General features: G+C 38.4%; 6 protein-coding genes across 7 annotated transcripts; 5 read left to right on the forward strand and 1 right to left on the reverse strand.

Annotated features, from left to right (window-relative positions):
• The first annotated feature begins 8,446 nt into the window (after positions 1–8,446).
• Positions 8,447–46,973, forward strand: mast1a (microtubule associated serine/threonine kinase 1a). The gene is made up of 27 exons (XM_079462153.1): positions 8,447–8,574; positions 17,130–17,161; positions 28,305–28,393; positions 28,491–28,566; positions 30,497–30,569; positions 32,287–32,444; positions 32,549–32,624; positions 32,869–33,078; positions 33,159–33,260; positions 33,618–33,750; positions 35,722–35,789; positions 36,089–36,165; positions 36,373–36,581; positions 37,016–37,154; positions 37,730–37,862; positions 38,075–38,240; positions 38,542–38,643; positions 38,953–39,075; positions 39,159–39,268; positions 39,765–39,925; positions 40,066–40,310; positions 40,403–40,651; positions 40,771–41,003; positions 41,139–41,261; positions 41,427–41,560; positions 41,637–41,824; positions 41,941–46,973. Exons 1-27 carry the CDS (start codon positions 8,524–8,526, stop codon positions 43,650–43,652), a joined length of 5,172 nt encoding a protein of 1,723 aa, XP_079318279.1. The 5' UTR covers positions 8,447–8,523; the 3' UTR covers positions 43,653–46,973.
• Positions 46,974–47,688: 715 nt separating this feature from the next.
• Positions 47,689–54,445, forward strand: atg4da (autophagy related 4D, cysteine peptidase a). The gene is made up of 11 exons (XM_079462403.1): positions 47,689–48,063; positions 49,727–49,963; positions 50,122–50,205; positions 50,609–50,782; positions 51,040–51,397; positions 51,477–51,541; positions 51,638–51,771; positions 52,239–52,317; positions 52,400–52,476; positions 52,941–53,060; positions 53,275–54,445. The coding sequence occupies exons 2-11, from the start codon at positions 49,768–49,770 to the stop codon at positions 53,452–53,454; spliced, it is 1,467 nt and encodes a 488-aa protein (XP_079318529.1). The 5' UTR covers positions 47,689–48,063; positions 49,727–49,767; the 3' UTR covers positions 53,455–54,445.
• Positions 53,789–62,017, forward strand: actr2a (actin related protein 2a). The gene is made up of 10 exons (XM_079462404.1): positions 53,789–54,049; positions 54,764–54,895; positions 56,024–56,134; positions 56,295–56,510; positions 56,604–56,676; positions 57,515–57,651; positions 58,568–58,717; positions 58,849–58,994; positions 59,759–59,891; positions 60,228–62,017. Exons 2-10 carry the CDS (start codon positions 54,848–54,850, stop codon positions 60,396–60,398), a joined length of 1,185 nt encoding a protein of 394 aa, XP_079318530.1. The 5' UTR covers positions 53,789–54,049; positions 54,764–54,847; the 3' UTR covers positions 60,399–62,017.
• A 5,734-nt stretch (positions 62,018–67,751) lies between these two features.
• Positions 67,752–79,203, reverse strand: spred2a (sprouty related EVH1 domain containing 2a). Its single transcript, XM_079462155.1, has 6 exons — positions 78,835–79,203; positions 72,968–73,151; positions 72,635–72,803; positions 72,344–72,408; positions 70,214–70,363; positions 67,752–70,131 (listed from the first exon to the last, which is right to left on the reverse strand). Exons 1-6 carry the CDS (start codon positions 78,858–78,860, stop codon positions 69,442–69,444), a joined length of 1,284 nt encoding a protein of 427 aa, XP_079318281.1. The 5' UTR covers positions 78,861–79,203; the 3' UTR covers positions 67,752–69,441.
• A 1,958-nt stretch (positions 79,204–81,161) lies between these two features.
• Positions 81,162–101,077, forward strand: meis1a (Meis homeobox 1 a). Of its 2 annotated transcripts, none has more exons than XM_079462354.1 (13): positions 81,162–81,538; positions 82,484–82,689; positions 83,227–83,365; positions 83,510–83,560; positions 83,718–83,768; positions 83,897–84,043; positions 86,549–86,654; positions 87,679–87,824; positions 92,236–92,312; positions 96,787–96,845; positions 98,199–98,288; positions 98,803–98,897; positions 100,000–101,077. In XM_079462354.1, the coding sequence occupies exons 1-12, from the start codon at positions 81,527–81,529 to the stop codon at positions 98,862–98,864; spliced, it is 1,146 nt and encodes a 381-aa protein (XP_079318480.1). In that variant the 5' UTR covers positions 81,162–81,526; the 3' UTR covers positions 98,865–98,897; positions 100,000–101,077. The 2 variants fall into 2 exon arrangements, with proteins under 2 accessions (XP_079318480.1, XP_079318481.1); XM_079462355.1 differs by having other exon boundaries at positions 81,385–81,538; positions 98,806–98,897; positions 100,000–100,139.
• Positions 101,078–106,703: 5,626 nt separating this feature from the next.
• Positions 106,704–110,321, forward strand: etaa1a (ETAA1 activator of ATR kinase a). Its single transcript, XM_079463485.1, has 6 exons — positions 106,704–107,026; positions 107,107–107,241; positions 107,312–107,385; positions 107,490–107,599; positions 107,850–109,456; positions 109,563–110,321. Exons 1-6 carry the CDS (start codon positions 106,900–106,902, stop codon positions 109,682–109,684), a joined length of 2,175 nt encoding a protein of 724 aa, XP_079319611.1. The 5' UTR covers positions 106,704–106,899; the 3' UTR covers positions 109,685–110,321.
• Positions 110,322–112,411: the final 2,090 nt, after the last annotated feature.

Raw genomic sequence — 112,411 nt, forward strand, 5'->3', positions numbered from 1 at the left:
AGCCGTTTTCAGAGGGAGAATTCATCAAGAATCGGTAATGAACATTAACAAGTCCAACTGGGCTCTCGACTCACAAACAGACAGCTAAATGACATCATGAGATTGATGTGGTTGAAGAAAAGAGATGTCAGGAATTAAAATCATAATGCAGATGCGATCTAGATCTTTTGTTGTTAAAGGAAATTTCTATATATTTAATGTTCATATCCAAAGTGAAGTTGTACTACTTTACTAATTGTTAAATATGTTAAGGCAGTTTTTCCTATTAGTGAATTATATTGTATAGCTTGTATGGTTCATATTTAATGTGACCGTCTGTACACAAATAGAGTCTGTTGCATTTTTGTCATTACTAGTTTAAAAAGTATCTGACAAAAAATATCCATATTCAAAGGAAAGGGTTTTGATTGCCTTTACCTAAACAAAATAGTTTTTTCAAAGAGGAATAAGAGTGTTATTGAACCGTTCTGAGGATTTATTAAATGCACCTTTTACAGAACAGTATGTCTTTCTAGTTTTTTTGCTAATTCATTTGTAATTTGGTGCAATATGGTTTAAAAAAGGTGATTTGGCCCGCACATTGTCACTTTTCTCTCCATCCGGCCCTTACCCTAAAATGAGTTTGACACCCCTGGTTTAAGGGTTAGCTGGCTGATAACCTCAATTTTGGGTTCCAAAATGGAGATAACTTTCAGGGTAGGGAAATTACCATAGCAACTCACTCGCTGAAGATAACCTGCTCCGGATTAGAAAGATAAAGTATAATATTAGAATGTTAAGGCAATATTACTATTAGCTACAGTTCCAGTTTCGCCCATCGCAATTGGGCATTTTATTATTAACTTGATTATTTCACATTTTAAAACGAAATCATATTTCAATAAAATAATGAAAGCTGTTATTATTAAACTAATTTAATGCTTTGTGTATTCATTTTGAATACTGTATGTATACTTTCAATTAGGTTTATTAAAACATCTCCAAATGGCTTGACAATTTCCATCAGTTACAGGATGTTAATAGTCGCGTATTTTAACTGCAGAACAATTTATTGAGCAATTGCACATCATTACTCTTGTCCACTTATTAGGCAATATTTTATACATTGGGTCAAGTTGTGGCCTAATGGTTAGAAAGCTCAAAGGTTGCAAGTTTGATTCCCAGGCTGGCAGGTTTCCAAGGCTTTATTAGGTGACGCTCAATGGCATCACCTATGGCATACTGTTCACAATCTCGTATTTAAATTCTTATTATAAATTAAAGGACATTTACATAATAAAATACATCAAAAGACATAGACTTTTCATATATTTGATATATTTGAAATACATTCATTTAAATGGGATATATTACATGACATATTGAACATGTAACGGTGAACCTAACGTTTCATTCTCTGCCCCTGTCAATGCAAATGAATGTATATAGTATATAAATCTAAACTATCTTTATATTTAATATCATACATAGTTTAATAAACGTATACATTTAGATTTTAAATTTAAATTTAGACTTTAGATTTGTCACATATTAAGACTACCGATTAAATGAACTAGCTTTAATAAACGTGAACTGTCATGATCCATTTATACTAACCTGTTCTGTTCTGTCAGTCAAACAATTAATCGTGAGTACATATAACAAAGTATTATAATGAAATTAAGAATATACAATTACAATGTAAATGTATCATTCAGAATAAAGAAACAACATTGTGCTGTTATTTAGTAACACATGATGTTGGTGAGACCGTTCCCAGACGACTGCACACAGAAATAAAAGGCTTTCTGATGCCGTCCTGATTCCATTTACGTTATCCTCTTTCTTTAACAAGCCATTTTGCACAAAGCACACCAGTCCACAAATATCACACCCATAGCTTGATTCTGCCAGCAGACTCTGTTAACATCACATCATGCGTATAATTTGAGATGACTGCGTTATAAGATGTTTTCACATAATATATAATTCCATTACGAGCCATTAGCACTAAAGTGCTCTGTGAAAGTGAGCGCGGATCACACAGTCCTAATAATGTGTTCAGTGTGTAAGAATTTCTCCCATCAGTTTTTTAAAGAGTCAGTGCCCATCCGCTGTTCTTGGATTTTTTTCCCACAGTTCATGGCTAGCGTCGCCACTGTGTAAGAAGAGAGGATGACGATGGTGGAACCCACAAACTGTGAGGAGGCTCCACGAGCAGGGACCTTCAGAGTTCTTCGAGGCATCAAACCTTCTGCCCGAGGTAACGTATGCGACAACAATTCCATGATTCCTGCATGCGTAAATGAGCGACAGACACAAATTCCAGTTCACAATCATTTCTTATAATAGGATTTTCTTTTCAAGGGTTCTTACCAGGTTTGGTGGTCAAGAAAAGTACGATTTCTTCAAAAGATCTTGAAACTTGATGAAGCGTATTATAGTGTCTCAGTCAAGCTTCAGTCTGATCACACACACACATCCATTCATGAGAGGATGTGAAGTTTCATCCTTTATAATCCTCCCTCATGACACCTTTGAAATCCGCAAATTTCCCCAGTGTCTGTCTGCGTCAATAGGATATTGACATAGACAGTCCAAAAGAGAATCAGCTAAACCTGGATGGTACAGTCAGACAGGTGAACTTTAATTCTGTTGTTGAAGTCCTAGGCTCAGTAATGAAGAGAAGGGATTAGACCAGCAGCAAGTCTTACATTAACATTTACAAAAGTGACACGTTCCAAAACATATTAAACTTATTAAATGTTTTTGTTTCTTGTGTCCCTTGTTGAGTTAAAGGAACAGTTCACCCAATGATGAAAATTCTGTCATCATTTACTCACCCTCGAGTTGCTCCAAATCTGTATAAACTCTTTGACTGTCCCTTTAAATAAAATGTAAAGCTGTTTAAAAGGGTTGCCATAAAGGTTTCCCAAGAAAGAATGACAAACTTGAGATGGATAAAAAATGGTACAAGTTTGTTTTAAACAAGACACAGTGTCATCATACTAAATATGCGTCTATAAAGGACATGCCAGGAGTTGTTCTGTACAACTAATGTTGACGTAATAGAATTTCCTCCATATATCTTTAATTTGTTTGGAAAAATAACAATTGTGTCATAAGTATTATGAACTTTGTTAAACCGATAGTCAATTTAGTAACGAAATTCATTTGAGTAGTTTATGTTCGTATTTGACTATTTATAGACCTATTTATAGTTTCTGGTTGATCTCATTGAGAACATTATGATGTCAGTCAAGGCCACGTTGCCGTGAATAATCAGGTTACCCAGGGAACACTATCTCATTAGATCTGTAATCCAATTTTACCTGTATAGGTGAATGTGTTCTAGCTCTGAGACCCACTTCCCACAATTCATTGTGCTAATTGGTTAACTGTTTTTTCCATTCCTCCTTTAAAGTAAAGTATGTCTGGGTAAAAATACAATGCACCTTTTTGTCTTGCATTCCAGTACAAATGACAAATATTCTTAAAGCAAGATATGTTTACTTGCCAACATAGTTCCCTATACACTCCATGTTTTCAGTGTCATGTGACCTGGATGTTCTGTATATGTATATGACATAAAAACAACAGCCGTGAAAACTATTTACTCACATGTTGTTACAAAAGTACAATATAACAACAAGGAATATATTTTTACACACTATTTCATAAATTAATATACCGTTAAACAACATAACCCATAAATCTAAAGAAAACCCACCAATTGAAAACCTGACCATCGTTCAGCTTCATGCTCAGCTTACATCATTGAAATGTTTTATTTTTATGATAATGTATTGACTGTACATCAGAACATTTAGAATTTATATGTAAAGAATACAAATTTAAGAGAATAAGCAGTGCATGTTTCTGAACGATTTAAGGAGCCCTTTAACTGCTTACACTGCTGTGCAGAACAGCACAATGCATAATTGTATCCTAGTATTGTCACACCCGGGATATGAACCCAGAGTGTGTTGCTGGAAAACCCAAGGATATAACCACTGTTCTATGGTGCTGTGTGAAACCAACAGGCAGATAACCACAGGAAGCAGGTTAAAAGAAAAACAGATGATCTTTACTAAATGTAACCAGAAGTTGACCAAAAGCTCTAAACAAAGATTTTTCCAGTTAGCTCAAAAACAGGACAACCCAAACCAATAGGCTAGGCCAGATAACTTCAAGACCGAGCAAAGATACAAGCAATTGGATGTCTTTAAATATACATTAATTAACTATGCACAGGTGATCAACTTAACAAGCAGTTAATTAAGCAGAAGCTGTGGAAGGTCTTGTGCTCTCAGTCTCCCTCTGCTGGGCAAACTGTGGTGTGACAAGTATATCTGCAGAATGGATGGAAAGTATGGAAAAAGTCTTTATGCCTGTAAAACCTGGTTGCTCAAATAAAAATTGCCAAAATGTGTTGTGTACAAAATATCACACTGCAGAGAGTGCTTGATCTCAATACAACAGACTCGAATTGACTTTACGTTGCACTTAAGAAACGTGGACATTGTTTATTCCGCTTTCCACCACCAGGCGTCACTGCTAACATTTTCACCGGAATGTAAGCCAGCTTTCTGTGTATTTGTATTGAGCGATTTTAGTCTCATTAATTATTCATGCGTAAAACAAGATACACACATGCTTAAACAGTTTCACATGCATAAAACCTAATTTACGTGCACATAGTATATATTTACATTTACAAAAAGCAATTCACGTGCGTAAAACAAAACTATTTTCTCACAAATTACGTTTCGCAAACATACAACTGCGCACATAACTTTCGAAAAGTTAAAATGTACGCGTTTGTCTTGTTTTACGAATGTGCAAATCGTCACACACGTGTGAATCGCCTTGGACGTGTGTGTGTGTGTTTTTTGAGACACTCCTGGTGACGCAACCCCTTCCGCGAGGGTTGTCGTACTCTTTAGCCAATCAGATTCAAGCTTACCATTCAACCAATTACAGGACTCAAGGAAAACGGCTCTGCGCAGCTTTGGTGCAGGCGGCACATATTTTGTTTTGTAGGCTTGTCTGTTTTTAAGTTTTTAAATGTTGCTTACGTTACCATTACGATGTGTTTATGTGGTTGCCAATTCAAAATAATAGAGTTGTTACATGAACATAGATGATTTTGGTTACATGTGGAATAAAGTTTTTTAATCCACTGCAAATCTTCAGTTTCCTCCCATTTTGCGATTCATTGCTGTATGGCATGTCTATTTACCTTACCGTGTTTCTATCTGCGGTCAGTAGTATTGTCAAAGACGGTTTGTGTCGTTTTTTAAAATTAAAATCTGATAATACTAGTTAACTTTACAACATATCATTGTATTGTCCGTTTCCCATATTGATTTATTCGTTGTGGCCATCCACACTATCATCGCTGGCCGCCATACGATTGTTCATGATATACATTTACATAATTCATTGTCGATTTGTGAGCGCTCAGCTCTACCATGTTCGGTGCAGCGAATCGACAGCACCTTTCTCCAACATGAAAGTCAACCAATTAAAATCTGGCGACTGTTTACAATATGCATTCCTCCCTGTACTTGCCCTCTCCCCGTAAACGTCAACAGTCACAGATGTTATTGCCAGAGAAGACGGCTGATCGAATTTTTGGTACCCTTACAGCTCATTGAAATAAAGCTTCATTCCTCCTGAAGAGTGATGAAAATAAAAGCTATTGGATCATGTATACTTGCATGCCTTTAGTATGTCAAAGAATAAAGCAAAGGACCTGTGGAAAGAGATGAATTATTTCTTATTCTACAATGGCATGGAAACATTTGTTGGTACCCCTTAAAAAAGATAATACATCATTGGATTATAGTGATATTTCAAACTAATTAGTTTGATACAGCTGGTTCAAAATGTAGCAGAACGCCTCGTCTTCCAAAAGCCCAAAAGGGCTCATGTGACACCCCTTTTCATCTCTCTCCACTTTCTTCCGGTTGAAGCATGATCAGATTCAAGTCACTGATGTTTGCATACAGGACTATCACTGGATCTGCGCCGGAATACCCTGAGCATTCCCCCCCTAATCCCCCACTGAGCTCGGAACCGCCCCGGAGATAGTGGCTTCTTGGAGGAGTGATGTTTGCTACGGCGGAGAATGAGGTGGAAGATCAGGCCCCAGCAAGGGCAATCACTGCGGTAATACTGGTTTCTCGAGGAGTGGCTGCTGCTGTGGTAGAGAGGAGATGGAAGTGCTGCCCCCTGCGAGGGCCGTCACTGCAGATGAGGCCTTATTTCGGTGGGTGTTGTTGCCACGCCAATGCAGAAAGAGTGGAAAAATGGTTGGCAGGGATGGAAAATTGGACAAAACTGACTGTTTTTTGGAACCGGAAATGGATCACCGATGTTTTGATAATAGCAATGATCACGACAGAAAGACAGAACTCTACTGTATTTTAACAGTGAGCAGCTTGCACCTGAAATGGTTCAAGCTGATGAAATTTCATAATTTAGCGGCTAAAATTTAGCGGCCTAATTTTTATTATCAGTCGATAACATTAAAGTGGTGATTCACCAGAAATGAAGTTTTTCTTTGTCTTTGGTGTGTAATAAGTTGCCCATGCATGCATAAGACACATTAAATTGCAAAAATGTAAGTGTGGGAATAAAAGATTTTATCTAGAAGCGTATGCTCACCCAGACCTGCCTGAAACGCCTCGTGCAACCACACCCCGGCGACTCTACGTCAGTTCGTAACACAATTTGACTAAGACCTCCCAAATCTAAATGCAAGTAAGGTGGGTGGTCTTGTAAATCTCATTGTACCGGTCCGTCGCCGGTGCAGCCATGTCGCGGAGACAGCAAATGTCGCATTTATGATGAGGTTTATTGTCTTTGTTGAGTTGCGACAAGACATGGCGTAACACTGGTTGATCAAGAAGGGTCGAAGCACTCGCAGGCAGTATTTATTATGTTACCATTCCCTGCTGTAATGCGAGCTTGTTTCTATATCACACAAACTCATGATGTTTGTTTAAAGTCAATCACTCTTAACTAATCCTTTACATCCTGCTCGAGTCGCGCTGGCAAAGTTGTATCGGATTGATCTTCATCTATCACCTGTCAGTAGTTTTGGAACCTGATGTTCTGATTATTGTAAGAGGTGTTACATTTCCGTGCAATATTCGACCAATCACTACGCACTAGTGAACTGGCCAATCATAGCACACCTCGCTTTTCAGAGCGATGAGCTTTGTAAAATATGAGCGCGTTTCAGGAAGGCGGAGCAAAGAGGAGATACAAACACGCACGGTATATGTGGAAAATACAGTGTTTTAAACCTTAAATCGTGTATACATGCTGTATTACATCTAAAGCAAACATTAATATTCGTTTTAGCCGTGTCTAATGACCCCTTTAAAAAATCACCATGGCCGATAATTTATCGAGCATCCCTAATTAGAAGTATTGTGATCGTGAACAATTTCATCACTTTCATTAAGTCCCTTTAAATTTTGACATTTTATTACACACCAAAGTAAAAATGGCGGGTGCGATCCTGCGTGAGAAAATATATGTGTGGCGTGAGAAAACAGTACTTTGCGAATTCGTGAGGGTTGACAGCCCTGCATTTCGGATGCAGTCACGGTGTTAGAGAGAGAAAGAGATAACTTTCATTTTGGAGTGAAAGCTATTTCTTTAAATGTGCACCATAGTCCGTTTTATGTGCACCATTCTGTTTACTCCAGTCCAGGCGTCAACGGGTTAACGCGTGAGAAGACATTACACGCGCATTACAGGGTAGTGCACTATGTGTTGTGAACCAGAAATGGGAGGCAGTAGTTTATGGGGCAAAATTCAGATTCAATCAGTACATCACAGGAATAAATGATTACTGTATTTCGTTAAAAAATCGACAGAAGACAAACGGCACCAATCAAAGCTGGATGCATTTCACACCGACGATGCCATTACATATCCAGCTGGCAGCGAGCGAATATGATATGATTGCGAGGTCCTCTGGGGGACAGAGACCGGTCCATTAGTGCGGCTGGATGTCTCGTCGGCGCTCCAGATGTCCAGAAGGACCTTTCTCCGATCGCACGCGTCTTTGTCGCGCCCGCGCGTACCGAGAAAGTGAAGCAGGAGATGAATCGTTTTCTTATTTTTTACCGCGAAATTCACGCGCGTGGACCCTGCTCGTTGAGATTAGATTTTACGTCATTATCAAACAATATCCTTGTGACTGAACCTTCATCTAGTGCACTTTTCGTCAGCTGGGTGTTGAGATGTCTCGCGCATCAACGCCCATGAGATGTTGATTCACATCTGTGCCGCGCGTTATTTTCTCTTGTCGAGGAGAGAAATGCAAACAGACTGCAACTTTTAACATCTGCTGTATATATGACACGAAAAACAATAACGGTACACGGGTTTGAAACCGAAAGCTAGATTTGTGTCCATATTAACGGCGCACGGAACAGCTGAGGGACTCTTTCCAGAAGACTCTTGAGTTGCCTACACGTGAAAGAACGCAGATGTGACCGCGGTTTTTCACAGACGTACAAGATGAGCGATGCTATGGATGACTCCGGTATTATCCGCCGAAGGAGGATGCAGGTGAGATAACGTTGTCTGTACTTTATATTTAATTCAATTTTATTTTATTACTGTAATGGATTCAGGCGCCGCATGACCCTAGTTCTCGACAGGAAACTTGTGAACTTGTCTTATCCAATCAGAATCATCATCTGTCTGCATCATGTAAGTAAGCTGCTTATTAGTGTACATGTATTTGTAGGCCTGGGGAAGGGGTGTGTCATGCTTGAACAAGTGCACAGTTTAGAATTTTGATGGTCCTTTACTACTTTATTGGGGAGACTTATTTATCTTGATAGATTTTATGTCTGGTTTTTATTTTTAAAACGTCTTTGAATTACAGCTGTGCAAATTCATTTCTTTGTAGGTTTGTATAATAACATAGATCAGTGGTTCTCAAATTGGGGATTGTAGCCCCCTGGGAGGCCCCAAGGTGGATCCAGGGCGACCACAGATTTTGTGGCATTTCATGAAATATAGAAACGTATCATATGTTTAGTAAAATAAGAGCACCAACTAAAAGAATAGATGTTCCTGCATTATAAAACTGAATATGTTTTTAGTGTAATTAAAAAGCTTAAGAATAAATGTCTTTATTTGGGGCATAGATAGTATGTTTATTTATTCAGTTGATATAAAATAGAATAGTCAGAACGCCGTTGTGCTCCTGCTCCACCCCAGAGAGCGAGATATTTCGGTCAACAACTTTTCAGTTCCCTTATTGGAAACTGAGAGAATGTGTTAGAGTGTTTATACTCCAGCTTGTTCATATTTTAGTCACCCACGGGTCTATATATAACAAAATGTTTTTTTATTTTGTATATTGAAAAAAAACTTTAATGCTGAAAATATAGATAATATATCCCCCTACTTAGAAATACCTTACCTTCAGCATAAGAGATGTCATCACAGAAGTCAAGTACTGCAATTACATAGAAAATAGATCTACACTTGCAAAGAGTTTAGTCATGTGAAAGTTCACCCAAAAATATTCCACAGAGTGCAAAAGAAGATATGTAGAAGAAAGTTGGTAACCGAACAACACTGGCCCCCATCACTTCTATTGTATGGACACAAAACCAATGCAAGTGAATAAGGACCAGTTAACAACATTCTTCAAAATATATTCTTTTGTGTTCGGTGGAAGAAAAAAGATCATACAGGTTTGTAATTACAAGAAGGTAAATTATAACAGATTTTTTTATTTAAGGCACAACTACTTCTTCTAAAGGTCCAAAAAAAGTTATGGAAGACAATGCTGTTTTGTAAATATCAGGTACAAATATTAAAGCCTAATGAAAGAATTCTCACAATTTGCCTGTCACATTCAGCTGCCTGCTCTGATCACCGCCAAAAAGCCATCTGGATCTGAGCGATGCAAAGTTGCAATGGCTTTCCGCCTGCAAAGCATTGTGTTTTATTAGATGGAGGCCACACATTTGCTTTCAGGGATGTCTGGGAATTGTGAGCAACCCAGGGCAGCCAGACGTTTGTGAGCATTTCTGAGAAAGTCATCCACTTGGGATTCGACCCGTCAGGAGTCTGGGATTGCATACAGCTTTATTGTGTAAAGGTGCTTCAGAGTGGTGCAGAGCTTATAGTGATTGTGGTTACTGGACAGATGAGTGTGTGTGTGTGTGTGTGTGTGTGTGTGTGTGTGTACATACAGTGTGCAAAGATTTCACTAGCAACCACTTAGGATTCTTATAAATGCTTTGCTTATCGGGGTGTAGGCTTACAGGAAATGCTTTGACACAAATGTGTAGACGCACACACAAGATAAGATCTTTCCATCAGAGCACCATGTGCTGGATATTGAGATGGACTTTAGGGAGAGTCTGATGTTCCTGGGACAGGACTCTGCTCCATTATGATGGGCAGGAATCTGCCCATTAGGATGAGGATGTAAAAGGCAACCTGACAGCTCAAAGCCTTTGGGAAAGAAATTGTGAAAGATTAAATGTATATTATCTAGAGTAGGACTTGGGTACCTAAATCACGTGTTGTTTGGTGTAGTAAATTTACTCCAGTATTTACAAGGTTGTTTTAATGAGCATGTTACCTGGATGTCCGAAAATTGACTGTCTTTCAGTGTGTAACGTAGCTTCCCTTCAATGTTAAAGATCTGCAAAGTTGGTAATCAAAAAAGTCCATGTTAAATTAAGATATTGTCTCCAAAAAGTGTGGGATTTGCTAAATACTTCTCCATGAAAGATGGGTAAGTGTCAGGGACATCAAGGAAGGGGAACCCAAGTGAGGTCAGGTCAGCATGACTTTATTTGCACCAATAAACATCTCTTAATCTCTTATCTTCTGTGGGCAGTCGTGCCTAATGGTTAGAGATTTTGACTTGTGATCAAAAGGTTGCCGGTCGATTGCTAGGGCCGGCGGGAACCGACTGAGGGGCCCTTGAGCAAGGCACCTAACCCCTACTTGCTCCCCGGGTGCTGCAGTGATAGCTGCCCACTGCTTCGGGTGTGTTCAACACTTGTTGTGTGTTCACAACTCTTAGGATGGATTAAATGCAGAGGTCACATTATGGGTATGGGTCAAATAGGTAAATTTCACAAATTTTACTTCACTATTGATTGTTGAAAATGTATAATTTTGTGTGTTATGTGGTGTAACGTTACACTTACAGCAGCTATTACTGTCCTTCTGTCCTTCTATTGTCTAAAAATGTGTCGTGTAATGTAGAGTGTCTGTCTGTCTTTTTTATTACTTGTATTCATGATAAAGGAAGTGGATAGATTTCGTTGATATGCTGTAATGTTTCATAAGTTATGGTAGCATTGTGGCTAGATCATTAACATGGCTTTACTGTACTGTGTTTACTGTTTAGCTGTGCATCCTTTCGCTTACATAAGTGTCATTATCTTTCTAACACAAATCGATGCCATTTTTGTAACCTTAGTATCTCTGTGTACTAATAATCTTTGTGTAAGTTACTAATAAAGGGTATGGACTTGTCATCACTTTACCACGTGAGCACACCAGAGCGTGCCCCCGTGAGGGGTAAAACGTTCAGCAAAATGATTGCTTACAATATCAGGAAACTCAATTCCGTGCAAAATTTCAGTGTCCAGGAACACCTGCTTCTTTGTAGGTCATAGGGAAGTCGTAAGGATCACCGTGGAGTCCAGCTGCTTGTAATTTCAGCAAATAATTGCGTGTTTTAGTCCTGGTTTCTTTGTTTCTCTTATTTTCCTCAGCCATTTTGCTGTTTGTTTTATCACTCAGGGGAACGTGTCTTGGTGTCAATGCATACCCTCTATAGACCTATTTCACAGTGTGACGTGTATAAACTAGAAGTAGGGTAAACGCTTGTCCGATCAATGCTCTTGCTCTGTTCACTACACAGAACAGTTGCGGCGACTAGAAGTAAGGCCCTTTTGGACTTCCATACACTCTCCGGTCTCGTCTCTGTTCCCATCCTCTCGTTACCCTCGTTATTGATTAATACCCTTCACCTGTTCCCCTCTTGATTTGCTCCCTTATTTAATGCCCATGTGTCTTCTGTCTTGTGCTGGTTCGTTGTGGTTTGTGTGGTGAGGTCCTGTCCTGTCCTGTCCTGTCCTGTCCCGTCCCGTCCCGTCCCTGGTCCTGTCCCTGGTCCTGGTCCTGTCGTGTTATTTGTAGTTTATGTCAAGAGTTTATTCAAGTCTTGTTTATGTTTAGTTAGTTTTAGTCCTGTTCTGTCTTGTCATTATATTCCCATGTTTTGTTATGTTACCCCCACGTGGGTCTTTGTTTTATTATTTATTAAATATATGTTAACCCCTTACCGCTGTCTGCACCTGGGTCCTCTGTCCGTGTCTCACCACCCGAGAATCATGACAGATATATACTGTATAACCAGGAAAATTATAAAAATACATGATTACTATTTAAAGTTAACTGATCAGCAAGATTATATAGCAAGCAGTGCAGCCAAGAAGTCAGACAGGCAATAAAATGATTTCATCTGATATTGTTTGCAGATGACTACATCCAATATTGTTATGTGTGTTAACGATTTTGAGTTTCTGGCAAAACAAAACTAGGGTCTGGCATGGGGGTCAAATGTGCAGGCCATGATCATCGCAGATTTCCATCTATGGCTGTGGTCATCAACCTTGAGCATAAGGACGAACCAGAGCTGTGTCTGTCAGTCTCAGGTGTTTTCAGGAGCCTGAAGAAGTTTGGTTGAACTCGCATCTTAAGTTTAAAAATATTTTTGGTAATGAAGTTTAATGTTTGGCTAGAGATTTAATCTGTTATTTTGATTACTTTCCTTTGAATGTGTCTGAGTTTTTCCTCAACCATCAAAGTCAGACCTGCAGTGGTTTAGAGCTTGGAGATATGTACATATAAGAATACAAGAATACACAAAAAACTATTTCCCAAAGTATTTTAAATGTAAATTTCTATCAATTTAATTTGGAGAGGATATCAACTTTAAAAGAAACATGAATAAATCACCTTTAAAACAATAAGTATGACACAGTAGACTTCTGAGCTTAACTCAGATAAATTCTTGTCTCTTCCAGGTTCACTCTCAGCACAAGGTCACATACGAAATTCATTAAATCATTAAATAAACCTAAATACAGGTGTACAACATACTGTTGAAGAAACATCAAGATAATGTGCATGAAAATATTTTCTAGGAAAATGTTTTTTGGAAGTTCAACCAGTAGAAGAAAATAATGATTGATGCTAGGATAATATTGTTAATATAGTACATATTTTAAATATTAAGTGGATTATATAAATTTTAGCTATCCTAGAAATTTGGTAAAGCAAATTTCCATAAATGATATAACCATAGAACGTCTTAAACTATAAAAGAAACATAAAATATATGATTAAAAACAGCCTGAAGCTTTCTTGGACTGTTAAACCAGGATTTTGATTCGGGACAAATGACAAACTGATTTACTTGAAACCAAAAAAGACGGGAATAAAGAACGCTTTCCCAATACAAAGAACCATTTCAGCAGAAAAACCTTTTAAGAACCATATTTTTTTAAAGTGTACTTCCGGTCTCTGATGCCATTTTGTGAAATAGGCGAATAAGCCTCCAAGAGCTGAAATGTAGTTGTGCATCAATGCAAAAAGACAAATTACAACAGACTCGGTTAGCCGACCAATTGGAGCACAGTGGGCTTGTGGAAGGGAGGGGCTGAGATAAACTGAATCTTCAAACTCCTTGGAGGGAACAATTAAGAGATCTTTGAGAAATTGATATTAAATGCATATTTTGAGAAAATTACAGCGTTATTTGACCTTGGATGCATTAAACCTGTTGTTGGGGACTCAAATACAATATAAGGACACATAAAAATAAAACATAATGGGCTCCTTAATATTATATCTAAAACAAAATCATAGATTTTGAATCCAATGCAAATGTTTACGTCTACTGACATTTTTCTAACTAAAACCAAAAAGTGTTAGCCTGTTTTTCAAAAATAAAATAATGCTATCGTATTAGTATTGTTTTATAAGGCATTGGTCCATCTCCAATTTGTAGTGTGTGTTCTTTTAAAAAAAAAGTTCTGTGCATGTTGCATGGTAATGCTTGGAGTGTGAAGATCAGCTTTGAGAAAAAGATTGAGGCGTAGCAAAACACATGCAAAGCTTATTGAGTTGGGGCCCAAGAGAGTGGGTACAAAATATTACTACAAGAGAGGATCAACAAAATTTCAACAAGTAAAGTTGGAGACAATTGTAGCCCCTGCGAGTTTATTGTTTTCTATACTGTTCTGTATAATCCATGATTCTTCATAATTATTTTTGCCAAATCATTTTGTCTGATAATTATCTAAAGGGGTCATAATTTGCAAATAGGTGTTTTTCTGTGTCTTTGTTGTGTAATAAGTTGCCCATGCATGCATTTGACAAGTGTCGGAACAAAAGATGCATTCTATCTAAAAGGGAATGCTCACCCAGAAGCGCCTTGTGTAACCAAACCCCCACAAGTCAGTTTGTGGTATGATTTGACCGCCCAAATGTATATCTAATTAAGGTGGGCGTACCTGTCAGTACAATTGCTTTGGAACCTGATGTTCCCAATATGGTAAGAGGCGTTAGATTTCCGAAACACGCTTGCAGTATTCGACCAATCACTATGCACTGGTAAACTGGCCAATCATAGCACACCTTGCTTTTCAGAGCGATAATGAGCTTTATAAAAAATCTGCACGTTTTAGAGAATCAGGGTGTTTTTTTACTTAAATAGTGTATACACATTGCATTACATATTAATATTATTACATATGGCAAATTCCATGCAAGGGGAGCCGTGTATGTAGATAAAAATAGCCTATTCTAAGGTAATCAAAACATAATGCTTCATTATGTAAGATGCTTATACACCTCTGAAGACAGTTATGTATTATATATTGCATTTCTGTCAATAGATCCTCCAAAAAGAACACACTGGACCTTTAAAAGTTTTGCGTTTTCTCCATTTTGTTTAATGTACACTTTATATTTGATTGTTTAATCTAACCTAAAGAGACTTCAAAAGCAAATGTTTTCCAAATATACACCCAGGATCTTATTTTTGGTCACTATGTACATGTATTGTGTAATTATTAATATTTGTAAATAAAATTTGATTATAATTATGTTTTAAATGATATACAGTATATCTTTCAAACTCTTCATTTGTGGAGTCTGATTGTTAAATCTCTCTGTTTGCCTTCAGATTAACAGTACTGTTCTGTTCTGGCAGTCTGGCACCTCTTAACACCCTCATATCTCCTTTCATCCCTCGTTTTATCTTCTGCTCAAATGAGAGGCTTTCTCTTCTCTGGGCGTCGAGCCCAATCTGTGTCATTAGTCTTAGCTGCAGGCATCCAGTTTTATTCATCCCTGATCTGGAAGTTTAAAGATGTAATGAGCCCAGTGTTTGTCAATATTGTCTTGTGTCTTTATGTCGAGTCAGTGTTGGATGGATAGGTAACTTTATGTGTCCTGTATTGATTACATTTCTGGCCACTCCATCAGACAGACTTCACATGCCTCTATTGACTTTGCCACGTCCTGTAAATGTTTGCATGTGAGCATTAAGATGTAGATAAATTGATTATGTAACGAAACAATTCACTGTTCATTTTGATTTGATAGACTGGTGTACTTCCGATATCCAGTGGGAAAATGTAGGCCAGGATGAGCTTTGAGGCCTTGAGTTGGTGATCAGTCAATAAGGATGGGTTTTAAGAGACTGAGCAAGTCTGAGATATTTAAGAGAAAATCTGTGATTTTTCTTGTCATAATGGGACACTCAAATAACAACCATAGTTCTGTTTAGTAGTAGCATTGTTATCGGATTATTGTCTGTGGTCATTCATGATTCGTGCAGTGATGGCTAATAACTGGAACATTGCTGGTTGAATGGCTCTGGGGATTTGGCTTAGCATCAATACAGTAACAGAGATCAAATTTGGATCGAGATCAAATATTCCCCCATCCTTCCTCCAGACCTCATGGCATTTAGTACAGATCCTCTTTCAGCCCTGGCCTTTGACCTAAAGATGCAAACAAAGTGTAAAAAACATTTCTAATGAATAAATAACAGACAAACATTTTATTTACTGGAGTTATTGACATGAAAATGCAAATTAAGCACTGTTGTGGCTTTTCCCCTGCTGTCTCACTCCCTGCAGACTGGCGATACGTACGTAGTATGACACTGTGTTTTTCTTCTAACAGAAATAAAGCCTCTCATGAGAGTTTTTGATGTTTTTTGTGTTTGCTATTGCTCATACATAGGGTTAGGAATGAAGGTGAATAATCTCAAATTACATTGTTTGGTGAATAGAGGTGTGCTATTACACAGCCAAAGCTCTCAAACCTTTTTAATTTGTGGATGATGAAAAAGTGAAAATATTCCGTAGACTTGCATTAAAGAAGGCTCCGGCAAAATATCTAAGGATCTGAATAGCATAGAGACTTATGAGTAGGATTGAAGAACCTGGGTAGCAACACCTAGCAATGCTATGAAACCATCCAACAGTCCGTTATGTTGGTGAGTTTCATGAAAAAAATATTATTTCCACAAAATGTGAAATTTGGAATGACACACGAATAAATATATAATGTCAAAAGTTTCATTTTTAAGTGAGCTGTCCCCTTAAGAAATGTGATGTCAGCACACACACAGATACAGCAGACAACCACGGAGTGTGTTTGTCCACTTAATGCTCCATTAGTTGCTCAGTGGCGCCGGTCCTGCTGGCAGGGAGCCCTTGTCGCACACGATGTCATCAAAGCGAGTCATAGCGGGTGATGTCATTTCCCCCCGACAGGAGCCATCATCCCGGTCTCTTTCCTGCTACCCTGCACTCTTTGATAATTGCCCGGTTTAATGTTTTGGGTATTCTCCCCTAAGTGCTGTCCTCCCTCTCGGAGACCGAAGGGCATTGTAGGTCATAATGAATGCCAGCTGTTATCAAATTATTCCTGTTTAGAATCATCAAGATATTTGTGTCCTGAAGCAAACTGGTATTGATCAGTTATTGATAGTGTTCCTTAACACGGGGTACTGTAATCGCTCAGTCTAACTTTTATATCTCTCTGTTTTCCAGAAGGATCTTCCTCTGCCCAGGAAGAACAGTAGGTGAGTGTGTCCACATTTGAAATAAAACACATCTTTTTCATATTGCCTGTATTTGATAAATGTGACGTAATGCAGATGATGGCATTGGTTTATTAAACACAATCCTATGACAAACCAAAATTCCGGGCCATGTTTTAATAAACCTGCCATGTTTGTTGGTACTATAAAATTACCCTTTGTGCTGAAAGAGAATACGAGATGAATAGAAATGTCTATTCATACATCTTCCTTAATAACACACCGAGCAATCGTTCTAGCTGAACCAAGTGCAGTGCCAGTATGCTTCTGTCGATCAGTGGATAAATGCATTAAACTTGACTCTTCTGTTGCTGTCAGGTTTCAACTTTATTTTGAGTTAAAAGTATATTTTTGTAGCTATGAAAATGCATCTAGTAGAATAAACAGGCAATTTTCCACATTCTGAATGCATCACTGCACGCACTGAGGTCTTGAAAAAAATCTGACGTCCTTGATAATCCTCTTAACCCTTTTCACTGATGTCAAAGCTGTTTAAAGAGAACTCGCGGCAGATGTTTTCTATGGACGAATTGATCTGAATCACACCATCTTTCTTTCAATATCACAATTTGACATGAATCACATAATACTCAATATCCTAATAAAATCACCAGCTTCTGTCAGTTTGGCAGACCTGAAAGCTGCTCATTGTTTGACCGCAAGTGCAGTAATGTGGCATGATAGTAATAAATAGCATATCGCAGGCATGTGTGTTAATGTTAATGCAAGGCTTTAATGCAGGGGGACTGTAGAATGTCAGTGAAGCGCTGGCCTTGGTGCTGAATATCTGCTCCCTGCTGATATAAAAACGTCTGATTCTGCCAGTCTACACTGAATGTTCGGTTGTGTGATGCACAGCCTGCCTATAGATAGCACAAAAACACTGTTGTTTTACACTCCAAAGCATGTGTCAACGTGTGTGCTTAACTAGCACTTATGTGAGTTTGGGCTTTTGTTTGCAGATCACATCTGAAAGCTTTTTATTTCGGATGGCCTCAGAGCAGGTGTGCCAGTATTAGCGCGCTCTGTTACCTGCTAATTGGCACTCACAAACATAATACAGAGGTTACAAACGTTTGCACACACACACACACACACACACACACGCACCGGTGTGTTCTCTTTCGGGAGGGGCTTGAAAAGACAAGGAAATGCTTTCAGGTCCAAAAATATAAAGGGGTTTAATGAGTCTGATGAATGCTTTGTGTTTATTGTGATTTAGATAATAAGATGCTGTTGTGAAAATATTAAGATATAATATTTTACCTATTACACCCAGCCATTCTAGTGTTATTTTGTTATAGATTGGGCCAGGACAAACACACACATCCTCCAGCTATTATCACCGGTCATATTTTCCCTGATGAATTTGACCCAATAATTCCCAAAAGCTCATCTGTGTCTCTCTCTCTGTCTCATCTATATTTCATTTCGCCTGCCACCACCTCAATCATTTATTATTGAAATGAACAGCTTTTAATGGCTGTCTGGTCCTGTTTGCAGTGTGTGTCTGTCTGCGATCCCTGCAGACCCTCAAAACAATGACATGACGTGTTTTGAATGTTCGGGCGAGGTTTACTGTGGTGAGCTATCTAGGGCACAGAGATGATGTCACTTCTTATATACCCTGGCACACAGAGATGGGTGGGGCTGTGCCCTCACGTCAAAATGACATGGACCAGTCAGATTGGAGCATCATGTAAGAACCAAAGAATGGTTTATTTAAGCTCAACCTTTTCATTTCTCTCTCGCTCATGGGCCCACAAATTACATTATATATATTATGTTATGTTGTATCATAATATAATTGACCAATAAGATGCCTGAAAACCTGTAGTACGTAAATACGCCTCATGAATAAATAAATACCGTTTTTACCCCTCCCATGTGTCATTCCGATTCTCATTACCACTGCCATAGTTTTGTTCTTGAGGCTCTGATAGGCTTTTAATGGCCACACACACACACACACACACATGCTGACAGTCCTCCTTTGATTTTTCCTCTGTTCATCTGAACCCCCACTCTCTCTTTTTCTGTATCTACCTCTCTCTGTTCTCTCTCGCTGTCTTCACTTCCTGGCTTGGCATATTACCCTTGAGAGCTACCTTCTCTCTCTCTCTCTCTCTCTCTCTCTCTCTCTCTCTCTCTCTCTCTCTCTCTCTCTCTCTCTCTCTCTCTCTCTCTCTCTCTCTCTCTCTCTCTCTCTCTCTCTCTCTCTCTCTCTCTCTCTCTCACTCTCACTCTCTCCTTCTTCTCATTCTCATTCTCCATCACACAGCCGCACACACTCAGACAAACAGGGGAGCATGTGTGAAGGAGGATGAGACATGTCATGGCGTAGTTGGCTGTTTTCCGTGACTGTGTGTTAAAGTGTGTGTTGACATACCCGGCTACCGCTGTTGCTTTCGTCGCTGCTGTGTGTGTACGTCTGCACCCAACCGGGCATTCAGGCTAGCAACATGTTCCGCCGCACGAAAAGGTAAATGAAAAATAGATTTATTAATTTATTAATTCAATGTTTGCTCATTCGATAATGACAGTAGTGGAGATTAATATGATGATGTTGATGAAGATTAGTTGTTGTTTATCCTGATGTCATAATATCCTCTCCCGCTGTTTCATGGAGGGTGGACAGTGTTTTGCACGTGTAAGCTCATAAAATCTGTTTTAAGAACCAATATTGGAAGATATATCGGCTGTAGATTAACCAAAGTTTTGACACACCAGTCAATTGCAGATAATTTTAAGTTAATGTATATGCTTTAATTATATTTCACTCATTAATTTTACTTTGCCTCATTTTCTTACAATTTATTGCAAGACAGGAATTTTATGAATGTTTTCCCATGCATACATCTTTATTTTTAATCATTATTAAAATTATAATAAAATACATATGTGTTACATATACAGTACATATTGTAGTGTGTGAATTATATTAAAATATTGGGATTTTCTTTCTCAGATTTAAGTTTTAGTGGTATTATGTATTATAAAACAACGCAATTTTTTTTATTTTGTCAAATTTTCTGCTGAAGTAATGCAAATGGTGCATCTTTGCAATAGTTTTTTCAGTTTTTTTAGATATTATGGATTTGTCGCACCTTGGAAAGATAGTAAGTTATTTGTGTTTAACACACTTAAGCCATTAAAATTTCATAACATAGTATAATGTTATGGGTTGTTAAAAAGACCCAACACAAAGCATGTGTTTACTGTTGCCAAGCATTGTTGCAACTCTTCTCATTTGCTCTCATTAAATTGTATTTATATATGAGTTATCAACCGATATTGAGCAAAATAAATATCTAGAACTAATATAATGCCAATTTAATAACAATATACAAGAAGGCATTCATGGCTTCCAGTTAAATGCACACAATACATGGTTGGCTTGGCACAAACCCATAAAACAGCTTCTATTTGTGTGTTTATGCTTTGCACATATGCTTTGGTGGATGTTGTGTGTCCCTTTATGGTTGTGCAATAATGTGTCTGATGTGTGTTACAGGAGAGATTAAAGTGGCTTTGAACACATGTGAGTGCTGGTCTGTAAGCAATGTGCTTAAATCTCCCTCTCTCTCTTTTACTTTATCTTTGGCTGTCTCCCATGGTGCTCCATTCTGTCCACGCAGATTCTGCTTAGCTTAGATTAGTGACATTCTGCCAGAAAATGTGTCTGCGTGTGTATGGCAGAGTGGTTATGGCTTGGATATTTTATATAGTTCCACTAGCAATTTTTCCACTTGTTTTAAAAGGGCCATATGAAATATATTTTCTAGAGAAAATAGCTTGATCCTCTTCAAATACATATGGGAACAATCAGAACTCCAATAATAATACAGAACAAATGAACTGTCTCCTTATAAAGCATGGCCAGCATAAAACTAAGTCAATTTAGCTTAAAACAAATGAAAGTTTCTTCAATGTACGTTTATATTATCTCTGTATGGTTAAGTACACCAAAACAAGAGAATTATTGAGAATAGACTATTTTGTGCTGGGTTGATGATTTTCAAAAACAATTTGTCCTTTGTAATATGAGCTGCTTTGAATCTCAAATTCTATTATGGAAAAAAAGAAAAGCAGACGGAGAGAAATATGGCGAGGGAATATGAATGAGCAGAGCCCGAGGAGACATCTTGGCCTAATTTGAGAAGAGCAGAGTGGTTTATTGCTCTCTTCTACACCTGCTTCTCACTTCCACTTTCTCTTTATTCTGAACTTCTCTTGCCAAGTGCGGGTTTTAACTTGATGTCTACAGCTTGTTTCTTCTATCTCTGCTAAGTGACAGAAAGAGAACACGAGAGACAGAAAGGATATTGTAGGGACTGAGGTGTGAAAGATGTATTCTGAAACACTTTGGGTGACATGTGGAATAGTCATAATATTTTCTTGGCAGCCGCAGTCATGGTTGTTTGCTTGACTCAATGGTTTCTGTGACAAAACAAAACTGAAAAAAGCTAATATATAAATAAATTTGTGTAATATCGAGCACTTTTTGGAAATATAGTTTACATTTAAGCTCTAAGCTCTTTCTTTTATCTTTTGTAACGTTATAGAGAAAGGATTACAAAAGTCTCATTGGTGCAATCAGATATACTGTATAAGATGATTTCAGATATCTCTTCAGATCACATAACTTTAATATATCCTTCCAGCATGTCTTGTACCTTACACTTAAATGACTTCACAACATAACAGCAATCATCTCCAAATCTCAGCTCAGGAATGAAAGCACTGCCAAAATAACTGAAAAGCATAAAAGGCTTCCTATGCCACCATCTCGTTTTAGTTTTTAAGCCTGTTGATCTGCAGCAATAATCTGCCATGTTTTTGTTTGAGTGGACGTTGATCCTGTGATGACGAGTGCAAAACAGTTCATGTCACTGACCCTAAATCAGTTCATGGCACTGTCGACTTCATTCAAGGCTGATTCATTCATAAACAGTCTCATACAGCAGCAGATTTGTCCAGTTCATTCGATTCTCACTCACAAACAAGACTGCGGATTAACATAGTTGTTGTAAAACATTAAGAACGATTTGACACAAACAAACAGATTGATGAACAATTTTATGTCACATGTGGTGAGAATCTAGTTTGTATTGTTGTTTATATGTCTGGTGTTTTTAATATGCTTGAAGACCAAGCTTGTGCAAATTCATTAGTCGACAACATGCTGAGTTTTTCTTCATAAAACTGATGTTCGGTAAAGAGAACGTGGTCTCAAAAAACAACCAAGTTTTCTAGGTAGGGATGTTACGATTCACTCAGAGCGGGTTGAAAATCAATCATAATATGTGACGATTCAAATCGGTTGAGTCTGTCTTCACATGTTTTTTTAATTGAAAAAGGAATTTTCATTTTCAAAACACTCTTCATCCACACCAGCGTTTTCAAGCATTTCCCAAACGCTGCCCATCTACACTGAAACATCCATGTACTGCGCACGATGAGGAAAACCTCAGCATGTGTCACGTTTATTTACTTTCTGCATTATTATGTCTCGCAATGTGGAGCAAAGACAAAGTTTTTGAATAGACGGACCATGAGGTAACTTAGAGATGTTGCTGTGGGTAACACAAGCAATAAGCAAAAGTTAATCTTAACTCGACCTCCGCGTTCAAACCAATGCAATCTAAAGTATGCATGTACTGACGTTAATGCTATCAAATAGGAGAGAAGCCGAAACAACTGCGTCACATGATGAAAAACGTGTCCTTGTTTTTAAACCCCTCCGTTTTCCTCATCCACACCACAACACGAAAATTTCCGCAGTGTGGACGAATGGCCAAAACAGAGAGAGAAAGATGCGTTTTCAAACTAAAACGTACGGTATTAGTGTGGATAGGGTCTTAATGAATCGCATTACATGTGTTGAACAGCAGGGGGCGCTGTACTTACTGTAAACTTAGAAAACGTCTTTATTTTCAGTTATTTCGTCATAAAAATATTTTTTTCTCCAGCAAAATCTGCAATTTCCATTAGGTTCTATAGCAGTGTTTACGTTCAATGCTTCCAACATGGCCGATTTCCGGAAAATCCTCAATTGAGAGAGAACATCTCATTCCCTTTATTTTAAGTATGTGTGGTGGTGTACTATTGTGCATTTTCATGAATCCACATATACTAAATAAAGCAAGCATTGAAATTGTTTTCACAAGAAAATATTTTGATGATCGAAGATTACTTTTAAAGGGTTACATTATTCCCTACAGGGGGACTTTGAAATAAAGAAAGTTAAAAGTTTAGCACTGTTTGCAAATATACAGTACGGTAAATTCGATTTTCGAGTAGGATTTATCGCAGATTTTATTATCTTTATTATTAGTATTGCTCACCGTAGGCTAAGACATCACTGAAATAATGTCTGCACTGTCCACAGTCCCTGTTAACACAAACAATTATGGTTGTTAATGGTGGAAATTGCTAAATGAATGCTAAATCAATTGAATCCAATCAGGATCAGGTTTATCGGGATTAGGTTTTCACAGAGCAATTGTTATGTGGTAGATATGCACTAACAGCTTGAAAACAAGATTAAACGGCATCCCTTTAGTCTGACATGATGTATTTTGTGTCTGACAGCGTTGGGAGAGAACTGAATTGAAACAGTGCAGGGAGAAAGAATGCTCTGAAAAACAGCTGATTAAAGTTCTCCCATAAACCTTGTGAAGCTTATAGATGTCAGAAAATAAAGACGTTTCACATGCTGAATTCAATTTCTCTTTTACACTAGCTGAATCCAGATGAAATGGACCACAGTACTGATCAGTTTGCCAATGCTGTTTTGCTACAGTATAAGGATTTCCTGCTTTGATCCTTACAAAATTTCGGAAGATTATATCAAAGCAGATTCACTCTTGGAGAATTTAGATCTCTGATTGATTTTCATCACGTTTGCTGCATAGCAAAAAGGTCAAGTCAGACAAGTCACAGAATGTCGAAATTATGTTTTGTTGCAAACTTTGGTTTCATGGCATATTTAAGTTCGGTTTGTGACCTTTGTGGAATATTAAAAACTTGTTTTCTCATCTGTGATGCAGGAGACCCAAGACATTGTATTCATATGATCTCTTTTTTCAAAACTGTCTTAGAGAAAATGACGTTTTTAACAGAGGAAACTTGGTAATGCGTACAGTTTTTGGTGAATTGAGGAAGCACCTCAAAGACTGATAAGTAAACCAGGACATCTAGTCACCTTATATAAAAACTATTTTGATCCTAAATTTTTTTCTGTCACCCCACATGAGGAGAAAATGAAAGATGCACCTTGTAAGCTGTGCCCCTGGAGTCTATATTTATCCCTTTTTCCTATATTTATCTCTTTTCCTGTGAGCCATTCATCTTCACACATTCATCTGTCGTCATAACGTTTTACCTTTTTCTTCTCTTTCTTCAATTTGTGTCAATCAGCTGTAGAACTGACATCAAATTGCCTATAGACTGTTTCATCGGACGTGCGTTTAATGAATAAATGATGACAGATTCTTTATTTTTGGAAGAACTACCCCATTAACCCTGCTGTATTTGTGTTTATTAATTCACTCTGTCTGACCTTGTTTCCTTGTGTCCTTTGAGAGTCTAAGCAGGTGATAATTGTGATTGGTTTAGTCATCATGGTAACCTCTGGCCCTGCGATGACCTTCACATTTTTAATGTTGCAGGAAGATAAGCTCAGTTTGATTTGTGTGTGTGTGAGAATTCAACTGACTAGAAAAAGCTATTTAAAGCTATTACTCTGTTCTCTCGAACCTTTTATTGATTCATTCATTTTTCACTTTCTTTTGTCTGTTTTTTTTCCTATTCTTAATCTCTGAATATATACATTTCAAAATTTCACTGAGCCTCAGTCTGCTCAATGCTTCACTGAACACACACAGACAGTCCTGTGAAACTCTCACATTTCCATTTATTGTATGTGTCCTTGTCACGTCACCCCAAATCTAAATGAAAACAAAAACCCAGAATTCTTTTTTGTTAGATTCAAAAACACATTTAAATACGCAATTGTATTTTAAGTTAAAGTGAATGAAATGTAATGTTCTTCTCCTACTGGGTATGATTTGCACTGACTTCCATGATACATTTTCACGTTATTTTTAATAGATATAATGTTGTAAGTTGTTTATATTACAGACAGTAATTCTTTCTTCAATGACTTAGACTCGTAAGTTAAGCCTCCGCTCTTATTTCTAAAGTGTGCCGTTCAGAGTTATCAGCCATATGGGATGCAAAATGTTTAGTTGGCAAATGGCGCAATGCTTTACATTTATACTCAAACGGTTTCTATAGTATTAGTGGCATGAGTTTCACGACTGAGGGCCGTTCTGAATCCTAAATCTTGTCATGTTATTGCTTAAAGGAACAGTTCACTCCAAAAATGTAAATGAACACTTTCGCTCTTTGAATGTGAATTTTGAAAGAATATCATAACTGCTCTTTTCCATAATAATAGAATAGAGACAGCTGTCCATATTGTATTATCAACAATAATTCCTCCCTTTGGCTTCTGTCATTAAAAAAATATGAACCGGACGTGGCTTTTAAGCCTTTTCTATAAACCAATACTAAATTAGTTGAATGTTGATGTTAGTATCAGTTCTGCGTGTGTAGTCTTGTTTTTGGTTGTCGGTCTGTGATTGCCAGCCTTTGAGGAACCGGAGCATCAGTGGGTTTTGTTTTTCTCGACGGGTGTCTCATGTGCGTGTATGTGCAGCATGGTTGTCCGTGATTTATGGCACTCTTAGGATAGAGCCAAGAGCCAGCAGGGATCAAGCATATGCACAGCGACAGACACACACACACACGTTTCTTCTCTTGACTAACACCAGACATCAGACACAGTCGAAATGAGATCTGAGATCAGATTTTGATTCAGAGTGTGACAGGACCCTAGACTGCGACCTAAAGGCTCGCAAATGCGATTGTTTTTTAGGTCAAATTTAACAGGGTCGCATTGTTGCGAGTGCGTAAAACAAATGTTTGCCCCGCCAAATTTATTTAACATTTAATGTGACCTCTAGGCAGAGGGCTTATTAAAATAGCAATTTGTTGTAGAGGAATGGAGAGACGCAGAGAACAAGAGGCTTCAGGACAATTAGACGCCCTTTCTCAGCTTGTCTCACTCTCTCTCTCTCATAAGAGGTTTGAAGGAGAACATTACTTCCTACTTCCTGGAGGCCGATACTAATGCACTTCTGCTAATATATTTCACTGCTCTCTCTCGCTCTGTTCTGATAATATGATGTAATATCTTTGGTGAGATATAAAGGTTTTGTGGAAGCCTATATTGTGCAAATTAGCATATTTTTATATATTTTAATTCTAAAAATATGAAATCGTTTAATATATGTCTTAAAATATATAGAACAAAACATTGTCATATGGTAACACTTTAGTATAGAGACCAATTCTCACTATTAACAAGTTGCTTATTAGCATGCATATTATTAAAATATTAGAATACTGTTTATTAGCACTTATGAAGCACATTTCTGCATGACCATATTCTACATCCCTAATCCTACCCAATACCTAAACCTAACAACTATCATACTTACTATTAATAAGCACCGTATTATAAGTTGATTGAGGCAAAATTCGTAGTTAATGGTTTGTTAATAGCGAGAATCGGACCTTAAAATAAAGTATACAAAATATTAAACAATACAGGAATTGCTTTTATTTATACAGTATATTGAAAATATAAGCACTTGGTTCCAATGTAGGAAATTTTTGTATTTTATATATATATATATATTTCATGAGGGGCAAGTCATTTATAGGATGATGGAGGATTCTAATAAGTAAGTATTAAAGTATTACATCAACATGAAATGCTGTGAACTGTTTACATGTTGTATAGAAATTGAGTAATAATTGTGGTAATATGAATATCTTTGTGTGTGTGTGTGTGGATTAAATGTTATTTACAGTCAGAGTCATTGAAACATAACACATGTGCATAAATGAACAGTTCCAGTCAGGAACATATCCAGGTCATATTCAAACTATTTAGTAACTATTTTTATGTGGTTGTTCTCATTCTCAATGAGTGTCATTTTATAAATCAGCGCACATTAAATGCAGGTCAAAAGAATACTTTTTTGTCAAGTTCTATTTTTGTTGCATTATTTAATCACCTTTCGGATTTGTACTATTTTTTTATAATATTTATATTTTTTAATCCCTTTTCCTAATAACCAGTCTGATTTCCTGTTTTTTGTTTGTTTTATATGCTATGTACAGCAGAAATGTTGATTTATTTTGAATACTTTCATCAATACAGAATCCTTAGTGGTCTGTAAACAGGCCTGATTTTGTTTATGAAAACTGTTTTTTGTGCCCCAGATATGTTATTGACAGGTCTCACGTGATTTGAGCTTCTGTTTTCTCTGCCGTGCACACATACTTGAAAGCAGGAGTTTATAAGTCATATGTTGCCTCAGGTACTACAAGAATCAGATAAAAGCAAAGCTAGTGGGGGGTCACACTACAGACAAATTATGATATGTGAATCCCTCAGGATTTCATCAATACTCACACAGGAAAGAATACACACACACACACACCCACACACAAATGTGTGATCAGGTGTGATGAACAAACCCTATAAATAGTACTCAATTTATTCTTCACATTATATGGAAATTAACTTTCAGTTTATTGCATCATGTCAGGAAATGAGGTTATTGGACATCTCAGGGAGTTTGTGTTTCATTGGATGTGATGAAGGCTTGAATGGCCAATGACAGGGCTGATTTTTCTTTCGGAGGCTGTCGGCGTTGTTGCCGTGACAGCATCTCGTTTTACATCCTCGGGTCCGGCTTCACTTGCTGTAACATTATTTCCCATGCGACTCAGCAGTTTTCAGAGGTCAGAAGGAATTCATGGAATTTGGGGTTTAAGATCGATCAGGATACTGGTGACTTGTTAAGTCACGTTAAATTTGTGATTTTATGACATAATTCTGCATATCTGATTTGATCTTTTAGGATTGATTTATTTACAGATTTTAGATTCCTATTCAAAAACGTAAATCATTTTCCTTGACCACACACACTCATCCTTATTACCCCAGGCGTGTATCATAGTTGTGTGTTTGTTTGTTTTTCAGTTGTCGCACCAGTAATAGGAAGAGTCTGATCCTAACCAGCACATCTCCCACCCTGCCACGCCCACATTCTCCTCTACCAGGACACATAGGTGAGTCTTCTTCCATAATCACATGATCTGCACCCATGAGAAATATTTCACATGAGCTACTAACTCCATGTGTGTCTGTCATTCACAATGCTAACAGGAAGCAGTCCGTTGGACAGTCCCAGGACGTTTTCACCCAGCACTCCGGCCCATTTTTCCTTTGCATCTTCCAGAAGGTAAGCAAATAACCAGTCAGTTTGCTGTTCAACACATTTCTATGGATACAGTATCTTGAGACTGCAATTTTTTTTGTCATATCTGACTTAAATACATTGTATAGAGCAGTGGTCCTCAACATGGGAGCCGTGACCCACAAGGGGGTCTCAGCTTACTTCCAAGGGGGCCTCACGATGACTAATATTTTTAAATGAAACAAATATTAAAAACATTAATATTTCCTATTATTTGGCAATTTTTATTATTAATAAAAGTTTTTTTTGCAAAGTGTGAGGGGGGCCTATGAATATTTTACAGTACAGTGGGGGAGTCAAAAAGGTTGAGAACCCCTGGTTTAGCGTACCGTATATATTAATACATTTATTCAAATTATAGCTTTGAAATCCCAAAATAATCGTTATCTTGGACGTTGATTTGAACATTCCAAATGCATTTCAAGCGGTTTATTTAGTAATCTTGACAAACAGATCAGATTCCAAAACTTGCTAAAAAAAAGCACAGACAGTCATTGCCAAAAATCAGAAACAAAAAATGAATTAGGTTTGCGTACAATGGGAACAAAATGTTTGTCTCTGTTAAAAGATGTATCTTCACAGATATTTAGTTAGGCAGGATTAATGGATGTTAAACAGATTAAGGTGAGGGTTTGAGGTTTGGTGATGCTAAATCTAGCTGTTTATGAGACAGAAGAATTAGATTCTCCAGACGGCTAACTCGCACATCTCCCTATATTTCCTCCGAGATCGACAGGCCGTCACCTGGCCATTTGTCTAAAAGACGAGTGCAAAGGAGAGATACTGGATCGATCAATGCGTTCTTTCCTGTCTGATGCACCCGTGCCCTGTGAGGGCTAATATCGGATTTAGCTAATATAAATCTTGAGCTTGAGATGGTTGTACAACATGTATCATCAATTTTATCAAAAGCATAGTGCTCTGCCACACGGAAAACATGAGAAATAAAATATGGCGCTTTACAGAGAACATACAGTTGATTTCATTGCGGCAGTATGTCTCAGAATACAGATAGATGGATGGATCAGATTGACAAGTTTAGAGTTAATTTATTTTAGTGCTTCACCCCTTATTGTCCCTTACAAATGCTAGAAGTTATTTATATACCGTAAATGTTATATTTATTTAAATACATATATTTTCACACAAAATATTTATATATTATTTTTATTGAAATAATATCTTCATATTTATGTCATTTAAATATATGATATTTATATATTTTTATGAATAGTGTCATTATTATTATTTATCTGCATGTGCCTCTTTAGATAAAGAGATATCAATAAAGTTGAGTGTTATTTAAGTGCTCTGAATCTTAATGTCCTTCTCTTACTAACGCTAAGAAGTTATTTGTATACTTTATATCTTTTTATATTTTATGTACTGTATATCTTTTATAAATGATTTACATAAAAAACATAATTGTATTCATATTGTTATTATAGTCACCATTTTGCATCTTTGCTGTGGAAATTTACATAGGTATGGTAAAATAAATGTTTTTTTCCTAGAGTTTTTCTAGAGTTAAATGGGATGAGAATGAAACACTTTAACAATAAGTGTGTCCAAAATATTATTTGTCTTATAAGTAGATCTTTGGTTTTTAGCATACTGGTACTCTTTTGAACGTGGTCCCTTTAATTGTATTGGATGACCTTTTCCAAAACCCTACTGGGAATGTAGCCTTCACTGAAATCAACACTAAACAGTGCAGAAATGTGCGAGTTTCATTAAACAATGGTACCTCCCCGCAAAACACTGTCATTGCTAGTACACACAATCCCATAGTGTTTGTCACCGGGTTGTGTTTTGGCTGGTCAGCATGGTCCCATTAGCCCCCTGCTGGTGGATGCCACTGCAATATGCTGATATTCACTTTTGCTCATGTATGATCATCTTTCTCTCACTATAGGGCTGATGGCAGGCGCTGGTCTCTGGCCTCTCTTCCTTCTTCTGGCTATGGAACCAACACACCAAGCTCAACGGTACAGAAGAAGTGGGCTAATCTATAGATTATCTCACCATCTTCAACACTGACATGGGTTGTAATTGTTCGGTTGAAACAAACTAGACCACCACCGTTTCTTAAAATTCACACTCTGTTTCTCAGAAGCTCCAGAGATATCCATAAAATATGTGCAGGATGAGATGTTAGCTGCTTTTGAATATAAATGGGTTGAGTCCAAATGAAAGACAAGCTGAATTGAGTTAAAATAGAATGAATCATAATAAAGCACAATTGGAGTCATCACAAAGGTTAAAGCCTGTTTTGGCACTATTATACAAGAACCTTTTGCGACTTGAAATCCTTTCGATTTACTGTAACTCAGAATTAAAAATTGGTTATTTAGTATGTATGTTTCATTTTCTGAATGTATTTCAGTTTCTGAAGCAGTTTTCATTGTAAATCTTGAAGTTTTAGATCACACAAAAACAAACAACTTCTGAAGCTTCTAAAATGTTTATTTATGCAGTTAATGTTAATGAGCTCGAATTCACATTCTCATGAATATAGATATCTCAGCGGAGTTACATTACTATGTTTATAAATATTTCAGTTTTTGCATTTAATGGAAAAGATCCTTTATTTTCAGAAGACGCACACTCTCTCAGGCTCTTGCATTGTCTGCTAACTGGCTACGGATCTATGGCAGCAGCTGCTCAATAAACAGAACAAAAAGTCATACCGGATGTGTAAAACCCACAAAAAATAATGACATCATTTTGATAACCTACTGCCGAATGCATAAAAGTGTAACGATTTAAATTTTATATCATGAGGTCTTTAGGCTTAAAGCAACATAAAAAACAAGGCCTTTTGGTATGCCCCTGTCTAAACGTCAACATATTTTAGAAAATAATGTTTGTCGCACCCTTTCATTCATGTGACAGTAGTCATTCTCCAACCTAATACATAGATTTGATAGCCTAATAATAGACATGTATACGCCTAAAATTTTGAACCATTGGTTTGTTTGCAGAGGTTCTAGTTTGTATGCTTTGCTCGGTGATGGTGAGAGAGACATTTAGTTGCCCTCAGCATCTTATTGACTTTTCGGTTTGATTTTTCTAATGAAAGCCAAAAGCATTCACTCTCAAATACAAGGGTTTCCTAAATGGCGGCCAGAATCATTACCACAAGACTGTTTTACACAACGCAATTACACAGTTCACTCAAGTTATTTGGCTTATTTAGGTTAGTAATCTTTATTACCTATTGCTTCCATTAGTGTTCCTATTATTATTCTGCTTCTTCTTTTGCCATGGAAGTCTATGGCGGCCCATAGAAATGTATACGGGAAAGTTTTGAAATTTGTGGACATACTGAACTGTTAGCATGGCAAATGTGGAGTCTCTTAGTCAAACTCCATAGCGCCACCAACAGTCCAAACTCTCACATACACTTTTGGCCATTACTTTTGAACCGTACACCCTAGAATTTTTTTTCCATATGAACCATTGGCTTAGGCCGGTCCGAATGCACTATTTTATTTTTGGATGAACTGTTCCTTTAAAGCCACGTCTTAGATAAATCTTAAAGCAATAGTTCACACAAAAGAGTTTTGGTGCAACTTTAAATGAGTTACTTTAAATCACCATGAATACAAAATAGATCTTTTAGACGAACATAGATAACTCTAGACTAGACTAAATATCTAGTCATCACTGAAAAAAATATGAATTGAATGTTTTGTTCATCAGTCTTCCAGCTCGTCTCAGGAACGGCTGCATCAGTTGCCCTTTCAGCCCACACTGGACGAGTTGCACTTTCTGTCCAAACACTTCGGCAGCACAGAGAGCATCACCGATGATGATGGACGGAGGTCACCGCATGTTCGACCGCGCTCTCGCAGTCTCAGGTACTGTACGCACGCTGACTGTCTTCTGCTGTTATGCTTACCTGAGCTACGTACATACATCTTCACTTCCTCTTCTTTTGACTTTCTTCTCTGTCTCTTTATAGCCCCGGTCGCTCGCCTTCCTGCTATGACAATGAGATTGTTATGATGAACCATGTTTATAAGGAGCGGTTCCCTAAGGTTGGAGACACACGCTTTTAACTTCAGTATAGATGTCTGCTGTTTTTGTAAACAGCCAGTTATAAAAACCCCAACCTTACCCACAACCTAACAGAAACTTCCTGCATGCTGACAAATATATTTTGTCTGAATTTATTTGTTTCCACTGTCCTAAATGACTTGTGCACCTGTCAAGAATTTACAATTTTGTGACCACGAAACCCCATTCGATGGCATGTAAACTCTTTTTTTGTGTTGTTTCCAGGCCACGGCTCAGATGGAGGAGCGCTTGGCTGATTTCATCGAGACGTACTCACCCGAGAACGTGCTGCCGCTGGCCGACGGGGTCCTCAGTTTCATTCACCACCAGATCGCCGAGCTGTCCCGAAACTGCCTGACCAAATCGCGCGAAGGCCTCATCACCACCGTCTACTTCTATGAGCTGCAGGAGAACCTGGAGAGACTTCTGGATGATGTGAGCACGTGTGAAAAGGAAACATAGTTTTAGAAACTTGCAAGCAGTGAAAGTGTCTCATCGCTTTCTTTACCCATCAGGCGTATGAGCGATCAGAGAGTACAGAGCTGACCTTCATCACAGAGCTGGTGAAAAAACTCTTCATCATCATCTCTCGTCCAGCCCGGCTGCTTGAATGCCTGGTGAGTGTCCATAAACACACACGACTTGTAGCACCTGCCACTGGGCTTGGTCGCTTCTTCAGCCTACGTTTATGGTCACCATGGCAACTGGCTGATGGGGCCACCACGGTTCAGAAGTAGAAAGTGCAATGTGCTGAAAGGCTTCAATGTAACAAAACCTGGGCTGGTATTATCAAAAAGATCAACGGTGCGAACATTCTTGGACACTTCTGTTCCTCCTGTCTGGAGACCTTTAAAGGTGGAAAGCATTTTAAGGTGGCAGCTATTAAAAAATCATTGCAGAATACCACGGTTGACCAATCAGAATCACACTTTCCACCGAACTTTGTAATAATATACCTCAATCTCTGTGTTCAGGAGTTCAACCCCGAGGAATTCTACCATCTTCTGGAGGCTGCTGAAGACCATGCTAAAGCAGGACAGTTAATGAAAGCGGACATCCCACGATACATCATCAGTCAGCTTGGATTGACCAGAGATCCCCTTGAAGGTGCGAGAAACGCATTAAACACCTACACGTGTTTGTTTCCGTAGGGAACGAGAGTAGCACGATCCAGAGAGCAAGGTAGGGAAATGTAGGTCACACTGTGAGACTTGTGTTGGAATTATGAAATAGGTTAAGAGGGTACACGTGCGGTGGGGAGTATTGTATTCCTGCCAGGAATGCAGGGAAAGGTGTTAGCGGTGCTGTGAACCTGGCAAACAGCAGTCGGCTCAGAGTAATGAGGCTTTTTATAAAGACATACTTTTACAAACCACTTGTCCATTCTCTATCCTCACTGCACAGCTACGGGCAACAAAACACAGACTAATTTTCTAGAAAAAGGCTCTGATTTGTGCTGCCTGGACAGAATGAGCTGAATTCTTGAGCATTTTTATTTTACATCAATATACAGTTGTAACATGGAAGTTATACATACATTATAGCATTAACGATAAGACTACATACATTTTTGCATTGGCCATTACGTGGGTCTTGTTCGCTCAGCACCATTTACCTTATTGTACCATGTTTAAATCTAAATGCCGAGTTATACTGCAGAATATATAATGTAAATGATATGCGATTGACTTCTTTTGATACATTATGCGTGGCCCCGAGTTCAAACACATTTTTTTGTTTGTTTAACAAACTAAATTACATTGTGAGGAAACGTTTTTCAGAATTCAGTTAAATTCATTGAACATTTTTTTGCACAGAATTCCACTGACAATAACTCTGGGTTAAGGAATGCTAAGAGTAATGTTGTTTTATTTGAAATCCAGTACATCATTTATCAGTTCGCAGATTTGAGAAGGAAATTATTTATCATGCGAGTAGTTCTGCTTGAGCAGGACTCTGGAGCGTCACTTGGGAAACCCATTAGCTCGGGTCCGTCAAATCCGGTGTGAAATTGCTTTGACACGTTTGAGTCACTTCACTTTATTTGTTCTATTTCTGCACAGGATGCCCAACGCGTTAGTTTATAATCCCAAATGTCATTACTCTGAATTCAGCGAGTAAAGATAAAGCTGACGCTTCATTCTGTTTCTGCTGTCTTTATTTTAATGTTTTTCCTCAAGAGCTGTTGTTTTATTTATATTTAGACCGGCAATGCTTCAGTTTTTTCTCTTTAGACTACGCGGTTGCCTTGGTGACTAAAGGTGTTGTTTTAAGACTTGACTGTGCTAAAATGCAGCTACATTTCGCAATAAATTATAACAAAGACAGACAGAAGACCAATAGGTAGGCTCAGAGATGATTTATTTTTGCAAAACCCGGAAGTGAGTTAGCATTTTAGGACTTCCGGTTCTATTGCTCCAAAGTCTTAGGGTTTTTTTAATGGGTTTTTGGTAAATAGCCCGAAATAAGGTCTGTGTTAAACAAAACCTCGAAATATGTTCACGTTTTATTACATAAGACACACCAATTATAACTTATTATGTTTTAAAAAATTGCGGTTGCTAACAAGTTGTTAAAAGTGACTACTTCTTGTGGCAAGGACATTAGATGTCATATATATATACTCACTATCGGTGCCGACACTTATTTTGTTATTTATTTAGTGTACAATTCAAAACTACATTTTTTTAAATAAAACTAAACAAGCAATGATATATAAATTACAACAACTATAACCATAATAATAACAAAAATATTTTTACAGATTTAGGTGTGTATTTTGTGCGTTTGTAATGTTTTTCTTATGTTTTGTTGAAATAGGTATTTTATGTACATTCGGAGACATAAATGCAAACATATAAATAGGGTTGTCATTGGTACCGTGGATCAAACTGTGAAATCTTATTTGCACATTTACTATAAAATACTATATAAACAACATCACTCATACAGTAGAAAAAAAACACAAATACTTTTTACTCTTCATAGTAAAAGTCCCTCTCTATGGTTATACAATTTCTGTTAATTGTATATTATAAATATCATATTTTTTATACCAATTGTAATCTTTTCATATAGAAATGGTGAATTTGGAGAGTTATGACAGCGAGGGACCTCACACTCCTGAAACCGATGACTCCGCAGAAGTGAGTGTGTGTGGAATAGTGATATGTATGCTGTTGTTTTGCCGAAACTTAAAAGACTTTTTAAGGAATTCATGTGATTATAACAAACAAATGAATATTTTAGATGTTATGTAAGCGTGCAGTTTTCTAAACCCTTTAACACAGACGTATATTCTTAATAAAGGACTCACATCTCAGCTGGAGAAATGATTCCAGCAGGAGTGATTCAGGATGAAAGTGTTTGATGTAACCAAGCGAAATTATGCTTCGGTCAACTTCTCCTCTATATTAAAACCCGCTTTTCTCTGGTTTCATCTCAGGGGAAGCTCAAGGCCATGAAACCTCCATGTGAATCAGACTTCCAAACTATCAAACTCATCAGCAATGGAGCGTATGGGTGAGAACACACGCTTATAGTAAAACATTCTATCCAAAACTTATACTATTCAACCAAGTTTTTAGATTAGTAATATGTAATATTTCTATAAATACCCCAATTTATTTGTTTTGTGCAGAGAGTTGTCTGCACGGAAACATAGTAGGTAATGACATGCATTATCAGAAACGCATATAATTCCGTTATAATTCTACTTCCTCATTGCAGAGCGGTATATCTGGTCAGACACAGAGAGACACGGCAGCGCTTCGCCATGAAGAAGATCAACAAGCAAAACCTGATCCTGCGGAACCAGATCCAGCAGGCGTTTGTGGAGCGGGACATCCTGACCTTCGCAGAGAATCCCTTCGTGGTCAGCATGTTCTGCTCTTTCGAGACGCGCCGGCACCTGTGCATGGTTATGGAGTACGTGGAGGGTAAGATGTCGTGTGCACACTTTCTCTGCAGTCAGCCGTTGTTCAGAATGTTTGATTTAGGAGTGTGTGAATATAAACATAACATATATCGCTGTAAATTATTTCATATTATAATGAATCACATTTACCTTAAATTCATGATGTACTTTCCAGCACATCCCCAGTCCTTAAAGTTTATTTATTGAAGCTAAGTATTGAAAATAAAATTGGCCAACATGAATAACGTCTTTATTCATTTGTCTTTGGACAAATATCGCCTGGTGCGAATAGGCTTGCTCACAAATGTTCCTGTTCAGTTCTTGGTTAGAATAAGCTACACTTATGCAAAGAGAATAATGTACAGGGAACTAGAGCTTTACAAAACTCAAGGAAGGTGATGCTTCAGATTTTGGTGATGAATGCATTGAGCCAAAACTTTCCATTCTCTCTTTTAGGAGGCGACTGTGCAACCCTTCTGAAGAACATTGGAGCTCTGCCTGTGGAAATGGCCCGAATGTATTTTGCCGAGACGGTTTTGGCACTTGAATACATTCATAATTATGGCATCGTACATCGGGATCTCAAACCAGACAAGTGAGTTAGAGATAAGGCCTACAATTTACCTACCGGTTGTTTTAACCTGTATGGCTTTAAATTCACCAATAATTTTTTTTGCTTCTCACAGTGAAAAAATCCGAAAGATGACTATAACTATAAAATGTATTCTACATTAAGAATATAGCATAGTCCATACCAACTAACAACAGGGATACAGATGAACAATATTGTTGGGATTATTTTCGCAGCAACTTTTTCCCGAGGTTGATCGATGACAATGACAGCCAATCAAAATGAATTTAAATTGAAGGGGCTCATAAATGTCAAACTGCAGCATGTGATGTTAGAATAAGCATAACGTTGGTTTGGATTCAAATTTTTAGTTTTCTTTATTGTAATTGTCCTTGTTGAAAACGGGTCTTAAAGATTTTTCAAAGTTATTTTAATAGAATGATTTGTAGGCCTGGATGAGGCATTTGATAAAATCAGTTAGGCTCCTCTGTCATGTATAAATCATGTCTAAATCTGCGAAGTCAATCTCTATGCAAATCATCTCCAGTAATGGAAAATGAGGAATGTGTCATCACACAATTTACGGTTCTTCTCCACAGTTTGTTGATCACGTCGATGGGTCACATTAAGCTGACGGATTTTGGCCTGTCAAAGATGGGGCTTATGAGTCTGACCACTAACCTGTATGAGGGACACATTGAGAAGGATGCCAGAGAGTTCTTGGACAAACAGGTAAATGACACCATGTGACACTACCAACTTTCATCTTTTTTGAGGAGGCATTTTCTGTTTTTGTTCTCATTTTCTATAACACGAATGTGCATCTGTTCCAGTGTGATTTAAGCTACATAGACACTAAATGTATGATGAAGTGAAATCACTTGCCTTTGGTGTAATTCATAGACCGCTTTGATGTGACCTGCAACATCAGTCTCTCTCTTTAGGTGTGTGGTACACCTGAGTATATCGCCCCTGAGGTCATTCTCAGGCAAGGCTATGGGAAACCTGTGGACTGGTGGGCTATGGGTATCATCCTCTACGAGTTCCTGGTGGGCTGTGTGCCGTTTTTCGGCGATACACCTGAAGAGCTTTTTGGCCAGGTGATCACAGGTGAGGAGATGAGCAGGTGAATGACAGTGAAATCCCGACATGTGGTGGTCTCACATTGAGGTGAATCCTGATGTGTTAAATCACACCTCACTCTTGATAAGTCTCACTCACAGAGATCTGCTTCTAAAATGGTTCGGCATTGCACAAATATCGGAGGCTTCCAAGCATCACCTGGGCTAACTTTAGTAACAGCAGTGTTGATTAGTGCGAAAAACACTGATTTAATTTTCTTGCAAAAGTCTTCCATGAAATGAAATGTATTAAAGATCTTTAGGTGATTTCTTTGTGTTTGTGTATGTAGATGATATTGAATGGCCAGATGGAGATGAGGCGTTGCCTGGTGATGCTCAGAGCCTGATTTCTGCCCTGCTCCAGACCAACCCACTTGTGCGACTGGGCACAGGTACAGGTAGCAAACCTACCTCATTTTTACCAAACATAATAATTTTTTTATGATATCACAAATCATTTTTATGTTTCAATTTTCTTTATTCTTGTAACCTCCACACAAAAGAAAACATTTTTATTAACAGTCAGAGGTTATGTCTAACCAATTTGGAATAACAAAACAGCAAACGATATTAAACAAATATTTATCCTCTTGTTTTCCATAGATAAATCCATAAAAAATAACAGCACCTGTATCCAATAAGGATAAACTGTTTGTTTTATTTACAATGTCTATTTGTTTACATTTGTTTACTAATAACAGGTGGAGCTTTCGAAGTAAAGCAGCACTCGTTTTTCTCCGGATTGGATTGGAACGGGTTACTCAGACAAAAAGCCGAGTTCATCCCTCACCTAGAGTCCGAGGAGGACACCAGCTACTTTGATTGTGAGGAGTTGCTCACATTTACTTTCAACTGTGCCCTTGATCGGCATCACTATATCTCACACCGTCATCTTCCTCTGTCACAGCACGATCCGAGCGTTATCGGCACATCAGCTCGTACGATGAGGACGACACCAATGACGATGAGCCAGTGGAGATACGACAGTTCTCCTCTTGCTCGCCGCGATTCAGCAAGGTCAGTCTGACACGTTCTCAAAAGCACTTACTCATGCACACACACTAATTCACTGTACTACTGAATTATCTTTTTATCTTTTCTATCTGTCTGCCTTTGACAGGTTTTTCTGTCAAGGTCAGAAGCACAATCACTACTGAAGCTACTGTTAGTTTATGATCCCGTTTCACAGACACAGCTTAGTTAAAGCCAGGACTATGCCTTAGTTAAACTAAGATATTTATGTTGCTTTTATAAAAATGCCTTAGAAGAACACATTACTGGTGTGCATCTCAAGACAAAACAATGTCACTGAGATATTTCTGGGCAAGTTATATTCAGTTAAGACAGGTCACACATTCAACTTAGTCTGGGACTCGCTTTAAGCCTTGTTTGTGAAGCCAGGCCTAAAAGATTTTACTGTTCTTTATCAGATTTCTCTTTGCCCACATGAAGAGAAATGGAACATGTATATGTTGAAATCCGCATCATCATTTGCCTCTTTTCTCTGTTTCAGGTGTATAGTAGTATGGAGCATCTGGCCCAGCTGGAGCAGAAGACCCCTGTAGTCACCCGCAGAGAGCACAAAGGTCGTCGTGACGACAAAATGGCCAAGAGAGAGAGTCTGGGCAGCTTTAGCATGAGAGACAAGAGCTGGAGGACAGGCTCGCCTGAGATGTACGTGTGCATAGTTTGTGAAGGGCAAAATTACAATAAGAGCATGTAATGTAATGCATGAAAATAAAATAAGACACAATTTCAATAGATAAAGTCAAACAGCCTTGAGCATTCTCTCGCTTTTTATTTTATTTCTACAGGAAACGTCTGTCATGCTCCGAGTCTCTGTACATGGAGGGCGACTCCAGTCCTCCAATGGGCGCCCGGCGGCGTTTTTCAGCCCTGATGGACACGCACAGGTTTGCGGCACCTCAAGAGGGCGACGGAGAGCTTGCGGCACGACAGGTTGACACTAAAACCCCTGGATCATCAGTAGATGAGGTTACTGCTCCATCATCGTCGCCAAATGGTAATGAACAGAGGAATGCTGCCGGTAAGGCATCAGGTGAGCAAAGAAGGAAAGCTGAATAGAAGTTATATAAATTATTATGATTGCAGCTAAGAACTGCCCATTTAGACTGGATTTTACATTTGCAGATAAGCCATCAAGACCAGGTGAGGTATCAGCTCCACAGGCCATACCTACTTCAGGGTCCACATCACTACTCTCTAGGGATATGATCATCACGAGTGACCCAATCGGTCAGCGAGCGACCAAGGATCTGGTGCTTCGGCGAGCGCGTCATCAGCAGCTGTCCTGTGATGGGGAGAAACACCCCTCACGTCCTGGCAACAAGGTCATCAAATCTGCATCCGCTACAGCACTGTCTGTCATGATTCCAGGAGGTACAGTTCAGCCTCCCACCACTGAAGGGAACATGGTTATTACATCTTGTGGTGTAAATTGACTTGGATGTGTTTTCTGAGATTCTGCTAATTATTAATAATTAATGTACCAATTTTAGTTGAGCAGCAGTTGGGTAGCTCTCCGCTGGCCAGTCCTATGTCCCCACGCTCTCTCTCCTCCAACCCCTCTTCACGGGACTCCTCCCCCAGCCGTGACTACTGCCCCACGGTCACGGTTCTTCGTTCACCAATCACCATTCACCGGTCTGGCAAGAAGTACGGCTTCACCCTCCGTGCCATACGGGTCTACATGGGAGACACTGACATTTATAGTGTGCACCACATAGTCTGGGTGAGATGGAAAAACATATCATGACAGAATCGTGATGAACAGGAAATGTTACTATTAAGAAATAATACTTTTTTGTTCAAAGCAGCTTGGTGTAGGACTTGTTAATTTTTAATACCCCTCTCATCCAATTTACAGCATGTTGAGGATGGAGGCCCTGCCCAGGAGGCGGGGCTATGTGCTGGTGACCTTATTACTCATGTCAATGGAGAATCTGTGCATGGATTGGTCCATACTGAGGTGGTAGAGCTAATTCTTAAGGTGAGACATCAAATATGATATGGTTAGCCTGAATTACTTTTAGCTAATTCAAATATGAAACTATTGGAAGATTAAAAGTGTTCTACGAGCCAGACATTTAAATTTCATAGCACGTCAGTGACAATGTCTAAAAAATCTAATTGTCTTTGCTATTTCTCTGCTCAGAGTGGAAACAAGGTGACAGTGACCACCACACCCTTTGAAAACACTTCCATTAAAGTAGGACCAGCTCGCAAATCTAGCTACAAGTCCAAGATGGCTAGACGCAGTAAAAGGCCAGTCAAAGAGGGACAAGAAAGGTACAATCTGTCTGCTGTCCTAAACTTAAAGAAAATAGTGTGTCTTGTCCATTTATATTTCCCTTGTCATTTACAGCAAGAGACGTGGATCTTTGTTCCGCAAAATTACTAAGCAGTCCAACCTGCTGCATACGAGCCATAGTCTATCGTCTTTGAACAGATCCTTGTCATCCAGTGAAAGTCTTCCTGGCTCACCTACACACAGTCTGTCAACTCATTCTCCCACCCAGAGTTATCGCTCCACTTCTGACTCATCCCACCTTGGTAAGTTTTTTTGAAACAGAAAGGTAGAGATTAATCAAACTTCCCAACTTCATTAAAATGTATTCAAAATTTCATTGGAAAACTAATATGATTGGCTTTTGGCGTGTTTCACCCAGGTGCCTCCTCTCAGAGCAGCTCTCCTGCCTCCAGTACCCCAAATTCCCCTGCGACAACCCAACACATGCGACCCAGCTCCCTGCATGGACTTTCCCCTAAACTACACCGGCAATATCGTTCAGCCCGTTGCAAGTCTGCCGGAAACATTCCTTTGTCTCCGTTGGCTCACACGCCATCCCCCACTCAATCTTCACCTCCTCCTTTACCTGGGCACACGGTGGGAAGTTCCAACACAACCCAGACGTTTCCTGCCAAGCTACACTCGTCCCCGCCTATAATAAGACCCCGACCCAAGAGTGCCGAGCCGCCCCGGTCCCCGCTACTCAAAAGGGTGCAGTCAGCAGAAAAGCTTGGATCTCCTCTTTCATCCTCTTCATCAGAGAAGAAAGTAGGACTCGGGGTGATGAGGAAGCACAGTTTAGAAGTCGTACATTCCGATTATCGCAAGGATGGCTTCCATTGTGAGCTGGGACTGCAGAGTCTAATGGAAATTGAGGGTGAAAACCTGGCATCCGCCCCCGCAAATTCTCCTTCACCCACCCAGCCAACCCCCTCACCCCCAGAAACGGGCATTTTTAAGCCGGTTAGGAAGCTGGGCAGGCAGGAGTCGCCTTTGAGCAGAGATGCTTTGCTTGCTGGGCGAGAAAAAGAAAGAGACAAGGAGAGGACTGGCGAACTGAGCCAAATTGGGGATGCTAAAACAGGGTCGGTCAAAGACACGTTCCTTCCAGGTAGCTTTACTCCACCTGGTGTAAGTTTAACTTCACAAGAAAGTTTCCTAAGTAAACCCCAAACTGGGCAGCCTCCGTTTACCAGATCTTCTCCATCCGAGTCCAAGCCTAGTGTGGTTTCCTCCATTCCATCACCCCTGACTACAGTGTCTTCCCTGTCTGCCAAAACTACAGGTCTAAGTAGGAAGGAAGAAGGAAACAATGCAGGTAAGACTAGGCATAACCAGAATGTGGGAACCACTAAGCCTTTATGCTTCCTAAGCACATCAGATGTTATCAGCAAAGACTCTTTAGGGATACAAGGAGAAAATGGATGCTGGAGAAGAGAAGTGAAGCAGGACGTTGAGAAGCCTTTAACGTCAATCAAGCAAGGCCCATCATGTTCCGCTCCTGTGAAGACAACAAGCACAGAGACAACCAAAGCAAGTAAGGGACCTTGTGATGTTGAGAGTCTAAAAAAGGGTGCTTTGGATACCCATACCAGAACTTCAGATGTACGGTTGAGAACTGCTTCTAAAGGGGTTATTCCATCACATCCACCCCAGGCACAATGCTCTGCTTTGGGCAAACTTAGGCAAGAAAAGGGCCTGACTCCGGTCAGCTGCTACCGCGCAACGTTCGATTGGGAGGACAAATGTCTCTTGGAGGTTGTCGAGGAACACTCACCTTCTCCCACTCCTTCTCCAACTGGACTGACCCCAGATCTTCTCAAATCCCAACCTCAGTCCCCTGGTGGAAAATCTGGTTTGGCCATTCCGTTGACCTCCACAGGGAAGTCTATAGGGCCTGTCAAATGTGAAACTCAGGAGGGGTCCAAGGCCAAAGACACGGTCAAATCATTAGAGGTGAACCAGACTTGTTCACTAGGAAAGACTGAGGCTGCTTCTGGGAGTATGGAGAGCTCCAAAGGGGGTGATCAGAACTCTTCTAGCAGCCCTCTGTATTTGGAGACTGCCAGTAGTACAAAGAATGGATCTTGATTCAGCTGTAGTTGAAGATATAAATGCCTTTATTGGAGGGTTTAGGAGTGCTTCAAAGCACTTAAACATTCAAGGAAATTGTTGCCAGTGAATACTATAACCATATTGCGAACAAGGGAAGAATTCCTCCAAGGTTCTGTTGTTTATTGTACATTCAGAGCTTCTGATAGGTGTAATATTAAACATGTGTTGGGTGTGTGAGAAAGTGAATGCATGTTCTGTGGTGCTTGTGCAACAAGATGAAAAAAGGCAAGTGCTTTAACAGATCAAACAATGCAGAATACTGTGAACACCAAAACAATATTCCTCCATTTTCCAATGTGACCAACTATGATTTCTTAAAAAACTGAGAGGTGGGTCTCAAAAAGGTCACTAAATAGACCTATCAAGTTTTTGGCCAAGACAGAACAATATCAAAGCGTATGTGGCTGATTCAGTTTTTCAAACCAGATTAGCACAAGGTCTATCATTGACTGTGTGGGATGCTTTCTAAAAACTTGATGTCTGACTCACTCTCATACAGTTCACGCTTAGGCAATTCTTTTATCACACTAAAATATTGAATGCTGAAGTTTTGTTTTGCTACATAAAAAAATCAGAGTACTCAAATTTATTGATGTCGGTTTTAACTTCAGAAAAACAAAAAGCTCTCTTTGCATACACATTCAGTGTAATATTTTGTAGAGCCTTGTTTTTCTGTGATGACATTCGAGCATTGAGAAGAAGGGGAATGCTAAAAGCTTTTCTCTAGGTATAGACCTCCATGATTGAGCGAGCATGGATATTTCTCGCATTCATTCTTCTTTAAACTGTGTGTGAAATGAAGCATCTTAGTGCAGATTTGATCTAATCTTCTATAGGCCACTGTTTTGAAGCTTCTTGACATGACGTAGTTGACCTTTCCTTTATATTCCGTTGGACAGTCTCTTCGAAATTGATCGTTGACCTCACCATGACATCACTTTGTAGTCTCACATTCACAACCTGAATGATGATTCCTCTGCTGTAAGCTTTGTAATTCAATAACATGAGGGAATTTGGTTAAGGGTCCAGACACATTTGTAAGGCGCGTATGTCTATGGAACAGTGACTATAGGCTAAATACTATTACGAAAGAACTAAGAGATAAATACATGACACGAAAGTTATCAAATTATGGCATTCATGGGCCCACTTCATTTCAATCAGTATTGTTAGATCGTTTTTTGTATTATTTCATCACAAAATTTGTTAACAAAATGTCCATAATTGAAAGTGTTAACACGTGATAGTTTTATGCAACACACAGACAGAAAGTTAAGAATTATTTTACATTTGTCTGAAATACCACGAGGTCGCGTTCACATTCTACCGATGGACGCGCCGGTTTAGATTTGACGTCATACGCTATTAGTTTTCCTGAATGATCAGCGTGAGAGAAAATAATGATTTATTCATAACGACTCCAGTTTCAATTTCCTCTTTATCCAAAGCTGGCGTTTGACTTCTTTCATATACTTAATGTGGTTTAAATGTTGCTCTTTATATTTACCGACAAAAATATATCGCTGTGTTTCATGGAAGAAACAAAATAGTAGGCCTACTTAAAAACGGCATAGGTGATGCGTGTTGGGTATACTTTATCACGTGTCCCAGATTGAAGAATATCCTTGAATCAGCACATTGGTATCAGCAAACTCGAAAAGGGAGAAATGTGTCCGTATGATAAATACTCTATAGTTAGTAAGTCACGGTTGTCATGGCAACTTGGAGCCTACACAGCCTACGATCTGTTAGCGATTGTTCACACACACATGCAAAGAAAATATGAGTAAACGTTTGCCTAAATGTCTGTTTTATAACACTTGGGCGTATGCAACCTTTATGCAAAACATTATATTTGTAAGGGATCCAACTGATATTTTTGCGCTTGATTCCAATATCACTAAAACTTTATGGTTCTTGGTCTTCAGAAAAGGCCATATGAGTTGATTGTATGTGGAGATTCAGTATTATCAAGTTGATTAAAAATAAAAAACAAAAAAGACCAAAAACAAAGACAAGATTGTCCAAATAAAGAATCACCTGCTGACAAAAGATTTAACAAAGACTTCTCAGTTATCAAATTCCAACTCATCTATCCAAAATTTCATTAACATACCACAACATTATTATTATTATTATTATTATTGTTGGACTATCAATTTAATTTATTACTGCTGTGTGTAATCGAAACCTATTACTCAAACTTACATTTATATCTGAGGTGTGGCAGGTATAGATTGGGTGATACCGCCATCTAATGGCTAACATGTGCACCTTCACTATTTGTTTTAATTCACTACACCTTGTTTTAATGTAGTATAAGCAGGATGTGAATAGACCATGAGTGCTTTATTTGTTTCCATAATACCATGGTATTGATTTACTGTAGCATGGTAATGCCTTTGGATAGACAGGTACGGATATCTATTAGTCCTTCCGCATAATATATTCTCACACACTGTACACTCTTTCCAACATTTCTCTCATAGCAGATATTATTTGCAGTTTCATATCTCGTTTCAGTGTTTGTGAAGATTTCTATATATCTATTTAAGGCATAATATGTTTATTTATTCTATTATATAGAAACTCAACACAAAAGTATATCAGAAAGTTGTTGGGATGTATCATTAAAGTGGATACAGGAAGTAGCATATGCACAAAAGAAATGTTTGGGTGAATGTGTTAATATACCAAGAACTTCAAAACTTGTTTTGATACCCATGGATTCTAACATGACACAAAAGTTAAAGTCTCTGTTTTTATGCTGTTGTCGTTTTTTGGCCCTTTTCTAGCATGAATTACAGTTCTGTTTACAGACAACACTTCACAGCCCAGAATGTTTATAGTATGTGACTGTTAAAGTTTATTGAAAGGTGAGAAATTATGATTAATGCATTTAATGATGTTTAATTATGCTATACTGTAATACTATGTCTTCTGAATAATTTTGAGAATAGATTGCAGAATAGATTGAACTGTGTTCTATAGAAAACGAGACAAGACGTATATTGTCCACTTGTACATGTTGAAGTATGTGTTTGTGTTACAATTGAATCAGTTTTGTGGTTAAATATGCTTTTCTTATTTCCATCAAAATGTGTTTTTTTCACAAAGCACTTTATTTCAGATGCGTTTTAATATGTTCAATGTTAATTTGCCCAAAGTTCTAATATGATTAATTAATTTAATGAATTAGATTTATTGTGTTCTGTTTACCATGTTTAAAGTTTACAGCAAATGTCAGTTGACCCATTACCCTAAGGTGCAGTGAATCAATTGAATAATAAAAATATATTGTTTAAAAACATGCCTTCTTTCTTGCATCTTTAAAACACTTTGAAAGTCGGATTGAATTTATATAACTGAAATGTATTAAATATATTCAATTACACTATGCTTTGCCAAGTAATAGACCTTTGACCATAAACCCATTGGTGTCCTTTATCACACTACAAGTTATGGATTAGTTAACAGCATTGGATTGACCTTTTGCGAATACACAAGTAGGGTACTATTGTTATCATACTATGAACAGAACAGGCCCTATCTATCAAATTGATTATATTATTTGTGGTCTGCAAGCAGAATTATTCAACCATAAGCAAAGATTAAAACTTGCATGGCCTTTTCACTCACTATTGATTCATATTGACACCCTTTATTTATTTAGGTGAGGCTATGTTACATTTGACTTTAAAACTAACTTTTTTACAAGACTCTTTTAAGGACATTGTGAATAAATAGCTAAAATGACAAAAAAAGAACTTACGTTAATACAAACAATGCCTGACACATAACCCCTTCATTGCCTTTAAGCATGCAAATAAAATGCAAATAATATTACACAATTGTGTAAAAACAGGAATGAAGCCTAAATTATATTAATTTAAACACATTATTTAAGAACGTCGTTTTTGTTAATTTAATTGTGTTCAATAAGCAGTAAACAGCCAATCGTAGACTTCAGTTTCCCGTGCGTCTTGATAGATGGAAAACGCGTCCAATCATCACACAACTGTCTCACCTCACGAATTGCGTCGCTCAGTGGGCGGGCCGAAGGTGTGTATCCGCAATGACAACAGGAAGTGGCTGCATAGGGGTTTAATCTCTCGCCGATTTACGCACTCTTTATTTCACTTGACAGTCCGACATGTACGCAAAATTATAAACAAGTAGAAACTCCTGACTTCGGCCGATATCGATACTCGCCGAGATGACGTCGTCTGAAGAGGCCTGAGATCGGCCCGCGCATAGAGAGCGCATACTGTCCTTGCCAGACATCAACAGTCTATTGGGCAGCTCGACCCTGGATAAAGCTGGTCAATTCACAGGAAAAGTGACAATATACCGGGGGGTTCTTTGAGATGGAGGTTTCAACGTGAAGGTAGTCTTTAAAATATTGAATATAGCTTGTTGTTACCCAAATGTGTAAGCGGCTTTAGGTGCACTAGTGCATTCAGATATACGTTCACGTCAAAATCAGGGCAGTAGATGTAGATGTCAGTAGATGCGATCTCCATAGGAATTAAACAGTACGTGCCTATTTAAATATGAATGCATTCATTTTTGGTAAGATATTGCAATTGGATTTGCCTGCATTAGTGTACTGCTTCCTGCATACTATACAATAATGTGCATGCACTGAATGCTATTTTAAGTAGTATGCGGAATAGCAGTACATCTTGTGGTTTATATATGTGCTGTAGTCATCGATTTTAATGCACAAAACCTAATAATTTATAATGATGGTAATGATGATCTCCATTAAATCAATTAGAAGAATTGCATGCATCACCCAATCATATTTAGTTCACGTGTTTGTTTTCAAGTAGTGAATTTAATTTCATGTACATTTCTAATTTATTTTTTATCCTATTTGTTACACTGTGTGATACAGTATATATATATATATATATATATATATATATATATATATTTACAGTAGGTCATCCAGGTATACTTTATAGCTGTACTCGAATACGTAGTACGGGTAGTAGCATTATAGTTTGCTGTTATGAACGCAGCCACTATGATGACCTGGGGTCATTCACGTACTTTTTTGTAAGGAGTACTTGATAGTCACATGGTGTAAAGTACTGCATGCGCCGCCACTTTCCCCCACCAGTCATGTGCACAAGGATTGAATGACCATTCTTGTGCAATTCCGTTCTCTCTCTCATTCTTTACTGCTCTCATTTGCGTCCATTTTTACTGTAATCTCAAACTTCCTGCTGACAAACAGGGGAAGAAGATACTTACCAGTATAGTATGTGCTTGAAATCTTGTGACGTTCACCACACCTGTCTCATGTGACCGTCTCATTTCCAGTAGACAGGTGATTGTTTATGCAACACCCAGGTGGAATGTTTTTTTCGGTTTCAATAGTGTTTATTGTGAGGTGGATGCAGGGAGCAGTTAATATGGCGTGACTGATTCATGGCCTTAAAAAATGTACAGTGGCTACGACATGATCAGGTGACTGGGTCAGTTTTTCTATTAACATTCAGTGTTCCCACACATATGAAAATATTAAATACTGTGGTTGTACATGTTTAACCATTTAGAAAGATCAGAGATCTGTTTAATGTGTATTGAGATGGGGAGCCAATTAAAATTCAGTCTCAGATATTGCTCCTGAGAATAACACCCTAGTCACCCTTGGTAACTATCATTAAGGCTGTAATATGAACTTAAACATTTCTTATAAATTTACCCCGAACCTGATTATCTCAATTTAATTACTAGTAAATGAAAATTCTGTCCTCGTTTGCTCAACCTCTTGTCATTTCCAACCTGTATGAATTTCTTTCTTCCACAGAACACAAAAGAAGATATTTTGAAGAATGTTGTTAACCAGCACCCATTCACTTTCATTGGTGTCCATACAGTAGAAGTGAATGGGTGCCAGACATTTTACAAGTTTGGTTTCCCACAATATGATCCGATTAAAAGAAATGTCACGAGAAATTAAGGAACCTATTCTAATTCTCAGTTTCATTATTTCCCCTAATGTCCCCGTATGTTCTTCTTCCACGTTTCTCCCTCAGGCTGAAGTTTTTCTGCGATGCTGTTGCCTCCAGCCTAAACCATGAACTCCGTATCCCCCAGTGCGGTTCAGTACCAAGTGAGTGGTGGTGTTCATGAGGACAAGCCCCCACCGCATTCCAAACGCCTCGTCGGCCACGAGTCTGTGACCGATGGCATCAAAGAAAGTTCTGAAGAGCTCGATGAAGTGGTTCGTCTCAAGGCAAAGTTCATGTCAGCTTGGAACAACGTGAAATACGGTTGGTTTTCTTGCACGTTATTCAGTTATAAAGAATATTCAAACTCAACTGTAAATAGCAACGTGATTCTTGGTTCCTTTTTTATGGTGATTTTTAAAGTGCGTGTTCAGATCCAGCTGCATCAAGTGTAAATGTTTGTATCTTCATGTGTTTCCCAGGCTGGTCTGTCAAATCTAAAACGCCTTTTAATACAACATCTCCCCTGATCCTTATGGGCCAGTCGTATGTGTTCAATACAGAAGGTGAGACATGCAACCTGTGTCACAGGCCCATCTGAATGCTCAATGAACTGCTTAAAGTGATAGTTCACCCAAAAATGAAAGTTCTGCCATCAGTTACTCTCCCTCTTCTCATCCTCCACAAAACACAAAAGAAGATATTTTGAAGAACTTTGTTAACTGGCACCCATTCACTTGTGACATTCTTCAAATATCTTCTTTTGTGTTCTGTGAAAGAGAGAAAGTCAAACAAGTTTAGAATGACATGAGGAGGAGTAACTTATGACAGAATTTTAATTTCGGGATGAACTGTCACATTAACTGGTTCCAAACTCTTTGCTCGTCTTCCATTGGTCGGACAAACACATAGTTCTGCCTCAAACTCACACCATTGGTTGAATCGAGGTTGCAATGTCTCCTAAACCAGATGAGGTGGAACGTTTCCGGCAGATGTTTGTGTCCTGCGTCTGGCTCACCTACAGAAGAGAGTTTCCTCAACTGGAGGGTTCTGGCCTGACCACGGACTGCGGCTGGGGCTGTATGCTGCGCAGCGGACAAATGCTGCTGGCGCAGGGATTAATGCGACACTTCATGCCTCCAGGTCTGTTCGACTCACTTTCCTTTTGTTTGTAAATTAAATAAATACAAAATCTTTCGATAGCTTCGAATTTGACTGCTATGATATTTTCCAATATTTCAGCTCAGCCCTATAAATGATTATTATGACAATAAATACAGTTTCAATCTGCGTAAAACTAGTACTCTGCTATCAATACTGACATCCTTTTAAAGAAGAAATCTCTAAGCAGTATAACTGTCAAATGTTCATATCTCATTCAAACGTTCTGTGTAACCTAGACTGGAGATGGGCAGATTGTCACCCATTGTCAGATGTTGATTTTGAGATGCTGGGTCCCCGTTCCCCCTCCCGCCCGGCTGGCATGTCCCTGCCTTCCTTCACATCCTCGTGGTCCAGCCCTGTTGCTCAGAGAAACCCATTCTCTAGCAGTAATGAGGGTCAGAGACCGGTCCACAGACAACAGCCTTCAGTCAGCCGCGACCCTCAAGTGGAGGCCGTTCACAGGAAGGTGGTGTCATGGTTTGGAGACCAGCCCTCAGCTCCGTTTGGCGTACACCAGCTGGTGGAGCTAGGAAAGGGGTCCGGGAAGAAGGCTGGGGACTGGTACGGCCCGTCTGTAGTGGCACATATGCTGAGGTGAGAGAGGAGGCTGGTTCAGTTGAGTTTCTGACATGACCCCATGTATTTTCTAATGTTGGTCTGTTTTGTTTTTCAGAAAAGCAGTGGCGAAAACGAAAGAGTTGCAGAACGTTGCTGTATACGTGGCCCAGGACTGCACGAGTGAGTCTTCACTTCCATCATGTGTGATTTAAACTGGTGTCTCGTGTGTTTGTAGGTAACGGTTGTGTTATGCTTGTGTCTATGTGTGGTGTGCAGTATATAAAGAAGATGTAATGCAGTTGTGTGAATCGCTGGAGTCCAGTGGCCCGGGATGGAAATCAGTCCTCATTTTAGTGCCAGTACGACTGGGAGGAGATTCATTAAACCCCTCCTACATTGAGTGTGTTAAGGTTTGTCTAGTATACGCACATTCATTAACATTTGTGCCATTAAGTTGTTCCAAATTTGTATACATTTCTTTGATCTGATGAACACAGAGAAAGATGCTTGTAACCAAACAGTTATTTGCCACCATTGACTACCATATTAGAAAACATTGCTTTATACATTTATTTTTTCTGTTAAACACGAAAGAAAATATTTTGAAGAATGTAGGAAAGCAAACTGTTCACTTTTGACTACCATTGTCATTTTTCCTCTATGGTAGTCAATGGTGGCCAAAAACTGTTTGGTTACAAACATTCTTCCAAACATCTTTCTCTGTGTTCATCAGAACAAAGAAATGTATACAGATTTGGAACAACTTAGGTGAGTAAATAATAACCAAAGAAATTTGGGGCGTGAACTGTCCCTTTAATTCTACCGTAATATGCGTCATGCTGAGATTTGTCAATAATAAACAATCTTTCCTTTTTAGAGCATACTGAGGTTACAAAGCTGTATAGGAATTATTGGAGGAAAACCCAAGCATTCCCTGTTTTTTATTGGCTTTCAAGGTACGTTAAAGGCCTGGTAAGGATTATTTGCTGATTGGATAATGTATTTTTGTCTGCTATCTGATTGGCTCTTTATTTTTAGATGAGCAGCTGGTATATCTAGACCCACACTACTGTCAGCCGGTAGTTGACGTCACCCAGGGCAACTTCTCTCTGGAGGTGAGACAGAAGCCAAACTGATGCATTTATACAGACAATATAGACATACAGAGTAAAAGGGCAAATGCGTTTAAATACGTTAAAAGATTGGAATTATTCAATTTGCTGAATCATCAGGTTGCAGAAACGCAAGAGGTTGCCTTCTTAATTCTCATTTCCATAATGCGTTTTTATTACTGAAGTAATTTAACCTAGTTTACTTATTTATTTATTATTGTAATTTATATTATTCTCAATTGTGATTGTCTTGAGGTCATTATTGTTGCATTATGATAATGAAAATTAGGGGAGATTATGCCATGATATTGGAATTGTTAAAAATAAATGTTTTTTTTCTTCTTTTTGTGGTTTGAGATCAAATATGTTCAAATTCTAAATTCAAACATTTTCTAGAGTCAAATAAAAATCTGTAAATTTGATTTATATTTGTTGTTAAATATGTTGAATTTTCTCGTCTCGTTTAGTCATTTCACTGCAACTCACCTAGGAAGATGAACTTCAATCGCATGGATCCCAGCTGCACTATTGGCTTCTATGCACGTACAAAGAACGATTTTGAGTGTTTGTGCTCGGTGGTCAGTGAAGTATGTAATTCAGTTTCATCCAATAAAAAATAAGCTTCATGAAATTTCATAGTTCATAATGATATCAAAACATTTTTATCAGACAGTATTTGTTTACTTGTATTTTGTTTTTCTTGTGTTCTTAACTTACAGGTGCACTATTATAGGTTTTCTAAATGGGACAATTCCCATATTTCCTTACTCTACTAATCTGTTTCTTGTTCTGTTCTTTCAGGCCTTGTCGTCATCTAAAGAGAAGTATCCCATCTTTACATTTGTAGAGGGCAGGGGGCAGAATTATGGACTGGAGGGGCACAGCGGGGGGCCTGTGGACTCTACTTCACACATGTTGCCGTTCAACAGACTGAGCAGGAGCAAAAAGAGAGGAAGCACGGATGAGTTTGTGCTCCTGTGAGGAGTGTAAAGGTTGCATGAAACCTCCTTGTAAATGCTGCACTGAAATTAATGAAACTGCTGTTTGTGTGTCATTCACAATATGATGACTGCTTACAGTGGAACCTTCAGACAAAACATGTGTTAACAATATGTTCCGGTCATATTTCATCAAAAGAGACCAATTTTATTTTGCGTAAGGCAACTTATTTTAGGACCATTAAGATTGAATTGTTACATTACATTCATTTATCTATATTCACATTTCCATAATCCAAAACGTTATTAAATGCAACGAAAACTTCATAAGTATATATGTTGGTAGTATTTATTTTGCTACGTTTAAATAATATTGGCATTATGGAAATAAAAATGAACCTAATATTCATAAAAATAATGTCACAATGCTGAAAAAACTTAGTTGTCCTGAAAAGTGGCTTAATTGTGTTCATGCGAAATGTGATTTATTATTTTTTGAAAATGGTTTGTTACATAATTGGGACATTTTTGTGAGATTCACCTGTAAATGTGGCTTAGGTCTACGCTCTGAATCATCTCGGCTTCTCTGTAACATATGAAACACAAGATCCTGCTGTTGCGTTGCTGTGTCTCTGAAGGTAAACGGGTCTTTTGAGTATTTTGCTCTGAGACTGTGCTCTAACTAGATAAAATGTGAGCGATTGTAGGTAATATTGACATGAATTATGAGTACCAGTCTGTTCCTGTATAATGTACTTCATTTTCTACATTTAAAGAGCACTGCAGCTAGTGTGTGTTTTTTGTTTTAAATCATTGTGATACTTTTGAATGTGTTCTCTTATATAATTGTACATTTTAACGGGTATCACAGCCTTACCTCCTCAAGCTCTCATAGACTGTGTGTCGTTGAATCTGATGCTGTCTAGATGTGTGATGTCAGATGTAGCTGTTACCGTTGTGTTTTTACAATTGTAGTTTTTGTTCACTGTTTCGAAGATGCTTCGGATAAAGTTTAACTGCTGTCACTATCTGAACCTAAAGTTTTTGAACTGAGATTTTTGTGATTACTGTGGGACCACTGGACAGGAGGACTATGCACCTGTTTGTAGCCTATTTTGCTTTTGTGTAGTCATTATTTTGCAAGTAACTACATTGATGAAATGGCTAAAAAATTAAAACAAATGACAATTCAATTGTTTTTACTTTCTTAATAACTAACATTTTGCATCAATATATTATTCTAATTTATTAAATGTCATCTGACTACCCCCTCATATGAAAAGCGGCAGATTAATTTCTGGTATATATGCGACTTTTATTTTAAAGGACTTTTATTTTGATGTCGTTTGAAGGGCTGGGCGCTGACTTCCGCCTCGCTGAGATCAGCAGCAGCTTCAGTGCCGAAATCAGGGCGGATTCACGGTGTCTGGTGAAAGATGGACAGTCAAGGCAGGAAAGTGGTGGTCTGTGACAACGGGACCGGGGTGAGTATGACCCTGAGCTTCACACGGGTCGGTTCGGCCTGGATGACGATTTATTCGGCGTCTGTGTGCGGTTTTATGAAGGGCTGTAGAAGAGAGATGCGGCGGAACAGGAAGTGTGTAGATTGCACGTTATTTTACACGGTTATACGTGTTTAACACACGACCTGTATGGTGCAAAACATGCAATGAAATGATTAAAGTATGCAGAAATTATAAACAAGCGTTGATTATAAACGTTTCGGCATGTGAATGTTTTGCGGGGTTGTGTGTTTGTCTGTCCGTCCGTCGTAATGTGATTAACATTTATTATATTGTTTTAATGAGATCAGTTTATGAATATGTTTTGTTTGGGATGTTGCGTGCACAAGCACATTTCAATACATGAAGCTCGTCTATTTGTGTCTATGAAAGGGAAGATAAAGACGATCTCAGACTCACTTCCGAGTTTGTAATCTCACATCTGGCCAAGAAAGGAAGTGACATGTGAGCAAAAGCAGAGGAACACATTTTGCTTCATTCTTTCTACATGTCTGCTTTTAGTTGGTAATAACATGATGCTTTAGTTTATGCTACGGTAGTGAAACATTATATTTTTCCGACGTGTCATATAGAAACAAAGTAATAAATAAATAGTAATTTAGGAAAATCACACCAGTTGTATTAAATTCAACAGGTCTAATGGGTTTTGTTTTTGCTGAATTTCTAGAGTGCAGACTACTATTGTAACTTTTTTCATTTTATTTTTATTACACACATCACCTAAAGGAAATAAAGACCAGTGAGTGAGTGGTCATGGGTTTTAGTGGGTGCACCAATGTATTGGAACACAATTTTATCCATATTAAACCATCGGCATGATAAAGTTTGATATAACAAACTGATGGTTCAGTAGTGTTTGAGAATACCGGTTTCCAATATTTTTTATTGCAACATACAATTGCACTACTCTGCAGAAATATCAAGACGAGGGAAGCACAACTAAAACATCTAACATATCAGATATAAGCCGGTAGTTGAATCAGTATCGGTAAAAAAAGCTATTGTGTATCCCTAGTTTATAGCCAGCTAACTTGCCTGCTGTGAAATTAGTAAAGTCAGCTCATGCTTTCTCTGTCTTCCTCTCCTCAGTTTGTCAAATGCGGATATGCCGGCTCTAATTTCCCCGAGCACATTTTTCCAGCTCTGGTCGGGAGACCCATCATCCGTTCCACTGCCAAAGTGGGAAACATTGAGATTAAGGTAAAGTACTGTACTCACTCAACCAGTGATCTCTGGTTTGTACAAGACTTTGTAAACTTATTTTTGACAAATCCATCAGAATAATCTAAATGATCTGATTCATCAGAAAAATATAGCAGTTGACATTGAAACTTGGATCTTATCTCCGTGTGACTTGTAGGACCTGATGGTGGGTGATGAGGCCAGCGAGCTCCGCTCCATGCTTGAGGTGAACTACCCGATGGAGAACGGCATTGTTAGAAACTGGGATGATATGAAGCACCTCTGGGATTACACCTTCGGGCCTGAGAAACTCAACATCGACTCAAGAAACTGCAAGATCCTTCTCACGGAGCCACCTATGAACCCTACCAAGAATAGAGAGAAAATCATTGAGGTTTGTGTTTTATGTGTCTGGTCGTATTTCTTTCATTTAGCTCTTAGTAAGGTTTGTGTTCATATGAGTTTTAACATTCTTCTCTCCCTGCAGGTGATGTTTGAGACCTATCAGTTTTCCGGGGTTTATATTGCCATCCAGGCTGTACTTACACTTTACGCTCAAGGTATGTAAATTGGGTCTAAAAAAATCATAGCACTCAAAGTGTTTTTTTATTACAAAATACAATAATTGGCGAATAAGAATCTGTTAAACTATTCTAGAGAACTGTGAAATACTCTTGAGGCCTTTTCACACTTGAAATTGTTAACCCCCGGTTATTTTAAACCCCAGGTTTAAACCCAGAGTCCTGGGTTATCTGTTTCACACTGCTTATAATTTACCAGGGGTTTAGAGATAACCCTGGGTATTGATAACCTGACATCACTAAACCCTGGGTTTAACATTCTTATGTGCATATTTGAGGTGTCAACATTCATGATTGGATAAATACTGCAGCGTCAAACTGACTGAATAAAAATAGTGCGTTGTCACTTAAAATAACCGAAAAGCTTGTTTTTCTGCATCCGGCCAAAAATGATTGCAAATCTTTTTTAGCTGTTTTAAATCTCCTAAAACATTACTTACTCAAATGAAAAAACTCAAAGGATTGTTTACATAGCGCACAGAATGTCTGCGACTGTGCACAGCTTGTGAAATGAGGTTTTTGATTGGCTGTCTGTTGCAAAGCGTCTGGTCGTATCATTCTACCCCCACTTTGTTTCGTACTGCACACGTTTGCCATAACCCCTGGTAAAAAACCCCAGGGATAACCCCGCTTCAAAATTACAAGTGTGGAACGTTCGTTTACCCAGGGTTAAAAGCGGGCTTTAGAATGAAGCGCAGTGTGACAAAACAAACTATACAAAGAAAGACAGTTAAGGAAATAAATATCAAAATCCCAATATTGAATTTATGAAAAATTATTCTCACATTTTAAAGACTAAGTTTGTATGTGCTCGCAGGTTTGCTGACGGGGGTTGTGGTGGACTCCGGTGACGGTGTCACTCATATTTGTCCAGTGTATGAAGGGTTCTCCCTCCCTCATCTCACACGCCGTCTGGACATCGCCGGGAGGGACATCACACGCTACCTCATCAAGGTACAAATGTATATACTGTATGCAGAGCTGGGTAGTAACGGATTACATGTAAACTTTTTTAAATACTCGTGATCAGACTACAGTTACTTTTTTAATGGATTACATATTATTCACAGAATGGCAGCTGTATTTCACAGTGTTCCCTAAAAATTGTAATTATTTTTTTTAAGAAATCTTTTTAATCTTGCTAGATCTTTTGGCACGAGATCTTGTCACAACCCTAATAGACACCCTATGGAAACACATTTGATGGAAACACATGGGGAAACTATTCAGTGTTACTATCAGAAAAGACTAACAACAAGTTATATGAGTGTTCGTATTTTGTCCGTACCGTGCTTGAAAAAGATCGTATTAATCGTAATCGTCAATTTTTGCCTTCATCAATTACAAAAGCAAATAATCGAGGTAAGCGATTATTGTGCCGCATTCCATTTTGCAAAGATTCTCTCACTTTTTGTAGTATAAATCCACAGCCAGCGCACCCTTTTCTTTACAGTGCTTCACTATTTTTCAGTTAAATTCAGAGTTTAAAAGCCAAGTTTTTTTATTTTCTAGGTTGTTTTAAACGTTAATGAGTAATCGTGTTAAATATTCGGGATTAGGATTTTTGTCGCAATCGAGCAGCGCTAAAAAGAGGTTGAGGCTCTTGTTGGTGATAAAGAATGGAATACTTTTCCTTGTATCTGTCAAAATAGTACAAAATTATCCTTCTTCAATATATGTAACATCAAGTAAGATTGAAGTCAAAAGTAATCCAAGAATTACCAAAAATTTCTAATCGAAGAGATTACGTTACTGACTACTGACAATTCATAAGTAATGTACCCCTGCTCTGTATGTATGTATTCATACATTTTGCATGCATTAAGAGAAAAACCCCTTAACTCTCACTCCGTGTCTGTCTATATCACAGCTGTTGTTGTTGAGGGGTTACGCCTTCAATCACTCAGCCGACTTTGAGACCGTGAGAATGATGAAGGAGAATTTGTGTTATGTGGGCTATAACATCGAGCAGGAGCAGAAGCTCGCTTTGGAGACCACTGTGCTGGTGGAGTCGTACACGGTGAGCAGAATTGTGGTTGATGATGTGTATTCACATAGATGTGGAACTTGTTGGTGGTTTTACACCCTAAAACAGATTTAGATCTAACAGAGGATGTTAAGAGAGTTTTTTTTTACTGTATGTGTGTGTAGCTGCCGGACGGCAGGGTGATTAAAGTGGGCGGAGAGCGTTTTGAGGCTCCTGAAGCGTTGTTCCAGCCTCACCTCATCAATGTTGAGGGAGTGGGTGTGGCCGAACTGCTTTTTAACACCATCCATGCCGCCGACATCGATACCAGGTCAGTTTCTATTACTTTAGTATAATAATCCTGAAGTAGTGATATAATAATCTTAAAATAGCGATTTGTAAATCTTCGAGCAACTTCTATCTATGAAAAAAACTTTTATTTAGCTCAGATGAAGATTTGAAACGATACACAAAAATAGGTTATATAATGGTATTTTAAACAAAATGGAATTGAAATTTAAAACCGATTTGTTTCCAAAATGTCAATGTTCTTTTGTTGAACAATTGACAACATTCATGGTTTCAATTGAACTTTCTGTATCTAAATGATTACAAATATTGTATTATTTTTATTTAAAAAATTAAATGTATTTCAAATGTATAGGTAACTGAAAAATACATTTTATCATAAAATTTAGAAAGGAATTAAAAAAGGTAAAGCTTAAGAGAGACCTTCTTAAAGCATTTAATTAAACAAGTAATATGTTAAAACATGTTGACAACTCATCTTAGAGGAAAAAGCAGATGACATATTGTAAAACAAGATGCATGTAGGATACATGCGAGGTAAATGTTAAGTATAACAATGCATCCATAAATGGTTTAATGTAGTTTTGTAGTAAAAGCATATTAACCACAGATTAGAGATTACTCTCACCACAGTAAATAGACTTAAGGCACAATATCTGTTGTAAATCTGTAGTAAAACAACGTAAATGTCTGCGGACAATACTGCTAATTACGATAGTTTATTTAGTATAGTATATTTTAGCATAAACTCTGATGGGAGTTAAACTGTATCAATCTTCTCACCAGGGCTGAGTTCTACAAACACATTGTTTTATCGGGCGGTTCTACGATGTATCCCGGCCTGCCGTCCCGTCTGGAGCGTGAACTCAAGCAACTGTACCTGGAGCGAGTGTTGAAGGGAGATGTGGACAAACTCTCGGTAAAAATTGCACAACACAAATAGTCTGTAAATTTCCACTTTCAGTGTTTTCAGTCTGCTAGAGACTGACCACTAGGTGGCAGTATTTACATTAAGATCTATTATACAATTTCTCACTCCAGTAGGAAATCATTTAGCAGTTTAATAGTTTTGTGTTAATAATACCACTGTATCACTGTTTTTTTAATCAGTTTTTCTGTTAACAATACCAGTGTTAGTGAATAAACACATTTTTTCAACTTCTGAATGGAAGAATAAACCATTCCAATTTGTATGTGGGTTTTATTTGGTCTCATTGCTCTTTCACTAAATCTGTGTTCATTCCTCTTTTTATAGAAATTCAAGATCCGCATTGAAGATCCTCCACGCCGTAAGCACATGGTGTTTTTGGGAGGAGCTGTCTTAGCAGACATCATGAAAGACAAAGACAACTTCTGGATGACCCGAGAGGAGTACCAAGAGAAAGGCACACGCGTTCTGGAGAAGCTAGGGGTTACTGTTAGATAAATCACACACCTGTATTCTCACACTCACACACACACACACACGCCACCACACCAAACATTCATATACTTGCACCCACGTTATCCGTCACGCTGGGTGACATATTGGCAGCGTAAACAAACTTTTTTTTGGCAGACTGTGAGTGTCTATAAGAAAATATACTTGAGGATATCAATCAAATACTTGAACGACCTTTGCAATCCAAAAAACTCGATGTTTGTAAGACATTCCAAATGTAAAGGTTCGTAGCTGAAGATTAAATAAAAAATCAAACATGTTTACGCTGGCAAAATGTATCGTAAATAATCGCTATTTTTCACCATATCATGGTTATTTTGGTTGCTGTCGCAGTCTTCATTGACCCTAATGAAAAGAAATATCGCTCAAAAGACGGATGGATGGAGGTGGTATGAAAGTAGAGAGACTAAACGATGAAAAATATGTATTTTTAAGACGACTTTAAGTAGGTAAAACATCATTTTTTGTATTATGAATAAAAATCACAGCAGCCAGTTTGCTATTAAAACTAAATAAAGATAGTACAGATTTGTGGCCGAAGGTATCAAATAATAGACATTTCTCTGAAGGCAGAGCGCTTTTGCTGAATTGTCTACTTTCTTTAAGTTGCTGTCTTAGTGTCTTTCTGTGTTTTTAATCGCAGCGTTTGGGCACTTCACTTAAAGTGAAATAGCAGTAGGGAGCAATACTCCCTATGAGGAATTCACGTGGAACAGTATGAATCCATTTCATTTTGGTACAGAAAATCTCTTTGCTGCATCAGCTCGTTTAGTTTAACAAGTTTAAGACCTTCATAAAAATATGTTTAAAAGGAAAACCATTGAACTGCATTCTGGTGGAATCTCATGAAACAAATTGGGAATGTGAAACATTTCATTTTGCTTATTAGAAAATCAGCCTTCATTAAAGGACCATTAAGTGTTTTGGATCACATCCCCGCTCACATTTCTCCTCAGTTTTAAGCTCTGGTGTGTGTGACCTGTACATGAGATTCATGCGGAACTAAACACGCTCAGTTGTAGTTTGCGCAGGTATCCGGGCTGCTGGTCTCAATTGTGGATCATGTCTGTCATTCCATCGCAGTAACCCTGTGTCCTTCTCCCCGCTCAAACCAACTCATTTGTTTAGTCTCCAAACAAATACCAGTCTGCTCTGTTCCGCTGAGGAACATCACCATTGTTCACTGTCTCCCATTTTTCCTTTACGTTCTTGCGTCATGTCTTTGCTTTTTTAATGTGGGTTGTTGAGTCAGGATGCAGTCTGGCAATGGAGGGCCAGACGCTTCACTCCCAGACCAGCGGCTGCTTGAGATGTACTGATTTCTTTGCTCATTTGTAATATGAATGATATAATAATGATGGTATTGATGATGATGAGAATTTGAGTGTCTGTAAGCTGGATTTGCAATGTTTCTGTGTTTGGTCTTGGGTTTGCACACGATCTTCACACGTTGAAACAAATCTCACATGCATTCATCATTCCTGTGCCAAGTTTGGGTATTGTAGTTGGATCAAGACGTTTGGGTTGTTTGTTTTTCTGCTTTTTGTTTGTTTGTAGCGTACTGTCAGGCTTGATTTAAATAAAGCAAACTGATTTATAACTTTACGCTTAAAGTGAGTCTTTTCAAACAACTGAGATTATTATGGTTAAACTATGGTTATATAAGATTGGTTAAAAATAAAACCAAAAGCGATGGTTACTATAGTAAAACCGTGGTTAATTTTATGTAAAGCTGCAGGAGGTGTGTGTGTGAGACTGAGATGGTCGTTTTTCTTAATATGTGGCATGTAACTATGGAAGCACTCAAGGAATGACCGCCCATCTCTGTTACCATGGAGACGTCCTGTACACAATGTATTTTCACTCTGTTCTCTTGGAGCTGTGATGTATATATATCACATATGGTCACTCGCTGGTAGATTTTTCCCTCCACTGTCTGGTCCAGCTTTAACTTTTATAAACCGAAATAATTTTAATATGAGAATCTAATTGAACCACTTGTGTCCATAATGTCGTTTGGTTGTGTATGCTTATAAAATTCACAACAGTATTTCTATATTCTCCCAAATTTCAAGTAAAAATATTGTTTATATTTTCTTTTCTTTGCAACAAATGAACACTAGGGAAACGGGTCAAAATAACAGAAAAGTTACTCTGTATTTTTTCAGACCTCAAATACTACAAAGGAAACAAGTTTATATTCACTTTTAAGCAATACAACAGTAATATTTTTATCACAGTTTTTATGTGTTTTGTGATGCTGTCGGCTGTTGAATGACTTTGTCACTCCCGAGGTTTGATTTTGTTGAAATTCAGCAGACACTGGACTGGAATGGCCACAATACATCTAGAACTTGGAATCGTCTCTCAGTGTTTTCTGTGGCTGTATAATAGTTTCATGTGTGCGTGTATGTATGTATCTTTAAAGGAAATGTGTATCATTGTACACCAAGGAGGTATATCTTTTCCCTGTCCCTCTTCTCTTAAGATGTGTTAACTTCATGTAGGTCTTTGTAATATAGCAGTCATGTATAGTGAAACAGTTCTGTGGCTGTGTGTGTGTGTGTGTGTGTGTGTGTGTATAGGGAGGGGTGATTGTTCACATTTGTTTCCGATTTTTTTCATGTAAACAGGGGGGCTGTCAGACTCGGTGGGGCCTGTTTAAATTAAGTCCAGGCTGCTTTGCACGCGCGATTTGCTAGCTGCATTTTACACGCCGCTTTGCACTGCTGAGACTGGTGATGTGTTTGCATAAATGCTTAAAATGTGCGGAATTCACTCACATTTTGACCCAAGAAATGGAAGTTATAACCTTGTGTCACTATGGTGTTTTTGATTATTTAGAGCGATAGTTCACCCAAAAGTATGTGAAGAATGAATTTGCAAAAAAGATAACTCGATTTTTTTGTGCATTACAATTAACATCAATCAAACTGCAGTTTGGTTGTTTTGATTAAGTAACAATAACTTAATAAAAATACTTAAAAGAATGATAAAAGACTTTAACTATACAAAACGGAGTTCTGTTTTTGCAAATAAACTTTCTTACAATGAAAGGGAATGGGGACTGGGGCTGTCCATAAGAAGTACTTCATACATCACACTACAGACGTGCAATATATTACAAATGTTCATTGTCCATTAAAGTCATGATTCCCTGGATACCTTACTCTCAAATATTTATTGCATTAAAGTAAAATAATATTTTCTTGCTACTGTACCTTTAAGATGCATCTTTAAAGTGGTTTTTGTGTCCCTTTTAATAAATCTATGTAATAATAAGTAACAAGGTATTTCATTTAAGCAACAGGCTACAGAAAACAGTGTTGTCCACATGTTATGTATTCCACAGATCCATTCTGCACTTCACATGACTGAAGTGCCCTCTGGGGGGAAAGAATCGTTTTTCTGTTCAGTTGAACCCATCCAGAGCACAACAAGCCAATTCATTCAGTGTATGAAATGAACCGTAGACATGTTTACTATAAATATCATTATGCAACCGGGTTGTGAGAGCACAAAATCGGGTGTCAATGCCTCTGTCTAGTTGAGTTTGGCATGATTATTTGTTGGGGCGTACAGAATGTCATTTCAAACCTGTATGAGTTTCTTTCATCTGCAGAACACTAAAGACTGTTGGTAACCAAACAACACTGGCCCCCATTGACTTGCATGGAATGGACACAAAATCACAGGGTTTGAACATTATGAAAGTAAGTTAAAGAATTTCTTATTCCTCAACACTTCACTGAAAAATGCACAGGAATTAGAAATGCAAATGTGTATCTGACCCCAGACCAGTGAAGTAAATTAATTACGGTGAACTCCTGTGCTCTGCGACAGGTTACCCGATAACTTGCAGAAAGTAAACAAAACAGGGTGTACACGGGGAAAGAGACAATGCTGGCCCGGCCCTCTCTTTCCTGTGAGCGCACATGCATGCACGGCACCTACCGAGGTCCCTGCTCGGTTTGGAAAGACTTCTCAGGACTTTCTCTGAACATCTTGACTTCCTCCCTTTTCCTTGTTCTTTTGTGTGAAGGGGCACATTTATATCGATGTCCATTTAATCATTATTGACCTTGATCTTTCCTATTCCATTTATTTATATATCGCTTTTCACAATGTGCATTGTTCCAAAGCGGCTTTACAGGAGAAAAAAACAAAAACAAAAGAACACAGAAAAGGTCAGACACATCACAGTGCATGCTGTTTATAGATCAAGCAAGATAATTCTAGCAAAAGATATCTAATAAATGCAGTCTCCCGGTGAGCAAGCCAACAATGCCCTGTGGCCAGGATCCCAAACTCCAATGATAATTAAATGGAGAAAAAAACATTGGGAGAAACCACTCAGCCGGGAGGGCCAGGTCCCCTCCAACGTGTCACAGCTGCACTCGGTGAGTTTGATTGTTTATGAAAAATAAGGAGAGCTTATTAGTTGTGATTTAGGAAACTGTTAAGGGCTGATTTAGTCTTATTTCTTGATCGATACCAGACAGAGGAATGTTATAAACGGGGAAAATTGTAATTGTATAATGTCACTGAGTGCTACTATAACTTCAAACTGCTGTCATGTGATGAAATCAGCACTAATGTGACAAGTTGTTCGTCTTTGCTCTTGGTTGATGATGGAATTGCCTGAGCTTCAGCTAGGATGGTCACTTTACTCTTGTGTGGTGATGGAATCGCTGAGCTGGGATGGTCAGATAGCTGGAATGGCTATACTACCCCCCACCCCACACACACATATAGGTACTTTAAAACCCTGGTTTGTTTTACGCACAATCCCTTACTGCTGTGTGTATCTGCGTGTTGGGAGAAACCCGTGTTTCACAAACACTCATTCTCAAATCTACGGAGCCCTTTTAGGGACATGGTGGTGGAAAAAATGTTTCCACCACCATGTCACCACCAAAAGCTTTCATAATCATATTCTTCCACCAACAAGTCCCCGAAAGGGCTCCGTACAAATCCTTATGATAGCACGAGAGGATACTGAATGAGTTAAAGGAAGGGTCAGCACGGCGCCTTCTGAAACCTGGAAGAAGGGTTGAGGTGGTGTCTCGATTCAGATGAACGCTATCAGGTTCCTAAACGCTACCATGGTTAGGTTCTGACAGTCATGTACTATATCTCTTCTTTTGTGTTCTGCAGAAGAAAGTCATGCAGGCTTGGAATGACGTGGGGGTTAAATTAACTGATAATAAGAACTTACATTTTGAGGTGGACTATCCCTTTAAGACAGAAGAAGCACATTCCCTTTCTAATGAATTAACTAACAAAAAAGCGAAGCTGACAGAAAAAATTAAATGACGTCATCAATGGATAAAATTACTAAACTAGACAAAAGTATTTCTACAAAATTAGCACATTCCCATACTAACATACGAAGCTGGGATACAAAAAAATTACTAAATCTAGAACTTGTATTACAATGAATGAAGTTTCAGGCAAACAAAATGACAAAACTAGTAAAAAGTTGTTTGACGGATACAATTTTTGGAAGCCAATTTTGTAAATATTAGAACATTTTAGTTTTGTCAATCGCTCACTTACATTGGGTTGCATGATTTGGTCGTTCCTATATGGTAAATTATTATATTGTTACCTTAATAGTGGGACAAAGAAAGCCTCTCGTTGAGTTTAGTTTGAGTCTAAATGTCTGCACATGTTGGAATTTGATGCTATTTGTAGTTACAGTTCCAAAGCTGGATGAGACCTTTGGGACTGTTTCTCTCTCTCTCTCTCTCTCTCTCTCTCTCTCTCTCTCTCTCTCACACACACACACACACACACAACAGCTTTCACTTATTCTGGAACTCACAATAAATAATTCATAAAATCGTTTTTTGTCGATTGTTGCTGTGAGATTGTCTGTGTACTAAATGTTGACAAAATTTTTATTTATGATGCACCTTAAGTTTACTGGCTAGGAAATTTGAGACATTTCTTCCATCCTCACAGATCTGTTGTTTTATATCGGGCTTTGATACTTTCTGTCCCCTAATTCTAATCCCGACATAAAGCTTTGTGCACCAAGTAAAACATTTTTGGGACATTTTAAGAGCCTATTTAACTGGTAAGGAACACTAAAAATTTCCTCACAAGTCTAACTATATTTATTTTAGTATATTTGTGTGGACATTTTTAGACACGTGGTGCTCACAAGATTAGCTAAACCTGTCCACACTAACCTTTATCAATAATTTGTATGTACTGGTGGGTAATAGATGTTATTAAGTGATAGTTCACCCAAAAATTAAAATTCAGTCATCATTTACTCACACTCTTGACATATCAAACCTGTATGACTTTCTTTCTTCCACAGAACACAAAAGAAGATATTTTGAAGAAAGTTGGTAGCCAAACAGCACTAGCTCCTATTCACTTCTATTGTATGGACTCAAAACCAATGCAAGTGCATGGTGGCCAGTTAACAACATCCTTCAAAATATCTTCTTTTGTGTTTTGCGGAAGACACACGGGTTTGAAATGATGAGGGTGAGGAAATGACAGAATACATTTTTTGGGTGAACGATCCTTTTAATATTGTGCACAACATTTACCACAAGTGTCTTTCGCATTCATTTTCTCTATAGAGATTTCCAATCCATGAATCAAATCAACTTGCTTTGAAAGGATTTATTACACACTTTGATTCAAAGCAAAAAAGTATTTGAAAATTAAATATAAGGTCTTTTATGAATGAATAAACTTCTCATCTCAAGAATTATTACAAGTCATGTAATTGAAAATATAACACTAGAATACAAAAGATGTTATAGATAAAATATACATTTTGAATTTAAAGTAATTTATGACAAGTATAAAAATGACATTTAGAAATTTGAATACAATGTATTCCAATATATACAAATATTATACATAATATATAAAGTTTGAGATTGTTACCCATTTCAGTTTGTCTGTAACAGTGATATTTCTGGTTGGCTGTTAAACAACAAGTGTTAAAATTACACAAATCTGTCGATTTACAAAAGCAAATACATTTAAGAGCCTCAAAGCTCGTGGTAGCCTTAATGTGTATATATTTGAATTGTCTATAGAGAAAGTGAATGAGATTTTTACATTCAGAGCCCATACTCTACGTTCTACAGAATCCAAACGACTGTCAAATTTTCTGGACATCCAGTCTATCCATCCAACTGGCCGATTCAAAAACAATTTTAACATCTGGGAAAGAAAAAAATGTCCTCTGTAAATAAACACCCACACCCCAGATGCCAACTTAACAATGTCAAAATAAAAGCGTGTAGAGCCAGAAATGGCAGCATCCGAGATGGACAGAAGAGGTAAGAACACATTATCGGATTCAGGCACTTTCCTTTAATCTCAGAATGTGTTGAGGAGCACCGTACACACAGATAACTCATTCTCCTGCTCCTCTTTTCTCACACTTTGGATAGTACTACTGCAGAAGCTGAGAGAAAGAATAGAGACGAGAAATAGAGAGAGAAACCGAACATAAAACATCAGATGACAAACAGGATTACAGTCGGCATGACAACGCTGTCACAGTCCACTGACTGGCTGGATGATCTTTGAAGGATGAAACGTTTTGAGAACTTCACAACAACTTGCACAGTGTTCAGATGTTTTTTTTCGTTTGTTAGTTTTACTAGTTTGTGTTGTGCTTAAGACAAAGGCAAAGAAAAGACATCTGGTTTTCGTCCTGTAGGGTACATCAATTTTGAGGCTGGTTTTCATTTTTAAACATTGATAACGGACACATGCATTCTGAATAACACATCCAGGTGAATCTCAGACCATGTCACATTTCACTCCAAAATTGAAAAGCAAATATATATTTTCTTTAAAAATGTAGCCTTTTAGGAGCGTTAACATTTTTTGACATTGAAGCACACTCACCCCAATTCTTTGCAAAATCTCGCAATGTGAAAAACATTACATATCATGGTTGCATCTTTATGTTAAACTGATTATAGACACAAAATACTGTTTTACAGTAAAGAGAATTTCCACTGAGGGAAACTGCGTTATTGTAATAATTTGAAAGTTTTGATAAAATTATTCCATAAAAATTAGGGCTGTCAAACAATTGATCGCGATTAATCGCATCCAGAATGATTTTTTTTGTTGACATAATATATGTCTGTGTACTGTACATATTGATTTGTATTTATAAACAAACTATACATTTAAAAATGAATGATGTTTATATTTAATGTCAATTGGTAAATATAAATAAACGCATCTAAATATTTTCTAAACATGTGTGTGTGTGTTTTTATGTTTATAAAATACAATATTAATATGCACAGTACACAGACACAAACGTTTATTCTGGATGCGATTCATCATTTGACAGCCCTTATAAATACTTAATACTAAATACTGTTGATTGCTGGGGTGAAATGTAACTTGTTCCTCTGAGACACACACACACACTTGTGCAGCAACGTGTTTACCATCTTTCATTCAGCAAATAAAAATTTGCAAATTGACAAAAAGATCACATCACACCTCTCACAAACATCACGCACGTGATCTACCATCCTACAGGTCAGCTATTTTGGACTCCTCTGGTTTTGTCTAGTCTAGTGGACGTATATCACAGTTAGAACAGATGCCTCTGACTGAAGAGACACAGCGACGAACAGTGACGAACAAATTTGAAACCATACATACAGACGTGGGGAACACAACTCAAACCTTCAAAGCAGAGCATAAAAAATATAAAGTACCTGGATTTATATATTTATATCTACATATATTTATATATTCTTTTCATATATAAACGAATATTTATCGTGTAGTCTTTTAAATGGAAGCTGAGGGTTACTCAAATAAAAATAAACAACACAGAAACAATCGGGCACCGCACTGCGGTGCAAGCCGTCGGCTTGCTCCTTCGTGCTCGGGCCCTAATGAAAACCTGGACCTCTGTCCGGTTCAATTAACATGAGACAAAAAACGTAAATGGACCGACCCTCTGAAACACAGCGGGAAGGAAAAACAACAAATGCAGGAGTTTATTCGCCGCTTACCCAGCAGCCTTGTGCTTCCCGCCGCAACAGTGGCATGCGACGCCACAGCGGTAGCACGCTTGAAGCGGCACATAGCAGCACATGCAGGGCACTAGGAGCGACAGTCCCAGAAGCGCAAGCCAGCGCAGACAGAAGCGCTCTTCGCTGGCATCGCACGAGCACGGGTCCGAAAAGTCGCCCTCAGGGTCCGACATGCAGTGGTAGAGGAGGCTGTCTGCGCACCACATGAAGCTCACCCGCCGAATGCATGTCTGCACGGGGTCCGGAGCTTCTTGGCAGCGTCCTCGTCCGTTTTCCGCCGGGCTGAACATGTTTTGGCAGTAGACACACCGCAAGCGCTCTCTTCCGTCGTCCACGCGTCGTGGCAACCATTTCGCCGTCAACGCCCGCGGCTGCCCAGTGACCACGCCCCCGCCGATGCCCGTTTTGCTCCCACGGGTCACGTGTCCGTCCCCACTGAGTGGATAAGAGTAAGTGTAGTCGTGTTTGGGTGGTTCGCTCTTAGTAAGAAGTACGTAAGCGTCCGTGCCGTCCGGTCGCAGAGGTTTGTCACGTGTCGCGGTGGTGGCGTGGCGGTAGTCCTCGTAGCCTGTTAGCCAAGAGCGTTCGCGGGGGTTGATCCGAACGATCTCTTCCTCCTCCTCGTGAAACCTGACGTGACGTGAACAGGGGAATATGGGCACCGGCTGTACGGAATAAAGAAAATGAAGTTAAACACAATTACGTTATAAACACATATTAATTTTAACAATATTTGCACAAGCTGACCTGGTCCATGTAGTAACGGTCAGAGTGCCTGTGCTGGTCGTAGAGATGTCCAAGGATGCAATGGTGCGGTTCAGAGAAGCTGATTGGTGCGAGCATCTGCATGGATGTCTCTTTCTTCTGAGAAGAGTTGGATGAGCTATCTGTGGCGTTCTGCAGACAGACGGACAGACAGACAGAGCAAGATTAGAAATAGTTCTCAATTTGAACATGTGTCTCGGGACGAACAGATAACATCACAGAGTTGAACTCAAAGTCAGACTGAAACACACTGTACATAAATGCATTGAAAAATGTCTAGATATGCTAGCTCATCGTTGCATTGTGTTTTATAACAGACATTAGCTTAAATGACAGTTCTTCTATAAGTTTGATTCTTGGAATAGAATGTCATTGCACAGGTTTGTTCAAGTTGACAAGTTCATATGCTTGAACGGCTATTGATATTAAACTGTGGCCATACTACCCATACAATTGTAAGTGAAACAGAGACAAACTTAAATCCCATCCCGTTTAAACATCAAAACATTGTCAGAAAATACAGCAATCATCTCTGATCTGTGTTTAAACCCTTCCACAACAATGCACGATTGTTCTGCTTGACCATTGACCCTCGTGTGAGGTTTGTCCAAGTGCGCAAATGAAGCGCTTGAACGCTATTATCTGTGACCTTCAACCCTTGAAATCTACACTGTCTCCTTCCTGTGGCTCTTCCTGAAGCCTGGAGCCAGACTATACAGCCGTGTGTGTGTAGGCTTTAAGCGTTGACACAGAGCCACACGGCCATCAATAACTCAAGTGTGTTTGTGTGTGTGTGTTTTGCCTCCCCCACTCATCTGGCTCCTTTCTCCTGTTAAAACTGAAATCTACACTATACTGTCCATTTCTTTTGTCAAATTTACTGATGAAAACAGGACGAAACAATAGAAAAAAACATAGATAGATAGCTTCGGATAAAAGCGTCTAAATGAATAAATGTAGATAGATCGTTTCAGCATTTCCCCAAAATTAACTCACGGTAGACAAATCAATAACTCTTGAGTCGTTTTAATTTAATTTAACACAATTTATAAAAAATTAAATATTTATATAAATTATATATATATATAAATTAAATGTAAAAAAACTTTATATTATAACCAAACACTTTGGGCAACGCATCCGAGGACACAAAAGAACATGGATATTCTTATAGGTCGGATTGTTTAAAAAAAACGTTTGTGCATCAATAGACTTCGGAAAACATAAACAACGCTGGTTCAGAAGAAGTTTCAGTTTTTGAACACTACACAACAAACATTTGAACAGACTACAACCAACAGAAAATGTAGAACCAAATCAAAATGTTAGACAAATATGTTTAAGATTTAATTATATTAGTAAAATAAATTCAAAAAAATAAAAATGAAAGCGGTGCTGCTGGACCAGTGGTTACATCTTGCAAAGGGGTCTATAGACATTTCTGAAAGTGTAATTTTTCTACTCTCTGCTGATGTTGTATCTGTGTAACTAAGAAAGTGTCTTGGTGACAAATGTGAGTGTAAGTTTACACACATGTACATACACAGTGTGTTTGTGTAAATGAGTTTGTGAGATGCCTGGCTGAAAATATATTTGGGGCGGTGCTCATTATCACTTTAGACCTCACCTCAGAGCGATTTAGACAACCAGCAGCTGCTGCTCTTTCTAAAGTTAGGAGCGACTGACTACTCTTATTAGTAATAATAAGTGTCTGGCCAGGCTTTTATGAATAGCTATGAGTCATAAAGCCCAAAGTTAGCGATTAGAGGAAGCCATTCTAAGACAAAGTCTTAGTCACTGTCTAAAGAAACACATTCAGTGTTCATGTGTATGTGTGTTCACCCCTGACTTACCTAATGTGTGTGTGCGTCCGTGTGACTCTTCTATCTGAGTACTTTGGTGTGGTATTGTTCTGTTGAATTAAGAGCAATGTGAGGATAGAGAGGACCATAGGTCACTTCCTGTGTGCACGATATATGTCGTGTATTAGTTTTGATAGTAACGGATGGTCATTAACACTCAACCCATCACCTACTGTCAGCTGTTTTATGGGTATATCTTTATGTTTGGACTGTATCCCTCAGCTAACAGTGAGACTGCAGACAAACTCACCGTGAACACATCATCATCACCCAGTTCAGCCTCATTCTGCAGTGTGGAGGAGGATGTAGTAGATCCTGCAAAAACATCAGTTACATAACATGTTAGAAACGCAGGAGTCACGTTACTCAACATGTAAAACACAGGATCTGTGTTGTCATCTCACTAAATGTGTTCGAATAATATGTACGAATAATAAAGAATGGAAAGGAAAAAAGGCATTTATATGTCTAAAAATACTTTCCACATTAAATACACAGTCTCTGCCTTACTCATCTTCCTCTTCCTCACGGATCCACTCACCCTCCGTGAGGTCCTCGATGGCCTTCCTCACACCACGGTCGAACGCCCGGGCATCAGCCGGGCTCTGGAACGACAGCCCGCACTTCCTGTTGTCCACCCTCCAATGGTGGAAGGTGGGCGTGGCTTTAGTGTAGACCAGGTCCTTCTTCAGAGAGCACTGCAGGATTGCCTGCACAGCAAACACACACATATTACTGAAACAGATATTATTATTGTAAATACAACCAACAAACTGAAGGATTTGAGTTTATAATGATGGAAACAAGAGACACACAAAACCCACATACACACATTTACGCACGTATAAAAAACAAATATACACAGTTCTCTAACCTGCTTGTCTTTGAGTCTCTCGCCATAGATGAGAAAGCCGTTCCGTCCCAAGAGCTCCAGGTCAGCCGGGACCACCTTACAAACGCCCACGCGACTGAGACATCCACCCTCCTGAGCCAGCCAACCTCCACTAGATTCATCTCTCGTCATCACCACCGCTTTCACTCGCACTATATAACTGTCACTTCAGAGAGAGAGAGAGGGAGGATGGGGTTCTGGTCAGTGACAAACAATGACAATGGAATGTATGTATATGAAATGTACACAAATTATATTAAAAAGATTTATTAAAACCCTTATATAAATATTAATAGTCGATTTTTCTTGTTTTTGAAAATAATAATTTTTCGAGAACTTCAGGAAACTTCTTTTCTGTCCCTACATTCTCACATACACTTCATACACTTTCACTAACTAGCACCACACATTTTCTTTTTATTAATTATATTTTTTTGGAAAAACACATTTTCATCATGCTATTTTAGACATTTTAATAGTTCAGTCCAAATGACATCATTCACTTGTTTTAACTGTATGACAGGTTGCTTTAAATCCATTTCAACCCCAATTATACAGTTAATACACAAGCTGTAGTGCTGTAATACTGGATTATACAAACTACATAATTGCTACTTAACAAAGTGAAACAGAGTTCCCTTAAGGTGTCTGTGCCCCGGGGTTTTGCATGTAAATGAAATAGAACAGATCTCCTGAGAATTATGCCTGGACGTGTTCACACTGTACCCCATTCCAGTTTGTATTTTAAATCCAGTTTTCAGGACTGCTTGCGCAGTCAATTTGATAGAGATTCATTTTTGAAACGGTGTAAAAAATATCTATTATTCAGTAGACCTTAAACTAATCTAATACTAAAGAGATTTTAGCTTATTCAGTTCTATATACCACATTGCAAGCTTAGAACACTGGTCCAGAAGCACGTCTGGTTTCAGTTCTTATTTATTAGTAGTATTTTTTTAATAATGAAATCTTACCTATATTTAACATTTTCAATCGGTTATAAATATTCTGCTGGTTGTATTTTGTATACACGTTTGTGTAATTGTACCAGGAAGTTCTTACGATCTGCTTTTCGTCATCTGAAGAGGTCTATATCTGTATTGCAAATTATATTTGACCATTTTCAGATGCCAAAAATATATATGGGGATTTCCAGCATCTATGGTTTATTATTTGTTTTTTAAATGTCCACAGCTAAGGTCCCATCAGCCATTTCCATCAATGCTTACAAACATGGCATCAACTGAGTTTACAATTCACAGGCCTGCTTTGCAAACCAGGTTGCTTGTACATTTTTAAAGCCGTTGATGTTCGTACATATGCTAATATCATCCAAAATACTAAACCTCTTTTTATGTACAACCATGTAGAAAATATGCCAGACGGTTTAACAAATGCAAAATTTAAGATCAGGATTTCTCATAGTTTAATTTACATAGCAAGCACAGAAGTTCATGGGAACTTCACATACACATCTGTTAGTTTCTATTAGACTGTTGTCTTTCTGTTTCTGAAAGTCACTGCGGATCACCTTCGTTCCACTGACCTGACTGTCGCAATAGCAAATTTTTGTTGGCGATAAATTGGGATAGTCGATATTTTAAGTAATGATACTAATGCAAGCGCACCCTTTTAAAGAACAAAGGCCTTTTAATAGAATATTTGGACATTGAAATAGGAATGTAAATAATAACTGGAGTGTAAATATTTCAATATAATATAATAACTAAAACAGACACTTCCGGTCATTAATTATGATTGGTCGATTTACATTTCAAGCCGTTATGATGAAGTTTAGGGTAAGCAGAGCCCTTGATATATGAACTCTGCAGAGGGCAGCACGGTTGTATGTTATAATGTGGCCGTTTAAAATAGCTACACTTGCCCAATGGAGCAACGAAAAACAATGTTTCTTTATCTGGAAGGACTTTTTGAGTCGTGTCTCATTCGTGAAGTGCCTTTCAATGGAACAAAAACGCTGCTTGGAATTCGTCTAAGGTGTATTCACACATGTGACATGTCATCCTGAAATTTAAGTGAATTCAAAAACGTCTCCGAAAAGTAAAGTTATTTTATAACGCTTAGAACTCTGCACAGCCAATCAAAATCAAGGACCAGAACTGAGCGTTTTATAATGTTTGCTAAATATTAATATCTAAAACATCACGTTCATAATTGTGAAGCATATATCAATACCATCTGAGGACTCTCCATCTTCAAAAGTTAGCAATTTCGCTTCTGGGGACCCAAGCGCTTAATGTTTTGGATGTCTCCCTTATTTAGCCTGATTCACATAAGCTTGTTACCAGAGAGATCCACAAACTGCATCAAAAAGAGCAGCACTTGGGGTCGCCAGGACCAAAACTAAAAACCACAAGCATCCGTGCTGTTCAGGTCAACAATACTACAGTCATGTTTCTTATCGGTCAATACACTATCTGTGTGTGAAGGTTCGATGTGAATATCACGTGTGCTCTACTCTGAAGTTAGGACGAGTCGACTTAATCAGACATCATGCATCTGTCCGAATGAACCTCTGCTTCCTTTTCTTACTGAATAATAAAGCAATAACGCCCTTAGCTGTTATAAACTGCGCTGTAACCCACTGCTTCACTGGGCTTATTGCTTTTATAAAATGGTTATTCCACATGTATAGCAAGGTTTCATAAAATAAATACAATTATATTTTAGGCTATGTAATGCGGTCAGCCGTTATAAATCGGGGTATTTAATAGTGGCTTAGAGAACTCGGTTCATCCAATCAGAATCAAAGAACCAGAACTGACCGTTTTATAATAGTACCACGTTAACCTACAAAACTTTACAATACTTACAGCAAAAATAACTGTATTTGAAATATATATTGCAATACAAATTATATATAACATTTCAATGATGGTTTGGCCTCAGTACCCAACCAGCTCGCAACTGCTTATGCACTAGAGATCTCCCCAAACTCTTGTTGGTATTCAAGTCACTTTGTATAAAAGCATCGGCTCAAACATTAAATGTAAATGCAAAAGTGAAAGTTGCTAATTCACTGTGTACACACAATGCGATGACATATGCAGCTCCCATAGCAACCATTTTCGCCCACACACTGAACAACACACAAAGAAATAATATCCATGCCTTTCCTGCAAATCTGTCGGAATGCAGAAACCAGTTTTAAGTTTTTCTGGATTGCCCTTAACTCAATGTCACTCTCTTACCCTCGTGTGCACATTATTGACCTGTAATGGTACTGTATGTAGGTCATGCCGGTTTGATCGATATAGATCGCGTTCTCCCCTCCCCGATAGCTCTTCCCATGTTCTCGGAGGCTGAACAGGGCAACTGGGCCTGAGGACTGGTTCACGTGAGCATGTACAAACACTTCCAGGCTACAGTTCTTGCAGACAGGGAGCCACTGGTTTGCTCAGCACGTTTCTTTTAACAAATTCCCTTTTCAATCCAAAAGAATCTAACCAACACATGCATTCTGAAACATTGTAACATATTTAACCTCTTAAAGGAACTGTTCACTCACAAATTAAAATTTTAGGTTTTTTTCTTAACCATATGTATACTGCTCAAAAAAGATCATAAAATAAGTCCATATGACGAACTTTGAACTTTCTAGGGTGTTGTATTCCTTTAAAGAACAAGCTCTTTCTCTTGATATACACAAACCGTGTGACATTACTTATATAAGTAAAGCCACTCAAAATAGAGTTGAATGATCCAGTTAACTTTGTTTAGTGCAAGTGGTGTGTGACAGTGAGGGATTGTGTGACCTGCTCTGTCATGACACAAGTCCCAATGGCCCAGAGGTCAAAACACACAGGAAGTAGCCGGAGCAAAGCTACATGCACACTGACCTAATTGAGAATTACTGGATAAACAAACTAATATCCAGCAATGTTTTTAAATAAGAGTGTTGCAAACACCATATCATGAGTCTGCAACTCCGTTACAAAGATCCAATGCCAAAACAACACTACCAGATTTTTTCTCGAAGCAAGAAGCCAAAGTCCTAAGAGCGTATGCAGCTGAGTTACTAACAAAATTTCAACCAATTGTTTTCCACCAAAGTTTTCTATTTGCACTTAAGTTGAGCCGCATTAAAAGAAAAGCATGAGGTAAAAGCGAAAGCTTTTCTTGTTATGAAATGCATTTCATTAATCATTATTGGCACGTCTCAGGAAATCAAACAATCGAGGGGCGTGGCCGCGAAGTTACGCTTCACCTCTTCAGCGACCTCTCTCACTTCCGCCGGATCTTTCCTTAATCCCCTCTCACCATTGTTTTCATTCACAACACTTGCTTTCCACTTCACGCTGCGCATACTGATCGGCGTTTGAAATCAAAGTACCGCGAGAGCGATTTGTAAGCACCGCTTCCCTAACCTTCTCGCGGTACTTTGATGTCAACCCGTAACGATCTGCGTAACGAACCGTGAAGTCGGACTCACCCCAAGTGATCACTTCGAGAGCTCCTTCTCCGAAACCTCCTCCGTTGCCCTCCCCTCCATCGATAAAAGTCAACATTTCACAACCTCGAGCTATTATATGGGCCTTTACATCCACCGTGACACATGTATTTACTCAACAGGGTGTGAGGGTGTTATAAATTAAAACAATCCCATCGACTTTACGCTCTTGCGACACGTCTCGAGGAGAAGAAATTAAAGTCGAACGAAGGAATTCGCAACGAAGTTTGGAGTTATGTGCTTATATAACAAACGTCTAAAAGTACGCTACGCGTATAAAGCATCAACACTATTTATTAAGTTAGAGCAACGTGTTTATTCCAATTAAATTCTTGATGAAACGTTCATTTAAAAATGTAACCCGCGCACAAGCATAAACGACGGAAAATTAACAAATATAAATGACGCAAAACGGCCTTTTAATTCTGGTGTGTGTTACAGAAGTTATTTTTAAGCCCATAAAGAGCTCACTAAGTTAACAAACAGTTTAACTCGCACGAGACTTTGATCGGCTCGTCAAACTACCCCGAGCAAACATATTAGTGCTATAAAACACACGTGCAAAAATATAAATTACACCAAACTACACAGTGACTTACTAAACGCAGACTAAAGAGAACGCTACAGTATAAACATTGAAACGCAAGGCTATGCAAACAACTGGCGCACAAGATGGTGCGAGCTACTGTACAAGTTACGCGCTTGTTCCTTCGAAACTAAACGTTTGATCAAATCCACCAGTTAAAAGCATACATTGGCATATACGGGGCTTGTATATGTTATATAGGTCCCCGTTTAACATCACAGAGCAGCAAGGCGCTCTCTCCGCTGTGCGCGCCCCCGTCTGTATTTTTATGAATGAAGGACAGTATGCAAATGAGAGCGATTCAAGAAAAGAAATGGCGGATATGGCATGTCAGACCACCACAAAGACAGACACCGAGAACGGCCAAACAACCGCAAATGGGCCCGATATGAGAGCGATAATGAGCTCGATATTGTTGATCGGGATGCTTGTGAACTTTGGCATCGTCTGTTTGATCCTGTGAGAGGTAATTCCTCTTCAGGGTCGTCTTGTTCCAAAGTATTCAAGCGAAGGATCCCTCCACAAAATGTTTCCGCTCCAGCCCCTCCTCCCCTCCCCTCTCGGTCTGAGACCAGAGCCCTGCAGCAGGGGCCCAGCACTCAAATATCTTTGACACTGCATTGTTTCATACTATTAACGTCTCCACCGTCTCTCCCACAACAACATGCACGAATTCCCTGCATTTCTCCGACGCTTGGCGCACATCGGCAACGCGTTCGTGGACACCGTATGCGATTTACCCTCGCGTCCACATGCGACGTTTTCACAAAAAGTGAAGGGGTTTATACTTACTCGTCTGGTTGCGATTCCTCAGTCATTTTTCACCTCGTTTCACCTACAATAGTAATAATATCCCTCCACGGGTACGCATCGTTCGGGCTTCATGTCGTCTTAGTTCTCCACCTAGCCTCTTTTTTTTAAAGTCCAGCGCAACGAGTTTTCCCCCAAATCCGTTTCGGCGTTGCTTATTTTCGTCCCTTCTCGGCGCACCGCACTTTATCCTTTAACGGGTGCATTGCATCTGGTCAAAAAGCCTGTCATTCTGCCTCCATGCATCATCCCGATGGCTGTATCGATGGTTTTTCGCCTCGCCGTGGCTGAAGTCTGCGCGCTGGTCTCGGTGAGGAGCCCCATCTCTCATTACTCCATGTTGGATTGTGTAGTCAGCAGCAGGCGAGCACCGCCGACACTGGATGTGGGGGGGGGGGATCTGGAGGGGGAGGGGGTTGCGGAAGCAATGACGTCACATTGGAACGACTGTAGCCCGTTTTGGACGGAGGGATCTCCGGTGTCGGGCTCTGCCAAAGGCCTGCCACCTAGTGCTTCTATTCCTAACCTTTAGTCAGAGTTACTTTACAGTATCACAGATTTGATAGGGAGTTTAATCAGTTACTGTATTGGAAATGCGCTATAACGCATGTATGTGTCGTCCGGACGTTTCATATATTCTTGGGTAAAGAAACTTTTTACTGAATGCAAAAACATGTTGAGTACTTGCCAAGTGAAAGCTCCAAATGGACGCACATAATGAATCAAAAGATACACTAGACTGTTTCTCATCACTTTAATTTTTATTCAAATACACATTGCAGACAAAATTAAATAATACTATTGATAAGACAATTATTAAAATAGTTTATTTGGACAGTGTATTAAAAGAAAAACAGGCAACAATATGGCCCCATCGTGCATAAGACCTCTCCATCCTCATCATATTGTTTAAAATCGTCCCATGAATGTGCAGGGATGCAATTTAGTTGAATAAAATAAAATTAATAATTCATAAAATATAAAATTCAAACGAATAAAGATAAGAAAAACACAAGAGTAGAGGTGTGTTTTTTATTTAGTGTGTTTTTATACTAAATAATAAAGTATTTAGTCTCTCTTTAGACAATTGAATCGGAACAAAGCAGCTTTAAAGCGAGTTACATTCTAATTCCAAATGTAATCGTATAATACTTTCATTTACCGCCACCTTGTGGTGAGAATAGGCTGTTGAAGTAACCTTTTGTTTGAATTTGTGGCCAATGGGAAATCGAACAGTAGGCCTACTAGTTTACATGTAATTTTACATAATTGGAAAAAAATATCTTTAACAAAAAGTCAAACAATCATCAATATTTATACAAACGGAAAAAATCATATATATGTATATATACATATACAAATATACAAATTGAAATATATAAATATACACATAGAAAATTACTTTGTCAGATTCATCTAATCTGCATCTGTCCTCGTTACAGTTATTACAATGTCTGTAGTTTATTATATCAAAACGTTTTTTATTCAAAACTATTAAACGTAAGGAAGGAAAACTAACAGTAAGTAATCGAAAGGAAATTAGTCATACCAACGTAGCAGGACACTTGGGAGAATTTAGGAAAATAAACGTGTTAATGCCAGAAGAGGGCGCCAAGTGGATGGATAAATAAGGGCGTCAGTCATGTAAGACCACTTTCCTCCTGTTTCCTTTATATATTTTTTAGAGACTGTTTCAGTAAATACATTCATGATAACTTTATCCGTTTAGTGCAGTCGTATTTTGGTTTTATTTTGACATTAAGAACAATCAAGACAATGAATAGCCAAATAGCCTTTGACAAAATACATGTTAACACATAAAACATTTATAAAGTAAAGCAAATAAAAATGTAGTTCTTGATAACTTCAGGTTTCATATCAAAGAAAGCCAATCATTTAAATGAAGAAAGAAATACCTTTGCCAAATGTAAAACACAAGAATTGCTTTAAAACGTTTATGGTATTTTGATGTTACAGAGTACAGTGGGAAAATCTCGCGTGAAATTTATGAGGGATTTCACACTGGTATCAGTTGCTATTCCCAAACAAACTGCAAAAGGACAGCACTGGATGAGAGCGCACTCTTCGTTATTAATCATTAATAACCTGTGGACATGCCATCTAATCTATTATGGTAACTAACCAGCATCGACTAAGTCGGTTTCAAAAACCTTTATTGCCTCCTAATGGTCTGACTAATTTAGGACTACAGTTTTGTCCTTTACGCACGGGTTGGGTTTGGACTATACGTCTCCTTTAAGAAGTCCAAATGCCCCCTCTCCTCCTCCGCCTCCCTTTCCGCGCTCTTCACATCTCATAGAGGTGTTATTGCATTAAGAATAAACCAGGCGAGCGATCAAAGACCCGAATGGAGTTTGCTTTTCACCTTTTGGCGACGGGATCGTTGACGAGGATATAGAAAAATAAAGCAAGCTAAAATACAACGGTTTGGTTATTGATTTAAACCTCGGACAGCGTCGTGAACTGGATTTCTAACTGATATCCAGTCTTGCGTTTGGTAAACAGGGTGGATTACAATGTTATTGTTCATCACGGGCACTTGAGTTGGCTTTTCTGCAGTTTTTGAATGCGGTGTTTGGCGTCCTGCTCCCCGGGCTCGTAGCACTGAGGTCTGGAAGTGTTGAGAACAGGGAGTCGTTGAAACGGAGTCCTCATGGCGCAACGGGTGCGTAAAAACCTCAACAACAAAAATCCTCAAACGTGGCCGCACAGGATAATTCTGACACTGATAATATATAAAGCAAGTACAGTCAGACGTGTTTTAATTCATTAATTGAAATCTATCGGAACATACACGCGTTACATGTGTGAGGGCTTGAATTTATTGTATTTATTTTTAACATAAGGCGTTTGTTATACTTCTAAATCACTTGGGATTTTATTCCCAATTACGTTATAACCTTAGATATTTCATTTGCTGTTTTTCGTTATTATAATTTCATTTAATTCCATATTTAGATGCAGCCAAAAGAGTAACTTGATGCTTACAGTCAGTTCCTAACACATTTCTGTCGTTGTGTGAGAGCGATTTAAGGCACCGACATTAGGCCCTATAAATACAAAACTTCATTTAAATCAAACTTTATTTAACGTCATGTATACTTTATTAATTATCTTTGTACCTTACGGTTTAATACTGCTTTATATTTTGATTTGGTAATTTAGCCACCGTCAACAATAAAACGTCATGGGTGGGAAATGTTGGGACAGTAAACTCTTCTATTTTTAGCCAAATGTTGGTTTGTGAAAAATAAAGTAGCCAAGATTTATTATAATGTCAGATATCATTTCTTTCGTGTGTTAGAAACAGTGTGTCCAAAATGTTTTCTAAGAAAAAAATAGAAGAGAGAACAGACATTGCAGGAATATTTCCCAGCTTGTTTTTGAAAGTTAAAGGCCTCAAAGTAAAACTGGTTTGCGGTTATTTAATTTGTTTACGTGTAAAACTACTTACATGTAATCAGTTAAGTTGGTTTTGATGGGCAGTTTATTAGGCTTAACTATATATAGTTTACGCATTTCCCTTGCAGCGACAGCTCGTGTGATTAATGTGTGTGTGCGAAGAAAGTGCAAACACAACTTTTACATTTCACATTTCCATTGCTTTTAGTACGAAGATATGGTACATTACGGCATGGATGCGGTCGGGATGCCGTCCCCGATGTACGGCGATCCTCACGCCGCCAGAGCGATGCAGGCGGTTCACTCGAGTCACGGCCCGGTGCTACACGCGCACCCGTACTCGCACCCCACAGCTCCCGGTATTCCGCCGCCCATGAACGACGCACTGAAACGGGACAAAGACGCCATTTACGGGTATGTGTGCTTAAGGGTTTATCTATGATGAAGAGGAGATGATAGTGAAGCCTACAGGGCAGGGTTTTTACAAAGGGAAAAATGTTATTATGTTCTCGCTTTTTGAACTAAAATACGTGTCAGACGTGTTATGTGTCATACAGCAATGTTTTATTAAACATACAAAAGCAGTTTTATCTCAGTCCTTTAAATTAATATTGGCTATTCACATGTTACTATGCCTTCAACAACAACCAAAAACCTGCATAATATTTGAAAACATTAAATGTTGAATATTCATTTAATTTAATTTGTTGAAAAATAGGCCCTTTAAATCTGGTCAACTGTAAAACTATGCATGTAAAACTATATTACATGCATCATTTATACAAAATATTTACCCGATCGATTTATTAATCAACGATTAATTATTGTTACTTTTAAATCCCCATTTGTTTTCGCATCCTTTGAGAATTTAACCGAAAGGCATTGTTATTGAGTCAGATAAAACTTTCTCCACAGATATATAAACACCAGCATGCGTGTTTTGTTTTTCAGACACCCCCTCTTCCCTCTGCTTGCACTAGTTTTCGAAAAATGTGAATTGGCGACTTGTACGCCGAGAGAAAGCGGCGTTACCGGAGATGTGTGCTCATCTGAATCATTTGACGAAGACATTACGATATTCTCAAAACAGGTCAGACATGAATTTGTATTTAATGTACCAGCTCTTGCATGGGCTATGGATAAGTTGTAGCATCCAGCAAGACAAACTCATTTATTAAGCACCTGTGTGAACGTTTTAGAGTCCCGATATAATTGTGCCTTTTTTCAATTTCAGATAAGGGCGGAAAACCCTTTTTTCTCTTCTAATCCAGACTTGGATAATTTGGTAGGTGGCCGTTTAGTTTGAAATATAATTAAATCTATTATTTATATATATATGTTGAAATATAACATACCATCGCGTATTTTATTCCACCCAGTTTTTTATTGGTGAATAAAATAAAATGTAGTTTTTGTCAATGCGTCCGGTCGCTTTGTTTCAGATGATTCAAGCCATACAGGTGTTACGATTTCATCTCCTCGAATTAGAGAAGGTAGGTTTACCTAGGTTATTTATTTATGCTCATTTATTGATACTATTAATATTGTTGTGATGCTAATATTATTGTAACATTTAATGCTTTTATGTCAATTACATAAATCGATGTTGTATTTTCTGTAGGTGCACGAGCTATGCGATAATTTCTGTCACCGCTACATTAGCTGTCTGAAGGGAAAGATGCCCATAGATCTGGTGGTCGATGATAAAGAGGGGGGATCCAGATCTGACGGCGAAGAATTTACACGCACCCCAGGGGGGGCAGAGCGGGCAAGTCTTCATTCGTATATTTCTATTTTTATTTATTTACTTGTATGTTTTTATCGGTCCTCTGTAATATTCTTATTGTGAGCCAGAGAACATATTTTATTGAGACCAGGCTAGAAAATAAATGTCACTTTAAATATGATTATTATATTAAATAGCCTATTAATGTTCTGAAAGCTAAAACCTTGACTGCAACATTGGCGGTTGAGAGAAAGCGAGAAAACGCGTAAAATAAATGTAAGAAAAAAGCTAATGTATTTCTCCAAATTGTGAAAAGTGAATTTATTAGTTAGATTTTTTTTTTTGTTTAAAAATATTGTAAACAGTTTTATGCAATGTCCTTTTTAAAAATACAAATGTGTCATAGAGCTGTACTATTTAGGTGATAATGTAAAAAAGACAAAACATTTGAGATCAGTTACAGCAGCTAAAATAACATTATACGCTTAAATGAATGTGAACAAAAAGTCCATATAAAAATAACCGCATAAAATGTACTTTTCCACAGTAAAATGACACTTTGTAACATACGTTCAAGTTACACACGCGTTGGTAATTTTAATTATTCAGTATGATAGTATTAAACCAACACATGTGAAGTTTGTCATTTAAACATAATTGACCTTAAATATCTTGATATTGAATCACTCCCATTTTCTTAAAGTATACGAGTTTGAGATAACTATCTGTCCGCTGTGCGTTCTCTTCGTCATATCAGTTTATACCAGAAACCCCCACCAGTCCTAATTTCTGAATATATATATATATATATATTGTGAATGAATCATGCGCAATGCCACCTCATTGTTAAGAATTTTGCTGTTTATTGTATCATTTGCATTGTTGTTGTTGCGCTGGAGTTAAGTGTCATGTGAAGAAAACGCCTCATCGATGATGTGGTTTTGTGTGTCACTGTCATTATATTTTGTACGCGGAATGTAAAGGATCTTGATTTATTGTCTGTGTGTCATTGCTTGCGGTAACATTTCTTTATTGCAAAGTATAATGTTAAGAGCAAATAACGTTGTGGTTAGTGTGTGTGTAAAAGAGAAGGGTGTCCCTGACTGTTTACTTGTACGACAATAAAACTATTTTTCCGCTGTTTAGTTTCCTTAATATTTTAGAATTAAAATGCAGAAAAGATAACTGAGAGATAATCTGGCATGCAGAGAGGGATTTTTGTTTTTCTAAAACAAACATGAAATCAAATAATGCGTAAATGCCAGATTGGGGCTCGTTCTCACAACAACTCGGTGCGTCGCAAATACTATTCGCTTGTTTTTCTCTAATATTTATTTTTAAACCACACATTTACTTTTATCCTAGGTGAATGTAAGCCTTTTGAATAATTTTTTTGAGTTTGTGATATGTTTTGTTTAATATGTAATACGTTAGTTTTATTATTTTCCTGAGCAGTATGATCAAAATGTTCAATACACAAGAACATTTTATTCACAACAATGTCTTACAAAACCTGTATATTACTTTTTTCTGTGAAACACAAAATAATATATTTTGAGAAATTGCTCAGTTTTGTCCATACAATAAAGCTAAAGTTCATTACAGTCAATATTGTCTAGTTACCGACATTCTTCGAAACATCTTATTTTGTATTCTACAGAAAAAGGAAAGTCATACAGGTTTGAAATGACATAAGGCTGAGTAAATGAAGAAATAACTTACATTTTTGCCAATGTGTCTATATATATTTACCTGAGTAAAAAGTGTAACAACTAGCCCCAGTCCTTCTAATAACACAATCTGTCAAGAATGCCTCGGTTCAGTAGTAATGTCCAAGCTGTCATACTTTAGGCCTATCTGAATAAAAACCTTCCGCTAAAAATGTAGTCTCTAGCATGTAAATAATGGGGACCCATAGGTTCCCTATAGGTGTCCTGCATTTATATACACACTTGCGTGATTTACAGGTGTTATTATTCTCGGTTGTTTCTTTGCTGTATTGTCCAACCATAATCCAGAACCGGAACAATCCTTCGAATAAGGAGGAACAGTCTATTGGCATTTTCGTTTCAGTTTTCAGTCCGTTAAAACTAACAATATGGTTTTCTAAATATCCTGTGCGTGTGTGTGTGTGTTTGTTTGTCTTTTGAGTTATGTACAGATGTTTGTGCATGCATGCGTGTGTGTGTGTATATATACAGATGTGTGTTTGTGTTAAAGCAGTCTCTAGTCTTATTGAACTGTTTGCTCTTGGAACATGTGTTCCGTATTACTCCTTACAGCACTGCTCTGGTATGCAGCTCTATACTGTATTTAACCAATAATATATTACACTGAACACAACTTATAACTCTTTCTGTACAACCCACCTCCTCCCCTCACTCTTTCTGTCTGGCATTCAGACTTGATCTATTTTGTGTGTCTGTATTGGTCTATTTTTGTGTTCATCTTTCTGCCTGCCTGTCGATTGCTGTGTTTTTCTCATTGTCATGTCTGTCTGTCTGTCTCTCGCTGTCTGTCTAATTCCTGGTCTCTCTCTCTATCTAGGTGTGCTGGAGGGAAGATGATGCTGCATCTATTCATTCTGCTGATGCGCCCGGTGCCTGCGGTAGACACCCCAGCTCACACAATGGAGACAACAGCAGCGAGCACGGTAACAAACACTCCAGCAGACACACACACACACAAGCATGCAAGTGTTTGTAAAAAGCTTTCTGTCTGCCAAGTGAAACAGAGCTTCAGCAGGTTTGTCATCTCTAGCATACATTTGCACTTTAGCACCACCACGGGGGTGTCCTACCGCACACACACACACCCACACAAACGCGCACGCACAAACCTACACACTCACACATCGGCCAAAAGACTCCTAAATAACTGCAGCCGCTCTGTGCACGTACGTGTGTGCGGTTGTGTGTTGGACAGGACATTTTGCATGGTGGTTATAAAGACTCTTCTCTGTGCTCTTCAGCTTTGAGCACCAACCATGGCCAATAAAAACCCGAGTCCATACTTCCCCGAGCGGTGCGCGCACGTGTGTGTCTTGGTGCGTTCTGTCTCAGCTCAACAGCTGTGAGGCTGGCTCTGACAGAATATTTCACTACCTGTAAGAAACAACGGACAGACAAACACACAGTTAACCCTCGGAGACCCAGCGTAGGAAAATCACGACAGCCGTTTAAAGCGATAATTTAATACGCTAAATATGGGTTAAGACAACATACTGTATAATACAACAGGAGTCCACAGCTCCACACTAAGGATAGGATGGAAAGTATTTACAATTTGAAATTTCCAGTTCGCAGTCATGATCACGGCCTACTGACACCTTTTTTATTTTCCAACATTCAATCTGGTAGTATTTCAAAAACATGTCAACTTGAGTAAACATGAGACACATTTTTTATAAATGTTGCACAGATGCAATGGACTGAGAACAATGCTCAAAGAGATCCCATTTAGTGAATCATAGATTTTTTGATTTTCATTGTAAACCAATGTCATTTTGGAGAGTGTCAGAGGACTGCTTTGAGCTGACCACATCTAAATCACAACATCCCACCCTGCCGGGAAACCTTCCAAGACTGTCCAGTCCAAGAAAGTCAAAAAGTGTACCTACGTGGTGCAACCTCAAGTCTATTAGTGTCAAAGCTTGACTATTTATTTGTTGTTCTTAGATGACTTTTTGGATCAGGGTGTTGCCTCCCCGAGCACTGGCGAGGAAGAAGACCCTGATAAAGACAGGAAGAACAACAAGAAAAGAGGGATTTTTCCCAAGGTGGCAACCAACATAATGAGGGCATGGCTGTTTCAGCACCTCACGGTAAAGGAAATTTATCTCTTTGTTCCAAATAGTGTTGCAAATGTACTTTTACCATTTTTAAAGACTTTTTACATGCCCGCTTCTCAAACCCACACGTAGACAGCTTGTTATTAAATAGCACCACACCTTATTATATTGCGTCAGTATCATATGCTTTCCTGTAGCTCAGTGGTTAGAGCATGGCTCTAGCAACGCCAAGGTCACTTGTTCAATCCCAGGGATTGCACATACTCAGATGGAAATGTATAGTATAATGTAATGTAAGTCTCTTGGGATAAAAGCATTTGCCAAATGTAAATATGTAGGAGCTTTCTAGTCCAACAATGCTGAACTAAAAAACCTTCAATTGCTAAATGGTCCCCAAAATGAATTTTGTCAAATACAGTAAAATAGCTTTATATAAACAATAAGCGACTTGTGTGATAGATTGATTTTACTGCAATTCTTCACAATTAATGTGTTATTTTACGCATGTGAATCATCCTGCTGTTTGTTGTTGTTAATGATATATATGTGGTTTTATCTCCAGCCGCATCTTAGGTATTACATATCCAACTAAAATATCTATTTAGATCTATTCATCATCTGTGAGTAACCGCTAAAGAAGCTTGCGGCGGCGTGTCTAAACCTGCCCACCCATGTTATTTCAAGCTCACTGACGCCCCTACATTATCTAGAGGCTAGTTAGTGAAAACACATGCACTAATGACCATTGTAACAATATATTAGGGGTAAAGCACAAACAGGGTTCTTTTTCTGTTGTCATGTGTACGGTGAAACAATTGTTTTCATGGAGAGGTGGCGAGGCATGACTTAGAGCCCTCCCTCTCTAGAGCCTCAAATTTATGATCAATGTTTCTGTTTTTGCTTTCGGATAACTTAAGACATAAATTCCTTTTAATTCAAACTCTAATTACTTGCAGCTTTTCCCTCGTCTCTCACCAGGAAACGTGTTGAAAGTTTGTAACAAACACACACCACCTCATAAACACGTGTTTATATGCATTCAGTATAAAGGCTGTGATCTGGATGGGGTTATTAGCAGGTCATTTGTTGCAGATGTGAACCAGCAGAGCTTCAAAACTGTCTCGCTATTCAACATTATAGAATAACAGGAGGATATTAGTAGGATTTAGTATTAAACAGTTTTAAGGTTTTATTTGTGTTCATAAAGTAAAGCCGGTAAAGAAATTGCTTGACAGAGGACCTTAAAAGCACTTAAAGGGACAGTTTACCCCCATTTCTTTGTTCTGATACACACAGAGGATATTTGAAAGCATACTTGTAACCAAATGTTCTTGGCCACCATCGACTACCATACTAGGAAAAACTACAACGGTAGTCAAAAGTGCCCAGCAATTTCTCCTACTGTGATTGTTGACGGTGCCCAAGAACTGTTTGGTAACAAGCATTCTTCCAAAAATACTCTGTGTTCATCCGAACAAAGAAATGTGTACAGATTTGGAACAACTTGAGGGTGAGTAAAAAGACAGTAAGTCCATTTTTAGGTGAACTGTCCCTTTAAGGTTTAAAAGTACGAAATAGTAAAAAGTAAAGAAAACAGGCTACAAGTAAACCTTATGCTGTTGCAATTTTGTACGGACACAAGCAATTTGCAGTGACCCCATTGTGTGCACCCAAGCACAAATGACCAAACGAGTAAGAAGTAAACATATAAGACAAATTGTGGACCCTGATATTGATGGTGAGTAGCAGATAGATGACATACAACGTTCCCTAAGCTCAATAGGGGGTCAAAGGTCACGGGTGTAAAAGAACGCCACCACCCCGCGGGTGTTTTTATACCAGTACAGTCGCCTCTGTTCCATTCAGCAACCAGACAAACACAATAAACACACACGCACACACAAGCCTGTCTGTTTGATGTCTAAAGTTTAGAAATACGAGAAGCACCTAAAAATGCAATTCGTGTTTTCCAGCCACCCACCCTCACTTTTGCGGGCTCTGATTATTTATAATCTGCATATTCATGTTTGTCAGCTGTTCATTTGGTTTCGCATAGCTCTGTGGTACAGCAGACAACAATCAAATTAAATAAATATTTCTCTGTCATTTACAAAAACATTGATTCTGTCAGAAAACTATGGAAGTCAATGGTGCCCAGGAACTGCGTGAGATTCCACATTCTTCAAAATATCCTCTTTTATGTTGAACAGAACAAAGACATTTTTACAGTTTTGGAACAACTTGAGGGTGATTAAATAGTGAAAGAGTTTTTAGGTGGACTATCTTTCACTGGAACTTTTTTTGATGTCAACCTTACTTAACACACCAACAAGCATTGTATTTGAAACTGGCAAGTTTTCATGAAAGGCGAGCTTATTGAAAAACGACTTGCATTTTGGTATTATGCTCTCAAAATGCTATCTCACATCCTTATAGGACTTTAGAAACATGACCATCTGCCTGGGTTTGGAATAAAGTGGGCACATAAAGAACTGTTTGTAAACTATCCCTCAATTACATTCACCAATTCTCAAGCTTCAAGGCAACTCTTATTTAAACTCTTGTCTAAACCCAACAGTCTTATTCCTTTATTTATACTCTAGACATGTTATGCTACTGTTTTCAGCATGTTTCTCTCCAGGCTAAATTTTCCTTTGAAGTGACGGAGCATTTGGTTGTAATGAGGGAGGGGCAATTAGCGTCAGTCTCAAAAAATGAGGAGCCAAGGGCTTTGGTGGGGGTTGACGGTGGAGTTCATTTATCCAAACTGCACGGGCATGTTATGCGAGGATGGATCTACTGGGGGTTCCACCCCCCTCCAGGGTCTCTCCAGGGTCGAACTTGCTGTTATCAAAACACCATCCATTACCGCTCTGACAGCTTCTCCTGGGGACCCGGGTTCTGCTAGACCTACAGGGAATTTCCGTCCCTGCCCGTGAAAGAAAGGGATGGAGAAAGAGAATGAAAGAGGGGAGAGGTGATTCATCACGGCCAGACCTTTCTTTCTTCGTAAACGGAGAAGGTGGTGGTCGGGGAGGGGGGGTTAAACGGAGATGAAACAGAGAAGCGTCAAGCAGGAAAGTAAGAAATATACGGAGGATTGTATCTGCAAAGTTAATGAAAATCACAGTTGGCCTGCTGGGTTTTAGAGGGAACGCAAATATGTTTATGCAGTGTGGGGAGGCTATATTAAAATGGTTGCTTGCCAAGATACTCATAATTTAAGATACTTTAAAAAAAGTTAAAGTTAATCAACCATTATCAATCATAAAGCAATTTAATTTGATTACCATATATCACTTAAGCTCAACTTTAAGCTATTACTAGGTTGATTTCTCAGAAAAAAACGCTTGTGTTATCAATTGCTCGAGTTTGGAGTTGATCTTGCTCTTTGTCTGACATCGGCGAATGGTTTAGCTTGGAAACCGTCACAGTTTTTGCAATTCCGTTTGGTTTTGGTAAAATTATTTACGTCACTTTTGGACACGCACATATCTTCTTATTAAAACGCAACATGTGGATAATACACGTAAATTTTGCATATTTTTTTTCCTGTTCAGCTTAAATGAGCTTCAGTTTTGAATACAATACATGGGTCATCACACACAAAAAAACGCACGCATACATGCAAACACACAGCTGCGGTGGTGGGTGAGGCAGGGCGTGTTTTAGACTCGGTTTAAGTGCCGTTCACTGTGAATTACTGATCATTAGAGCCTTAACAGCTTTACTGCCTCTGTAAACAGGATAATGACCCCACACACACCTTTCGCCTCTTCATTGAGTTTCACAGAACACACACACATTCATCGGCGGCCTGCACACACCTCCAGCCAGCACGGCTCGCCCGGTCGTAAAGTTACACACCATTTGCTACCAGAGCTCTTGCCCCGCAACAGGTGTTAAGAGAGAGTAATTCATGGGTGAGGTGTTTATAGTCCCTGCTGTAAAACCGCTGCTCCACAATCAGTTTTTAATACACGTCCCACTTTATTTCAACATCTAGGTGAGGTTTCCAGGGCCGACCTAGGATCAGTTGGCTAATTGGAGGTTGAGACCTATTTTGTCAACGTGCGCATATCCTTTGGGATTAGCAAAGGTTCTTTTGGCTGTTAGGGCCGTCACCGTTGGTTACAGGATAGCAATTTGTAATGACTTTGTGGTTTGGAGGCTAAATACCAAGCGGATACATGAGGAATCGGCTTTGGTCCAACACAATACAAATGGAGAACAGAACAGAGCACACAACGAAAATGAACAGCGAGAAACTAAAGCTTGATTGTAAATTAAGATGCTATTTATATGTATATCCTGATTCATAGATTGGACCTTTATTATATATTTTCAAACATAAATCATAAACAGAAAATACATAATCTTCAAATTTGCCGTATACATTAAGTTTGCAACGTAAATATTCAGGTATGTTTGATGTATTTCGTAGCACCCGTACCCCTCTGAGGAACAGAAGAGGCAGCTGTCCCAAGACACAGGGCTGACCATTCTGCAGGTCAACAACTGGTAAGCATTGATACAAATGTGCAAAACTCAAAGCTCAACGCTTGAGCCATCCAGATGTGATCGATCTGAAATGTGAAGCATGTTTTGCTCTAAACTCTTAAAACACAAATCCAGATAAAAGGAAAATGCGGTTTACGTTTTCTTTTTAAAGCTCCGCGAAGGCCTTTTTATCCCATCGTTCTTTAGAAGATCATCCAGGTCTGGTGTTTTAAAGCCAGAAGCAAATGCATTGATCTGAATAATTTACAACGTATCATCAAGACATTTTTAAATCTCCAAAAAACCATAAAAACTCATCTTTTTTTGCTGTGCAAAACCTTCAAATAGCTTTATATTTTAAATGCATTTTCTGAACTGAATGAATGTGAAAGGAAATGACCTGCGGTGACACCAGTTATGATTCCAGTCATAACATTTCTGGGACCATCTCTGTGTGGACATAACGTCACAGACAAGCTAATCGATGAGTACAGTTACATACTAACCAGTTTAATCTCATTAATGTCACTGTGTGGTGTAGTAGTTAAAATTCTGACCTTGTATCCCGAATGTTGTTGGATCAAAACTTGCAACTGGAATTAAGCTGCCTGTGTCAAGTATGCCTTTAAATATCGGCTATAAATGGCTTTGGATAACAAAGTGCCGCTAAATGAAATAAATCACCTGGCTTTTGTCCTCTATAGAGCACATTTGTTTTTAATGAGTCCATACAAGTTCTGGTATCTTCAGAAACACATCTCAAGCTTTTCAGAAATACCAGATGTTTGGGGGTTTAGCCCATGAAGACTTCCGTTTAACATTTTTAAGCCAAAATTCACAGGATTAAAAAACTCAACAATAGATTTTTTTAGTAGTTATCATTTGTCACTGTTTATCACATAAATCTTACTTTTATTTAGTTTTTAGATTTTCTTTCACAATTGGCTTGGAATTCGTGTTTTCTTCTGTATGGGACTTATTCTAAGTTGGGGAAACAGGAATAAAATTATATTAAGAAATAAAACATATGCTTTATTTCTGTATTTCCCATGTTGCCCCAAAATGAGTCGTTATATTTTTATACCGAAGACATAGTTTCGTGTGACACAAACACTTGGCTTGAAGTTAACTTCTGTATTTGGTGATAACATAACAATTTATTGAAGATTTAATTTATATTCATATTCATTTGTATTAAAATGTTATCGTATATTGATTGTATGAAATTGAATTAAAACTATGCAAGAGTTTTTGGTTCTTTGCGGAGGTCTACCAGAAGTTTGGGCCACATAACTTGAATGTTGTTGCCGCTGAAACGTCTATAGACCACTTTGAATAAACACGAATAATGCTGGTCCAGAAGCGTTTGATTAGAATACAACCAACATAACTTGTATAGCAGAATCAAAAAGGTAAATGAATATATTTAGGATTTCATTATGTGAAATAAGAAAATAGTAAACGGGGTTGCTTCTGGAGCAGTGTTTACATCTTGCAAAGGGGTCTCATTCTTCAGATTATAAAAAAAGCAAGAAAGAGATGGTTCTTTACCAAACCTCTGAATGGCATCGCTGTGAAGAACCTTTTAAGAACCTTTATTTTTAACACTGTATATATACAGTATATATATTTTTTATACTTTATAGGTGGTGGATAAACAACAGCCCTTACTATCATAGTAAAGAAAAAGTTTAGTTGATACTCTCAAAGGGAGTTTTCTGAAAGTAATTTTTTAGTAACATCAGTTCATTCAGATTATAATTCAGATAATACTTATATCGTAAAAGTACATCTTAATGAACAAAAAATTCTAGTCTTGGACTTCTGCCCATCACTGTAAACAATATCTAGAGAGACTAATCAGCAGTTTAATTACCAGAGTGAAAATACATTAGGTGCTTCTCAAAGCCCAACACAAACAGAGCGCAGAATGTGTGTGTGTGTGTGTGTGTGTTTCAGGGAGGAAACAGGTGAGGGGAGGCAAGGAGTGAAAACGAGCTGCTGTCAAATTAAACAGAAATTATCACAAGCAACAGCTGGACTGGTTTATTTAAACGCGGACACGCACTCACACACACTCATAAAGAGCAACACTGTCCTCTGAATGACCTCACAATACAGTGGGCTAAAAGAACATTTTATGTCTATAGTTTCCAGACCGGAACACTCTTGTGTGAGTGTTTAAGGTTCGATATATTACAGTAAGATTTATATATTATTACAAGACACAGGCGTGTAGTACAGTGGGGTCGAAAAGTCTGAAGCATCACTTAAAATATTACATTTTTAAGTTCAGAATAATGTTTCATTTTGACATATTAATTATGTTTAAAGAAAACGCTTCTAGGTTCAATAAACAAATCATTTACAATACAGACCATATTCATTTCTTCTTAATTTTTTTTTTAAAGCATTCAAGATGCAATGTATGAAAGTATTTTTATTAGTGGTCTCAGACCTTTGGACCTGTATACGGTTGAATGCACGATGCATTTCTTTGGTCCCTAGTGCATGAGAAAGGGCCCCAAAATATTTCACTGGCTGCGTACTTTTGTTATGAGTGTGCCGTGCATGTTGGGCTGTGCTGAAGTGTGTGTTTGTAGAGTACAGCAAAAGCACTAAGCTCGTAAACTTGGTCTCGTGGTGAGAAGGGGGGTTCAGTGAGGGGTCAGCTTTTAACCCCCTTAAGAGTGGGACGGGCTCTTCCCTACCAGGGATAGTGCTCTTATCTCTGATTGGCCACCTGACGGGCGGAGCTATAGGGGGGATGCTGACCCCCAACAACCTCAGTAAAGTGTTTACAATTATACCTGTTAGACCTTTTGTTCTTCTTTTCCTGTTAGCTATGGTTTTCAAGCCATTAATCTCAACTGGCTTTGATTCAACCTTTAGAGTCAACACAATATCAAAATGGTTTTGCATAAAAGGTTGATACGCAAATTCATTTTTTTATAAATAGGTTAATTACATTATATGAATAGCATTTAGTGTTGCATTTTTTCTGTTGTCTGTGACCCGCTAACAGAGCAGACCTGTGACCCGTCGCAGGGTCGTGACCCCACCAGCTGACAACTGCTGACCTAGAGCAGTGATTACTGTATCTAACTGTGGTATGCAAAGTATCTCTGGTGGTACAAAACACAACTTTACATAACACGACAATACTCTTCACTCATTTCTGATCTTTATAACTATACATTTGATGTAGTTGTCATCATATCAGTCATCGTTCTATGTTTAAACCAATTATAGTCTTACAGACAATTATTTTCTTACAGTAAGTTAAGCTATTTATAAAAAAATGTAATACTCATGCTGGTTTAATGACACTATTAGTATAATGATTTGATTATACACCTAAAGATTTTCAGCTAGTTAAGTTAGAGTACATCTTATTATAAAAAACACATGACATTAAAGAATACAATACATTTATGTGAATTAATACATTAATATGTTTTATCATTTCTTTTTTTTTTTTTTTTTTCACTACTATCTGTATAAATATGAAATATTTTAAGTTAAATTAAATAACTTTTTAAAACGTAAAGCATTGTCGATATGATTTTTTACGTAATTTTGTGTAGTGATATAATTTTTCTATGTAATTGTGATACTGTAACAATTTTAACAGTAGACTTCCATTTGCTTAAAGGGAGATTTAGAGATGTTTTAAGATTAAATCCCAAAATATTTTTAGTATTTATGTGTTTAGATTAAACTGCAAAAACTACTGTAAGAACCCTTCCACTGCACCATTTATCTTATTAACAGCAGGAAAACTGCACCCAAAAGTTTCATTCACTCAATACCCAGCGAACGTTCTTGCGATTAGGTGTTTCTCGGATGTTCTAATCTCTGCTCTAATGTAAAGAAGGGTCATGCGGCCGTCAACGTTTCAGACCTCGAAGCCTCTCACTGTGTGTGTAATTCACTTCCTGCGACTGAAAAGCAGAACATCCCCTGCTTTGTGAAGGTTAAAATGGAAGCAAACCACCTGGGGTGACGTGGAGCAGTCATTAATCATGTGTGGACTTGTGCCCTGGCACCCGGAGGTCAGAGGTCACAGGAATTTTTTGGGGCTGAGAAAGAGCAGAGCTGCGCCGCTGCCCAGGGTGTGAGGTCACTGAGTCAGGGGGTGAAAGGTCAAGCATAGCATGGGAATATATGTAGAAAGCATTGAAGATCTAAAGAGCTGCGAAAAGTCTTCAAGTTCTTTGTTAAAATTATCTTGATTTTTTATATGCAAGTGATCATTTACCACTTTGTCAATGAAGATATGGTTTGAGTCTTTTAATGTAAGGCTATATGGGATTGTTTTTATTGTCCGACAGTACAGTCAAGCCGATCACTTATTTTAAAAGCAAACGTAACAAGTCACATGATTTGAGGTCTCATTCATGCATTTGGCACAAAAGCAAACATCGGCAATAAAAATATGGTTGTCTTCTTCCTATTAAAAAACTATTTTTCTTGTGTTCTTCTGTTCCTTTAGGTTTATTAATGCCAGGAGGAGGATCGTCCAGCCGATGATTGACCAGTCCAACCGTGCTGGCAAGTGAAGCTTTGTGAATCTTAAAAATCTTGTTTTTGTGCCGGCAAAAGGAATTTATGTTTTGATTTAAAGCTCAGAACCTCCTTAATAGTTTTAGACAGGTTTATTCAAGTGGTATTTTTGTTTAAGAGGAATTCTATTGGCTGTCTGTGTGATGGATGTGTCTGTTGTTTTAGGATGTTGTATGAAGGATGCATTGTTGATAAAAAAAATGTAATAACGTTATATTTGCAGATTAATTTAAGTCAGATGAATCATGGGCGGAGATCAACATCTTGATCGTACAGAATGTATTAATAACTTGTTAATGAGCCTTTAGTATTGTTAAGTGTATTGTTTAATTCCTTCAATTCTGTCACGCTCTGTCTTGCTGTTTCAAGTGCAGGAATGCACGTTGACTGGCCCTAAAACAGATTTCGGGATGAATAATTAGAACTCAAGCTTATCCATCACACACACCCTTCCGAGCTCAGAATGAAGTGTAAGGCGTGCAGGTTTGGGGAGGTTAAGGGTTGACGTCTACAATGGGACTCAAAGACGAACATAAAAAAAGGTTTGCTTGCAAACCAGAGCACAGGAGTTTGATATTTTTTTACTGATGAGTCTACTTACAATGTTAGGCAGGGTTACTTGCACCAGAAATTGTAGTTTACTCTGACTTTTTTAATAGAATCAAACAGGCTGTTTTTGCTACTGTCCCTTTAAGACTGGCTCGGCTCCAAAACCATCAAAATTTATCCAGCAAGGTAAAGGATATGTACCAGAAAAAAATCTAAGAGAGCGTACAAAAAGAAATATTTATTAGACTTATAAATATAATTCATTAAATACTCAAAATTATAAATAATAAGTTATATTTCAGTTACTATTTAGCTGTGCATTTATATTTATGGTATTGAGCTAAACTACATGTCGACTCAAACTGAATTGTAAAGTTTCTGTCTCCTGTGTATGCTGTGTTTGAGGAGGGTTATTTGTATGACATGTGGTGTTGCTGCCTATGTAAAGCCTTCCAAATCTCTCACTTCTAAGATTCCATTTCACTTACTCACTAGGTTTTGGGCCAGAGCCTAAATGTCAGTCATCTTTGTTGTGATTGGCTAACTCCAACGTACCTGCCTACTTCACACTGACTGTATTTCCTCTGATTGACAAATGTTTTCAGTTTAGCTTCCAAAATTGGGGTTGTTGCATTATGAGTGTTGCGTGAATATAATTAAATTCTAAACTGATAGTTCAAAACAACAATGAAAATATTCAGTGCAATACTGAGACAACTGCACAGATGCCCGTAGAAAAAGTCTTGTGTCATGTATGCATGTTTATGTTAATATATGTCTTTGTCTGTGCAGTAGGTCATGGTGGCCCCTACACACCTGATGGTCAGCCAATGGGAGGTTTCGTAATGGACGGGCAGTCACACATTGGCATCAGACCACCAGGTACATCCTCCCTCAAATCTAAAAGGTCTAAAAGGAACTGCTTAGCTGTAACTAGACCCATTTTGAAACACAAACATGTTTAATATATTTTTGTTATATTATGTTTCATGTGTTATATTTCATATATTTTTTGCATTGTAAGGTTAGCCAGTTAATCACATATTTTGTTCAAATTGATTTTAACGCTAAAGATTCACATTGCTGTACTGCAATAATTGTTGCATCGATTTTAATTTATGCTTATTATGTATACGTATAATGTACAGTAAACTTTACTTATGGAAATGAGAATCGAAATGATTCACCAATGCATAAAACTAAAACAGCTTCATTAAAGTAATGAGACTTTTTAGAGAAGATGTGACAAGTTGTCATACAAATGTCACAGTATAACAGATCCAAACACAACGTATGCTTCATTTGTCTGATGCTAAATCTAATTTCTTGTTTTTTAGGATAAAATTAATCTAAATAGCTCACATTTCGCACCTAACATCTCTTTTATCACGTACAGCAGCTCTGGGCAGTCTTGGGGGAGTGAATATGGGGTTGGAGAGTCAATGGCACTACATGTAAACGATCCATCCTGCATAACACAGCAAACAAGAGGTACGTTTCTGCACAAGGGATGAGAGCACATACTTAGACTCTGGAGAGAGAGAGAGAGAGAGAGAGAGAGAGGGAGAGAGTGTGCTTGTGAGAAAAAGAGATTGTTCTGAATAAATATTAAGTTTAGTTAACTTAAAATTACAGGTTCAATTTAGTATCTTCAACTTTATTCATTTAAAGGGTAACTCCACCCAAAAATTACAATTCTCTCATGAATTACTCACTCTCTAGTTGTTCCAGATGTATATATTTCTTAGTTCGGTTGAACACAAAGAGAGATATTTTGGAATAATGTTAGCAACCAACAGTTCTGAAACACCATTGACTGCCATAGTAGGAGACATTTAAATGGTAGTCAAAAGTGCCCCCGAACTGTTTGTTTTCCTACATTTCTCAAAATATCGTCTTTTGTGTTCAACAGAACCAAAAAATTACTACATTTTTTTTCTACTATGGCAATTTTTGGGTGGAGTTACCCTTTGAGTAAATGTCTGTCAGAAACAATTAAGCTATACTTTAATTATTTTAGTAAGTTAAACTTAAACTTACTTAATACAATATAGTTAAGCTTACTTAATTGAATCAAGGCAATGTGTTTGCACAATTTGATTAAGTAAAGAAAACAAATTAGTTTTTACATTGTCCTACAAATAGAGAACTGAAAACGAATTTTCTCTTTTGCTGCACATCAAAGTTCAAGTTGGGTGAACTCTGACCTGCGAGTGGAAAAACGTGACCAATGAAGAATCTAAATATCACCAATTAACATATTAAACTAAATCGCTTTAAGTATAATAAAAAAACATTGCATTTGAAGACTAGGCTGAGATGTTCTGTGTAGATACACAACGGTATAAACTGTACAACAAACTCATGTTGACACATTCTCCTGCCGCATCCCTTCATGCCCTGGTTCTGATAAATTAGTCACGATTGATTACTCAGTGGAGACAGTTTATGACATTAGAATTAGTTAATGTCTCAACCCATAGGAAGAGATAAAGATGAAAGGGTCTGTTTTGACAAGCGAAGTGATTTGCGACCATACGCTGTCGCCAGCAGTGTTTTCCTTACAAATGATTGAACCTTTGTTTGATTGCAGAGTCGGGCATTTCGGTGAACGGATCCGTCCTCTGCACACGTTCGGAAAATGGATTTTTAAACGGCCTATAGTTCTACGGCATGGACACCTTTATAGAAAACATAAAACACTCCAGCTTTTGGAACGCTCTAGAATCCCTGCAAGAGACGTTCAAGATGGCCGCCTCGACTCGTGTTCTACGTGATGGGCAGATCAACAGTATTGCAAACAATGTCGAAGAGAAATGCCTCAACACCTGGACATACCCGCCGTGGGCCCGGGAGATTCTTTAATGTGGCCTGGAACCAGGTGATTCTTCCAGCGACCTTTAAGGTCAAAACAAAGTCTCGCGTTTCAACTCAAGTGCCACCTGTAATGAAGAGTCATTATTCTCCAAACAAAAGACGTGGAGTCCTTCTGCAGTGGGCGTCGCACCAGCAAACATCTATGTCGTGTTCGCAGACGTCCGCATGTCTGGAATCTGCAATGCAAAAGGCCACGAGAACTTTTGACTGTCTTAGCAATGCAATACGATACAGGATGTGTATATAATGCTGCTGGATGTGTCAGATATGATACAGTTATGAATGCAACAAAAGGTTTCACATGCACGTTTAACTGCAGTATACAACTCAGAGACTGTCTGAGATCACGAGACTTTGAAAGATACTAATGTTTGTTAATTTTCTGGATTTGACTGACGTGTACGAAAGTGTATTTTCACACTATGTGTGTGTGTTTGGGTTTCAGTAAGTGTGGGTTTATTCGCATAAAAATTCATACCTCAATGAGTGTGTTATTTGCCATTGTGGCATATGGGTTTTGTGACCATCTGCTCAGATGCATTGCTTATGTTTGGAATAGGATACTGCTCGGTATATGGCGTGTACTAATCTGACAAATAGTATGCTAAACAGTATGAAGTGCGTCATTCTGAATTTTGCAAATTATAGAATGCTACATTGTTTTACGTGACATTTATCGTAATAAGAAATAATATGGTTATTTAACATTTTAACCCTTGTGCGGTGTTTGGGTCTGTAGGAACAGTTTTCAACAAAAAGAAAAAATTATTAAATAAAAACGTGTTATTTTCACCAATATCATAGATTTTTAAAGAACTGACACATTTTCCATAAATGTGAACAGAGGAAAAGGACAAATATCAACCATATGCGCTGTCTGTGTTGCGTGAAATTGGGATGAAGCAAACATCTGTACAAGATTTTTACATAATTCTTTATGGCTGTAATGATTTGAAAACCATATAATGCTGTGGCTCCACTAGACCCGTGAACATTGGCTAAGTAACAAAAACATGAACACAATACAAGGGTTAATTTAATACCCAAATTTGTGTAAAAACATCTTTGTTTGGAAGTCTTGCCAAATAATGAGTCAATAAGATCATAGCTGCTATCCGGTTCATTTCTCATTTAACACAGTGGACATTTTCACAATTAGGTCATGCATTCAAAAAGTTTGCATACTGTACAAAGTAAACATATTATATACTGCAGAAATAATAGATGGTAGTATGGCAATGTGCTATTCCGAACACATCCATTGCTTGGAAAGTGGACGTAATACAGGAGGTGGTGTATATCGCCCCCTGTGGGACATGAGAGTTACTCATGCCTCCTGATATTATTAGAAGACTTGCTGTGGTTGAACTAAAAATGTCCACAATGATTGGGGTAAGCTAATGTTAAGTCTGTTTGCAAACACAATTACAAACTTATCTCAAGGGATTTCTTACCTACAATGAACAATTTACAATAGATGTTACCATGTAGACATATTGATACCACTGAATCAATACCACTAAATCAAAAAATGACTATAACAAGCAGCACCCGTCAAAAAGAGAAAGCACCGTATGAATGGGGGTTGTAGATGTAAGACAAACATGTGAGGTTGGAGGGTGACTGATACTCACCGTAATTAAAATGTCTGGGTTTGACATTTTAATACTTGATCTCCCTCGTCTTCCACTTTCCTGTTTAAACCAAACCAAAACAAACCAGCATCATCTCACCAGAGGAGAATTTTAAAGCGAATCCAAAACTGTTTACAATTCTGGCAAACTGTTTTACGCTGAGATATTTTACTCTGCCAGTAAGACCCGAGCAGTTTTCCTGTTTGTATTATGAGTGTATGTTTTAGATCAGTTCTTCGCAGTCCTACAGACCTTCAGTTTAGAAGGACACTCATTTTCATCGTAGGTGAATCTCATGAAATGTAGCTCATATTTCACATAAAGATCCGTAGGAAAATATAAGACTTTTTTAATCTGGTTAAAGAGTTTTTAGGATTTGATTTGCATAAAAACAACATGTAACATAAAAATCAGTTTAACAGTGTTTTACCATTTTAGTTAGAAGTGAATGTACCGTTTTTTGCATTCATTTTTTCAAAGAAAAATTCTAATACATCAATAAAATAAAAAAAATTAAATACATAAAATACAAAGCATTTTACACACACAAATAAAGTGCTTCACGATGCCTTAAAATAACCATTTTTGTCTGGTTCCATAAAAAAGAATCGCAAGTTTCACAAAATATTTCTTGTAGTGGAAAAGGGTTCCCTAGATTAAAGAAAAGTGTGAAAGCAATATATTTTTGACTGACTGGCTCTTTGGGGAACCTCAAATTGGTTTTTCTATTTGACATTGGATATATTCCTTTAAACCTATTATTTAAATGAATTTCTACATTTTTTTATTTTTCCATTACAGATACAACTTAAGAAATTTAGTAATATCTTTGATAACTTCATAAAGCTTCATATGCTTAATTTCTTTAAGCAAATATATAATGTCTTATTTCTTTTGATCATGAGGCGACATATGACCTTGAGGTGTTCTTTTATGAGTTTCACTCACCCGCTTATGATACACTTAACTTGAGCATTTAATTACCATAAGATCATAATTTTAAATCTAAAGTAGCACCCTTGGCATATATACTGTGTTGCTTTAGCCATTTAAATCATGCATATAATAAGGCTTGTCCGCAATCTGCAAGGAAATGAGGGGATTGAATATCCCTCTGGATCTGTTTCAGTTCAAGAGGAAAGAGAAACGCGGAGTAATGAACAAGTGGGTGTCGGGTTGTCCCGCGAAAGCCTTGTCTGAAGCAGCCACGGCCTTTATTTAACAAAGTGACACACATTTGAGTGCAAGAGGCCATGAGATTTGCCCAACTTTGGGATCATGAATATTAAATGCACACATCATGAATTACATCATAAACTAATTCATTCACGAATGCAAAAATTGACCACATGACATGATCTGTTATCACACATCAGAGTAATAATTCCTAGCACATAATAACACTAAAGTTGAAGAGTATATTTTCCTTTGCTAAACCTAATAATAAGTGTTTCCTCTCATTAATATGGTTTGACTAAGCTCGCCTTGCAAATGGTTGGTGTATCAAATAATATGGTCTTCAATAGACAGAGGCCCACCACAGGCAGGCCGTGGGTGTTAAAGTGCATTAGCGGTGAATCTGAGGGCCCACGGCGAGATGTGAGCTTGTTGAGGGGTAAGCGTAGTTAAACTCACTGTTGCACGTACGGTTACCAAACAACCTCTGTGTGACCCAAACCACAACCACACCAAAAACGTGCCTGTGAGTGATTATGCAATCTCACATACACATATACATTCAATCAGCTCTTCTAATCAGGGCCCGGCCACAAAAAGGCCAAACAGGGGTCGTTAGGGGCCTTTCTGATGACATCATCATAGTGCTGCAGGTAATCGGAGCCGTCGCGCTGGCGGCAGTACAGGGGCTGTAAATCAAAGTTTCAACTGAGTGTTCGTAGAAGAGCGTCAATCCATCAAATAAAAGACTGGAGCAGAGAGAAAAGAGTGTGTGTGTACACAGGATAACCTATATTTGTGAAGGTCGTGTGTCGCTGTTCTTCTCCATATACACGACGTCCCTAGGTTCCGTTATTTGGAAACATGGCTTTTCCTATCACTGCCATTGTTGCCTAATGATCCAACGGTTTCTGCGACCATCTCAGCATGCCTGAACGACATTTCACTCTGGATGAAGGACCATCACCTGCAGCTGATCCTATCAAAAATGAACAGCTCGTGATCCCGGCCTACCCGGAAGACTCAGCGCGACCTTTCCATCCAACTAGGTTCATCAACCATTACTCCTTTTCCAGAATAGCCAGAAACCTGGGAGGGGTAATAGATGATAAGCTGAACTACACAGATCATGTTCCCAGCACCAGCAGGTCTTGTAGATTCATCCTCTACAAAATTTGTAGAATCAGACCTTTCTACGCAGAAAAAGATACTGTGCTACGCAGGTTCTTGTCCAGGCTCTTGTCCTGTCCAGACTGGACTATTGCAATGCTCTACTGGTTAGTCTTCCAGCCTGTACAACCAGACCTCTTCAGATGATCCAGTGGTCTTCAACGACCACCACTGGTTCGGCACCCCCATATCTTCACTCGCTAATTCAGACTTATGTACCCACCCGATCCCTGCGCTCAGCTATCGAACAACGTCTTGTGGTGCAGTCCCAAAAGGGAAAAAATCACTCTCACGCACTTTCTCCGGATGTGTTCCACGATTCTGGAACAATCTCCCTCGTGCCACAAGATCAGCAGATTCTGTAGCTGTCTTTAAGAATCGGCTAAAAACACATCTCTTCCTTTCAACATACAGTCTTCTACTTCTTCTCTACCACCCCCCAAAAAATGATCTTAGCTTGGTATACTGTGGTAGGCTATCTGAGACCAGATTTACTACACCTATGCAAAATTGCTTCTTTTGTTTTCCCTTATTTTGTAAATCTGCTAAATGACTAAATGTAAATCTCCTCAGTGAGAATGACAAAAAAGGCTCATTCTGTAAGTGGCCAAAGTGTTTCTGCGAAGGTTGGGTTTATTCTTAGCTTGATATTAAATCAATTAAAGTGTATGAAAACATTTTACTATAAACTGTGTAGTTACACACACACGTATGAGTAATGGACTGAGATGTAAACATTAGAAATCTGTTCATGTAGCTTTAGCAGTGACAGAGCAGTCAATCAGACCTCTGTCAGCATGTCTGCTCGACAGTTTAACCGTTCACAGGAGATTTATTAGACACAGGTCAGATCAAATAATACATCCCTATTATGCTTTTGTTTAGAATGATTTAAGCTACCTCTATTGATTGGCTTCACTCATGAGGCTCATTCTGACATAGACAGAGCCCACAGGAAACTGAGCTAAAGCGCTGGACCATGACATATCATGCTTTGATAATTTGATGAGATATTTGTCATGTGGGCGGATGGCAGAAGTAAGTTTGGCATTCACCTTAATGTCTGGAAGGAGACATTCTTAGATGTCTTAAAGGGATAGTTCACCTAAATATTGTTAATGTCCTCGCATGTTGTTGCTAATTGAACGCTGTGGTTTTTCCATTGAAGTACTCAATGAAAACTGTCTGATCACTATGAATTGTAATCGTACAGAAAAGAGATTCATGTGTACCACAAAGCAACAAAAACATGATGCAGGTTTAGAACTATGTGTTAATGAAAATCATGATATAAAGAGTTAGCTATTGGCCCATATTACAATAACATATTATCGAATTATCAAAGAATGATGTAGTTTGGAAACTGGTTTCCTGTGAGCCTACCATTTAAAAAAGGTAGTTGTAAAGTAGGTTTAATGCTATTGATTGATGAACCGTCCAACTTTTTGTTTAAAAAACTGTTCGGTATGACATCAAACGGATGTAGATTTCCACTTAACCTCTAAGAGGTCGAACACGTGAGCCTTCAAATTTATGTTCGGCTCCTGGAGCTATTTCCTGTTTTACATTGCCATGAAAAAACACTGGGAATTTCCAGTTTCACAGTTTAGAAGCTAAACTACTGATATATATAAGTCAGCACCGTATCTAATCCACACTGTGACATGCGACATATGCGACATTTATCCCAAGTAATCACTCTATAAGTAAATTAGGGAAAAGGATCTGACAAGCTTAGATTACTATCAACCATTTAGACACAGTTCATTAGAGAAAAGCACATACAAACAACCACTTATCGACTGACCTGCAAAAACACAGACATTTGAGTTGTTTGTACGCATGTTAACTGACAGCCAGTCAGTGTTCTCATGATGGATATCTAAAGGAGAACAGAAAAGATCAACATTAATTGCATATTGAGAGTTGTTTACAAACGTAAACATGAAAACAAAAAAACTCTTTTAACTGGATTTATTGCAAAAAAATGTAAATTGAGTAATTATTATTTCTTTTTAACAATATTTGTATTATTTATATTATGTTACATCTGGCACCGGTGGACAATAAGTTACAACGGGTTCATTGAAGACTTCAGTAACTTTATTATTTAGAAATAATACAAAAAAAATATTTTTATAAATAGATTTTGTTTGCTAAAACTTTATAACATTTGTAAATACCCTTTGCCTGCACGTCTAACGTAAAATGTGGTTCTCTGTCGTGCTTTTATGTCAAATTAAGTTACTGAAGCATGAAACAATGAAAACTTTTACTCACAGTGACTTTTTACAGATTGGCCGTTTGATATGTCTTAAGTCTATATGCATTTAGATGTTTCGTGTTATTTTATGGCTATTACACTAAAGAGAAGATACTAGAGTTTTACACCAAATACAATCTCCAGAGACGGTATGCGTTCGTGATGCGCAACAGTTGCGCGCGTTGGATGTGCTTGAACGCGCCGTCTTCCGCAATGAATCATGGGAAAGGCTCGTCTTTGGCGGAATGTTTGAACATTTTAACAACAATTCCGTTCCCGCGATTGTGAATCAAAACACTTTCAGTATCGCAAAATAACACAAGAACACGTCCGCGGTATGATGCATGATAAGCACAGGGAATAATCTAACGACATGGACCGCAGAGCCAGCCAGGAGCGGAATGAAATCGCTAAACTGACACAGATGAAATCCAAAGTAAACAGATTGAGACGGAGTCCGAAATCAGCGACACAAAACCCCGCACGCATCTGTCAGACAGGTACGTTACTAAAACAGCCATCAACGTGCACCAATAAGCATTCATTAATTCGTTGTAAGAACTGTTGTATTTAAAAATAGCAGAGTTCAAAACACCTACACGTCCAGCAAGAGGTCCGTTCAGAAGAGTGATACCTGACGACTCCCCAAGCAATGATCCTGATTTTCATCAAGATATCATATGGGATACAACATCCCCATCACCAGTACGACATGGTACGTATCTCCAGTACAACTGTGTATTTGAATGATCAAGATATCCAGCATGACTGTGTTTTGATTTCAGGTCGAGGGCACAGGAGACCTGCAAATGTGCAAATGTTGGATATATCGGACATTGCCAATCGCATTGCTCCAAAGGTTGGTTGTAACTATCCACAATTATTGTTTAGTAATTATGTTATCGTGTTACAAATTTTCACATATTAAATTGTGTTGAATGTATTGTTGTTTGTTTGTTAAAGAATGGTAGACTGGAAGATGCAGATTCATCTTTATTGCAGTGGATAGGGGACAGTGCCATCCCCTGCACCCCAGAAGTGCTGCGACCCAAAGTCAAGAGCGCATCCACAAAGTACATCCCTGTTCTTTATAAATATTTTGTGCATTAGAAAGTCGTCTGTTGCAGCTTGTATAATTTCAGCATATATCACATATTTCCAGAAAACAACCTATAAATTTGGTATTTTTGGTTTCATTTGATTATTTTCTGTTTTGCAACATCCCTTAATAACTGCTCAGGTATTATATTTGTCTCTATACCCAATTTTCAATAGCTGTCTGATACAATATTTGATACTGATACGTTATTTGTATGTTTACAGACAAAACTCTGTAGAAGATTTAATGAGGCTGGCCAAGCAGTTTGACTTCAACATGAGGCAGGATGAAGCCCAGGAACCACTACATTTGCCGGGTCCCAAAAGTGCTGTGGATCACGGGCTGGCACACTTTGACAACCCATCCACAATATTACACAAAGGCTTTACTATGAAGAGTTTCCCTGTTACTGTAAATTCCAGCAATGAGAAACCTGCGGATGAGAAATCGCTATATCAAGAGATGGATGATGATCTGGATTTGCTTTTCGACGGGCCGACCCAGCAGCTCAGCGGCCGTCTCAGTCAGATGTCAGGTCGTACTCAAAATGTTTCAGAAAAGGCGAAAGAGAACAATCTCGCGGCTGTTAAAGCTTGCGATTCTGCAAGTTATTCTGTGGCAGCCTGGGATGATGGTAAACGGGTTAACAATGGTAATGATTTTGAGGATGACTGGAACAATGACAGTTTTTTTGAGGACTCGCTGGTGTTGGGGATGACGCAGAACCCGGATTTGTTTGCAGCTTCACTGAGTTGTTCGACACAAAAACAAACCAGTGAGAATCTAAGAGATTTTAGCAGTAACACTCGCAACAATACAATTGCACCCAAACCTCAAGAAGCTAGAAATGGTGTGAAATGTTTCACAGCTCAAGGGCAAAATGCAAAAAACAGACAAACGTTTCAGCTGGACACTTTTCATTCTGGTCACCAGGCCCAGGCAAAACCCTACGGAGGGTTGCAGAGACCTGGAAATCACTTTGAAGTTAACAACACAAATCAGGCTAATGCTACAAATAAAGCTTCAACAGTTCCTCCAAGCCACGGTTATACCAACCAGAATAAACAGTATCAGCATAAATCTGAAATAAGAAAACCTCCGGCTGTTCAGAATGAATGTGTTAAGTCAAACGCCAAAGAAACACCAGCGTCCACCGGTCTGTGCATAATCCAACCCTTCCATTCAAAGCCTGCTCGCACACACCAAAATCTAAACCCTGGATGTGTCAAACAAGAAGTAGAAGATACCATTACTGGCCAAGATGGCTTTAAGATTGTTTTAGATGAAGACCTGGACTCGTTTTTTGCCTCTGATGACATCTGGGATGAGGGAGTCGAGGATGATGACTTATTTTGTGAGGCATGCGACAATCTTGAGGTATCTGGCAACCAAAAGACTAGCAAAACACAACCTAAAGCACCACAGAGCACTGTGTCACAAAACAAGACTCACGTCAATTCTGAAACAGCCAGTCAGCAGACAGTGTTTGCTCATCCCAACCTACCCAGAAAGCCACCTACTAATGTCTCTGTGTCTAGCACAACCGTATCAGCACCTCATTACAGGCCGAAAACTCACGCTGTGATTTCTGGACCTGTTAAGGAGACGGTGAGGCCATCTGGCCCCTCAAGTAATGGACCATATAAATTTACACAGGTTGGACGCTCCTCTGCGGCGGTGGCAAGTGGCACCTGTGCTGGTGTCCGCACACAGCAGGGTTACAACAGGGGTGTACTGACCACCCTTCAATCGGATGCGAGGATGTCAGACAGTCAGCAGTTTCAAAAATCATACTTGGCATCGAACAGGTCTGCACCAGTGGTCACCAAAGGTAAACTTCAGATTTTAAGAGCGTAATTATTTTTTGACCGACCAAAATCATTTTCTGGTTTTGGTAAAAATTGTTTGAAAATGTTGTATTAATGTTTTTATTCCAGATGTGTGTAACACAGCAGCCGCGAGGTGCAGTGATGCTGAGATCGAGAGGAAGAAGCAGCAAGCTTTGGAGAGGCGGAGACTCCGAATTACGTCCAGTCTGAATCTCAGAGCTCCTGTCTGAATCACTGTTTCCACGGAGATGCACAACAAAACTGCCCAGCTGAGTTCCAGTTGCGCTTGAGGAGTTGCATTGGAAGTTAGTGCCATGATGTACTAAAAACATCCAATAATAATCAACAGGAATTTGTTATTTTGTGATCTGAAGTTGTCTCATCATGCAGCTCGCTTGTAGTGTAGATACAGCGTAAGTGTATCCGACAGCCGAAAAAATGTTGATCTAGGATCAGTTGCCTTACTCGTTTATAGCAAGGGATTCTCTATTTGAGGATTGTGATACACTTTCATTTTTGTTTATTGACTTATTAAAGGGTCTCACTGCTTCTGGTTTTTATTTTAAAAATAAGGCTGTCACTTATGTAACATGTTTTTGTTGATCTATCTCCGTGTGAGTGTTGTAATACTTTCCTTCGAATCAGATTTCAAGAATTTCTGCTAAAATACATTTTTCTTGTTCAGTTGTTTTTCAATGACGTAGACATCATTTTAAAAATATTTTGATCTGTTTGATTTTATATTTGAATACATAAGTATGCAGCCCAGAGTATTAAAGTGGCTTTAACTCATGGGTGACAAACAGTATTTATGGAGTTGAATTTGTCAATGTAAATAAGACTATTAAAAATGTTAGAAATCCTTAGTATTTTCTATCTTTTTATTTATCTAATATTTAGTCTCAGTGTTTAATAATCACGAACAACAGGGAAAGCCACAGACATTCTGCCTTAAGAGCCACAAAGGTAACAAACTCTCTCTGCTTCCTTAAACTCATATTTTAAAGAGAATTCAAAACTGAAGATGAATTTGACCGACAGTATTATTTTTGTATTTTAACTGATAACACGATCATATTTTTATTACCATACTAGGCACATTTTCTATGTTCTGTTGAACACAAAAGAAGTTATTTGGATAAGCAAACCGTCCTGGGGCACTTTTCCTGGACCATGGACCATTGTCATTTGGACCATTGTCATTTTTTCTATAGTAGTCAATGGTGACCAAGAACTGGTTACAAGCATCCTTCCAAATATCTCTCTCTGTGTCCATCATAACAAAGAAATGTATTCAGATTTGGAGCAACTTGTGGCTGAGTATATAAACATAGTATATTTATTTTGGGGTGAACGGCCCCTTTAGAAGTCACAATTGTTAAAAAAGCTATCTGGATCCTTATCCTGGATCATATTTTGAGATTGATTCATTGGCCGTGAATGAGAAAACAAAATTGAATTTGACAGACAGACTTATTTTTGTAGTTTTACAGATATCTCGATAAAACCATCATCGTGAATTCTTCATGCCACGATAACAGTGTAGCGAAAATCGCTGTGTCAGCACTCTCTGGGATACATGTTGACCGCGTAAATTGCACAAAAATGCTTTTGAAAAATGTTATGAATTCAGTAAACCGGTGTAATCATGTGTAAGGCTCCTCGGGCTGGCTGTTTCTTTCTCATTAACAATCTGACACCTGTCCTCCGCTGCCGTTTCGCGCACACCTGAGTGCTCCTGAAAGTCGAGTCTTGTTATCAGCCTGCCGTGTGTAACTGTAGCTAGCACGCAGAACTACGAAAACCCCCACGGCCTGAGGATGCGGTTTCACCTGACCAGCCGAGCGTCCAGCACTTACCTGGACTGTGTGTTGTCTGAACTCTGTTGAGGACAGCGTGAATAGAAGATTCTTCATGTAGTACATGCACAGATTAGTGTCTGTTTTGATATGGGGTTGACCCAAGGATTACACGGCTAATAGTGAAGGTCTACAGTACCGCGTCATTAAACAATATCAACCCTGCAAATGTACACAATAGGTTTGTAACTGCTGAAAAGAATAATAGACACTGAATGTGCCATTCTCCTTAATATTCTACGGTTCAGTATTTGATCTGTGAGCGAGTCGTTCTTTTCGAGTCGGTTCTTTTGATCGAATAGGCCTACTTCGAATCCGTTCTCAAATCTGTCTGTATGTAAGCACCTTGTTTTGAATCCCCATCTAGTAATCGCAAACGGTCGAAATGCCTCCGAAATTCTGTGTGTGACTCTGACAGACTCATAATGCCATGCAAGATCCCTTCTGTTGCCAGAACATGTAGACGGAGACCGGGTTTAAACCGAAAGCAACAGTATCCTCTCTGTCCTTTTGTCTGCTTGATAAACATGCTTATCAGCAGCCTGTATGCAGAAATAAAGTCACCTGAGAATACACCTGAACTCCGGGTGAACCCTCTCTCCTCTCCGCTTCACTCCGAATCGCTCGCTTACATCAATTATTCTCATTCCCAATCAGTATCGACACTGATAAAAAATATTGCTCGCTGTCCCAGACACTGTGCCTGAGAAAAGCCAACTTATGAGGCCAAGACTATTTTCCAAACTGGGCACGGATTATGGAAACGTGTGTGTCTGTCTGTATTGTTTGCAGGAGAGCTGTAATTGATAGATGGTCTAATTTGTCTGTTGTGCTTCACCTGGTGGTGACCGATAGGCTTGTTCCAGAAACTCCTTCATAAAGATCGGGAGTGCAGGACTCCATTTCTGCACATTCATAAATTGGAAAATGTCCCCTGGTGTCCGCCGCAAATTTGGCCTCAGTTTAGTGCCAAATTTTGAAGTTTTGTCCCTTGCAAAAAATACGGACATTTTAATAAATGTCATGGTTTTAATGGAAACTGTACTGGTAATGTGTTGGGTTCTATTGGTGGGACGTTATTTGGTGGATGGAAACCAA

The sequence above is a fragment of the Barbatula barbatula genome, assembly GCF_947034865.1.
Source record: "Barbatula barbatula genome assembly, chromosome: 8".
Lineage (NCBI taxonomy): Eukaryota > Metazoa > Chordata > Actinopteri > Cypriniformes > Nemacheilidae > Barbatula > Barbatula barbatula.

Excerpts from the sequence above, each read along its gene's own strand:
- actr2a (XM_079462404.1), top strand. The coding sequence starts at position 54,848 with ATGGACAGTCAAGGCAGGAAAGTGGTGGTCTGTGACAACGGGACCGGG. Across the intron at positions 56,135-56,294 it reads TGGGAAACATTGAGATTAAG|GACCTGATGGTGGGTGATGA; the intron begins GTAAAGTACTGT and ends TGTGACTTGTAG. Across the intron at positions 56,677-57,514 it reads ACTTACACTTTACGCTCAAG|GTTTGCTGACGGGGGTTGTG; the intron begins GTATGTAAATTG and ends ATGTGCTCGCAG.
- mast1a (XM_079462153.1), top strand. The coding sequence starts at position 8,524 with ATGAGCGATGCTATGGATGACTCCGGTATTATCCGCCGAAGGAGGATG. Across the intron at positions 30,570-32,286 it reads CCAACACACCAAGCTCAACG|TCTTCCAGCTCGTCTCAGGA; the intron begins GTACAGAAGAAG and ends TTTGTTCATCAG. Across the intron at positions 32,625-32,868 it reads ATAAGGAGCGGTTCCCTAAG|GCCACGGCTCAGATGGAGGA; the intron begins GTTGGAGACACA and ends TGTTGTTTCCAG.
- meis1a (XM_079462354.1), top strand. Across the intron at positions 83,769-83,896 it reads ATCTCCTCGAATTAGAGAAG|GTGCACGAGCTATGCGATAA; the intron begins GTAGGTTTACCT and ends TATTTTCTGTAG. Across the intron at positions 96,846-98,198 it reads TGACCAGTCCAACCGTGCTG|TAGGTCATGGTGGCCCCTAC; the intron begins GCAAGTGAAGCT and ends TTGTCTGTGCAG.
- atg4da (XM_079462403.1), top strand. The coding sequence starts at position 49,768 with ATGAACTCCGTATCCCCCAGTGCGGTTCAGTACCAAGTGAGTGGTGGT. Across the intron at positions 50,783-51,039 it reads GCGACACTTCATGCCTCCAG|ACTGGAGATGGGCAGATTGT; the intron begins GTCTGTTCGACT and ends TGTGTAACCTAG. Across the intron at positions 51,398-51,476 it reads GTAGTGGCACATATGCTGAG|AAAAGCAGTGGCGAAAACGA; the intron begins GTGAGAGAGGAG and ends TTTGTTTTTCAG.
- etaa1a (XM_079463485.1), top strand. The coding sequence starts at position 106,900 with ATGGACCGCAGAGCCAGCCAGGAGCGGAATGAAATCGCTAAACTGACA. Across the intron at positions 107,027-107,106 it reads CGCACGCATCTGTCAGACAG|CAGAGTTCAAAACACCTACA; the intron begins GTACGTTACTAA and ends ATTTAAAAATAG. Across the intron at positions 107,600-107,849 it reads GTCAAGAGCGCATCCACAAA|ACAAAACTCTGTAGAAGATT; the intron begins GTACATCCCTGT and ends GTATGTTTACAG.
- spred2a (XM_079462155.1), bottom strand. The coding sequence starts at position 78,860 with ATGACTGAGGAATCGCAACCAGACGA. Across the intron at positions 73,152-78,834 it reads GAGGAATCGCAACCAGACGA|TGACAGTTATATAGTGCGAG; the intron begins GTAAGTATAAAC and ends CTCTCTCTGAAG. Across the intron at positions 70,364-72,343 it reads GTGATGATGATGTGTTCACG|AACGCCACAGATAGCTCATC; the intron begins GTGAGTTTGTCT and ends GTCTGTCTGCAG.